Source organism: Mya arenaria, chromosome 4, assembly GCF_026914265.1.
Source record: "Mya arenaria isolate MELC-2E11 chromosome 4, ASM2691426v1".
NCBI lineage: Eukaryota > Metazoa > Mollusca > Bivalvia > Myida > Myidae > Mya > Mya arenaria.
In genome coordinates this window covers 26434666-26578844 of record NC_069125.1, presented here as the reverse complement: position 1 = coordinate 26578844, position 144179 = coordinate 26434666, and the positions used below count along the sequence as shown (strand labels likewise).

General features: G+C 35.5%; 2 protein-coding genes and 1 long non-coding RNA gene across 5 annotated transcripts in view; 2 read left to right on the top strand and 1 right to left on the bottom strand.

Annotated features, from left to right (window-relative positions):
* LOC128231908 (uncharacterized) overlaps positions 1–1679 on the bottom strand; it is a 5089-nt gene extending 3410 nt beyond the window's left edge. The window contains exons 1-2 of one of the 2 annotated variants that reach the window (XR_008260460.1): positions 1544–1679; positions 1–1392 (exon numbers count right to left, since the gene is read on the bottom strand). The exon at positions 1–1392 is cut by the window's left edge and continues 473 nt beyond it. This is a non-coding gene — a long non-coding RNA (uncharacterized LOC128231908). The remainder of the gene's footprint in view (positions 1393–1543) is intronic. The other variant, XR_008260461.1, reaches the window with a different exon arrangement.
* A 118-nt stretch (positions 1680–1797) lies between these two features.
* On the top strand, positions 1798–41982 carry LOC128231907 (tumor necrosis factor receptor superfamily member 11B-like). Its single transcript, XM_052945150.1, has 6 exons — positions 1798–1913; positions 15958–16399; positions 33615–33779; positions 38537–38666; positions 39477–39892; positions 41753–41982. The coding sequence occupies exons 2-5, from the start codon at positions 15976–15978 to the stop codon at positions 39889–39891; spliced, it is 1134 nt and encodes a 377-aa protein (XP_052801110.1). The 5' UTR covers positions 1798–1913; positions 15958–15975; the 3' UTR covers position 39892; positions 41753–41982.
* Positions 41983–79050: 37068 nt separating this feature from the next.
* Positions 79051–143902, top strand: LOC128231892 (tumor necrosis factor receptor superfamily member 5-like). 2 transcript variants are annotated; one of them, XM_052945145.1, is made up of 6 exons: positions 79051–79253; positions 97331–97763; positions 138123–138287; positions 140385–140487; positions 141894–141986; positions 142125–143902. In XM_052945145.1, exons 2-6 carry the CDS (start codon positions 97349–97351, stop codon positions 142138–142140), a joined length of 792 nt encoding a protein of 263 aa, XP_052801105.1. In that variant the 5' UTR covers positions 79051–79253; positions 97331–97348; the 3' UTR covers positions 142141–143902. The 2 variants fall into 2 exon arrangements, with proteins under 2 accessions (XP_052801105.1, XP_052801104.1); XM_052945144.1 differs by having other exon boundaries at positions 79053–79253; positions 142122–143902.
* The last annotated feature ends 277 nt before the right edge of the window (positions 143903–144179 follow it).

Sequence of the window (144179 nt, the reverse complement as noted above, 5' to 3'; positions counted from 1 at the left end):
TTTAATTTGGTTTGACCATTAGTTCTTCGCTGCAGGGCGGAATTTTACCTTGGATAGGCTGGACCTAGCTAAAGAACTTCAGCTAACACGTTATATATTACCTTTTTGGACGTGTTAGCTGAAGAGAACGCCGTATCCAAACCCTACCAGAATTCGTGACATTTTTATGTCACGCTGTTATTTCACTTGTGTGCATTGTACATACAAAATAACTATATCCTCAGGTAAATGAAGTAAAATGCAGTTCACAAACACATTTTCAAAACCAATAAATGCTTTATGGCAGATTTCACGTTTTGGTGACCAAAAAGTTCCCGGCGAATATTGATTTTTAAAATTTATTGCAGATTTGTGATTTCAACATAATCTTTTACAGCAATTTCTTATCTATCATATATTAGAACATTTGCAATGATTTATTCATGCATTTTTATAAAAAAAGAATTTTGTATCACCATACCATTTGTGCTAGTGTTACAATATTGCCGGTAAAAACTTATTTTTTTTTAGTATTTTGATCCAAAGAAGTATTTTGTCTTGCACTAAATGGTTCATTTATCTATAAAACAGATTGTACAGACAAAAAATAAAGATTGTTTCGTTTTTCTCAAATAAATTTATTGAAACAAACCCTAATTGGACAACAAGACAGAAAATGTTTTCTGCAAACATAGGTTTTCTTTTTATATCAGATCAGATAAGCTATAAACATAAATGTTTTGTTGTGGTAATATAAATGTCTCTAGTATGGTGCAATTATCATTACCTTTGATATTAAACATATATATTATAAATTGCTAATTGCGAGTATGTGCTAGTGTTACCACAAGACAGAATGAGTAACATTAGCAGTATGTCACATTAGCAGTTGGACAGAATGTTTCACAACAAAATAAAATACAGACCTACCACAGACTGTTTGAGCTTGATACAGTATAAAACAAACTATAAATAGATAGTTAATTTATCATTTTAATAAATCCGATTATAAGCATTCCTTAACTATGTCATAGTAGTGTTCAAATTTAATCACGTGACACCAAGATTTTCAGAAAATACCCATGTAACCTACATTTGACCTCACAAATGTAGTGTTTATTTTGCTGTTATTTTTTCTATTTTGAATAATTAGTAAATAACTAATTACAAATTTGCAATAAATCAATTGTTTTTACTTATCAAAAGGTATTTTCAGCCTTACTGCAATTGGATTCAACTAAATGAACAATTAATGTGAATCCGATACTATAAATAGAATCCATCGACGTCATCATGGTCATGTGATTGCATTGCATCATCACCCTGGTTGACTTTACTATGAAGCCAGAACTAGGCTGGACCGAAAGTCAAAGTCCCCACTATTCGCCAGACCTGGGTTGTGGTTACAGTTAACTGCAAAAGTGACATCAACTTTGAAGAAGGTTTGTGGGTCTTACACTTGACAAAGTACCATTATGAACCAAACATATATAAAATAACATTCAAATATTCGTCTTTGATATTTCAAACGTCAAAGTAAAATCATCTTTAACTGTTAGCATACTTGATCCCAATCCTTTCGTACCACAGCGACACATCATGATGACGGAGCACTTAAAAAGGCTGTTTATCCATGTCGACATATTGGAAGTCCAAGTTATAATCACTTAAAAGAGTTATTATACTAAAATGGGAGCTTATTTAAAGTGCTATCCGGAAATAAAACTAGTTGAAATGGTCGCAGTCAACAGTTTCATGGTTTACTTTACGGAAAAAATTAAGGCTGTATAGATTCCAATGGTCAGACCGTGAGCGTGTATAGAATATAACGTCGACCGTACGGGAGGGGTTTGTCCAAGGAGGAAGTAAAAATACCGCAACGAAAAAACGTTCGATTTGGATAAATACGCGTCTTACTCAACGAGTTCACAACGGTAGGGTTGATATATGTCAGTCTGTACTTAACGTGTTTTAGGGGAGAAATTTTCGTAGTTTTTGAACCTCTTCATTGTTTCGTTATTGGCGTTTTCAGTGTTAAATATGCGCATTTCATCCGATAATGTTAAAATTGTATTAAGAACTGGCATAAACGTTACCTTTTTCTTGTAGCTTAGTTTTTTAACCTTTCCGGCAGTGTAAAATTATATATTTTTTGGACTAGGGCACTTGCCCAACATGTCCTAGTTCATAGTGGTACAATACAGGGGTTTACTGACTTAGGCCTAAAAAAAAATATGTTTGTTTCCTGTAACCCGACCGACCGTAATTTTTTACCGCCGACCGCAACTTTTTTATGCCCCAAAATTCGAAAGGTCATATTTTAGCGATCTCTGGCCTGTGATGACAACGATAATTTAGTCGTGTCCGAACTCGTCGCTTAGTTACAAACATTTCCGGTTTGACATTTGTAGTATGCGTCAGTTTTGACCCGAGATATTTCGGTGTGAGCGTCGGTATCATCTGAGAGGAGCCATAATGCATGAACTGAATGTTTGTTTAACCCGCAAGAGCAATTAACATCCGTAGTGACAAGTGATTATCGATCTCGAATCTGATCGGTAACCGTGTCAATAAGCAGCACTCAATGACGTAATATTAACTCTGCCCATTATGCAAATTAACGGATACCTTCCGCTTCGCTAAGTGCGATGGTATTGAAAAACAAAAATGCAAAGATATATTTTCTTCATTTATTTTAAGTTGTTTTTTTAAATCTCTGGTTAATTAAAAAAATATTCTTATAAGTTTTTAATGAGTTAGCAGAAAAATAAACATTTTTCGTACCGCATGGTCTAAAAAGCGCGGGAAACAGGTGCACGCAAACTTCCTGTCAATTTTAATGAAAGTGAAAGGAGAACTGTGCAGATCGTTATCGTTGTCAGTGTTATAGTTAAGTTCTATAACAAAACAGTATTATATGGTTATGGTTACGCCATTTATGAAAAATACAATTTTGAAATATTGGCAATAGGAACGTTGAATGTTTTTGTTTACTTCCGGAAAAAAGATAAACGTGAAAGTGAAACTGAAAGTTAAAGTAAGAAAGATGTCGTTGCAACTAAACAATCGCTAGTGCATATTAGAATTTGACAATGAGTCAGAACATATTTTTCCAAGTTTTGACTCTGGGATTTTTTTAACCACCGTAGCCCAGTCAAGTCCAGAAAAGGATATAAGACAAGGTATTCTAATAAAAGTTATATTGATTATTTTTCATCGTGCCTGAGATTTCTACAGAATAAACAGTGGATCAAATACAGCAGATCTTTTTAAAACACTTGAAATTGTTAAAAAAAGTTAAGTTGTGGGAACTATTTAATGAAGGTACTGTAAGAGTACTAGTTTTGCTGTTTTACTGTTTAAAAAAGAAAATGGTATTAATTTTTGATCAGTCAGTCTAAGCTTTTTTGATACTGATTCTAGTCTATTTAAACATATTTCAGTCCAATCTCTCATTTTACACTGTTCGCTGCCGAGTCAGTAGGTAAGGTTTAAGTGTCCAAGCAGTGAACAGCATAGACCATGGGTCTTCACTGGTCCAAAAGACCTGTACAATTCTGACAGCGCTCTAAGAGTTAAATGGTTTAGTCATTGATTCTAGTCATTTATCATTCGAAGTATTGACTTATATATGTTTTATGGAGATTCTCGCCAGTTTTTGTTGTAAGAGCATTTTATTTTATAATAGTTGTCATGTTCATTTAATTGTAATACGACTTGATATTATTACACAGTCTATTTTAAAATAGTTTGTGCAATGATATCATGTTTTATTACTACAAAATGTATGCATTTTGAAAGATTGTTTAAAACATTTGCCAAAAATAAATTGTCTAAATGTTATTTGATTCACTTTTTCACAATGTTATATTTGCGAAGTGTAAAGATGAACTGCTTCCCTGGTGAACATACTGACAATGCTCAAAATTGCACATAATGTTGCCACCGCTGGGAGTCGAACCCATAGCTTGCCCTTCAAAAGGATGCATTCTACAACGGAATTACATGTACAATGGCTGTCAAGCTAGCAGTTATAGCTTATTAGTGGCAGAAAGTTTGAATCTATATATCACACTGAATTCTTTTTAAAATAATTCACCTATAATGAACATGAATATTGGATTATTCTGACTATAAAAAAAAAAAAAAAAAAAAAAAAAAAAAAAAAAAAAAATCCCTACCTACCGACCCATCTTTTTTTCAGCATGTTACAGGAAACAGACATAATTTTTTTTTAGGCCTTATATGTATTCCTACGCTGTATTTTGATTGGATGTCCGTTAGCGAATTTGAACATGGCCGAGGAGTTCCGAATGCGAATTTGAATAATAAAAGTAAACAGAACAGAACAGAACAGAACTTTTATAAGTCATAAACATTAACATGTTTGTAGCTAAATGCATATTTATACATTCACGGCGGCAATATAAAACATTATTGACGTTAATGTTGTATGAGAAGAGCATAAATTCAAGAACAAATATAAATATAGCTATTCAAATATTAATAAGCAATAATTAAATTAATATTAAATTTTATATTTTAAAACATTTTAATTATCAACAAATTCTATTGTTTGATTAGCAATTATTTAAATGCAATACATCTTAAAAATATTACAACTTACCTTCAAATATAAATATAAATATCTTAAAAATATTATAACTTACATTCAAATATCTTAAAAATGTAACAAGTTACATTCAAATATCTTAAAAATGTTACAACTTACCTTCAAATATAATTTCAAATAAAAAAGGAGTGGGGGCTATTTGACCAAAATGGGGGCGTTTTGACCAAATTTGGGGCGTTTTGACCTTTTTTTCCTAGTGGGGGTTATTTGACCAAAAGTGTGGGGGCTATTTGACCAAAATGGGGGCTATTTGACTTGGGAGCTATTCGACCAGGTTCCGCTGTACTCTTTCCGACTAAAGAAAAACACGAGAATTTGACATTGAATTATGCTTGTTTGTCTAAAAACAATATAGTTATACCAACATATCGCACACCATTTTAAAGGTAATTGACTCTTCTTTCCATGTCACTTATTTAAAAATGGATTGTTTATATGTTGGTTGAGAAATTTGCATAAAACTGGACTCTACTGTGAAATCGGGTAAGTTTGAGTTACATACCTTGTTTCTTTTTTTGTATCTATATCAAAGAGACTAAATATCTTCAGATGTGTTGTTTATCTCATTGAATGTACCCAAAATGGTTTTAAACAACATTTTAGTGACAAACAATGATCCAGATACCTGTGGTTCTATACCGTTCTATGCTCTGTATTGATAAACTGGTACCCTCATTCTCTTTTCTCCAAAAGAGACCGGTATCTGCTAAACCAGGTGCCTGTCGTGCATTCGAAATGTCTTGAGAATACGGGACCAAATTATAATGGCGGTCTTAGTGGTAAACAACCAGGAAAGCTGAGATAAAAAACGTTATTGTTATCCTTTGTATAGAATGTTGGTATATATTTTTATTATTATTTATCAAAACGATTAACATAGTTGAATAAAATTACTTCAAAAGTCGGTACCTAACCGTCTCCGTGGCCTACTGGTTAAGCGTCCGCCTACGGAGCGGGTGGTCGTGGGTTCGATCCCTGGCCGCGTCATACCAAAAGACTGTAAATATTGGTACGAGTAGCTAGCTACCCTTGCCTGTCGCTCGGTATTTATAGGGTAGTGCTTGGAAAAGTGGTGTACTCAGTACTGGTTTAACCCAGGAAAGTTTGTACCCCGTGTATCGGTGCTTTACACCGAGCACGAAAAAGAGCTAGGGTATCGCACCCGGACTTCCTTGTAAATATTCACATTCACAAATATACTAAAGTTGCATGTAAAATTATAAATTATTGTCCGTGATGTCCTCAAATATGGTATGTTATAAAGATAAAACAAACCGTTATGTCTCGAAATACGGTACATAATAAGTAAAAAAATAACAACTGTGAGTTAAATTATAAATCATTGTCCGCAAATATGGTATGTTATAAAGTCAAAACAAACTATGAGTAAAAATATAATTCATGGTCCGTAATGTCCCGAAATACGGTACATTATAAAGTTAAAACAAACTGTGAGTTAGATTATAATTCATTGTCCGTAAATATGGTATGTTATAAAGTTAAAACAAACTGTGAGTAAAATTATATATCATGGTCCGTAATGTCCCGAAATCTGGTCCGTAATGTCCCGAAATCTGGTCGGTTATGTCTGGTCCGTAATGTCCATGGTCCGTAATGCCGAGACCCAAACTAACGTAGGGTACAGTCTACTGTTTTGACGTCATTGACTCTGACCAGAGCGGCTGAATGATTGAGACAAAACTTGACATGTCAACATTACTTCTGGATGCGGATAATGTGAATTTTATACGTGTTTAATTAAAGTTAGTTATCAATAAGGCCGTCCATGGAATGATTACCATCATCATACGGATTTATTTTCACCTTACCGCATACATGCCATATTTTCTGGAGACCATTCAGGGGGATTTGTTCAGAAAGGCTGAAATTTAGGGTGATTTTGGTAGTATTCAGGGGGATTTTTTAGCAGGTTTAAGTTGGCGAAATTATTTTTAGACACAAGTACGAAAAAATGTATTCACATATATTTTGCTATGAAAAACGCTAACTTTTTCATTATACAGAATTATTTTATGTCATGATTTTTCATATTCTTATGATACACTGTCATGTCATACTGTAATACCGTAAATTAAATTTACCTTCCTCCAAAGTCTTTAAAAAATTCTGCTTAATACTATCTGAGCTATGATGACGTTCAGACACTAAGAGAATGGAATGAATATTATTAATTTCTTCCTTTTCCAAAAAAGTAATATTTCTTTGCCTTTGGTCATTACTTCAAATTAATTGATCACTTAATTGTTCTTGGCAAAATTTCCTTCATGAACAATTGTGGAATAATTTTTTAAATGACATATATTCACTATCTTGGCCAAAATAAATAAATAATAAAAAATAAAAAAAATAAAAAAAAATATGAAAAATGAAAAAAAAGAATGTATTACTGTATCCAGGCAATGTGACAAGCACCTGTGATTTGTGGGAGGTTATGGTGGATTGCAAAGAACCACTGATAAGCCCTGTCAAATTTGGACACTGATTGGTCAGTTGGGTACCAATCGGCTGGCTTCACTGGCCAGCCTTGTCTTAATGTCAATAGTTATGCTTATGGTGGGCATGGTCAGCATGATTCTTCATTCGAACTTGGCAATTGTTTATATCATAACATAACATATTAATGATATTGGTTTTAAAGCTGCACTCTCACAGATTGAACGTTTTGACAACTTATTTATTTTTTGTCTTGGAACAAGCCAATTTTTGCGAAAATCCATGGATGTTTTATGCATTTTTCTTAAACCGTTACTAATAGGGCCATTTCACCAAGGATTGTTTTGGTCCCGAGAGTACCGGATCTCTTTTTTAGTCGATCGGCTCTATTTTTGCAAAATAAGTCGGGAACCTGTGTGCACAAACGTGCACTAACCTATACCTTCGGGGTAAGATCTGGCGCGATCGCATTAGTCCCCCGAGGGTCGGGTACCTAAAAAGTGATCGGCTACTGTTTTTAAACAAGTTGAAAAACAGTAGCCGATCAAAACAGTCGGCCCGTCGCCTTGGTCGTCCGAGGGTCTTCTGAAGGTCCACTTGTCTCGCCCGCCCTCTGGAGCCTTCTGGAGCTTTCGTTTAGCCACTGCCTCTCTCTTCCGAGGGTCGTGCGTAGTGTCGTCGGAGTGTAAGCACCCGACTATCAGCAGATCCTCGGACGACCAGCCCGCATGGCCCCGTAAATGCTCGTAAGTGCCCGATCACACATGCAGATAGCCGACTTTCACCCGCTCTTTGCGCGAGAGTGACAGAGGATGTCCAAGACTAGCCGATTAAGCACCGAGACAAGCCGATAAGGGCGACCTATATAAATAGGGGCCCTAAAGAGAAGCAGACCATTACCCGCTTCGACACCGAACGCGCAACATCTCTACAGACCAACGCTATGACCAAGAGAAAAACGACCGGCCAGGGGAAGAATGCCAGAACTATGCCTCCAAGAATTCCAACGCCGCCGGTTGCTGAGGTTCCGGTCGAGGTCGAGGATCCGTTCGAGGTTCAGGTCGAGGTTCCTGACGGTCGAGTTCTGCCTCCCCTCGCCGAAGAAAATACAGTTCCTCAGAAAAAGAGGCAAGGAAGAGGGTCACCATGTCTTCCACTGAAGAGAAGGATTTGGTGGACTTTATCCAACAGAACCCCTGCCTCTACGACAAGTCTAAGAGGGACTGGCTCAACAAAACGGTCAGAGATGAGCTGTGGAGTACCCATGCAGAAGTGATGCAACGTCCCAGAGAAGAGCTGACTCTCTGGTACGAGTCCATCCGGACACGACTCTCTCGTCTGAGGAAAACCAAGTCCGGCCAGGGAGCAGTCAGTATCACAGACAGAGACCAGTTTGCTGTGCTATAGCACTACGAAGTTGTAAAGCTACAACCAGCCCCAGCACTGCTTTTTGGTCCATGACCTTCACTGGCTTGTCAGAAAATGGTGAAAGGCTGGCTCGATTTATATAGTCGGGCCATAAAAACACTGATCTCTCGCCGATCTGGGCAAATTTAGTCGGTCAAAGATCGTTTAAATCGTCCGAAGAACGTTTACTTTCGGGTTTCTGCGGCTACCTGCGTCAACATAAGCCTACATTCGGCCACTCTCGCGCGAAGAACGGCGTAAGAACGGCGGACATCGGACGCAGAGAGCCGAAAGCGTCCTCTCTCGAGCCGGGATCGCCCATTTTCGGTCCCTCTCGGCCGAACATGCGCACGAAATGCGGGTCTCTACCGGGCCTTTGTCTTGTAACTGCGGGTACTTGCGCATACTTGCGCCCCTGAAACGTGTCGATCGCTCGAGGAACGTCCGTGAATCGTCTCTCGCCGTGGTTCATTGGTCGGGATTCAATCGGCTTAAAAAATGGGGACGTTGGAGGCGATTCAGGACGTCAATCTGGCCGATCAAAAAATAAATCATCGGGGATAATCTGGAACAGATCGGGCCGATTGGAAAAAAAACAATCCTTGGTGAAATGGGGGCATAACGGTTTAAGTTATAAAACATTAATTTCCAAACGGAAGTATTAACATCTGCGATCTCACCTTTTGTCAGCAATCTTTTATCATTGGTTTGCAGATAATTATGCAAACATTTGCTCTTTCCAAGACAAAAAATAAATAAGTTGTGAAAATTGTATATCTGTGAGAGTGCAGCTTTAAAGAGCATGCTAGTGTTTAGATTTATTGTTTGTGGAATCAAATAGCACAAGTAAATTTATGTACTAAATGAATAATAGTTTAATTTATAGTTCTCATTGATATAACACATAGCCCCTAGTACATTGTACATGTTGATCTAAGATTTCGGGCTTGAATGGGGTCAGGGCAGGAAAATTGCATGTTCATACATTGTAATTTCCAACGCCATAACTGTTTGTTTATTTAAAGAAAACGAAGCAATCCCCACACCCAGGGACTGCAGTATGGGTTTACCAGCTCAGATGACATCATGACTTGAGTTCAAATTGCTGCAATTAAAGGCACATCTAGATATCTGAAGTTTTCAAACACTGTTTTAGCAAAATTCAATAAATTACTGTTGCGAAACTAAAGCTTTTTTAGATCTACATGGATGGGTGCAAAGTAGCTGCCAATGTACTGCAACACCTGATACATGTTGCCTGGAAAATTAACTAATTCTGAGCACTCCAAATGTCACGGTACTATTTAATTCGGAGTGCCAGAAAAGAAAGCTACTGGATTCTACTTTCAATGCTTCTTTCTGTATGATATGTTGGACCAGGATCATGAACCAACAACCTTTTTGCAACAAATTAGGTACGGTGCTATCAGGACAGTTACAGAAGACAATACAAGAATGGCCAACCCTGTGAATTTATTGAGCCATCTGATGCATACAAATTAAGATGGAGAAAATAATTTTCCATATTTCAAACTACTTCCTTCTCATTTTGTATGCACTCTGACATACCGGTACATATAGTTGTCTTTTACAAAGATTGTTCAAAGTGTGGCACTTTGGTTTAAAGCTGCCCTGTCCAAGGGGTGACAGGTTTTCTATATAGAATATAATTAAATTTGGTATTCCATTCTCACTAGCAGTGGAATTTACTTCTGACACCATGTTATGAAAGTTGCTGGTCAGTGTATATAAACACAATTCAATGTTTAATACTTTAATGATGATATACATCTAATGATAGTCAACACAACTCTGCTGTGTACCGTCAAAGCCTGCAGCAGTAATAAGACTAAGAAGTACAATGTAGTTGTCTTTTACAAAGATTGTTCAAAGTATGGCCCTGTGGTTTAAAGCTGCTCTGTCCAAGGGGTGACAGTTTTTCTATATAGAATATAATTACATCTTTGAAAATCTTCTTCTCTGAAACTGCAAATAACAGACTTTTGATATAATGATGTATAATATCATTAAGAGGCCCTTTATCAAGCTTGTTTAAATTATGAAGATTGGGTTGCATCTTGCCCCGGCCCCCACCCAAGTTTTTTCTATATAATTAAATACTTCAGTTTTCAAAAAGGTTCTTCTCCCAATAATTTAGTTTAGAAACTTCATTGTTAATGTCAACTTTAAAGGATCTAAGTTTCGTTATATTATTCAACAAACTTGACTGTCAGTTAAATTAAGGCATGGCCGCATTCAGCACACATAGTGGTTTGATGTACATATATGCATGTGTTTTGAGATATGTAAATCTAATGCAATAACATACATAAATTATAATGCTTATTGTTTGGAAATATAGTACTATGTGTACTGTTTATCATACGCCAGACATGTAAATTGATTGGTATAAGTAACCGTGCATTATTTTATCCAACACATAAATTTCCCTTGAGGACCCCACAGATAAGGAACGCAGCTCGGCGGTCAGGGCATTCATAGGGGGCTTGAGCGGTTAGGGTTTAGACGTAGATAGAAAATCAGATATTAACCAATTATTGTTTATTCATTTTCTAAAGTGGATATAATACAGGATTAATGAATGGAGGATCAAGAACAGGTAAATGACATACTATTAATAATGTTTTTATTGAAATTGTTTACTTTGAAAGCAATGAAAATTTATAAGGTTTCGGATTTACCGAAAGTAGTTCTAGGAAATATATACACTTCGTCATAAGTCATATGCGGTAAATGCCACAAGAAACGATTCACATATACATTGAGTAATAAACATCACAAGTTAGTAGATACCATGCCAACGTTTATTACAAATATGTGAAATATTTGTGGTAGATACCATGCCACAAATATATATATATATATATATATATATATATATATATATATATATATATATATATATATATATATATATATATATATATATATATATATAATGATAGACATATACTATCATATTTTGTAGATAATTTATCAACAAATATAACTAGCATTATGCAACAATTGTGGTAGATACCATGCCACTGCATTTTGTACATTTCGGTAGATACCATGCCGCTATGAAATGATATTTATTAGTGGCAGATACCATGCCACTAATATATGGGCATTATTATACAGCATATTAGCTGACAGCCTCCACGCTATGCCTCAAGATCCCGGGCTTTTGGCTTCAGCTCAACCCTGAAAAAGAGTATAATCATGCTTATTCCGGTAAACAGGCGGTCATTTTTATTCCCGACAAAATAAAAGAACTCGATAATACTTCTTTTATCTTAAATATAAGCTTTTTGGGTGAAATTCAGCTGAAAATTGTTGAAAATGTTCTACTTTCGTTTGTAAACATGCATGTGTTTGATGGGAAAATCGGTCTTATTACTCCATAAACAATATGTTTACAAAATAACCGAAATACGTGTAAAGATTAAACATATTTATATGGCTTAACATTCCCCAAATTTCTCAAATAAGCCCTCACAATTGTGATATTAGATAAAACAAGCAAGTTCGCTGAATTGATATCCCCCGACTGATTTTAGGCAAAGTTCATGGATTGGAAATGAAGTAGGAAGAATATTCCTATATTAACATGAAATATGTCTGCAGAGAAATGGACCGTTATGAAAGTTGGAGTTAAGTTGGTATTTGTTTATAATTATTTGAAATAAACGTTTTGTATATAGAGTAACATTTGTAATGGTTTCTATGAATTTGAATGATTTCAAAGTGAAAGTTCTGACGGAATGACGGAATGACGGGTGGACAGACAACGCCAAAATAATATCCCCCTCCCGAAAGCTTCAATTTGGCTGGGGATAAAAAAAAATCATGAATAGGAGCTTCATGTTGGTGATTATTGATTATAACCTATCATAATCGATCATAATGAAAGTTGATGGAAGTAAATCATCATTAAATACATATATTTTTGTCATGTGTTCAGTCATACATGTAAGAACATAAGCCGACCAATCACTACCATGAAATGGTTTCGGATAAGATTTTTGTAAGATTTGACCTAGTGACCAAATATTTTATCACATGTGACCCAGTTTTCTAATTTTTTATCACATGTGACCCAGTTTTAAACATGTCGAAGAGTTCATCAAGGAAAACATTCTGATCACGTTTCATGCCTCTGATGTGTTCCAAAGATTTTTCTAAGATTTGAGCTAGTGACCTATTTTTTTACCCTACTTTTACAAGCAGTCCATATTTCATCAAGGGGTACTTCCTGACCAAGTTTAAACATAATCTGATCAATCATTACCATGATATGGTTCCTGACAAGATTTTTCTAAGATTTGACCTAGTAACCTAATTTTCGATAATATGTGACCCAGTTTTATATATGTCTAAGAGTTTATCAAGAAAAACATTTTGATTAAGTTTCATGAATATTTTACCATGTATAATGCCACTAGTTTGTTCCAAAGATTTTTCTAAGATTTAACCTAGTTTTTGACCCAATGTGACCCACTTTTACTAGTGGTCGATATTTGATCAAGGGGAACATTCTGACCAAGTTTGAACATTTTCTGACCAATGCCTACCAAGATATGGTTCTGGAAGGACGGAATGAGAGACGGACGGACAACGCCAAAACAATATCCCCCTCCCGAAACCTTCGAATCCGCGGGGGATAATAACGAGTCATACTTCGTTTCATGATGATGTTCGTTCTTTATATACAGCTCCTAAAAGTGTTGGAGCCACTGTTTCGCATCCGTGTATTTGTAAACCCCTTTTTGTAAATTTTGTTGTAGCAGCCAAATTTCACGTAAGGTTCCACTATCATCTCGTTCCTTTATACCTACTAATAGACGGAAATATTCAGAAATTAAAAAATTCTGTAAGGTTTTTTTCGGCGAAGTGGTTCCTGGCAATCATGTTAATTTAATAAATATGATGATGAATATACCGTGCTAACACTCTTTCCGCTCTGTTTAACATTGTCAAAAAACAAGAACGCTACTTTTGTTTCTGCATAAATGTTGTGCCTGATTTTGACTTGTAGGACTATTCGTTATATTTTATAACCATACTGTATCTTTAATTTAAAGATTAATTTAAAGAGTTAGATCTAGCTGCTCGATGGTTGGAAGAACCAAAGAAGGACTAATACTATGAGTTTTTTTGGAAGAAAAGGGAGAAAAATGATGACTTAATGATCCGAAATATTGATTTTGGTATCCTAATGTTTAGATTCCTTCGACTATTCGAAGATTAAGGAGAGCTATACTTCTCACCCAAGCGTCGGCGGCGGCGTCGGCGTCACACCTTGGTTAAGGTTTTGCATGTAAGCACCTTTAAGTCAATATTTCAGTAAATACATCATGTATTGCATTGAAACTTTAGATATGCATTCCCAACTATCTAATCTACGAAAATAATGACGTTAGATAACACTTATTTGAATTTAATGCAAATAATGGGCCTTTATTATTTATTGTAAACACTGAAGAGGTTACATTCTCTCCTTGATCACCATGAAACTATGTCAGAATGTTTGTGTTTATGAAGTCTATGTCAAGTTTGAAACTGGGTAACCTGAGCTCAAAAAATAGGTCACGAAGTCAAATCATAGAAAACATTGTTAAAACACTGTTGAGGCCATATTTTCTACTTTATCTATATGAAACCTGGTCAGAATTTACTTCTAACAGCAACGTGAGGTTTGCAACTGGGTCATCCGTGATATTAAAAAAATCATCCGTGATATTAAAAAAAACTTGGTCACTAGGAAGGATCTAAGTAATATATTTTTAATTCCAGCAGGTATAAATGTTTTGATTCCATGATTATATTTGGATGTGAGTGAGATGTGAAACCCAAATTTTAGTCCTGTTTGGCATCATATAACCTGAATTGGTATGCGGTAAAGCCCATATAACCAATTCACCATCTTACTTTAACTTATATGATCTAAAGTAGCTGAAATGAAGATGATCCTTTAAAATTGTGGTCTAAGGCTGAAAGGGAAGAGTTTTCTCACAATTGCCCACGCCCTGAAAACACTTATTTCACACTTGAATTGGATCAGGTGAGCGATACAGGGCATTCAGGGCCCTCTTGTTTTATCTTATTTTTCTATAATATTTACTTTCATAGTTTTCTGCAAAGACCTTTGTTAGTCATTCTAATTGCAATTGGGCGTTTTGACATTTCAAAAACCTTACTCTTTGACACTTCTCAATTATCTCAGACTTAATTTTGGCATTTCCAAAATGTGCCATATTTAAGGTTTTTCTAAAGTCTTTGTCATTGAATAAACAAAATTATTTCTTCTTTAATTGGTCTGCCAATGCCATCATGCATTTATTTTCCCTTCCAGGTTAACATTGCAGTTGTGTGACATGTATTGCAAGTCAATCCTTAGTAAAATAGCATTTTTGATAACATGCCAGTGCCTGAAATAGAAAACATAAAATACAACAGAAATGATAGGAATGAGGCTTTTAATTATTTCAAAAGCCTGTACAATTTAAGTATTCACAAAATGCTTCATGCCATACCAATTTCAAGCTGCATCCTTACAGATTAACTGTTTTGACACCTTTTTTATTATTGTCTTCGAGCCAATTATTGGGGTGGCACTAAAACTTTATGATACTGGGCTAGGTGATACTGGGATATTATCAAATGATATTTCATGGTTTCACATGACCTGGTAAACACTTGCCTAATGAAGGTATGGTAATTGTCATATTAATTGAAACATTTTATGTTGATTATGTTTTGGGGCTGAGAGTTAAGGTGAAGGTCAAGGTCACTGTTATTAAAAATAGAAAAATGGTAAGTACTGAATGACTCAAGTAACTTAAGTAAGGGTCGAAATAGTGTGACCAAACTTGGTATATAGGACAAGTTTATGGAGACCTTTCATTGGATTGCCTTTTGTCCTCCTAGGGTCACTGTCACTGTAAATAAAAATAGATTACCATTTGGTACTGAATAACTTCAGTTATGGTGGACATACTGTGACTAAACTAAAATTGATATGTAGGAAGAGTTTATTGAGGACTTCCATGGGATTGTGTTGTGAGCCCCTAAGATCAAGGTCCTTGTTTCAAGTTTCTTATGTCAATTCTATTGGGAACTGGCCGAGGTGCCCCCCATCCCCCCCCCCCTTTAAAAAAAAGTCAAATTAAAAATTATGAAATTGAAAAAATCTAGTAAACAAGCATACAACATTGATGATAAGTCTGAAGAGAAAAGTAAGGGTGTTGGAAACAATTTGACACAGATTAAGCCCAGTAGATTGATTTTGTCAAAGTATCATTTTCATTTAAAGATATGTGTTCTGTATTTCAAGAATAATCCATCACCAAGATGATCTGATCATAAGCTAATAAAATGTGTGCTGTATCCATATTATAAGCTTAGAAATTAAATACATTAATGTCAATTAGTTTTGTCAGTGTATCATTTTAATTAAGGATATGCGTTCTACTTTTCAGGAACTATACTTCACCAAAATGGTAAGTAAGAAGCAAGTGGCTTGTTGTGTGTTAGTGATGGCTGTATTCACAACAGGAGTGCTAGCACAGTTAAATGACACTCATTATGCAATAGAATTTCATGGTGTAACCATCCATTGTAAGCTGTGCCCGGCTGGCACTTACTGGATTAATCATTGTAGTCAAGACGGTGGCCAGACAGGATGTCAGGAATGTCCTGATGGAAAGTATAAAACGGATAATAATCGAGCGCTTTATTGTGAAAGGTGTACTGAATGTAAAGGAAATGATCAACCATCAGGTGAAATTTTGAAAGAGGCGTGTTCGCGATTTAACGACACGAAATGTGAATGTAAACCGGGGTGCTACAGAGAAGAAGGACAGGTGGGAGACTGTCGAGGAGTGTCGCCGTGTATGCCGGGATATGGCGTGAAAAAATTGGGTATGTTGCTTTGCCTTAACTCAAATCATAGGTACAGATATATTTTTACATGTATACATAAAAGGGTTGCTCCTAAATGGATTTAACATAAGAAACAAAACTGCAGGATAAGTCGACCATGGAACAAAGTTAGGAGTTTAATTGACTCTACACTTGTTAAGCAGCCATCTTCATTTATGTCAAAGCAGCTTTTCTCGTATAGTGATCGTAGAATCGGAACTGCCTTTTAATTTGTATTCGTACTGATACAAACAGATAGCACCAGACTACTGTTATTTTAGCTCACCTGAGCACGAGGTTCTCAAGCTATTGTAATCGCCCTATGTCCACCGTCCGGCATTATCATTTATCTTTTTTAAAAATCTTCTTATCTGAAATCATGAGACCTATTCCCTTGATATTTGGAATACAGCATCATGTAGTGGTCCTAAACAAGCTTGCTCAAATTATTGCCCAGTGGTCTCAGGTTTTCTATGTATTTATATTTATAAAGTACTGTAATATCTTTGAAAATCTTCTCTGAAATCGTATGGCATAGACCTTTGATATTTTGTATATACTGTCTCATGTAGTGGTTCTTAACCAAGACTGTTTCTCTGAAACTGCAAATCCATGACCTTAATATCTGGTATATAGACTCAAGTAGCGGTCCATTACAAAGGTTGTGAAAATAGTATTCCTTGGGTCAATGCTGACCCGCCCTGTTGGGGTCCCAGGTTTTCTATATACTTACATATATGGTAAAATTTAGAAAACTTCTCTGAATCTGCATGGCATTAAGACCATTAGTTTTGGTATGTAGTGTAACATCCGTCTCATACGTTTAAAGTTAAATGATTATTAACTGTCGATGATATGTGGTGGATCACTGCTTACACCAAGTAGTTTACCCGGTGAGCCAAAGTATATCTGTGGTGAATCACTGCTTACACCAGGCCTAGTGCCTGGTGAGCCAAGGTATATGTAGTTTAGTAATGATCAGTGATGAATATTCGAAAACGCAAGTCCGTTTCTCAATTAAACGTTATTTATTCAAGTTAATCTCAACTCCACAAAGCTAAGTCAATAATTACAATTGCGGACATGTTCAGTGGACAGTTGACGAGTTGATCAATAGTTTAATAAAGTTAAGTTCAATGTAATTATAATGATTATTTATTCTTATATAATAATATGCGAGGTTCATTTACTTAATAAATGTGCGCGTTGATTTAATTATAATACGTGTCAAAAGAATATACCTCGCATGTTTGTTTTCAAGATGTTGAAAATAGTTCAAGTTTCAGAAATGTCAACTGTCCCAAGCTCGAACTTGACACTTCTTATATACCCGCAAGATGCTGCAGCAATGCTGCAAGGCTTTTGATTGGTCTGCAGGGCTGCAGCTCACATTTGCAGGTGAGAAGAAGGTGCCAAGGCTCGAGTACAATAAAACAAGTAAATATGAAAAGTCTTGCTAGACATTCATAATAATAGATACATCAATCGATCGAGAATGACAAATTGCATCCTATTCGAACACTTAATTAAACAATCTAATTATAATGAAACAAATATCTTAATGCTGCAGAAATAATATTATCATTCATCCGCGAAATAGTGTCATAGCAACAATCGAATCAAATAGTGCGGTCGCAGCATTGTAATTGTAATCTGTAACATGAGCACATTTATATAAAACATTAATAATAAAATTATGCTTGAAACAATTTAACTTTACAATTCATACAGGAAAATTTTACTCCAATGAATAAATATCTAATAAATATTACTGCGCTGTAACCCAACAGTTAAAATGGCGGACATATTTGTGACAGTCGTGTGTACTTCAAATTTATAAACGGGTTATACAGCTTCGATTCAAGGTATACTTATGGAATTTATATCTGAATTGAAATTGTAATTATCAACATATTCATTTACTACAAGACTTCTGGAATACTCATAAAAGAAATGGAAAAACAGCGATAAGACAACAGAGTGTAAGTAAATTCGGATATCCGGACAATTGTTAAAATATAAAGGGGGTACAACATATTACATTTCCCCCACCTTAAAGATATATTATTCTCCTGAATAATGAATTTGAATGAAACTGATTTTAACAATTTAACAAAGATTTGAAATATGGATCTTTCTTAAATGTAATAATTAAAACATTTTTTGAAAGTAAAAGAACACTTGAAAATTTACATCTTCTTTCTTCAGAGACGGAGCGGCACATCGGAAATCGCTAGATAGACATCATCATCACGGGAGTCGGGGGCCAGGGACAGGAAAGACTGAACAACGCTCTGCAGGAAATCTACGGGGCTCTTGATTTTGCCAGAGGCGATGTCCATAATGGCGTTATGATTGGTGTATGCCATCTTCGTAATGGGGTTACGTGTTGGAGGGATAATGGATCCAGGAAGCACAAGGCAGTGGTAGCGGAGAAGGAGTTCCTCTCTAGAGGGCAGGGGTTCTTCGGTCCGTTGGATGGTTCGGGAGATTAAAAGGTGTTCAAGTAACATGGTCCTCTGATCGCCAGTCAAAGTTTTCCAGTTGGATGGAGGCCATGTCAAACCGGGTCCTAAAGTGATGGATTGTGGTTTTATAGATGTCCAATCACGTTTGCCTGGTGGAAGAAGGGGAATTCGTCCAGTGAAGAGGAGTGACTTTGCACTACTCTCAAGAAGTTTTGTGGAAGTTAGTGGAGTTGGGATGTATTCTGGTGGGAAATTGTTTGTGTTGGGGGCATCTGTGGCTTCTTGAAATGTTAAGATGGAGTATTGTGTGTCTGTTGTTGGAGGTACGGAACGTCTAGTGGGGTTAGTGTTGTCGCTCAGGTGGGGAACTGTAACTAGGTGATCTTGCGATGGAGATTGTGTGACGGGAGTGTTGAAATCCGAAAAGGGGGAGGTTCCATTGAAGGATGCGATGCCGAACAGTGATGTTGCTGAAGGTAACAGTGATGGTGATAGTGGTGTGGTGGTCTCGTTCAGATGGTCATTCCAGATGGTGGTTGAGAAAGGCTTTTCTCGTGGTGAAGGTTGAATTGTAGATGGTTTTCTATCTGGAAGAGCTGTGGTTTCGGTAATGGATGAGTCAGTGAAACGCGTGTTTGATGATGCTGGTGGTTTAGAATGATCATGTGAATCTCCATTCGATGTCACTGTTGTAGCTGATTTCTTGTGTGGTGATCGATTTGGGGGCGTGTTGAGATCTGGTGTGGTGGGCGCGTCAACTAGAGGTTCTGAAATGGAGATGGGGGTTGGCGATCGCAGATCATTCAAGTTGAGTGGCATGGATACTGTGATTGATGACATTGGAAGTGCAGCTGAGTTGGATGTCGTTATCGGTTTGAACTGGTGCTTCTCAGAATGACTGTAGGTACTACTGCTAGGGGTGGTGTATGTACTGGTGGTGGGGTTGAAAGTGGAAACAGGCTGTACGGAGTAGATAGGAGATGCAATTCTAGCAGTTTTGAATGAAGGGAGGGTCTGTCGTTCAGTTGTTCGAATGTACTCTTTGCTGATACCAAGAATAATTGAAGTCTGGTCAAGGGCGTCTGGCGCAGGTAACCAATTGCCACCAGAAGGTATCGACGGGACTTGGCAAGAGGTCATCATACGGAGAAGACGGGCGTTTAATTTATTATCAGATAAGATGTTAGGGTTGAAATGTGCCTTGATAAGGTCTTCTCCAACCTGATAGATGACCTCCACGTGGTTGGTGCTCATCAGGACAGAGGTGATTGAGTGCTCAGTGTTTTTTCTTTTTAGCGCAGGTTTCAAGTGTGACCAATGTCCTTCCCATACTCTGGAGGTGTTGTGGGAAATTGCCATCTTGGAGATAAGGGAGCGCATGAGGATGGCCTCTTCGGACGAGTACTCTGTTGCAGGTTCAATGGAGAGGAAGGTTTTAGGATTGGTGCAGCAGTAGGCGAGATTTGATGTTGCTAGAAGTTTTGGGGGGATGGAGGAATGTTGGTGTGAATGCTGGCCCCGGATGTGCCGTCGTAGATCATGTGGATATTTGAATTCATTAGGAGAGGAACAGCACCAAGGACACATATATCTCAACCGTTGGTGGTCAGTTTTACTGATGTGGTTTTGTAGCTCTCGCTTATTCGCGAACAAATTGTCGCATACTTCACATTTCCAGTCTGCAATAGAAGAAGAGGAGCCTGGTTGAGTATCACATACTCAGAACTCAATATACATTAGCAAATCTCTCAACTGTCCACCATGTCCAACACTTAGATAAATGCATTTCTTTCAACATCGTATGTCGAAAACACTAATATAACGCGGTCACGGTTGATCAGGCCGTTCTTCCTACAAATGTCGGGTGCACCCTATAACAGGAACCTCGCAGGTTCAAATAAAACTCGACGATGTTGTTAATAATTTTATCTCTCTAATAAGTGTCAATCCGCAGATTAAGGACATGTGCTTCACTTGACCAGCAAGTGGAATGTTTTTGGTTTGTTTTCGCTTTCTATTAAATGACGATTGTGGTTCAAACCAAACCAGACACCTCTGTACTTCTTGTGTTTGATAATGTGCCTTCAAGTGTATATCTCCTCTTTGTGAATAATTCATGTGAAACAGTGTTGTGATTCTATATGCTGTGGTGTCTACCATATTATCAATTTATTTTTATACAAATGTACATACACTGTATATACGTGGTGCAATCTCAATTGTCTTTATAATGTAGCAATATTATGTACATGTATGGGTTCTAATATCCCCGTTGTGCAGTGTTATGATGTTGTTCAGCAGGCTTATTTCCCTGAACAATCGACAGTGTAATAAAAACGAACAGCTTTACGCATTAAGCATTTATTTACAATTATCTATAGGAATGGCGTATTAACCCTGCCTATATTTCTTTTAGCATAACAATTATATTTTCAGCCATGCAGGTTTATGTAAACCCCGGTACAATCTCAGACGGTCCATGTGAAATGGTCTGGCCAGGGACCGCTGTGATGTTTTCACGAAGTACACCAAGTCGTCAATTTTCCCTGTCACCAGACATGGGCCTTTCCACTGGGGTGAAAGCTTACTACAAACCCCGACTCGCTTTTGCTTGTCAAACAGCCAAACCGCATCCCCTTTGATGAAAGCGCGACGTTTTGCAGTAAGGTCATAATGACGCTTCCGATATTGCGCTTTGACACGTAAAGTCGTCTGTGCCATCTTGTGAATGGTTTCAAGTTCATTGTGGAGAGCTGAAACATATTCGCTATAAGAGCCACATGGCTCATCAGTGTCAGGTGGCAACCCAACACTGGCTTGAAGAGGGAGAATTATTTCCCTCCCAAAAACCATCTTATTTGGGGTCACCCCAGTGCTGGCATTCGTAGAGGAACGGTATGCCAACATTACTTGTGGCAGAAATTCATCCCAATTTCGCTGATTTTTATCACAGTACATTGTAAGCATTACGGCAAGAGTGCGGTTGAAACGCTCAACATTACCATTTGATTGTGGGTGTTGTGATGTGGATTTTGTGTGATGTATTTGAAGAAGTTCAAACATGTCAGAGAAAAGCTTTGACGTGAAGTTTGTTCCTAGATCAGAGTGTACTTGCAAAGGGACCCCAAAACGGCTGACATATACATCAACAAAAGCTTTTGCAACAGTTTCCGCCTCTTGATTGGCAATTGGGATGGCTTCTGTCCATCTTGTGAAACAATCACATACCACAAGCACATAGCAGTTGCCTTTGCTACTTTTGGGGAGTGGCCCAAAGATGTCAATTGCCACACGCTCATTTGGTCCTGAAACTCCAGCGACGCCAAGCGGTGACTTTGTTGGTTTCGATGGTTTGCGAGACGAACATAAGTCACATTTGTTGCAATAATCCTGCACATCGTCCTTCATACCAGACCAATAAAATGTTTGGCGTAAACGTTCGAGAGTTTTGTTTACGCCAAGATGTGCAGCTGACGGAATGTCATGACTGTATAAAAACACTTCGGCTTTGTGACTGTCTGGCACAACTATTTGACGGTGACTTTTGTTGCTGTCATCATACCAAATTCGATACAGTATGCCATTCAGAATTTCTAGACGGTCCCACATACGCCAAAGGGTTTTGACCACTGCTGACTTGTCACTAACAGATGACCAGTCCGGTTTTGAATTGGCTTCCATTGCTTGGATTATGTAGCAAAGTGAAGTATCATTTGATTGGGAACAGGAAATGTCACTTGATGACCAATTGGGAATTTGGGCCATAGTTGGTTTTAGTGTTGTGTTGTTCCGGACACTCGATCTAGTCACTACACGGGCAGCAGATATATGTGGGGAGGTTAAGGGTTCAAGAACTTGCGTAACATCAGAAATATCAGATGGATCATCAGAACATGAATCGTGTTCTTCTTCGTTCCCACCTTGTTGTTTTGCGCACTTTGTACAGGGTGCTCTTGACAGCGCGTCTGCATTTCGGTGTTGTAGTCCTGGACGATGTGCTACTGTGAGCGTATACGTATCTAGCTCTTCGAGCCATCTAGCCACTTGGCCAGTGGGTTTCTTCAAATTTCTCATCCAACTAACTGCTGCATTGTCAGTGCGGAGCAAAACTGGCTGACCATATAAGTATGAGTGGAAAGCTTTAAGTGCATTTACCACAGCCAGGAGTTCTTTACGAGTGACACAATAAGACTTCTCATGACTATTGAGGCTCTTACTATAGTAAGCGATGACAACTTCTTGACCATTTTGACATTGTGATAGGACAGCCCCAGTAGCCATATCACTTGCATCAGTGTCAAGAATGAAACTTTTACCGGCAACAGGGTAACCAAGAATTGGAGATGTTGTGAGAGCAGTCTTCAGCCTCTCGAAAGCTTGTTGACATTCATCAGACCACTGGAACTTAACTCCCTTATTTGATATTTTGTGTAACGGTTTGGCAATTGCTGCGAAACCACCGACAAATCGACGATAGTAGGAACAGAGTCCTAGAAAGCTTTTAACTTCCTTAGCAGATCGTGGTGTTGGCCAATCTTTAACCGCTGAAACCTTTTCTGGATCTGTAGCAATACCAATCTCAGATACTATGTGTCCCAAGAACTTGACCTTTTGTTGAAAGAACACACATTTCGATGGCTTGCACTTTAGGCATGCTTCTTGTAGGCGCAAGAAAATGCGTTCAATACGTTCAAGTCCCTCTTGCACAGTTTTGCAAGGGACAATGATGTCGTCCATGTAAAGCAGACAATCAACCCATTGAATACCTCGTAAGACGTTCTCCATTAGTCTTTCAAAGGTGGACGGAGCATTGACGAGGCCGAAACTCATTATCGTAAATTGGTACAGCCCCATCGTTGTTGAAAAAGCTGTTTTCTGTTTGTCATGCTCGTCCATAGCCACCTGCCAATACCCTGAGTTTAAATCCATAGATGAGAAGAACTTTGACCCTGAAAGAGCATCAATACAGTCGTCAACTCTCGGGAGGGGATAGGCGTCTTTTATCGTGACTTCATTGAGTTTGCGGTAGTCAACACAGAACCTGGGACTACCGTCTTTCTTTGTTACTAGCACTACCGGCGATGCCCATGGGCTTGAGGATGGTTCAATAATGCCACGTTTCAGCATTTTATCAATCTCCTCCTTTTCAGTCGTTCGCTTTCCTATTGGAAGTCGACGAGGTGGTTGTCTAATGGGTGCTGCGTTGCCTGTATTAATGGTGTGCTGGACAAGATTAGTTCGGCCTATATCTTCAGATGATCTTGAAAAAACATTTTGATATTTTGTGAGTAACTGTGCAAAATCAACCTTTTCATCTTCATTTAGATGAATTGAGCTTCTCTCATACATATCAATGAGATGAGGAGGTAGCGTGTCACAATTTACTTGTTCTTGCGCAACAGCAATACGATATGTCTCTTTGTCAGGGTCAACATACGACTCGCATGTACCCAAGTTGGTGTTTTTATGGACGGTAACAGGAGAAGTTCCGTAATTAAGCATTGTAAGAACAGGTTCACTGGATGTATCAACGATACCACCTATGATGCAAATTTCTTGCTTAGCCATGAGATGAAATGATGGCTCAACATACCCTGGTGTTGTCAGATGTTCCTTTTGCGGTATTTTAACGGGTACCATCATTTTCGAATGAGGTGGGAGTTTCACAGTTTGTTGGAGCTCAACACGACACACTTGATTAGCTCGACCGCCAGTCCAAAGAGGGACAATGTTGTCACCCATGACAAGACATGAGCGTTTGTAATTGATACTTTCTACATGAGAACGTAGAAAGTCCTGACCAAGAATACCATCTGCTTCAATACCACATACAACAAAGGATTTATCTATACGCTCTACGCCCATTTGTACTACAAGATTAACAGAGCCAGTGACACTGATTGATTGCCCATTGACAGATTTAAGACAGTTTTCCATAGGACGAAGTTGAAAAATTTGCTGTGAACCCAGCTTCTTGAGTGTGTTTTCTGATAGAAGAGATGTAGTGGCTCCGCAGTCAATTAGAAAATTGATTTCTGTAGGACCAACATTGCAAGTAACATAAAACCCATTATCATGTTCATTGAATTGTAAACCAGAGCGAGCAGTATGCACCTCTTCTGATTTCACATTTGTTTCAGGCCTTTGTGTAAGAAACGTCGACTCTTGGCCCATAGTGTCGACGCGAACTAGTTTTCCTGATTGTTATATGTGCGCCTTGACACATCGTTTGAGTGTTGTGATCTATACATGTTTGTGTCATTAGAATGTTGTCTTTGTGGATAGTTTGCTTGTACCCGACGGGGATTAGCTGTATACTGTGACCTGTTTCTAGCCTTCCTGTTTTGGGGACATGTCGCCTACAGATGATCAGACATATTGCAGCCAAAACACAGTCTTTGTGTATTTGTTTGTGTGTGACTGGAGTTATTCTCAAGCTTATCAAGACGTGTTGCTATTTGTTTAAGTGTGGTTTCTATCCCATTATCAACATCAACTGCTCGGATATGTGGTAGATGTGTACCCACTATAGACTCATAACGTTCTATGACTGTTACGGCCTCATTTGTTGTGGTACAGTTGTGATCAATGCATCTACACTTCATTTCAATTGAAATAAGTTTGTAAAGTTGGTTCAGTGCGAGACGCTCTTGAGATTGGTGGTCAAAATCAGTGTATGCTTTTTGTGCAAGTTGACGGAGATCATCAGCCAGAGAAGAAATGCTTTCTCCTTTTTGTCTGTGTCGACTTTCAAATTTATTTAACCATGAATATTGATGGTTCCCATTGGTGCCGAACCTCTCTGATAGCCTTGAAGACAATGTGTGATAATCACGACGCTCGTGTTCGGTCAAAGACATATAGTAATTTCGGGCAATGCCGCGCAAGTTTGATGCTAACATCAATACTTTAGTGCGATTATCCCAACGAGAAAGCTCGGCGCAATCTTCAAAGTGTGATGCATACACTTCGAAACTTAGTGACCCGTCATAGGTGTCTGGTTTGATTGAGAATTTTTGCGCGTGCATCATTGGTGTCGAACGGGGTGCGAAATCGCCGCGATTTGAATACGAGTTATCAGTATGCACGGCATACTCATTAGCGTTATTCGTACACTGATCATAAACATTTCTATCAGATTTGAGATGCACGTGACGTCTGTCGTCGGTATGCTGAGGGGTACTGTGTGCATTCATAATTTCACTTGCCGGCATCGACGGGCCGGTTCTTGACCGGACGTTGCTACTTAGCGCTTCTGAATTTGAACGATGATCACGCTCGTGTTGGATGCTAGACATATCAATGAGATTGTCATTTTCCTGAGAATTTGCGGTGTGATCATTATCTTGAATAAGATCTACATTATCAAATGAAATCTCAGGGTCAGGTGATGACGTAGCCATTTTATTCTTCTCAACTACTGAACTAGAGTGGGGTATTAGTATGAAACAATATTAATCTATGATTAAAAGTTTAAATGTTGCTCTTTATTTCCTACTAGATCTATATTTCTCGTGTACTGAATTAATATCTCAATTTCATATACACTCAATAAACGTATGAAACAGTGTCATTGTTGTTGTTCGTATCACACAGTTCTCATTTAATGAAAACCGCACTTCTGACACCAAAATTGTAACATCCGTCTCATACGTTTAAAGTTAAATGATTATTAACTGTCGATGATATGTGGTGGATCACTGCTTACACCAAGTAGTTTACCCGGTGAGCCAAAGTATATCTGTGGTGAATCACTGCTTACACCAGGCCTAGTGCCTGGTGAGCCAAGGTATATGTAGTTTAGTAATGATCAGTGATGAATATTCGAAAACGCAAGTCCGTTTCTCAATTAAACGTTATTTATTCAAGTTAATCTCAACTCCACAAAGCTAAGTCAATAATTACAATTGCGGACATGTTCAGTGGACAGTTGACGAGTTGATCAATAGTTTAATAAAGTTAAGTTCAATGTAATTATAATGATTATTTATTCTTATATAATAATATGCGAGGTTCATTTACTTAATAAATGTGCGCGTTGATTTAATTATAATACGTGTCAAAAGAATATACCTCGCATGTTTGTTTTCAAGATGTTGAAAATAGTTCAAGTTTCAGAAATGTCAACCGTCCCAAGCTCGAACTTGACACTTCTTATATACCCGCAAGATGCTGCAGCAATGCTGCAAGGCTTTTGATTGGTCTGCAGGGCTGCAGCTCACATTTGCAGGTGAGAAGAAGGTGCCAAGGCTCGAGTACAATAAAACAAGTAAATATGAAAAGTCTTGCTAGACATTCATAATAATAGATACATCAATCGATCGAGAATGACAAATTGCATCCTATTCGAACACTTAATTAAACAATCTAATTATAATGAAACAAATATCTTAATGCTGCAGAAATAATATTATCATTCATCCGCGAAATAGTGTCATAGCAACAATCGAATCAAATAGTGCGGTCGCAGCATTGTAATTGTAATCTGTAACATGAGCACATTTATATAAAACATTAATAATAAAATTATGCTTGAAACAATTTAACTTTACAATTCATACAGGAAAATTTTACTCCAATGAATAAATATCTAATAAATATTACTGCGCTGTAACCCAACAGTTAAAATGGCGGACATATTTGTGACAGTCGTGTGTACTTCAAATTTATAAACGGGTTATACAGCTTCGATTCAAGGTATACTTATGGAATTTATATCTGAATTGAAATTGTAATTATCAACATATTCATTTACTACAAGACTTCTGGAATACTCATAAAAGAAATGGAAAAACAGCGATAAGACAACAGAGTGTAAGTAAATTCGGATATCCGAACAATTGTTAAAATATAAAGGGGGTACAACATATTACAGTAGCTTCATGTAGTTGCCTTTCACCAAAGTTGTTCACATAATGTTCAAATGTTGCCATTTTGTCAAAGCTGGCCACGCCCCCCGGTTTCTAGGTTTTCTGTATATTTATATATATATAAATCTTTAAATCTTCTCGGAAACTGCATGGCCCTGACAACTGATATTTGGTATATAGCGGTTAGTAACTATTTGCATCCAAATCAACCAGTGACTACCTTAGCAATCAATGCTTTTCTAAGCAACCAATGACTTCTTTATAGCAATTGCTTAAAAAAACATAGATCATGATCCACAAAAAATAATTTGTGTATTTCGAAAGAGAAAACAAAATGAATGTGAACCGTTCTCTCTACATGTGCAAGTGGCTTTATAGTGCAAGTGAAATCAAATTTAATGGCATTTCCAGTAGCGTGCATGTATATGCAAGATGTTCATATCAAGGCGGTATCTGTTAAAGCTGCACTCTTACAGATGAACCGTTTTGACACCTTTTTTTTGTCTTAAAATGAGCCAATTTTTGCATAGATATCTGAGAACCAGAAATATAAGGCTGCTGACAAAGAATCAGACCACAGTTTCTCATATTTCCTTTCGAAAGTTGATGTTTTATGCCGAAAAACTCATTTTTCTTAAAGAGTTAGTAACACTTTGGCCACAAAACTTCAATTTTCAAACGTAAATATTAAAAACTGTGATTTTATATTTTGTTACCAGTCTTGTACTGGTTTCCAGATGTTTATGCAAAGCATTGTTCATTCCAAGACAAAAAAAGTTGTGAAGACGGTCAATCTGTGAGAGTGCAGTTTTAATTACGTGTTGCCCAATTATAATTGCTCTTTGTAACCTTTTTCTTGTCTGGAACATAACTAGAAAACTACTGAATGGAATTAATTAAACTTCATACAATGGTAAAGCTCAAAGAAAGGAATGTCTGTGTACAAGCACCATAACTGTGATTTAGCAAATTACTGAATTAATGCCATTTGTTGTGCTTTTTGTTGTCAGACTTTGTCTGTATAATAACTTGAAAACTACTGGATGAAATTTTGATACTTCATACATTGGTAAAAAGCACAAATACTGAAAGTGCTGTGCACAAGAACTATAACTCTATTTTAACTTATTACAGAGTAATAATTTATTATTCCTAGTGATGTTCCAATGATCGATTATAATCGAAAATCGATTGTTTGGGCCTGACCTTGGCAACAATCGATTGTATTTGGTTATAATCGGTCATCAAAAAAAGTAAAATTAATAAGAAGTAGGTTTTAAGATGTTATCTTCAACAAAATGGCTGATGAAAGCCACAATGAGCAAGAAAATGAACAATTTGTTATACAACAACACTTAATAACTTCAATCATAGACATAACACATATGCATATAATGATTAAGAGTTTAATACTGTATATAAATAAAACTACAATTTAGGTACTATCTGGTATTTAAAAAAAACAATTGTACTATTGAATATCGGTTTCCTTAGTGGATAGTACATAGTCAGCGTGACATCGTGATTGCATTGCCAAAATCGTGAGAATCCCGACTAAACCGTGAAACTTGGCAGGTATGCAATAATATTGTTAAATTACTATAATTTGTTAAGTACTATCCCGATGTATTCGGTAGGGTGTAGATGTCAAAATGGGTACCACACTAGTCAAACAGTATGCAACGTCTGGCCTTCTTTGCAGTACATTACAAAGTTACCGCTATATATCCCGCAATTATTTTGAAACTTAAAAAAAACTTCATCTCAACGTTTGCGATAAGCATTGGCAGGTTTTAAATGACAATTCCAAATGTCTTATATTGTGGAACATGCAATGTTATTACTAAAACCTGGTACTGCTAGGGTCCGAGAAAAAACATGGATGCAAAATCAACCAATCACGATCTTTATTGTGAGTCAGGTGCGAAGTTTAAATTGTATAAGGACCAACACTTTTTTTTCGGACTGATAAAACTTTGGAGGCTGTCAATGACCGTCACGTTTTTAACTTTCGTGATTTCTACACTTTAAAAGCCTTTGTATAATCATCACCAAATTTGGTAAGAATGTGTATTGGCATAATTTCTCTGACAAGCTTAATAACCAGCCATATTGCTAGAGTCACTCACTGTTTACTTATAGATTTACCTAAAATCGTTCTTGGCCGATCAATAATTTTAGAATCATTTGACAATTCATCACCAAATTTGGTCAGAATATGTATGCACAAAATGTCTTAGTCAGGTTCGATAACCAGCCATGTTGCCTCAGTCGCTCCAGAGTGTCTCTTGATTTTGCTTTTACAGTGTCAACTCACTGAATTTGTCTTAATGTACCACTTACAACAAACCTACAGCAAACTAGGATGGGCATATTTTGTGACATTTGACGCTCTTGTTTAAGAGTGAATAAATTTTCAGCGACGATTACCATATTGCAAATATCATATTATCATTTGCCACTTTGTCTTCTATATAAATTATATTAATGTAGCTTGTTTCAAGTTCTGCAACCTTATTAAGGTTGTGGTAAACAGGGTATTGATAAGACAGCAAACACTGACTATGGATTTGTCTGAAACGACCGTTGGCGTGTTGCATTTAAGTAATGAGGGCATGAAGTTGAGCTTTTTTCATCACTTCACTGTTCAATCCAAGCTCAATCAAGTGTGTGTGTACTTGAATAATTGTCTTTGACTTCTGCTGTCAAATATGGCTTTGTGTGCTCTGACTGCTCATTAAATGCACTAGTAGGCAAGTATTTTGAAGCCTCAATATAGTAATCAGAGGTTCATTTAAAGAGTCTTGCTGATGCATGTGCGGATCCTGTTCAACATTTGAGCTGACTTCACTAGTAAAGAAAGAAGAGAAGACTTTTCAATTCAGAATAACACATCAACAAACCCTTCATATGTATCATCATTGTTATACGAACCATTTCGGTACATTTAAATTTCTTTCACTATGGCAAACCTACACCAATTCAAAAGTGATCTATAACTCAGTTTTACATGCCTTTTTCTTTTTTTATTAACACATGTCAGTGTATAAACGCCTGGTTATACCATCTTAGACCATTTTGGCTTACTTTCCATCTTTATAGGTTTTGAAAGTGAATGATTTGTGATTTTAAAAAAAATGACTGAACATTAAGTTTCTCTAACGTTGTTTAAGTTAAAAGGGACTAGACACCAGCTGATTCAATTGCAAAGAAGGGAAAATTGTCGAACACTTACATGAAATTGAAATCATTGTTTACAACTAAAATATATATTATGATAATGTGCTACAATTTAGTTTTAACTACCTATCTCTTTCATAATTTAAATGTGGTATGATAATATATTAAAAAAATATTGAATATACATATACAATTATGTTCTGACTAAACGAATTAGACAGTTGTAGCTGTGTCTCCTAAATTGTCGTAGTGTCATAGTGAATACTTAGTTTATCCACTGATTTATACAGGTTCTCAAAACACACATGCTTGGTGGCCGGTAGACCTCAGAGGTTAACCATTTTGACTTATCTATGATGACCTCAAATCTGATAGTTTCTATTTTTGATTGATAAGAAATATGAGTTATAATGTTCACCCTGTAATATATATTATCTAAAACAGTCCAGGATTTAAAAAAAATGCATGTTCAAAAGTCAAAAAGGTTAATATTTTTTACTTTGTGATACGAAAATGTATGTTTTCCGGAAGTAAACAAATCAGGCTTTAACTATAAAAATGTCTTTTCACGCATGCGGTAGAAATTATTTGAATGAATTTAAAACGTTTTGCGTTGCCTTTACACTCGATGAAGGAATTATTTGCGTATTTGGCAATTTCTTTTGAGTGAAATACGCACCTTATTTGGGGCACAGTTTAATGAAGGGGAAACCTGCTTTAAAACAACGTAGACACAAAGCCCGATAGACAAATATCAGTGATCTGATTGATTGATGGAAACTTTTGAAATGGATTACCACTGCTGAAAATGACAGTGCATTGGTAAAACACATTTTGGACTTTTTAGTGTGTGAAACGATCATGTGACTTACAAGGTGTTAAGAAGAAAAATAATTTTTAAACGGGAAAGCTAGTGAGACAATATGACTGTTGTGTAGATTGTTGGAAAATGATGTATTATTGTCCATATTCTAATTCACTGCTTGTTTTAAGAAATACTGCATTTGCCGATTTTAAGACTATCTAGTGTGTAGTCCCTAGAAAAGTAGGAACTTTCTATCCATGAATGGTGTTGGGGTCGTGAAGGTCTAGAAATCTTGCGTGAAAATTTGTCAGTTGACTATTCAATATATAATATAGGAAAGCTATAAATTTAGTAGTGTCTGACATATGCATTGCATCAGAAATCAAATCCCATTGACTCTTAGGTGAACGATTCAGGGCCACAATGGCCTTCTTGTTAAGTACTACATATTTCATAGAAATATCTACTTCCATAAAATTATGAATACAGTCCCAAACAACTGTAAGTCCATCTTCTGATAAATGGCTTCATGGCATTGTTTTACTGCCCAAACAAATAGCACCATGTTGACCATCGATTCAGACATTGTTTACACTGAGTACTTTAAGTAATGTATAAAGGTTGTTATTATACTCTTCCAGAAATGAACGGTTTGATGCGATGCAAGTACTTTTCACTTTTTAGTGGTCCACATTTTCTTGTGTAAACTTCTAAATGGGTCAACCATTGTTTATTATGCCCCCCTTCGAAGAAGAGGAGTATATTGCTTTGCACATGTCGGTCGGTAGGTCGGTCGGTCCGTCGGATCGTTGCAGGTTTGGCCTGACTAGTTGATGACACCTTTTGATGTTGGGGTCATTGGGTCAAAGGTCAAGGTCACATTGACCTTGATTGATAAAAAGTTGTCAGAGTGATAACTCAACAATGCCTGTACTCATGGCCCTCAAACTTCACTTGCAGGTTTGGCCTGACCAGTTGATGACCCCAATTTATTTTTGGGGTCATCAGATCAAATGTCAAGGTCACAGTGACCTTGAAGACAAACTCGACAATTCCTGGAGCTATGGTCATCTACTTGACATGAAGGTTGGGTCTGACCAGTAGATGACTCCTCTTGGGTTTCATCGGGTAAAGGTCAATGTCACAGTGCCCTTTAACACTAAAAAGTAAACAAAGCTTCTCCCAGTGATATCTCAACAAAGCCTGGACCTATGATCATCAAACTTGACTAGGGGCTTGGGCCTGACTTGCAGATGACCCCTTTTGATTTAAGGGGTCATCGCTTCAAAGGTCAAGGTCACAGTGACCTTGAATGCAAAAGCTTGTCTGTGTGTAAACTTGACACTGCCTGCACTCATAGCCCATACATATTTTTTATTCAATTGTCCAAATAATCCTGACAACATGGCGCTCAGTGGGGCATAGTGTTTGACAAACATCTCTTGTTGGTATTTTTTTACCTAATTTAAATCAATAATGGCTGTCTGCTGATTTTCTTTTAATAAATGTATTGGAAAACTTTTGAATTACTGCTTTCTCATAGGACAAAAGAAAATGTTGACCACTAAATGTCTCTAGTGGCAGAATTAAACATGAATTTTGTGAAAGCTGATATATCAATTCTATTTATTAGCCACATTTATTTCAAGTTCATTTAAATATAATTTCAGCCAATTTTGCCATGTTTAGTAATGATGATGCGATTATGATATAAATCTGTTTTTGTATCCATGATTTTAGTATATAGTGTAACGGTAAGCAATGTCGTGACTGAATGCAAACTTAAGTCCATAATTACGAAAGCAATATTGAAAAACTACTTAAATTAGACATGTTCTTTATGTTTTATAATAAAAAAGAACTAAGTTATACTTAAATGTCCCTACTTACAGCGAACAGTCACAAAGATACAACATGCGAGAGATGTGTTAACGGGAAGACCTTCTCCAACATCAGTTCCGAGGTGATGCCATGCCTGAACTGTTCACTTTGTCCTGAGGGATGGGTGCAGAGAACTCCATGTAACGAAACTCAAGACACTGTGTGCATTTCAAAAGGTGATTTATTATTGTAAATACATATATTTACATTAGGATCATTTAAGCTTATCAGCTCGTTTGTTCTTCGAAAGAGGGTTGACGTAATGTCAGACCCTTAAAGGCGTCGGCCTCATAAATGTGCATCCCGCTGAAACTTGAACTATGGCTAAACTCAAAAATCATTAAAACTTAGTACAAATATTGCCAAAGACTGAGTACACACATGTATAGCAAGATCCATAACTTCGGCTTTAATAATGTTTAATTAACTCCCCCTGTTTTATTCAGTTACAGACAAGTGTTAAGGGTTCGCTCTGCAGCGCATTCGTCCTAAACATTAAGCTGCCTGGAATTTCAGTTAGGTTTTGCTGGCGAGAATACTCAAAAATGATTTTAAAAAGTTTTAGCTTCTCATTCAATCATTTTGTTTCAATCTCAAGGACTTCTATTTCCCCTCTTTATATTCTTCTCCATTGATATCATATCAGAGTTCGTTAGATTAAGCCTTTAGCTCATTTGAAAAATCAGGAAAGAGTCCTCTACAACTGTTCTTGAAGCTGTATTATAAAATATTGCTGACCAGGCATTAACAAAAACACAACAAAAGATCCAAGTAAAAATTAAGACGCTTATTATTGATGATCTGAAAATTGTTCCTTCAAGGATATTGTCAGAAGTATAGCACATTTTATCGTAGAAATATTCAACCAATTTTATAATGATATACCTTCAAAGACGCACTCTCACAGATTGACATTTTTGATACGTATTTTTTCTCAGCTATTTTGACATCATAACCTTCAATTCAGTCATATAAGATTATACATATCTTGCATGGTTGCTCGTATAAGATAGCTTCATCCCAACCCAAGCGTAGGGTGTTTTGCGGAAATGAGGTTTACCGAGTTTCCGCAGAACACCCTGCGCGAGGGTTGGGATTAACCTATCTTACACGAGCGGCTATGGTAGATGCTTTATCTCCTACCTCCGTTAAACAAGATAAAGTTAAAATAGATATGTGGTAATTCGTGGTTGTCATGGATATGCGCGAAGTGATTCAGATTATGTTTCTTGAATGCAGCGTGAACACCTTTTTGGTGCCATTTGAAGCAAATAATGATTGATTTGGATTTTAAATATTGCCACAAGGCAAGGTTTCCATGATGCTACAGATGACCGTCTTCAACAAGGGAGGTAATTGTGTGATGACAATAAAAAAAGAGTTCCATACTGGTACTTGTTTTATCTTTGCCCGTGTGCAAGATAAGGGTATTGAGCATGGCCAAATTTTGGGCTCTATTTATCTGTGGTTGGAGAAAAATCACATTAGAGCAGATCGCAAATGTTCGAAAAACGGCCAAAATTTCAATTTTCTTGAAGCGTAAAGCTTTTAACCATAAAATATCAATTTTCGACCTTAAATATGAAAACTGCGATCTTATCTTAAGTCAGCCTTCTTATTTTACTGGTTTCCAGACATTTACGCAAACAAGTGTCTCAATCCAAAACAAAATCAAAGCGCTGCAGCACTGCTGACTGGTGTATTCACTATTGGGTACTGGGTAAAGTGTGACGGCATTGCTCATGTATTTAAAGTGACACTGTTATTCAAAATCAATACAAACACATGTATAACAAACACAGATTTTGAGTGATACACCTTTAACTACTTCCGAAATAATTATTTATGGAAGATATTAATTACTTATTACAAGATTGTAACAATGTATCCTATAGCACGAAACGCAAAAATATTAAATGATTGGTGAATGCTAAAAGATTTACTGTGATCTACTATCGACTCATTAGGTAGAAAAATCGTGTTTACTGCAACATTCTTTTAAATTAAACTAGTAACCTTAATACGAACCATTGTTTTCAACATGTATTCATCCTTTTTTGGCATATTAAAACATTTGTGGTAAATCTTATTTAGGAGTAAGAGTGCATCTTTAATAAGGACAGCTGCAGTGACCCTCCACATTTATGATACTTTTTGTTTGCAATATTACAGGCATATATGTATACTCAGAGTTGTTGGTTTTATATCGCACGGAATTTGCAACCAATTGTGAGTTTAGCGCAATGTATATACGCATAGCAACACAGAAAAAATAGTAAAATACGAACTGCAAACTACCAGCAAGCAGAAACATGGCTTTTACAATTCTGCGGTCCGTTAGGCAATGCACGTCTTTGAAAACTAAAGCAATCTTAATAGTAATTTGAACCATGCGTGTAAAAGGGACTCGCTCATGTTTTTAGCTCGACTATTCGAAGAATAAGGAGAGCTATACTACTCACCCTGGCGTCGGCGTCACACCTTGGTTAAGGTTTTTGCATGTAAGCACATTTAAGTCATTATCTCAGTAAATACATCATTTATTGCATTGAAATTTTGGATATGTATTCCTAACTATCTCACCTACTAAATTAATGAAATTAGATAACACTTATTTAAATATAATGCAAATAATTGGCCTTTATTATTTGACTTAAAAATTCTGGTCAAGGTTTTGCATGTAATCACATATAGGTTAATATCTCAGCAACTACTTGATTTATTGAAATGAGACTTAATACAGTGATCCATGCATGTTTCGCCAAAACTTTTCAATCCTTACACTGAAAAGCGGCGGAATAGTCGAGCGCGCTGTCTCTGACAGCTCTTGTTTTTTTTTAAAGTGTGGCAAATTAAAACATTGACTTCTGAAACTATTCAACAAATGTTCATATATGCTCAAATATTGTTTTTACAGTCCATGATTTTGAATAGCGTTAGTAACCCTTTTTAACAAAATGCTTAAAGGTAAGGTTATCCTTATGCCTGTGAACGAGTCCTTGTGGGAGTGTGGTTTTATTGTCAGTTTTATCAGTTTTCCTTGCCTGAACCGGCGCTCCCCACTGAAACTAAAATAGTTTTTTTTCTGCAATTTCTGTTTCAATGAGAAAAAAAAATTATAATGTGTTTTCAATGTATTACGGAGAAAAAAGTTTGTCTAGATAATGACATAAATCACACAATTCATTACCTATATTTACACCAATAGTTCATTTTTCTGTCAAGAATTAAAAAAAAATATACTTCATTTCATTTAAGAAAACCTTACAGTATTTTTCTCTCACAGAATCTCTGTAAAAAGAACGACACGACCGTAACCGGAAACAGGTTATCATATGACGTCACAATAACGCGGGAAAAGAAAATAATCACTTCAAATCATTGTTAAAAATTAAATTGAAACGCTAATGACAACCACTTAAAATATCATAAATTCACACTTACTAATACGTTGATTTAAGTGTTTCGTGGCCAGCCAACATAATACACACATTTACGAGATAAACAAGTTTCAATGTATGTATATATATATATATATATATATATATATATATATATATATATATATATATATATATATATATATATATATATACCCGTGTTACCTTCAAGCGATGACCGTGCTAGTTTGGTACCTGGGAATAGTTACTCTTGTATTCCGTATACCCTTGCGCCAAATCATTTTTATTATCCACCAATTTCAATTACAAAGGCTAGAAAATATGTTTAAAGCAGTAGCATTATATATATATTAATATGCGATGATTCGCGATCCGAATATGTTGCGTTCATCGAAAATATTCACAATCAAATATAATAAGATGCATAAGATGCATAAACAGTGAAACATAATCAGATATGATGTTCCCCAAAATAAGTTTGGATGGCAAATATTCTATGACCTACATTTCCTTGTTTAAGGGAGGTAACACATTGTTATGTTTTGTGGACGGAAACGTTGGACGTTTTTGAGCCAATCTATGGGCCTATTTTTTAAGTTTGTTATAATTTGTGTTTATTTAGGGTATTTGCATTTATTTACAAGTTGCTTAATTACAGTCAAAACCAAGAGAAGGAATACTTTCTCATCCTTATTATTGCATTATAAAAGTGCATTGTAAATCATATTTCTACTTAAAATAAAAATCAAGCGTTTCCGAATGCCTCTTATTCATAGAACACTTTTGCACATCGTTAAGCGAAAATGCACGACCATCCATAACCTAAAGAGTTTAAGAAACTCTGTATTCAAATTTGGTGTTTCTTCATTCCCTTTTACATGGCTGAATAAGTGAGAACAATTTAGTGTCATTTTTTTTTCTCTCTGCAATCACAACGTGAAACTTTTTATTAAATAACCGAAGTCCATTGTTTATTATACAGAATATAAATCTAAACGATATCTCCGTGTTACCTTCAAGCGATGACCGTGCTAGTTTGGTACCTGGGAATAGTTACTCTTGTATTCCGTATACCCTTGCGCCAAATCATTTTTATTATCCACCAATTTCAATTACAAAGGCTAGAAAATATGTTTAAAGCAGTAGCATTGATACAGATGTTTGAAACCAAAGCGATCCGCGTCGAGCTAGATATTGCCCTGCATAGCACTACTTGGTGCTGCGTAGTATACTTTGTTAGTGTGTTAGCATGTTCCGTCACGAACAAAATGCGCTTCTGAAATATGGCCTACACTATATTCACTGCATACACAAATATAAGACAACACGTTAAAGCGGTAAATCTGTGAGAGTGCAGCTGTAATACTATATTTACTTTCATTGCACCGGTATCAATATTAATAATGGATATACACTAAAACTCCGGTCGTTCGAAAAAGCGGTCGTTCGAGAATCGGCGGTCCCTTGAGGTCGGAGCTTGGTCCCGAACATTTTTCTTTCTATTCTATGTGTACTTAATTGATTTATTTCAGATGAAGAAGAGAAAGCCAGTAATATTATCATACTTTTTGGAGTGGCCTGTGGCGTTTTACTCGCAGTTGCTATCGTGTCCTATTACTTTAGGAAAAGAATCCAACTGATTCTTCAAAAGTTGCTTAACAGGTACTCGGCTTCTTTCATGTACAAAAGTGTAGTTTTCTCATGTAATGCAACATTTTTACTTTCCTCCGCCATTGTCAAATGAGATTATGGAAATAATTTGAGTAGTTTTCTTTCATTCAAGAATGAAACCAATTACACGTACTCGTATATACATTTTGTAAGTGTTCTTCCTTTACTTTATCTTTTTCTCTTGTCAAATGTCACTATTTGTTCAAAATGTACATACTTCCAGATCTCAAAAACAATTTGTGACAATTTGTCCAAAAGAGTTCAATATTGACTAGAAGATCTTTTTTGATAAATAAGGCATGACGCATGACCATCACCTTACTCAATGCATGCCTCTGGCATTTTCTGTAGACCATAACAGACACTGGTTCCTGGGATTTAGGGCATAAATATATATGCTAACCAGACAAAACATTCTTCAGTGCGTGGCAATTTGTGTTGGCTTCTTTTTGTTCCACACATTTGGGTATACTTATTGTGTCTCGTATGTTGCCTAATGTTTGAACATATCATTTGCGTCAGTTTGGTAAATACATTTTGAAAATATAAACCAGAAACCAGAGTTCATTCTTGCATATTGGGAGTAGTAGTTAATTACGGAAATAAGTATTGTTTGAGGTAGGGGACTATTCAAATATATGTTAGCCAGAAAGATGGTACCGCGATAAAGCTGAAGTAAATTGCTAAATATTTAATTAAACTGGACATTCTTCAGTATTCACTTTGCTTTTAAACATTGGTCACTAACAAATGAAATTGGACATTTGATGAAAATGTTTTCAATTATTTTTTTCTGTTCAGCTGGATATATTTCCGAAGTCAAGAAAACCATGATGCCGAGGAACAAGCCAATCCACGTCAAGTAAACCATGATGACGAGGAAAAAGCCAACCCACTACTGCAAGATAGACGACGTCAAGAAAACCATGATGACGAGGAACAAACCAACCCACTACAGCAAGATAGACGACGTCAAGAAAACCATGTTGACGACGAACAAGCTACCCCACTACAGCATGATAGACGACACCAAGAAAACCATGATGATGAGGAACAAGCCAACCCACTTCAGCAAGATAGACGACGTCAAGAAACCCATGATTATGGGGAGCAACCAACCCGCTACAGCAAGAAAGACGACGCCAAGAAACCCATGATTATGGGGAACAAGCCAACCCACTACAGCAAGGTGGTACACCTGACAAGTCTGCAGTAAAGTGAGTAATATTTAGCTGTTCGGGCCATTGTATTCTAATAGCCGCTACCTTGGTGACCGTTAGTGGCAGCAGTGTCATAGTTAAGTCATATTGCAAAAGACCTAAATTTCTACGAGGGGTGTCGGGAAGTTCGTAGATTGTTGCTCGAAAAATAAAAAAAAATCACTATATACTTGGAAAGTATATATATTTTTGAAGGTTGATATATTTTGTCCACGATGTATGAATAATTGGTAAATACATTGAGCAATTTAAAAAAGTTACAGCGAATAACAATAACACGGAAAGGCGTACCCAGAGCACGCCAGAGTACAACAAGCGACTTCATAATAACGCCAGAGATTCAATCACACTTCTTCAACGTAATCACAGCGGATATTAATGTTTTTTTATGACTCTGTTACCATTTAGTGTAGGTTTCGCTGTACCAGTCACTGTCTTATGACGAAACAACATTTTGCGTATACATACGAAGCTCATTGGCGTCCTCAAACCGCACGCCTCGTAGCGCCTTCTTGGTTTCCGGGAAAACTCTGAAATCCATGGGGCAAGATCGGGTCTGTAGGATGCTGAAGAATTTCAAAACAAGCAAGTTGATTTCAAGGAGGGTTGAGTTAGCTCTGTGTCCTGAAGCGTTATTTTGGTGGAATATTATGCGCTCGGGGTCAAGATTGGGGCGTTTCTTTTTCAATGCCTGCATCAAGTCACACATGAGAAGCTGAAGTTATAAAATTAAGTCAAACTTGGAATCGTGACAGTAACCCCAAAACAGTGCATTTGAATATGTTTGTTAAAATTAAAATATATATTTTTTAAACTTCTTAGAAATTTTTTAATAGATAAAACAATGTTTACAATGTTAATCTGCTTACCTTCGAATAGTAACTATCACCCTCTGGCCATCGGGAACCTGGTGCTGTGGGATCATGCCCTTCCTTTCCATGAAAAACATGAACATGTGTTTCCCACCGCTTTTCTGTACTCTTACCTTCTTTGGGGGAGGGGTCCCCGGGGATTTCCATATACAAGACTGGGCTTTCGTCTCCGGGTCGAAGTGCCATAACCAAGTTTCGTCGGATGCAACTATGCGGTCGAGCAATTCTTCGCCTTCACGCTCATACCGGCGGACGAACTCTTGCGAGCAGCGATTCCTTCTTGCCCGCTCGTGATCCTTAAGGAGTCTCGGCACTTGGTTGTCTTTTCTAATCCCACGCAAAATTAATGGCTGCCCTTAACACGACGTCGCCCGTTGACGTCATGGTTTTGAAATTTCGGTTATATTCTGTCTTTCAACCGGAAACAACGACAAACGTCACAATTTCGGGAACGACATCATAAACGACGTTTGACAGCAAAAAATTTCGCGCAGTCTTTATCAAAAGAAAACGCATGCAATGCGGTAGTAATCAATTTAATAAATGTTAAACTTGAAAATGGTTAAAAATATCAAAACCAAACTTTGGACACATGTTATATATGACATTATGCATAAATTATGTATGACAAGACACAGTGCATCCGGCTAATACGTTTGCTTTGATTGATTTTGAAAAACAAACACGCCCTGGCATCGCTGGTAGTCAGGGCGCCTGTTGGTTCAAAACAACACATACATTCAAGAAACTTCCCAAATAATACCGATTATTTAAGAATATAGGATGGAGAACATAATTCCATGGTAAGATACCATTGTTATTGAAAATATATGGGCATACAGGACGGCCAAATCTGTGTTTATTATATGAAGACTTTGTCTCCTATAATAAACATGTACTGAATATATACAATATTGTTTATTGGTTTCACAGTTTTGTGACTTCTAAAGACACTAAATTTATCGTTTGAATATTTCGATTTCAGCATATCAAGACAGCAGTTTTGAACCCCCTTGGCTAATGGATGTGAAGCTAGCAGTTTAGCAGTCTGGCAGTACAGCAGTGTAAATACATTACTATATATATGCGGGAACATGAACTGTGAATCACGGAATTAAAACTACAATGGAAATAATTTTTTAATGCATATAACATGCAAACTAATCTATACTGTTTGCGACAGAAAGTCAGTATTATATAAATAAATAGAAACAATATGTTTTATTATATTACTTCCCTTGTTATTAATTGAGTAACACAAACAATAACACGTATACTTTACTTTTAATTAAAACCAACGTTTCGGCGCCAAGCGCCTTCTTCAGGGTTATAATAACAACTACAAACGGACGTTACGTCAAGAACGACGCAACGTCGTTTGGCGGAAAAACCTATGTCATATTACTTTTTTGCAAAACTTTGTGTAAAAATAATTGTTATAGATGCTTTTTTCCCTTGTTATTATAATAAATGACATTGTACATATCGTATAAATTTAATGATTATGAAAACGTAATGCTGATTTTCGTTTACAAATTATTACATACTTGGGGGGACATTTAATGAGAAATAACGACTTTTGTAGTGTTTGTTTTTTAACAAGATGATAAATACTACATCTAAGCTCTAAATTATGAATTGTAATGATTATAACAAACAATGATGGACGTTAAGTTAGTTCCTTATTCCTTATTCCTTTTTCCAATAAGGAATAGGGAACTAGTTCCTTGTTCCTGATACAAAATAAATAATTGTAGATATGCGTAAAATCGCTTCTTTGTTATGTGTTTCGTATTTTCATAACAATTAAACAACTTTATGAGAAAAATATGCACCAAAATAGAAAAAAAATCGAATAAGCAATAAGGAACCTGTTCCCTATTCCTTATTCAAACTCGAATAAGGACTAAACACTTTTAAAGTAATATATTTTTTTCAACTAACTATGCAGAATGGGTCTACATAAAAAGTTTACAGAAATGCATTGTCTATTCAAGAGAGTTTTAGTGCTTAAAGTGCTTTCAAAACTATCCAAATTCCGAATAAATAACAGAATTTACGAAATATACTCAATTTCAAAGTGCTTAATTTGCTCATTTTTTTTTGACGAAATATCAATAATTGATCTTATTAAACAATTTGAATAAATGCATTGACTGATTTAAAGGGATTGAGAGTTTCAATTACTTTATAGCGCACAATTAGTCGAATAAGGAATAAGGAACTAGTTCCCTATTCCTTATTCAAACTCAAAAAAGGAACAGAAACGACGATTTTTCAACTTTTAAAGTAAGACATTTTTGATCAAATAACTATTCAGAAATGGTCTACATCAAAGGTTTATAGAAATGCATTGTCTATTCAAAAGAGTTTTAGCACTAAAAGTGCTTTAAAAACCCTCCAAAATCCGGATAGGGAACAGAATTTACGAAAAAAAACTGAATTTCAAAGTGCTTCATATGCTATTTTTTTGACGAAATATCAATTGCAAAATGATCTTATCAAATAATTTGAATAAATGCGTTCTCTAATTGAGCAGGATGGAGTATTCCAAGTACTTTATAACGCACACTAAGTCGAATAAGGAATAAGGAACTAGTTCCCTATTTCTTGTTCATACTCGAATAAGGAACAGAAACGGTGATTTTTCAACTTTTGAAGTCAGACATATTTTGATCAAATAACTATGCAGAAGTGATCTACATAAAAGATTACAAAAATGCATTGTCTATTCAAGAGAGTTTTAGTACTTAAAGTGCTTTAAAAACGTAACAAACTCCGAATAAGGAAAATTAAGATATCGTGAAAACGTCAAAATATTACCTTACTCGTTTTATTACTTTTCGACAAAATAACTGTGCAGAGGTGGTCTATAAAAAGTTAAAAGAAATGCATTGTCTATTTAAGGGAGTTTTGGTGCTTAAAGTGCTTTAAAAACGCTCCAAGATCCGAATAAGGAACAGATTTTACGAAAATAAAACCTCAATTTCAAAGTGCTTCATATACTATTTTATTGACGAAATATCAATTGCAAATTGATCTTATCAAATAATTTGAACAAATGCGTTCTCTTATTGAGCGGGATGGAGTATTCCAAGTACTTTATAACGCACACTAAGTCGAATAAGGCTTAAGGAACTAGTTCCCTATTTCTTGTTCAAACTCGAATAAGGAACAGAAACGGTGATTTTTCAACTTTTGAAGTAAGACATATTTTGATTAAATAACTATGTAGAAGTGATCTACATGAAAAGATTACAAAAATGCATTGTCTATTCAAGAGAGTTTTAGTACTTAAAGTGCTTTAAAAACATAACAAACTCCGAATAAGGAAAATTAAGATATCGTGAAAACGTCAAAAAATTACCTTACTCGTTTTATTACTTTTCGACAAAATAACTATGCAGAAGTGGTCTATAAAAAGTTTAAAGAAATGCATTGTCTATTTAAGGGAGTTTTGGTGCTTAAAGTGCTTTAAAAACGCTCCAAGATCCGAATAAGGAACAGATTTTACGAAAATAAAACCTCAATTTCAAAGTGCTTCATATACTATTTTATTGACGAAATATCAATTGCAAATTGACCTTATCAAATAATTTGAATAAATGCGTTCTCTTATTGAGCAGGATGGAGTATTCCAAGTACTTTATAACGCACACTAAGTCGAATAAGGAATAAGGAACTAGTTCCCTATTTCTTGTTCATACTCGAATAAGGAACATAAACGGTGATTTTTCAACTTTTGAAGTCAGACATATTTTGATCAAATAACTATGCAGAAGTGATCTACATAAAAAGATTACAAAAATGCATTGTCTATTCAAGAGAGTTTTAGTACTTAAAGTGCTTTAAAAACGTAACAAACTCCGAATAAGGAAAATTAAGATATCGTGAAAACGTCAAAATATTACCTTACTCGTTTTATTACTTTTCGACAAAATAACTGTGCAGAAGTGGTCTATAAAAAGTTTAAAGAAATGCATTGTCTATTTAAGGGAGTTTTGGTGCTTAAAGAGCTTTAAAAACGCTCCAAGATCCGAATAAGGAACAGATTTTACAAAAATAAAACCTCAATTTCAAAGTGCTTCATATACTATTTTATTGACGAAATATCAATTGCAAATTGATCTTATCAAATAATTTGAACAAATGCGTTCTCTTATTGAGCGGGATGGAGTGTTGCAAGTACTTTATAACGCACACTAAGTCGAATAAGGAATAAGGAACTAGTTCCCTATTTCTTGTTCAAACTCGAATAAGGAACAGAAACGGTGATTTTTCAACTTTTGAAGTAAGACATATTTTGATTAAATAACTATGTAGAAGTGATCTACATGAAAAGATTACAAAAATGCATTGTCTATTCAAGAGAGTCTTAGTACTTAAAGTGCTTTAAAAACATAACAAACTCCGAATAAGGAAAATTAAGATATCGTGAAAACGTCAAAATATTACCTTACTCGTTTTATTACTTTTCGACAAAATAACTGTGCAGAAGTGGTCTATAAAAAGTTTAAAGAAATGCATTGTCTATTTAAGGGAGTTTTGGTGCTTAAAGTGCTTTAAAAACGCTCCAAGATCCGAATAAGGAACAGATTTTACGAAAATAAAACCTCAATTTCAAAGTGCTTCATATACTATTTTATTGACGAAATATCAATTGCAAATTGATCTTATCAAATAATTTGAACAAATGCGTTCTCTTATTGAGCGGGATGGAGTGTTCCAAGTACTTTATAACGCACACTAAGTCGAATAAGGAATAAGGAACTAGTTCCCTATTTCTTGTTCAAACTCGAATAAGGAACAGAAACGGTGAATTTTCAACTTTTGAAGTTAAGACATATTTTGATGAAATAACTATGCAGAAGTGGTCTACATAAAAAGTTTACAGAAATGCATTGTGTATTCAAGAGAGTTTTAGTATTTTAAGTGCTTTAAAAAGGTACCAAACTCCGAATAAGGAACAGAAATCTGGAAATCTTCAAAATGTTAACTTACCCGTTTTTTCACTTTTCGACAAAATAACTATGCAAAAGTTGTCTATATATAAAAAAGAAAATGCTTAAGAAAGAAATACATAATACATACATACATACACACATGCATACATATACACATACACACATACACAAATACACACATACATAACTTTGTGTTTAACTTTTCATTACTTTTTTTATCACGGTCAAGCTTAGAGAGCATTTTTTTTCTTTTATTTGACCCTAAACGATAATAAACAGACTTCTTCTATAATAGCTCTAACCAACAGACATTGGTTTCATCACGTTTGTGGTATAAAGGTTCAACTTAGAGAAAATGAACTTACCTTAGAGTCGATCCCTGGTAGAGTATGTGGACACTAATAAGACAACTGTTATCCGAAAATTTAAAAAGTGACATTGAGGCAGTTAAAATAAGGTCTTCAAGAATCATTCCACGTTCAACAACCTGTGCAATGTTGATATGCTTCTCAACCAACCTCTTTGGCACAATCTATCCGAACGTAGACGAATGGACCGTAAAACTGAAAATCAAAATCACTTTACCCCTTCTTATCTTTCGGATCACAACACGAATATGGCCTACTGACGAAGATCATGGCCTGATGACGCTCTTTTACAACAACACGATGACACAACAATCCAAATGAGTTCCATAAATAAGTTTACTCATTTTTAACAAGAACATCCGTGCATGGAACAAACATCATTCTGAAAGTCACTCAACATAAGTATCTTTCAACAGCGGTCAACATTAGTCTAACCTTCTATATAACATCGGTGGTCGGTTTGGTGCAGTTTTCCTAATAGGGATTGAACTGAACAATGTAATTGTTGTTTGAAACAGTTATACACGACCAACGTCTGTCTTCTCTTTGGCAAGGAATCAATCGAGCGTAATATGTAAAACTCTTTTGCAAAGTTACTTTTTCAAAAAGTGATAAACCGATATACTGATAAGGTTTTTTTTTTTATTTTAAAGATTTTCATTTCCTTATTCCTTATTCGACTAAGCGTGCGTTCTAAAGAACTTTAACTTCTCCATCCGTTTGAATTAGACAATGCATTTCTCGAAATTATTTGATAAGATCAATGTTAAATTGACATTTCGTCAATATATTATCATATGAAGCACATTGATTTTTTTTTAATTATTTCGTAAATTCTGTTCCTTATTCGGATTTTGGGGTGTTTTTAAAATCACTTTAAACACTAAAACTCTCTTGAATAGACAATGCATTTCTTTAATTTTGTTTATATAGACAACTTTTGCATAGTTATTTTGTCGAAAAGTGATAAAACGAGTAAGTTAACATTTTAAAGTTTTCCAGATTTCTGTTCCTCATTCGGAGTTTGGTACCTTTTTAAAGCACTTTAAGTACTAAAATTATCTTGAATATACAATGCCTTTCTGTAAACTTTTTATGTAGACCACTTCTGCATAGTTATTTCATCAAAATATGTCTTACTTCAAAAGTTGAAAATTCACCGTTTCTGTTCCTTATTCGAGTTTGAATAAGGAATAGGGAACTAGTTCCTTATTCCTTATTCGACTAAGTGTGCGTAATAAAGTACTTGGAACACTCCATCCTGCTCAATAAGACAACGCATTTATTCAAACTATTTGATAAGATCAATGTGCAATTGATATTTCGTCAAAAACATAGCATATAAATAATGCTGTTTGAATTTCAGTATTTTTTCGTAAATTCTGTTCCTTATTCGGATTTTGGAGCGTTTTTAAAGCACTTTCAGCACTAAAACTGTCTTGAATAGAAAATGCAATTCTTTAAACGTTTCATATAGACAACTTTTGTATAGTTATTTTGTCGAAAAGCGATAAAACAAGTAGGTTAAAATTTTGAAGTTTTCCAGATTTCTGTTCCTTATTCGGAGATTGGTACGTTTTTAAAGCACTCTAAGTACTAAAACTCTCTTGAATAGACAATGCATTTCTGTAAACTTTTTATGTAGACCACTTCTGCATAGTTATCTGATCAAAATATGTCTTACTTCAAAAGTTAAAAATTCACCGTTTCTGTTCCTTATTCGAGTTTGAATAAGGAATAGGGAACTAGTTCCTTATTCCTTATTCGACTCGGTGTGCGTTATAAAGAAATTTAAACTCTCCATCCCTTTAAATAAGTAAATGCATTTATTTAAGTTGTTAAGAAAGATTGATTTTTGGTTTTTCTTCAAAAAAAACAATCAAATTAAGCACTTTGAAATTGGGTTTTTTCGTAAATTCTGTTACTTTTTCGGTTTTTGGAACGTTTTTAAAGCACTTGGAGCACTAAAACCTTCTTGAATAAGCAATGCATTTCTGTAAACTTTTTATGTAGACCACTTCTGCATAGTTATTGGAAAAAAAAAATGTCTTACTACAAAAGTTTTTATTCCTTATTCGAGTTGAATAAGGAATAGGGAACTAGTTCCTTATTCCTTATTAGATTTAATCTATTATCGTGCATTTTATTCACAAAGTTGTTTAATTGTGATGAAAATATCACAAAAAAGTGATTTTATGCATATCTACAATTATTTATTTTGAATAAGGAATAAGGAACCAGTTCCCTATTCCTTATTCGAAAAAGGAATAAGGAACTAAGTTATCGTCCATATGAATTTTGTATTACGTGTAAACATGTTTTGATATCTTTGTTTTGGTTGTTATATAAATGTGGTCAATCGTCAAACAGGGGATTTTCCAACAGTTCGATACAAATATTTGCATACAACTCCTTTTGGGCGCAGTGGTATGGGAACAGGAAGATACGATGATATATAAATGTTCCTGCATTTAAACAATACAGTTACAAACAACGAATATAACTGAGTATGGCAGGTACCCAATTTATATAGAATCTTATAAACGTTGTGTCATATATTTGCTATTAATACGAAAATGTCTGAATGTAGATTTGTGTAGAAATGTTATATTATGATAAAGCAAGTGCATGGAAGAAATTACTGGGTAACCAAAATATGTGTGTGTGGCTTCAATCCTTGATTTTTTTTGATACGTCAAGTTGCTTCTTAAATGTTTTTTGTACCGTCTTTTGCAAAAAGACATGTAATTTAAATCTGAGATTTGAAAACTGTGTAGATATGCCATCAGTGAGAATAACTAAATATGGGAAGAACTTTTTTCGCTTTGAGGCCTGTCAGGTATGGAACAGCCTCCAAAAAGGAAATAAGGTGCTTTCGAAACTACATGGAATTTAGAAGGCAGATCTGCACCTGGACAGGTCCCTCTTGTAATGCTCAGTGTGCAGATATTCTTTTTTTCGACCAGTATTTGTCACTATTTGGCATTTTCAATTAATATTCTTACACAGTAGTATGTGCTGATATTTTCAGAACGGTGGCTGGGCGGGATGGCTACCTGTGGGTAGGGATTCGCCCAATCATAGGAGCAACCATGCCTTTGTAGGCTACTATTTCTGATAATATCAGCAACATCTAGTAGTATTTAAATTACATAATAAATTAAGTACCTCCTCTGAACAATACCAATTTTTTACCAAGCTAAATTAATTATAACAGTTTTATCAGTATTACATCACTGTGTCATGTTGTTATTCCCATGTAAATAATGTTACTCTATATTTTGCTGCTTTAAATGTATACGATTATCCATAATTTATACTCTTGAAAGAACTAACCAATTTACAGTGATATGTCAACTAGAGGAGCCGTGCGCGTTGGGATTTCCCGATCAGCCGGTAAAAAATTGATGTTAACACTGTATACGGTGCTCTTATCCATCTTATTGTACCTATTTAAAACTACATGCTTTATTTCCAGGTCACCAGCTCTTTGCTGTGGTTTGATATGTTATGTATGTTTGTTACTCATGTCGGATAATAGCTTTTTTCTTGTTAGCATATACCCGACTTTAAATAAAATTTATTGTATCTTGTAAATAGATTATGTAATATGTATCAACAGGATTGGCATAGTCAAGTTAGTATCAGTAGCAAACTGTGTACAATATACTCTGTAAAATCAAGTTTTGGATATGAAAAAACTACGGTAGATATTAAAAGATTTAGATTTATATAATGTTAATCTTTTAGAAAAAGCTCCCTTGATGTAGGAATAGAAAAAAGGCCGATATGTCAAAACAAATGTGTTGAAAATGTATACGACTTTTCACTTGTTTGTTTTCTTTATAATGAATTACGATCCAAGTATCTTTCAGAAAATTAGTCTATTATTCCAGATGTACTGATGTCATTATTTAACGTTGATGCTGTTAAAAGAGTCTGAACATTTTGTATTATGCATAAATGAACTTGACATGATTACTACTTGATGAATAATAGTTGTTCCGGAGCATGACTAAAAATACTCGTATGATTTGAAACTTTTTTTTTTTTTTTTTTTTTTTTTTTTCTTTTCTTTTCAATTATTTTTATTCAAGATTTTGGAACAATATAAACATATACAAATATACATATACATACACAGACAGTCAATATAATGAATTTAAATAGTTCAGTCAATATAAATTAACATGTTGACATAATCTATAACAACTAAGTAAGAAGTATATATATTTATATAGTTTATATCGAGCAAAGTTTATTCATCAATATAAAGTATGTTTTTCCTATTCTTGAATTTTTAAGTTTTTTGTAGAGAACAAAGAGAGAGGAGATAGGGGGAGCCAATAAATAATAAAGAAAAAAAATACTATAAGGGAGATAATTCTATAATTTAGTTGATAGTGTACTTTCATAAGTGAGTTGTTAGATCACAAGCAGATATATTTTTAAAAGGGTACTCTAAGGGAGATAATTCTATTGTTTAGTTGGAAGTGTAATTTCATAAGTAAGATGTTTGATCACATGCAGATATATTAACACAGTTGCAAAAATTCATTCCATTTTGCTTCAAATACATCTAGTTTGTCTTTTTGTGTTGCGATTATTTTTTCTATTAAGATGCGCCTCAACAAATAGTTTTTAAATGATGCTATTTCTGGTATTTTTCTGTCATATTTACAATAACTTATGTAGTACTTTGCTAATATCAGAAGAAAGTTTATCAAATTAGTGTTTGTATTATTATTGTTCTTTTTAACTCCTAATGATATTACTCTGTATTGCATTATGTTTGTTTGAATATGTTTTGTATTAATAAAATTTTGTAAATTTGACCAAAAGTTTTGAGTTATTGGACATTCCCAGAAGAGATGTTTTTGTGTTTCTGGTGCCATTGAACAAAAATCGCATAGTCTTGAGTTTGTGATTTTACATTTGTATAGGTAATCATTGTTGGGAACTAAATTCATTATATACTTATATTGATATTCTCTTAATTTTGTGTCTATTGTAGAGTGGATTGGTGTTGTCAGTATATGCTTCCAATTTAATTCTTCCTCAGGAAATTCAATGTCCCATTTAATAAGACATTTGTTATTTTTTTGTTTTAATTCAATTTGTTTATTATAAAGGATTTTGTTTACTTTGTTCTTTTTTCTTAACTTGTCTATAAGGTATTCTGGCTCTTTGTTTAAAATGGCATGGTAGTCTTTTAGTTCTTGTCCCCATATTTTATTTATAGTTTTTATTAACGTAAGATATTTGAGAAAATCACCATCCACAATGTTATATTTAATTTGCATCTGTTCGAAAGTAAAAAAATCTTTAACTTCAAAATCGAAAATTTGTTCAACATAAATTTTTATTTTTTTTTGCCAGTCTTTATAAAGAAGGGTATTGCCATTGCTTTGTTTAAGATTAGAGTTATTCCATAAAAATTCTTTTGCTAGATTTTTCACGGTCTTGTTATAATTGATTTTGCACCAAGATGTAAGGATTTGTTTTAGAAAGGTAAAATTTAGCTGGAAGTTGCTAGCATCGTTTACATTAGTGTTATATTTCCATATGTTTGTTCCACCAAATTTATTGAGTTCTGAGTTATATAGTTTATTCCATTTAGCATTACTCTTAGTTATTAATCTTTTGATCCAACTAGCTTTTAATGCATTGATAAAGGATTCTATGTCTAGCATTTTTAGTCCACCATTTTCATAGGTTTGGTATATTGTGTCTCTGGAAATTTTATCTGGTTTTGAGTCCCAAAGAAAGTCAAACATAATATTTTTAATTCGTTTTATTGTTGGTTCTGTTGGATTAGGTAGCACTGTTAGTGGGTAAACAAGTTTCGGGAATGCATATGATTTTAAAACAGTGATTTTTCCTATCAATGAGAGTTTCCATCTTTTCCATTTATAGAGAGTGTGTTGAAATGCATTTATTTTAGGTTCTAAATTTAGTTCATGTATCTTTCTATGGTCATTTGAGAAACATATACCTAACGTTGAGGCTTCATTAGATGTCCATACAAATTTTTTTGACTTACAGAATTTTTTATTGGTATATCGCAGTGTACCGATTCTCAAGACAGTACATTTTGATATGTTCAATTTTAGTCCAGATATTTGACTAAATTTTTCAAATGTTGTTACAAGGTTTTGGAATGAGATTTCTGTACCATCAAGGAAAAAGCTTGCATCGTCAGCAAATAATGTTTGTTTTATTTCATTATTGAAAATATTTATTCCTTTTATGTTGTTGTTGTTATTTATATTCAGTGATAAAATTTCAATGCATATGAGAAATAGATAAGGTGATAGGGGACACCCTTGTCTTACACCTTTGTCAATTTTAAAGAAGTTTGATAAGTGTCCATTCACATTAATGCAACTTTGGGCATCATTGTAAAATAGTTTTACCCAATTTATAAGTGTTTCTCCAAAGTTGAAATACTTTAAACATTCAAACATATAGTCATGGTTCACACTATCGAAGGCTTTATGAAAATCAGAGAAGAAAATAATTCCTTTTTCATTATCTTTATTTATTTGTTCAATAATATCATACAGAATTCTTACGTTTTCACCTATATATCGCCCTTTAATAAATCCAGTTTGATCTTCATTAATAAGGTTGGCTAGTATGTTTTTGATTCTATTTGCTATGGATTTTGAGGCTATTTTATAATCTATATTGAGAAGTGATATTGGCCTCCAGTTGTTAATGTCTGTTAATAGTTTGTCTTTTTTTGGTAGAAGAGATATGACGCTTTGTTTTTGGAGTTCAGTTAGGTTTTTATTTTGAAATGAAAAATTTAATGAGTTTACTAAGAATCGTTTTATATCATTCCAAAAGATTTTATAGAATTCGGTAGTTATGCCGTCAGATCCCGGACTTTTTCTGTTTTGCATTTCTTTTAGTGCCTTGCCACATTCATACTCTGTCAATAAACCTTCACATGATTTTTTTTGCTCATCATTGAGTTTTTTGTTATTATCTGGAAAGAAGTTGTTATCGGTTTGTATGTTAATGTCTTTTTTATATAGATTACTGTAGAATGAATAAATGTCTTTGATTATTTCTTCACTTTTTGTTTTTTCTACTCCATTGTGAATTATTTTATTTATTGATCTTTCGCTTGCTTGCTTTTTTTCTAGGTTTGCGAAGTATTTTGTATTTTTTTCTGCTCCTTCGATCCATTCAGCTTTTGTTCTTAATGATATACTTTTTGTTTTTTCGTCAAGAAAATAGTTTAATCTGGTTTTCTGTTCGTTTAGCTCTTTTATAAGGTTGTTTTTATCAGTAGATAGGGTTAATTTTTTTTCAATTCTTTTAATAGTATTTTCAATTTCCGTTATTTCGTTTTCATTTTCTTTTTTTATTTTAGCTGAATATTTTATTGTTTCATTTCGTATAGTGCCTTTTATTATTTCCCATAGAGTGTTAGGGTTAGCTGCATTATTAATTTGTACAGTTTCATTAATTGCATTGCGTATGATGTTTTGGTATTCTTTGTTGAGCAGTATGTTGTTATTAAATTTAAAATATCCTGGTCCTTTGGCAGATCTTGATAAATCTATGTTGAGATTAACGAATGAATGATCTGATCTATAGCCTGGAGAGATATTACAATTAGATATAGTGTTAATTAAATTTTGAGATACTAGAAAGTAGTCTAATCTGCAGAATATAGGCGGTTTTGTATTACTATGCCATGTATAACTTTTTGTTTGTGGGTTGCTTAAGCGCCATATGTCATGGAGATCATTATTTTCTAAGATATTATTAAGTCTATGTGTGCTTTGTTGATTTGAAACTTGGAACATAGATAGATACCGATGTTAAACCTGCGGCGGACGGGCGCGTCCAGTATGTTGCCCGGTCAATTATTTTTTAGGCCACAATCATCACCAAATCTAATCAGAATGTGAATTGGCATAATATTTTGGACACGTTATATAATCAGCCATATTGCTCTAGTCTCTCAAGAGTTATCACCTTTTATAAAAATTGCCTATAAAAATTGCCTAAAATTGGTCTCGTCCTCTCTATTTTTTTCAAGCATTTTTCATATCATCACCAAATTGGTTCAGACGTTTTACTGGCATAATACACTGAACAAGTTCGATAACCAGCAATACCGCCTTAGTCGCTCAAGATTTACTGTCCTTTTATTACCTTAATCACCATAAATTGGTCTTGTCCGTTCAACAACTTTAGAAGCCTTTGTCCAATCATCACCAAATTTGGATGAGCATACTATTTCGGACATGTTTGATAACCAATCGTATCAATGAAGTCACTCAAGGGTTAATGCTATTTAGTTACTAACATTAACTTAAATTAGTTTTGTCAGCTCAATAACTTTAGATGTATTTATTCAATCATCACCAAATTTGGTCAGAATAAGTGATCGAATTATATCTCGGACAAGTTTCATAACCAGCCATATTGCTTTTGTTATTCTTGAGAAATCGCCATTTAATAATGGAAATTACCTAAAATCGGTATTGCCTACTCAATTACTTTTGAAGCCTTTGCCCAATCACACCATATTTAGTATGAATTTGTATCGGCATAATATATCTAAAAAGATCAATAACCAGACATATCGCTCTTGTCACTCAAGAGTAATTGCCCTTTAGTTTTCGAAATTACCTGAAATTGATCTTGTCCGCTCAATAACATTTGACGCCTTTGTCCAATCAACACTGAATTTAGTCAACATGTAAATTAAGAATTATACCTTGGACGAATTTGATAACAATATTTATGCAAAAAGCTACAGAAACAAGCTCAGTAGCAAAAAGTTTAAACACAAGCCATATCACTGTAATCACTTCAGAATAGTCGCCCTTTGATTATGAATATTTCCCTTAACCAATCGTGACCGCTCAATTACAGTTGAAGCATTTTTCCAATTTTCCAATCGCATTTGACCAATCATCAACAAATACGTCAGTATTACAATTTTGATAAGCAGGCATATGGTTTTAGTCACTCGACAGAGTTATCACCCTTTCGTTATTAACATTTAAAGCCCTTGTCCAATCATCACCAAATTTGGTCAAAAGCTTGGACAGTTTCGATAAACAGTCATATCATTTTAGTCACTCAAGGATTATTACCCCTAAATTATAGAAATTACCGAAAAATGGTATTGTCCACTCAATGACTTTAGAAGCCTTTTGTCATTTATCACATAAGCCATATCGATTTTGTCACCTGTGAGTAATCGTCCTTTAATTATGAAACTTACCTAATTTCGATATTATCCAATCAATAACTTAAGAAACCATTTCCCAATCACCACAAAATTTGGTCAAAATGTGTATTAGCATTATATATCAGGCAGCTTCGCTAAACAGCCATCACATAAGTCACTCAGGAGTTATCGTCCTTTAAGAAAAATACCTAAAATCGGTCCGGTCTGATCAATAATTTTAGAATCGTTTGTCCAGTGATCACTTAATCTGGTCAGCATGTGTATCGGCATTATATCCCAAACAAGATTGATATTCAGCCGTATTGTTTGAGCCACTCCAGAGTTGTCCCCCTTTAACTTTAGAAATTACCTAAAATTGGTATTTCATGTGAGTTTGGTTAGTGGTCACCAAGCCGGACAAGTGGGTTTTCTCCGGGTACTCCGATTTCCCCCCAACACAAGACCACACTCTCGCGCAACATCGTGCCAACGAGAGTGACTTAGTATAAGCTACCATAGCTTTCTTCAGAATCGTTGTAAAATATATAATGTTTAAACTAAAGATAAAAGAAATGAATTCTTCTTTACGGACAATGACATTAAAACCCATTTTCACTAAAATGATCACGTTGGTTCAAGGGATATGACTTCACTTAATGGAAGCTTATATAGCAAACGTGTTATGTAATGTCTAATGAGTTTATAGTCAATAAATAAAATCATACAGTCATGTTCGTTAACTAATTATTTTGACATACTGCATGTTTTCTTATTATATTGAATAAAACTCTGGGCAACCTAATGATGTGTTTCTCAGCCACATCCCGAGCTAACACCTATGACATTTGAATGTGAACGATATTCTTTACAAAATTTGAATAAATGTTTTTTAAGTGCCATATTTTTAAAAGGTAAGCAGACGAACATGAGGAAAATGCGATGAACAAATTCTATGTAAGCAGCTAAAATGTATGGACAAATAATAATATTTTCTAGTTTATTCTTAAAAGTTATCATTTGTGAAAATAGTAAACATTATTGAAATACGACGTATTTTGATTATCAAGTTTATTTATACTAAACCATTATTTATTCTAAGCCCATCCGTTTTGTAGCGAGCATTTTGGAGTCATCCCAATGGCTTTTCTCTCATCTTATGCCCACAGTGCCCATCAGGACTGCAGTTTTCGTCGATTGAGACCCTCATGATTTCTCCGGACTAGCAACCTTTTCCGCGACGATTTAACGCATGGACCTTGTAAAAGTAAAAAGATATAAGAAACGTTGACAAAAATATTTTTTACGAAATAAATATTGAAATGCTAATTGTTTTGGCGCATACATGTATAAATTTATTTATTTTTAATAAAAAGCGTTTGAAAAAATAGGTTCACTGATAGAGGCAAATGTTAAATGACCAATCCCTGTACACAGGTTAAACATATACTTCATTATTTTTCATTTAACTAACATTTAAATAGTTGTAATGATTTGATAATGTTTAGTTTGTTCTTTGAAAAAGCGAATAGGCACTGAATTAGGCACTGAATGCATATTTTCGAACGTCGTATATGTCCACATTTCGTTTAAAAAATAAATAATAATCAAATGGATTTTCTTTTCTTTTATTCTTTATCCACCTCGGTTAATAATGGACCCAACGTTGTTCAGTCAAAATTTCATGTATTTATGTTAAGAAATTCCGACAATATCTTATGAAAACCTGAATTGGTCCGGAATTAGGCAACTGCCCAGTATATATTATATTAAATTATGTAGAGAGTCAAATCCAACATTGCATATCCTTAACATCTTGTCAGGAACTGGACTACAATCAAAGCATTCTCAAACATAATATGAGCATTGAAATGCCACCGGTGCGGCTACGTTAACGTGTAGGCTACTTTTTGTTAGCTACATAAACAAGGTATTTGTATATACTTTAAAGACAGAACCCAAGTATACGCGGCATCTCTTGACACAGCCGGCGCGTTTGAAAATGTACATCTCGGTGCCCTGTACATTACGTTGCGATGACTCAGTTTAAGCGGCAAATTTCTAAAATTGCATACTCTTATTTGCAAGGCTGTACTCTCATATCGTTTCCATGTCATACAAGGCTGTCGCCAAGGCGAAAATTTGTCGACGTGGAATATTCTACACTTTATCAACGATTTATAAGATGAACTTGAAAACTCACTAAATGGTCGAACTGTTGGTCCAATGATTTGTGGGAACCCTACCCAAGGGCACCTTCATATGTATTGTGTTTCGCAAAGGTCCCAGGTACCCAACATTTGTAAAGTTCGATGACAACTCTCTCATTTTGAACAACTGATAAATATACACATGTTGACATTGTACTTAATCAAACATTCTCGTGTCATCAAGCTTAATAGAACCGCTCATGCAAAAAACGAAAATGCCGATTCCACTAATTCTTGCATCCATCGTCAAGAAAATGCCGTTTTTCAACAGTCATTTTTCGTTCCAACCCTAATGTGGAACAATATTTTCTGGGCCGTTATTTTACTTCTAGCTCGACTTGCAGCGAAGTGTATACATCAAGGTCCTCGGTCAACACGCACAGACATGGGACTCTGTATGCTCGGATAGTTTCCGATAGAGTGTGATATTAATATTCGAAAGTTACTTCTCTTTCAGAAATTGTGTTTAATGAAAGTTGATCTCTCCCGAGGAATGTTTAATTTCCGCCTGATTTAATTTATCACAAAAGTACTCAATAACCATGCATATGTGATTCGTACCTAATATCTGTGAACAAAAATAAGTATGAACTTCTTGCTTTCTGAAAATTTACATCAGCAGTCGTATTATTCCTGGCAAATTTTCTTGGAAACGCATCATCTAAAGGGTTGCAGAAAACTAACGCATCTAGGAATAAACCTAGTAAACCTTATTCTAAAGTGAATCCATATCAAATACCATCAAAATGTATGGTGGCATATAACTGCCGTAAGATAACGTTTGCGATTTTTTCCGTGTTAACCACTTAATTTTCGCGATAATTATCTAGCTATATAGGTAATATTCGCAAATATTTTGCGGTAAGATAAATATCATAGGACTAAAAACTGGCTTGAAAGTGCAAAGAACTGCCACCTATTACCTTCTTTTAGCTGCACAACATTAACAGGTTAACTAGTTATGGTTTGCGAATTCCACTTATAGTATTTTAAGCACACATAAAATTCTTTATGTCATTGTGCAACGAATATTTCATTAGCAGTGCCTTTATCAGTCAGCTGACCGCGATCAGCCAATCAGGAGATTTGTAAAGGCACGCGGGCTTATCAGGTCACTTGACCTCTCATGTGATATCTGTAAACCAATCAGACTCTTCAGCCATCTCATTTGTTTAATTCGGCATAATAGAAGCGTTCGACATTTTTTTTTTTAATTAATTGTTCGAATTACACCGTAACTGAGGTTGTTATGACACAATATATATTAAGTTATGTTTCTATTATTGGACCTAAACTTTCGGGGTGGCGACTTGTTTAACGTTGTGTAATTGGTGTGCGACGTGCTTACTACGCATCGGGCCATCTTCAAAATGGCGACGAAGATACAGCTTTTCGGACATTCGTTTGTAAAGCGGCTACGGGATTTTATTCGTGGTTACTCGAATCTTAATTATAACTTGGATTTGTAAGGGCCACCTCAATTCAGTACTCGGTTTCCCGGGTGCCTAAGCTTCATCGTTGTTGAAAAATCTGGACGTTGTGCATGATTTTGATCCGGACATAGTGATTCTTGTAGTGGTTACTTGCGACATTCACCTCAACAGTCACGCGTAACACTCTGGCTCTAGATAACAAGCCATTGTTCGAGCTGCGTGTGCCGAAGGTCATCGTGCTACAGACCACGCATAGGATGCCTCCTGCCTCCTGCTATCTCCACACGTTTTCCTGTCGACGTGGCGTGGTATAACGAGAGAGTCGACATGCTAAGCTTTCGTTTAGGGTCTGAACCCACTGACGCTCATCATCATCGGACACACCTCTGGCGATTGAAGGGTTTCTGGTCGGATGTCTCCAAATGTCGAAATTTTGCTGCGGATGTCTGCCACCTGTCTCCACTAGCACAGATCCGGTTCGCCAGCAACCTGCATGCCGCTATAGTCGCCGCCCTGAAGAGGTATATCTGCCGTTGTTGAGCCATCTTATCAATCAGATACGTATATATTTCAGTTCTCGGTCTATATTTGATTGATGGGGCTAAAACTTGAGCTAACATACCCACATGCCTTTCATTCAGCTTGCCTGAATTTGATATTTGGCATGGTATCTCTATACAAGTGGTCAAGCTTAGTTTCTTTCGTTTTGCCCCGGCAACAAATTATTTTGTATACTTATTTGCATATGCCTCGCTCTAGTTAAGCAATTGCATTTTCTCGTTCACACACGGGCATTTTACGAGTTCTGTCTGAACATTACCGTTCACAACAGTCGTTTGTTGTTGTTGTTGTTGTTGTTGTTGTTGTTGTTGTTGTTGTTGTTGTCGAGTTCTGTTATTACGGCTGTAAGCATTAGCATGTTTTTGACACCGCCTACCACTCAACAGGTCCACAGATTTTGTCTGTGTATGCTGCTTTCATTTATTCGGCTAGTTCTCAGCCGGTTTAGCTCATATACATGATGGGTTTACACCCTGATTTTTTGGCCCTGCATTGCTTAGTTTACGCACTGGCATTTGCTTAGTTTACGCGCTGGCAAATTTGCATTCAGGCTAGAGCAACTTTTTGCACCCTGTTTTTGAGTATTTTTGTATGGCGCTATGTCTCTTGTTTACAGCCATTTTAGGCCAAAGTATTTTCTTTGGTCCTACTTACTCCTACATACTGCATCAATTATTACCAGAAGTGGCTTTTAACAGTTCCTTCTGTTCTTTATTCTATGCGCCGGTATTCCTACCGGTTTATTTAATACTCTTTTGCACTTCACATGCTGTGTCATACTGACAGTTTCGTGCATTCTTTGTGCGAGTATAGCTCCTGTTGACAAAACATGGGTCAGCCTATATTTCAATGTGTGCGACTTGCGCATCATTTCGATGCGCCCTTTTCAATGGTTATCCATTATATATCAACTGTTTAACTAATGCTATGAACGTAAACATTGAAAGACTATCACAGTACTATATTTTGGTCTCTCTTTGCAATATATTTTTCTTGCGGCATCGCATGTTTTTTGTTTATGTCCATGTTAATGTTGAAGTAAATTTCAGATGAAGCCGACGAAACCTGCTGTACCACGTGCGACCCGGGGCCAACCGGCACTGGTAGTGCCGTTACCACTGAATGTTCCCCTCGCGTGTCCCGGCCTCCCGCACCTGACTCCGCCCCAGTGATGGCTTGAATGGTCACTGAGCCGATTGCGTCGTCAAGAATGAACTCGACATCTCCATCTCGCCAGAGGCGCTACAATACCACACGGCTCCCGCTCTCCATTCCACCGTCTACAGTGCCAATTTACAGCACTTCCGCCATTCCCCAGCTTCGGACTCCCCCAGCTATCCAAGCACCCATCTTTGCTTCCCATCCGCCATATCATCACTATTCGACCTCTTCCGCCTACCATTCCCTTATCGTGCCTACAAACAAGCCTTCACTCCACCCAGGACCGTTGCCCGGTTTTCAACCCCCTTATCCTTTCAGTCAGCCCGTTTCCTTCTTCCAATCGCTTTACCCTCCAGTTAGACGAGCACTCGAATATCTCTCTGTAAGCGTCCAATAGATCTCGAAAAATCACATCAATTGACATGTGGACTTCCGCCTTTCTCCGTTTCACGGCCATATACTCCTTGAAATTCCCGTCTGAAACACACAAACTAATAAAGTATGCCGAAATTGTCCGCGACAAAGCTTCACGTCAGCCTGGCGTTGCTTTCTCTTACTATGACGATCAATTTAGAAAGTACCGACAAACCACTCACCTCCCTTAGGATCGGTTACATTCAGAGTTTTGGCTTAAGGCCTGTACTGCCTCACTTCAGAATCAAACCCATTCTCAAAACCAGTCCTTTTGCGTATCTCGCAAAGCCAAAGGGAAAGCTACCAAACGCTTCCTTGACAACACCTGTTGGAGCTATAACAGTCCAAAACAATGCCTCAAAACCACCTGTAACCACCCACACGTCTGTGGTTACTGTCGGGGTTCCCATACTGCGCCCAACTGTAAAGGCACATAACAAAGAGAGAGAACATTGTCCACAAATCCCCCTCCAGCTAACAAATACAATAAATAACCTCGACATAGTCACTCCAATCAAAGTTGGTGTTCTATCCAAGTAATGGTTATCAGTTGTGCAACTATATCGTTGTGTCCCTTACCTAACCTCCGCATAAGTCCGATTGGTTTAGTACCAAAGAAGTCCCCAGGTCAGTATCGGCTCATTCATCACCTCAGTTGGCCTCATGGTACATCAGTCAACGATTTCTTCGATCATGATTTATCATCTGTCACCTATAGTTCTTTCGAAGACGCCGTGCATGAACTTCCTCTCATAGGTCGGGGGGGGGGGGCCTTTTTAGCAAAACTGACATAGATTCAGCTTTCCGATATCCCCGTTCATCCAGATGATTACCATCTGCTTGGATTGAAATTTAATGGTCAATATTTCTATGATACTTGCCTTCCCATTGGTGCATCATCCTCATGTGCAATTTTTGAAAGATTTAACTCCAGCCTGCATTACGCCGCTCAAAATTATTTACAGATTAATCACATAGTACATATGTTGGACGATTTCCTATTTCTCGGCCCGCCAGACTCAGTCGTTTGCCAATCCAGTTTAGACCGATTTTTGGGATTTTGTTCTCAAATCGGTGTTCCAATTAAACACGAAAAACTGAAAACGCCACATCAAAAATCACATTTATGGGCTTGGAATTAGACTCGACTACAATGGGGGTCAGATTGCACCAAGACAAATAAGACAAGCTTAGACTGCTCCTGGTTTCAGCATCTCGGTCACGAAAAATAACTCTTAAGAACCTGCAATCCCTCCTTGGCTTACTAAATTTCTGCTGCCGGGTCGTCTTACCAGGGCGCTGTTTTTTACGTCGTCAAATTGACCTTACAAAGAATTAATCAAAGGCATACCATAGAATCACAATTACTAAAGAACGCCGTAAGGACTTACGAGCTTGAAATTTGTTTACAGAACATTTCAATGGTAAACAACTGCTTTTTCACAAACGCTGGCTAACCTCCGTTTCATTGTACCTTCGAACTGACGCTTCCGGGTTCCTTGGTTTTGGGGCCATTCTGAAATCATATTGGATTTAAGGGACATGGCCGGCTCAGTGGCAACCAGATGATATAACACTCCCGATTGTGCTGACCCTTGAAGTATGGGGACACTAACTCTTACACAAATGTATAATTCTCCACACGGAAAATGATGAGGTGGTTCATATCATTAATAAACAGTCTTGTTAGGTTCCACCTGTCATAGCTCTCGTAGAGCGTCTGGTTTCGGCCTGTATGAAATATAACATCCTAGTTTGGGCCGAACACATACCTGGCAAATTTAACGTATTACCAGACCTTCTTTCTTGATTACAGATCGAGAAATTCCTTACTCTGGCCCCCAACATGGACAGCCGACTACGGTCCCGGTGTCTCTATTCACGCTCCCTTGAACCGGACCGTTTACCGGATATAAGACTCGTCCTTGGCTCCCTCCACTAAAGCCAGTTATAAGAATGCCCTACTTCAATATCAAACTTTTCATCAAACCTATTACTTGGCCTCCCCAGTTTTACCGGTTTCTCCTGCTCAATTGGCGCAGTTTATTGCTTTCTGCACCAACCGCCACCTACAGGCTTCCACCGTCACAGCTTATATCTCCGCCCTAAGCTATGTACATCAACTTCATAGTTTGCCCATCCCTTCTGACTCATTCCTGGTTAAAAAGCTTTTGTATAGCCTTAGGCGCAATCATAATTCGGACAAACGTCTGCCATTTACCACCACAAACTTGTTGCCTCTATTGAAAGCTCTCAAACAAACGGTCGCAGACCGATACAACAGAGTGATTATGCGAGCCATGTTTTAATGGCTTTTTTTGTTTTTTTTCCGTGTAGACAAAATTTCACATTCTTCAAAAGGTTCCCAAAACGTAGTGCAAATGGAAAACGTTACTTTTAAATATGAGAACACGACCTTAATCCCCTTCTCTATAACTATCACCGGGGATGAGCAAAAAAGTCACGTGACCACAAATGCAAACGCCAGTAGTATTTTGGCTCGATTGATCGTCAATCAAGGTAAGTTTCTTATCGATATTTTTGTTATACGCGAGAGTTCGTTCAAATGACATAGCGCAAAAAAAGAATGCATTGTTTTGTCTTTCGATCGGTGTATTGGTCACCATTCATGTCTGCATAGTTTTCGAGAACACTTCGATACAAATTGTGTCCATGAATGCAAACCCACGTAGGTAGTGTTAAAATGTCAAATATGAAGATAAATTGCCACATTTTTTCAATTGTTTTGACTTTCAGTTGTTCAATAATTGTTTTTATTTGTTTTATGAATATTCTGTGCGATGCAATTTGCACAAACAAATGCATTTTCTGAAGAATTTAAATTTGGCAAACGCACGTTGGCATTTTCATAAGGCAAACGCACGTAGTCTACCAAAAATGACAAACGCACGTAGGCATCTTATATAATAATAAAAATGAGTTATCGTATATGTCGAAAGCTTTTAAAACTTTTTATTCTTTTTATATCCATAACTATTGCTGTAAGATTTTTGAATTTATATTTAATTATTATTATGATCATAATGCTTACGGTCATATGCATAAGGGAAAGTGAAACGCTTTATGTCGTTTTACTTAGCTAGATAAGCCATCTTTTAAAATTTTAATGAGCGTTTGTTTGCGCGAGACGTATTTTTATGAAAATGCTTTTACAGATGATATTCTTTTAACAAACTACAATTTTTGTAATATATTTTGCGAAGTAAATCAAGTGGCGCTTAATTAATGAATGACAGTGTCTGTTTCAGTGATGTCATTTGTTTGCCACGTTTGTGGGAATGCGTTGAAAACGACATGGTGCTGAAATTGCATGAGCGCCGCAATGACGGTGTAAAAGCATTTACACGCTGTTAGAAACAGTTATACACAACGGAGAGCTTGACGCACCATATGTAAGTGTATTCTAGTATTAAAAAATGCTTATATTATTCTTGTTTTATTCTATACTATTCTATAATTAAGCAATTATCTACCAGTCACAAGCTCAGGCGTTTTTATTAAAGGTTACCAAAATATTGCAATTAAAGTATTTTAATTGCATACCTTTAAAGGCATACATGTATTTATACAGGTGCACCACACATGGATCCAATAAGCAGTTTCTGTGCCCGAAATGCATGCAGGAGGTCACCACACATACGTACCTGAATAGGCATTGGCGAGGAGAAGATGGCACGACATGTTATACGTGCGACATGTGTAGGATTTCAATGGAGGAGAAATAGACCTGAAGGCTCATATGGACGGCCATACTGGCGAGAAATCATACCAGTGCGCTGATTGTGGGAAATGTTATCGGCATAGAAGTAGATTGTGCAAGCAAAAGTTATTAAACACACCAAATAAATCATCAAATTTTAGATAATAAGTATCTTTCATGGCCGAGAGTGCAAGGTTCATCCCAACCCGAACATAGAGTGTATTGCGGAAGCGGGGTTTACCGTGTTTCCGCAAAACACCCTGCGAGAGGGGTGGGATGAACCTATCTTACACGAGCGGCGATGATCCTGGAAAAACCTGGAAATCTTTTGTGCGTAGAGAATATAATGCGCGTATAGATTTGTAATAATTCGTGGTTGTTATGGATATGCGTGCAGTGATTCGGATTATGTTTATGTTATGATTAAATATTTATAGTTCTTAAAAGAGGACAGCGTTATTTCTTGAATGGAGCGCGAAAACTTTTCTATTGCTCCATTTGAAGCGAGAAATAATCAATTTTGATTTTTAAAATTGCCACGAGACAATGTTTCCATGATGCTACAGACGACAGTCGTCTACAAGGGAGGTAATTGTGTGATGACGATTAAAAAAATAAATTCCATACTGGTACTTGTTTTATCTTGGCCCTTGCCAAATTTTTAGGTCAACTTATCTGATGTGGAAGAAAGTAGAATCTCAGGCAGATCATAACAAAAGTATTGTTTATTAAATAATCGTTATGTTATTTGATTATCTGTGATCGCTTTTATTGTCAATCAATTTATTCAATGTATAAAACTAATCTAAGATATACAGTTATAGAATAAATGAAGAATATTTCCATCATAATGTCTTTATTTCTGTAAAACAGCACTTATACATACAGTTTAAAGAGTATTTTCAGTGATATAAACATTGTTCCGGGTAGAGCATACATTGTCATTGTATCATCGCAATTCATTTTATGGTTATCATTATCACAATATCTGTCATTAACAATTATCATGACAGTATTATCATCACAACATGAAGAATGGTTAAATAAAAGGTTCATTAAAGATGTTTAAATTATGTTCAAATTAAATGTTTATCCCCATGCGATCTGTTACAAGCATCTTAGAATCGTTACGTCTGGCCCGCTCCCAGCACACACCCTTCTGTAATGCATTTCTGTTTATCAAAACAGTCCCGTACTATACCGTACTCCGACTCTTTGTATCAAACGTGTGGTTCCTGAAATGTGACATTACAACAGCTGTTCTAAATGTTCGAAATAAACATTTAACAAGCAGTGTTAAGTTAGATAAGTCTGTATACCACCAGTATGGCCGGATGAGAGTTTGTTCGAGAACTCATATTTCCCGCAACACTCCCGCATAATATCGTGCCAATGTTTGTTACGTATCATAAATTTATATAACTTTCATTTTGATGGATATTTAATATTAAAGCGGATAAATATCTTCAATTAAAGGCTAACGAAATATTCGTTTGCTCCTTATTATAAGATGCCTACGTGCGTTTGCCATTTTAGGTAGACTACGTACGTTTGTCAATTTTGAAATACTTCAGAAAATGCATTTTTGTACATATTGCATCGCACAAAGTATTCATAAAGCAATTAAAAACAATTATTGAACAACAGAAAAACAAACATTTGAATTAAATGTGGCAATTTATCAAAATATGTGACATTTTAACACTACCTACGTGCGTTTGCTTTTATAGACACAATTTGTATCGAAGTGTTCTCGGAAACTATGCAGACATGAAAGGTGACCAATACACCGATCGAAAGATAAAACAATGCATACTTTTTTGCGCTATGTCATTTGAACGAACTCTCGCGTATAACAAAAATATCGATAAGAAACTTACCTTGATTGACGATCAATCGAGCCAAAATACTACTGGCGTTTGCATTTGTGGTCACGTGACTTTTTTTGCTCATCCCCGGTGACTATGTTTCAGTACAAACATTCCCAATGGGTACTCTCCATTATCTTATTTGCCAGACAATCTTCAGACAAGCTTTGTCCGTTGACAGCACTATTGCGCTATTTAACTTAAACATCACACTACACCGGTCTACTCTTTATTCAACGATCAGGCGCACCAGTCAATTCAACCATGTTTCGGTCCATCCTGCGATCATGCGTAACAGCATGTCACATGGATCCAAGCCAGTACACATCCCACTCTTTTCGTATTGGTGGCGCGACACTGGCTCATCAAAACAACATGTCTATTTCCCATATTCGCAATTTGGGTCGCCAGAAGTCAAAAGCGTTTAAAAAATACATTCGCCAACCTACCTCTTCCTTAATGACAAATCCCTAATTGTCATTTTATGCGCCATGCTTCACCTGACTGTTTAAGGCGGCAGGTGTCCCCCACTACGGTCCTCTTTACTTACTCAAGAGCTTACTGTTTTAGTCGGCAGTTCTACCTACATGTCTTCATCTAGTGCCAACTCTTACCAGTGCATTATAACCACCCAGTAATATGCAGCGTTTTACTGACACGTGATAACGCTGATAAACGGATGGTTCCGACAACACGAACTCGAACAATGCCGATGGTTAAAGGCCACGGTTAATCTATTGGTGAATTGCTGGTCAATAGCCACAACTCATATGTGCAACGCTGATGGTTTAAGGCCACAGCCCAATATTAATTAAAGTGGGTCACCACCACTTTTGTATGGTATATTTCATATGTATTTTTTGTACCACATTATTGTCAGTTTATGATCTCAGTATTACATTTATGCTTCTCAAGGCTACGTCATTTTATGCAAATGTTTCAAAATGTATTACCTCATATGTACATGTTGTGTACCCTTACATCGCTCGCAATTGTATGCGTTATTTATTTTGGAGTAGTGTTATATGTTTTATACATATGATGTGTTGATGGTTTAAGGCCACAGTTCGTGTTAAGTATGTATTGTCGATGGCTTAAGGCCACTATTGAGGTGTTATGCTTGCTTTCAATTGTGTTCTTTAGTAAACATGTTTGTTGGATTTTACCCATTTGCGATAAACCTGTGTGCACCCTAGCTATGTTTTCATTCTTATTATTTTTTTTTTTAATTTTACCGTATTACATCCGTTCAATACATTTCCTCCCCAAGCCGGTCTCTCTGAGTGGCAGCGGCTTTGCCTCTTGGCGGTTTACCCACCCAGATATTGTATTACGAAAAACATAACGTAACACTCGTCAACCTATTCGTGTTGACTTTGATTTAATTTTATGGCATTTTGAATAAATGCCCATTATTAATCAACGCAGTGTTTCTTGTTTCTTTTCCTACATACATTACTAGTTCAACCGGCTTGCGGTCGCCTCTGCAACCTTTATAAGTGTACAATATATAAATAGTATTTTATGCACACATAAAATTCTTTATGTCATTGTGCAACGAATATTTCATTAGCAGTGCCTTTATCAGTCAGGAGATTTTATAAGGCACGCGGGCTAATCAGGTCACTTTACCGCTTATGTGATCCCTGTAAACCAATCAGACGCTTCAGCCATCTCTTTTGTTTACTTCGACATGATGAATAGAAGCGTTCGACAATTTGGTTTAATTTTTTCAACTAACCACCACCTCCATCTCCTCCACCTCTTTTTCTCTTGGAAAAAGCAATTTGACTGTCTAGGGTGCAGCACATTTTACTTTGTATCATTTGATTCATTATTACTTGTGTTTCATCAAAATGTATTATTTCCCTGTTTATACACGTACTTCCATTATATTACGTTATTTACAACTTTGTATTTCTCTGTCTATCATATCATAACGGGGGCGGCTTACCCACCCAGATATTGTATTACGGGAAACATAACGTAACACTTGTCAACCTATTCTTGTTCACTTTGATTTTATTTTATGGCATTTTGAATAAATGCCCATTATTCAATTACACAACGTTTAACAAGTCGCCGCCCCGAAAGTAAAGGTCATTTATAAACTGAAATAAAACTCTGTACGATGTCTCTGGTGTAAAGTCTACTTCACTCGCTTACCATGCTAGAGGTCCCAGGTTCGATCCTGGGAGCGGGTAAAAAAGTAAAAGTTATAAAATGTGTTCTTTCTTCAATATTTATCAGCAATATGCTAATAAATACAACGACCTGAAAAATTCAACAACAACTACGTTTCTTATAAGACATTTTATTGTAAATCATTCGACATTTCTTTTGCTTCAAAAAAAGTTCGTGCTGAAAAACTATCATATACAAATGTGTTATGGAATTAAATGGCGTCTGCATTCCGCATTATGTAAGATATAACAACAAATTAATCCACGATACATTCCAGCCCGCTCTAAAGTATCTCTCAGTGATTTTCACTGTTCTGTTTATATGTATTTCTCTGCATCCAACTGAGGAACGTCGTAACTGTCCAAGACCTTTTCGAACAGAAATCTCCGCTTAAGGATGGCGTACTTTACGGCTTCCTCTTCGTCGTAGTTCTCTGTGTCTTTTAGTTGATTAACTGTCTTTTTATGGCTTTTTAGATGGCATCTCGATTGATAGCGTCAAACCACGTCAAAAATGTTCATCAGGGCCTTTCTGTAAGTACCTCGCATATCCACCAAGACATCATTCTTGGCTTCACTTTCACTAAGGTCGGCATCTTCCTGCATAAGTTCACGCACTTCCTCCTCATACTGAGATCGACACTCTTGAAAAGCCTCATCGACAACCTCTTGCCAAGGATCAATACCCAAAGAGTTCTCCGAGGTTACAGACATGTCGTCGTCGCTGTTATCAGACTCGTTTTCATCAACAGATCCAAAAATATCCTCTTGTTGGTCAGTATTGTCAGACATAGCGTCTTCATCCGAATCTTCGTTTGAATGTGCAGACCTTTTATGTCGCAACATATTATCGCGTCTTTCGAAACCTTTCAAATAACTATCACACTGGTGCATCGCAACGAAATCCTTTAGCGCTAATGAGGAGGAGTGAGTGAAACATTCATCTTTATACCTGCCCGATGGTAACGATGTTTTCGGACTTTACTGAAGTTTGTCTCGGCGTTTTCTATCTAGATGGTGCCACCTTTCTAGGTTTCTTGTTGCCCTTATTACCGATAACATCCGCACTGGACACTTTGCCCTTTCGTTTTCTGCTGGCTTCTTTCATGCTTTGTAATTCCAAGTTAATCCAAGTCCTTTTAGGTTTCGACTGACGGTCGAGCATGCTTTTGGCGATAGCTGTCGTCTGTTCAGCCGGGAGATCCATCCGTATATACATTTTGGAGAGAGGGTCATGTCTTTTTCGAGACGCACTGCCTTTAAATTTCATCTTCATCTTATTTTTTCGTGTATCCAATATATCCATTGTTTTCCACTAATGAACGACATGACTACTTATCATCCAAACACACACTGAGGTTGAAAACGTCATGATACTTGATTTTATAGAAGCATCATTAACCGCGAGGGTTTGTACCAAGTCTTTTTTTCAAATGCAACAAAAATGTTTTTCGATCCTAAAACGTTTGCTCACAGCATTTAAATGTGTAGGAATAATAGGCGCAGGTATGTCATACTCGTAAATAGTGCAACAGATTTCTCCAGGAAAAGAAAAAGTACCTACATTTGACGCACGAATATTGTAGGGGGCTCGCCCTAGTTTCACGTTAGTGAATGTACCTGACGCAAATTTATATCACAACTTCGCTTCAACTTATTGTAGGCCGTATGAACAAGCTCAGCTTGGCTCTCAAGTAACCAACTCAACTCTGATATTACGCAGACATTCTGTAGTTCGTACCAATTGTCAACCACGTATTGAAAACAGTTTAACAGTTTTATTGCATTAATAAAGGTGAAACATCACTCGAACTGGGTACAAATGTTTATACAGAAATATTTTGTATTTATATCATAATATTCATTAAAAGTCACTAGTTTTCGCTGGTGCGCACGTTCCGAAAAACCCGTATTATATAATAGAATTTATTTGTTATATTATTTATTAATCTAGCGGTGTAATTTCTGTAGTTCAACGCGATTTCAATATTGTTCTAGTAATGCATTCTAAGCGAGATAACTCACAAAAGTCACCCTACTTGCTTATAAAAGTTGTCTGTGCGTTATATCTTCAAAATGTATACTGCACTAGTAGGACTTTGTCAATCAACGTTAGTAAAAATAGTTATAAATGATCAATTCATACAAAGTCACATAAGTTATACGTTTGCTGAGTGATTATTTTATCAAGTAGTTCTTTAATGTAACTATTGTAATTATTTCAGTTGAAACTCAGATTTATTACTTTAGCAAACGTAACGTGGTTCTGCACTGAACAAATGCTTGACTCAGACTGACTGCCAACGAAAATCGTGGCGCTTTTATACTCGCACAGTTGGCAAAACGCTACTACCAATAGGAATGACGGCAATGCCACCCAAAACGTTGGCAGTGCCAAGAAAAATTATGGCAGTGACAACGATTTGAATGGCAGTCATGTGACTGCCACAAAATAGAACGTTTATATCAATCAAAGGCAGCCATCTTGGAAAAATATGTAACTGATACAAAGAAATGCTCCGGACATAGCCTTAAGTTTTGGAATGTAAACATCAACAAATCAAAAAGATGAGTTACCTTATACTGCACTTGACCTTAAACGAGCTGAAGTTGCGCAGAAAAACAAAATGGCTGACATTGTGCGAGTACAGAAACTTTATGATAAATAATGCAAGAAATATGGATATAACGTCGCACCAGCGGTGAGGAAAACAAATGCATCTTAACACCAACATATCGAGGAAAGCTATTGTTGAACGATTTAATTTTAAAAGCATGCATCTGTTGAAAACGTTCACTAAATGCTTACAATTACCGGGTGGGGTAAAGTTTATCTGAAATGCACTTTTGGCAAATGTAAATACAGAGTCAGTTCATGATACTTTTACCCCTCCGAATACCATCATGTTTTGAATAAAATCGGGTAAGTGTTAAATAAGATAACTTTAAATAGTATAGATTACATTTATAATGTATTTATGTTAATAACAAGAACAAGTTTAACTTTAAATTAATGTCTTTGGTGTCCCAAAATCCGGGCACAACATTATAGACGAATTTCGTTCTCGTTTCGTTCCATTATAAATGCAGATCTGTCAACGGTATGTCGCCGGACACTGACTTTAATTCGACACAAGTATATTTGTTAAAGGAATGCGCACAATGCAACCCTCACGTTTCTCAAATGCTTGGAAAACACTACTAGAAACTCATTTAAGCCTCCTCAGCACTCCTCCCTGCCTCCTGTGTCCTCTTCAATCCCTCCTGTCACCCGTTAAATTTGAGGTACATATTGATGGGTTGGAAGAAGACTCTGAAAAAGAACAAGAACCTATAAGTAAAGGGACAAAAGCCAAAACTGCAAAGTGATTTCTTATTATGATTATTTGATAATCCCAGAAACAGTCAGTTTAAAGTTTAAATTTTCTTATACATTTTGTTTCGTTTTACTGTAAAAAGTTCTTTCGTAAATCTTAAATACAATATTACATTAATACACGAAAAATATTTATTTATCAAAAATAAACCGATAATAAGCTCAATTGAAGTTAGTTGTCTTACACGGTGTCACAGATTTTCTCTGCTCTAAAAGAGAAATCACTCAGTAGGAAATTGTCAATTGTCAATTCACATCAAACGTCAATGTTGACTGCTACTAGAGTCAATTACCTTTCGTGATAGCTAATTTAGGTTTATAAACTAAAACTGTTTAATGATTAAAGGATACAAAAGGTTTGCAGCGATTTAAATCAATTCGATATTACTTGCGTGAAAAGGAAAAGAAGAATTATCGGCAATGCAGCGCACGATCTTGTAATAAATGACAGTAAAAGCGAGTGACCTACAAGTGGCTTAAACTTCGGATAAAAATATTTTTGTGCGCCAAAAGCATTAATAAAGTGAACATACTACAACATTTAAAATACAATAAGTGACTGAAGGTTTAATTCGATAGACCACAATTTAGCATTGCTTGTCTCAAAATAAAGCAAATATGTTTGAATAATAAAGTAATCATTTAGCAATAAATATACTCAGTAAGTGAAATCTGGAGACCTTAATTCGGATATGAAATAAATGTTTGAGTTAATCGGAAGAGGAAAAGAAAAGAATGCCTTGTTGTATCTAGTATTGTTCTTCATGCGTCAGCCGCGGGGAATAGGCATAATAAGGCATTTTTTAAAGTCTACGTAAACGGGGATACAGTAGCGTTAACTCTGGTAAGTTATTAAACAAACATTGTATACACTTTACTAAACATTCATCTGTAAAACCTAATGCAAGTACGGAAAATGGATATGCGCGAACGTGTTGTAAACTATGCTAAATTAAAAAGGTGCTAAAACGACTGTATGTTTTCAAAGCCTTACCTTACGTTTTATTCCTGTGCCCCGTTTCATTAATGGTCGCATCGCAAAATTAGTAGCAGGTGTGCATTCGTATTTTTTCCCTTCTTTTTTAGCTAACGTTTAATGCTTTTGGTGTTCTAAAATATTATACATATTGAATGTCATATCAACACAACTGATAAAATCATTTCCATTTCCACACCTATCAGGTTTTGTAAAGCAAGTTCGTAATAAATGTCTACGTGTAATATTATCTTATATCACGCCACCCTTACTTAACTCGGTTCTCAGGTCATCAGGCAGGCATAAGAAATTCAGTCATCTAGGTCATTGTCACACTGTTACTCACTCGCGGTCTTAAATCGATGTCTTCTCGTTTTTTGAAGTGAATAGGCATCCTGATAACTTAGCCACTGTTTCACGTAAGATATCGTAAATATTCCGGGATATTGTTTATCAATCGCGCGTAATAGTTTCTGTGGACAGGCGTAGGCTGCAGGATCATTTTCTTCAAAATAATAGTTCCGTAAAATACCATCCTTTTCAACCGTATCCATCATGAAGAAAGACCTTAGAAAGGCACCAGATCAATGACACAGTGTTACAACGAATGCAGCTCTTCCTTTATAGGACCGCTCTTCTATACAACAACGTCTACGATTAAACTCATTATGTTGTTACCCAAAGCTTTAATTAAGCACCCACTGGACATTCTGCAGTTACTTTCCGTTCAAAACATGTCATAGCTTCCACAGGTTAATCTTATGCTGGGTGGGAAGGGTGGGGTGGGGTTGAAGGGGTGGGAAGGGGGGGGGGCTCTTTGACAGCAAATCTTACCTTTGAGAGCAAATCATACCAAAAGCAAATCATTACCAAAAAGGTATATTTTTACTTAAGGTATTCCTTACTCATTAAAAAAAGGTATTCCTTACACATAAAAAAGGTAAGGATGAGGTATTCCTTACTCATAAAAAAGGTATGATTACTCCCCCTAAAAATATACTACTAATACCAAATATCAGGGCAATATACGATATCTTTACTTTTCGACCATTATTACGTCGACCGAGGTCAAAGAACACTGGCAAGCCACCTTAATGCACTCTATTCATCGAATTGCGGTAGCATAACAGTGCATCTTAAAACCAGCTAGTCCGGATGAGGCCGATGTTGTTGTTGTTGTTATTTCCCAGTTTTATGACCCTCCTGCCTCTTTACGAGGACATTATAGTGTGGACATACTAGCTTTACATGGTGGAGGAAGACCCCAGGTCCCTTTCCGGGCAATTTTCAGGCTCTGGCGGGCACCTGGGTAGAACCCCCGACGTTAACAAGCTAGCTGGTTAGCTTTCTCACATGAAAGCTCTTGACCGTGAGCATCGGTGGCGCAATGATAGCGCGCTTGCTTATTAAAGCGGATAAGTCTCCCCAAAGGGATATTGTTTCGCCGTATTAAACCTCTGCCAATAGAAACAGATGACCTAATGGAATGGGGATACATAAAGGAATCCATTTGCAACTTGAAATTCCTGCAACTTTCAAGGTACACGGTAGAACGTACTTAGAACATAGATCACGAAACCCTCGTTTTAAAGGTGCATGACTTTTTGTTTAGCACATGTTTTAGATCTAAATCTTTTTGTTACCTATAAAGGTATCATGCTCAAGTATTTCAACGAGCTTAAGTTTGATTTTTCCAAGATTTTTCCAAGATTCGTTGAGATAGTACCTTTAACAGCCTCGTAACTTTGTGACATCGCATTATGTTATGCATACATGTATATAATTCTTAATTTACCTTCTGTACAATGTAGTGTAAGCATTCTGGAACTTATTGTAACGGTGATTTTGTCCGAAATTTTAGAAGAAACATCATTTTGTTATTGCATTCTACATGTTGCACTTATAATAGCATGGGCTCGCGGGCTCATTACGAAAAAAATGCTATTGACGGTAAAATTGTTCATTTTCTGGAGTGCAAGATTGTAAAAAGGGCAATTCATTCGTGAAAAAGCACAATGTTTTATGCCACCCCTGATGTCAAATACTCTTAACCTTCTTTATGTCACCTTTATTTCACTCATATATACCTTCAAAAATAGGCGAAACGGGTTAAGGGTAGCCCAGTGATTTATTACGCTCCTCATCGTTATAAATTATTTAAATTTCAGTATATTGTTGAGGAGACATTCTTCTTTGAATTTGGGGTATTTGTGTCACTTTTCACGCGTTTCTAAGTAGAAAAAGTAAACAATTATATCAATATAAGGCATCAAATATGCAAATCGGTTGTGGGGAAGTCTCATGTTTATGACATGTGACGCCCTAACTAAGATTTTGATCGAATTTAAGGGCCATATTACTCCTGAACAGGTTGAGCAAATCCATGTTTTTCTTTCTGTACAACTAGGCATCGGTAGTAGTAATCCCTGAAAGTTTGAATCTATTCCGTCCAATAATGAATAAAGAGTTGCGGTCACAAAAAAAAATGTTGCACTTACGCACGCACGGACGCACGCACGGACGGGTGCCGTAACCATATTTTCCTCCGATACCTATCGGTAGGGACAATGATGCTGTAAGTGTACCTAAGATGGGTTAGGGTTAGGGTTTGGGTTAGGGGTCGTTTTTCTATAGGGGGTCACAATTCTATGTGAGGGTCATTTTTCTACGTGTGGGGGAGTCATAATATTATGACCCCCGGTCATCATATTATGACCAAGGAGTCACTATTCTATATAAAATGGGGGTCATTATTCTATGGGGGTCAGTTTACAACATTACACCGGCCACAGATGGTAAAACGCTAGAGTAGTGAGACTCTTATCAGTAAAGCTAAGTAATGTACTGGTTCAGTGTAGCCAATTAAAGGGACTGTTCACCAGATTGGCACCAAAACCTTTTTTTACTGTAACGAATCTCAGAACAATTATCTAATAGAATGTGTTATCTTTTAATATCATAATTGAAAAAAAAAATAACAAAATGGAAAAAAAAAATGTGTCGGAGACAGGGTTCGAACCCGTGTCGCCAAAATTTCAGTCCAGCGTCGTATTCACTGAGCCACGAAGGCTTACACTAATTGGGTGACATAATTAAGCTATAGACCTACCTCGGTTATATCACGTGATAACACCGACTAGCCAATCACGCATAAGGAATGAATTATATCTGGTAGACATACCCAGTAATCTTTTTTAATGAATAAATACGAAATAACTGCTAAACATAAATAAACCTCGGATGTATGCCGGTACATCAGTTGAAGAAGTTCGTATTTGTTTTTGTTTTATATTATTAGTTAAATGTGGTGTTTTAGCTTGTATTTGTAGATATAAGTTTAAATTGATTGCCAGTGAAGTGTTTATTGCAAACATAATTAAGATTCGCAAGAGTAAAGCCATTAAGTTTAACTGCTAAATTGAAATTACTACGAAATCTACATTGTAAATCGTCCATTACATCCGAGGTTGTTTATGATAAAAATGGCCGAGGAGTTCTGAATCGGTTTAAATACTGTACATTTAAACTTTGAACAATGCACCTTGTTACTGTTACGGAACTGTTTGGGCCATTGCCTGTGAATGTGTTGATCTGAAAACTCGAAATCACGAAACTACGATGACGAAAATGAGACAGTATTGTGTTTCGTCGCGTTTTCACCATCGTAATATCGTGATACCGCGTTTTTGTTATCGTAATATCGTACTGTCGCGTTTTCATCACCGTACTGTCGCGTTTTCATCATCGCACTATCGCGTTTTCATCATCGCGTACTGTCGTGTTTTCATCATCATACTGTCGTGTTTAATCCTCGTACTTACCCAAACTGTGTCCCTTATAGCAAACTACACGCTGTAATAAGGCTTCACCTTTAAGGCGAAATTATAAGAACGTAAATGGCAATGTTATTTCAAGAAAAGGCAATTAACCAAATCTATTATCAAGTTATCAAGACCGGGTCCCATAAAGTACTTAATATATTTATACTGGAAAATGATTTTAACCAAATCTGAACCCCTTTTAGTTAATAGTTCATTTCAATATACGTTCATGACTGGGGTGAATTAAAACTGGATCCATATAGTAAAGCTATAATTAAAACCAGATCCCTTATTATCAGTTAAGTCACATACACATTTTAATATGCGTTCACTGCCTAGAAATATCAAAACTGGATCCCATATCGTATACCTATAAAATGCATTTGGCTAAAAAGCATCTGTCCGGTGTAATATGAATGTTTATTTGTTGAGATTTTTGTCAGAACTGAATCCCGTATAGCGAGGAAAATGTATTTATCAAAACTGGATCTCTTATAGTCAACTTTTCGTTTCAATAAAGTGTTCACGGCTTTGAAATATCAAAACATGATCCTTTTAAGTCAACTGTCCTATGTAAGATGATTATACAATTGTTGAATTATCAAAACTGGATCCCATAAAGAGAGGAAAATGTGTGTTTTCCATAATCTCAATCCCCTATAGTCAAATGTTCGGTTTCGTATAGTGTTCAATGCGTAGAAATATCAAAACGGGATCCCATATAGTAACGATCTACACATATAATTAACCAAAACTGAATCTCTGTTAGTCAGTTAAGATGCCTATACATTTGTTGAGTTATCAAAACTAAATCAAATATATATATACATATAGCGAGAAAATGTTTTTAACCAAAACTGGATCCCTTATAGCGAACTGCACGTTTCAATAGTATTCACGGCTAAGATATATCAGAGCTGTATTCCAATATTGTAATCTTATACCATAGCATGCTTTTAACAAAGTATTATGCACCAGTCAATTGTAACCACGCACCCCCCCCCCCAGGTCTGGGATTATACCGGGGATAGCCGGGGAAATGGGCCGTATTTTTACCTTCCAGGTTGGACCGCAGTGCCGGGTGTATGCGGTGGTTTTATCTTCGCAAAAATATAGCGGGGAATGGGCCTAACCTAGTTCCCCCCCAAACAACAGGTCCGGGTTTATACCGGGGATAGCCGGGGAAATGGGCCGTGTTTTTACCTTCCAGGTGGCCCCGCAGTGCCGGGTGAATGCGGTGGTTTTGTCTTCGCAAAAATATAGCGGGGAATGGGCCTAACCTAGGGTCCCTTGGGTGCGGGGTGATTTGGCGGGGATTTTACCATCTGTTCGTCCCCGCAGGACGGGGATTTTACCCAGGGTTGGCTGGACCGAAAGTCAAAGTCCCCGCAATTCCCCGGACCTGGGCGGGAGCGTGGTTACAATTGACTGGTGAATTAAACAATAAGTAATAAGACATTATCTGATTTTGAATCTCATCCGTCATTAAATAATGTGGAACAGTTGACTTTCAAAAAAACCCAAATATTACACCATTATCATGTTTAATACATTGTTTGAGGCTATATCACGAAGGTATTAATAATTCTATATAGCCATCAAACTAACTTTATAATTCAGATATTCGAACAGTTCTTTTGGAAAAAAAGTAGTTTTTGTAGTGTTTGTTTTGTTGTATATTTCCACTGATATTGTTCTGCCTATGTATTTTTTCTTCAATATCGAAACTATAATAATTCTTATACATACAACTACTGAATAACATATCTTGAATATCGCGACGCAATAAATCAAGGTAAACATTTAGGTATGAATCACACATTTGAATAGATGCCAACTTTAAAACTTTAATGTGTTTGGGTAATACCTTAAGTATAGATAACACTAACGTTCAGTATTGATTTGTAATACATGCTAGATATTAGTTAAAGAAGAGCATGCCCCTTTTAGAAAGGTAAAGGCGTATACGTATTGATCAGTAAACCAGTACAGAATCGATCTACTTATATATATATATATATATATATAGATATTCAATAGCACGACATGTAACAGTATCCTCAAAACTATTAAATGTAAACAACCCGGAAGAATGGCACGTATATTGCGCAGTTATCAAAGGTTTTTGTGGGCGACAAAACGCATTTAGGACATTTTTCGTCTTTTACTGTGTTCATCGACACGGATACCGGTACCATCGTGGAAATCTTGTGTTATTTCATCAGATATCGGTGAGAAAAGATAATTTGCTAATATTTTAAGAAATATAACTATAAGTTATAAAGTCTCTCTCTTTTTTTCTTTTTTTTTTCTTTTTCGAAATCGAATTGTAATTTGACAGTAATACCCGGTACATAGGTACCAATCGCGTAGCTGATTGTACGCGAATGCGCAGTATAGTATCATAATTGAAATCTGACAAGTCGAAGTTTCTGTCATACCAAAAATCCTTAATTTGAAAAAGAAGCCGAACACCTAACCCATATATAGGTATCGATCTGCGTAATCCCAAATTGGCCTTAGCTACACGCCTGTATGTTTAGAAGAGGATCTGTGTTGATTTCAGTGCAAGATCGTATTTTTTTCAAGTGTGTCATAGAAAAACATATTAACGAGTGACGGAGCAAATGTTCGAACACTCAGCTTCAAAACTCATGAAAACGTTAGATAAACAGGATTATTATGTTTCTAATAAACAGTAAGTTGCTTATTTCCAAGTATTTATTTATCCTAACTAATGCTATCTTTTTTAACTATCAAATTATGATTTTGGCAACATTTACTGGTTCAAAACTGTGTTTACATTTGATCAAGGGCAAGTTACTAGTCCACCTAAATGGCCATCAATGAGTCTTTTGACGATTTTTAAACTATGGCAGACTCGAGAAGCGTTACAGGGATACACATGAAATGTCAAAATAATAAAACAAAGTATCCCTGATCGCTCATTATTGTAGCTAGGCAAATTACATGTACTATAATGGATGTTAAATGTAATTCTGAAAGTTGATTTTTTTCACTACTTTGTTTGCAGTGAATATATCAAATTGCAATGCAATATATATTTTATTTGTGTGTTTAATATATCGTATGTAATAAAGGGAATTTGAGCTGAATATACTGTCAATTATTCTTGAAATAACACGAGTCAACATGTCTCCAAATATGTATTTTAGTAGCTCTAATCAGTGTACATAAAAAAAAGTGATAAATTACTCAGAATTTAATTAGATGACAAATATGAGTTTTCTTTGTACGTTTGTACCAATGAAATAAATACCTATAAAATGTTTTGTCTATATTGCGTTATTAATTTAAAAACTAATAATATGCATTCAATTCAAACAATTATAACTAGCTTAAACAAAAACTTCATAAGAGGCATTATGATTTTTACTTCATGAAGCATGATCAAAACATGATCAATATTTTAAGAAATTGTTACACTCTTGACATATACACTCTTGACATATTTAGACTACAAAAAACATATCCAGTGTACGAAATTCGGATTTGAATCTACTAGCCCATTCGGGCTACCAGATAGTAAATTTTACTAGCCCGAAACCAATTTCACTAACCCAAACTTAAACACTATAAAGTATCACTCGATCGGAATAATTTTTGGAAGTTTGAATATGATTCCACAACGATTCTGATCATCTAATCAAGCACGCCCATACAGTTTCAATAAATGTTCCCCAATCTGAACAATGCGTCAATAATAAATTATAGTCATACATATAATAGTGTAGTCATCAAAAGTTCAGTAATGCTACGTTTACACTATGTTCCCGGTGGCCACGGCAGCCCCGTTTCAGACAACCGTGGAGAAAACGGGATAAACATGAGACAGCGCGGGGGAACGGGATATGCAAACGTGACAGACCGTTATTGCCGTGCATGCCGGGCCAGAATTTTAAACTGTCAAAAAAATTGCCACGGCAGCCACGGTGTGGATGAGAAACGTAGTAGGTCGTAGTAAAACGGGGTAAACGCAATGACACGTGACAGTACGTAATAGGCCGTTACACAACTTATAAATCGTCCGTAGGGGGGCGGGAATAATATGTAATCCCCGGCATCTGAAGTTCCTTTCTAGTTTTGTTACGTCGTGCTTCGTTTTGTCACGGTTTTCACGGCAAGCTAAGGTGGACGATAGCCGTTTCGTTACGTTTCATTTGCGGTGAAAACACAAAATCGTCTTCATCTTGGGAATTCATGTTTACTTGTCGAAGTATTCTGATACAGTAATTGCTGTTTCCTGTGGGATTTTCTTTATACCGTGGACACAAACGTAATCCAAAGCTCTGCTGTGTTCGCGTTCGATGCATAGGAGGCCTTGACAAAACGTGGAAAACGCATCAGACCTTGATCAAGACGTGAACAACTTGAGGGATCCTATCAGAACGTATCAGACCGGGACGCAACGTACATGCATCCCTGGTAGACCGCGCCCGGACCTAAGTGCGCCTTGGACGAACCACTTTTTCGCCCCTACGGCTTGTCACGGTTACCACGATAAAACGTGAGGAAACTTAGCACAACCTAACAAAAATTGTTTATGGCGACAAAAATGGCCAAAATCCCACGGCGCAATACGTTTCGGGCAAACGGGGCTGCCGTGGCTACCGGGAACATAGTGTAAACGTAGCATAACTAATGCACCAGGCAATTGTAACCACGGCCCCCCAAGGTCCGGGGTTATACCGGGGATAGCCGCGGAAATGGGCGGTGTTTTTAACTTCCCGGTGGCCCCGCAGTGCCGGGTAAATGCGGTGGTTTTGTATTCGCGCCAAATATAGCGGGGAATGTGCCTTACTTAGGGTCTCTGGGGTGCGGGGGCATTTGGCGGGGATTTTACTTATCAGTTCGGGGGGTTTACCTGGGCTTGGCTGGACCGAAAGTCAAAGTCCCCGCTATTTCCCGGACCTGGAGGGGCCGTGGTTACAATTGACTGATGCATAATAAAGTTTTCAAAAAGGTAATAAAAAGAGAAACATGTTTTCTGGACATATCATTTATTCAATGGAAAGAATTATGTACTTTAAGTTCTGTTATCCAATGCATCCTTGTCAAATCCGATATGCCCCAGCGATTGTGCAATGACATTTTTCTCTTTTCAACTTTCAGTTTCACTTTCAAGTTTCGGAAGAAACAACAAAAATATATCGATGTTTATATTGCCAATATTACTATAATTGTTCTATAAAATAAATGGCAAAGCAATTCAAAGGTATAAAATAGAACCTTACTATACTGTACACTGACAACGATTTTACTATATCCGACAGTTCTATTGTGATGTCGACATAATAACTAATATCCATACAAACATACCTGATAAAGATGAGCACTAGCGTCGAATCTACGTATAGGATGATAATGGATATAAGATGATCGTCAGAAGTAATAAGTCCGTCAGGTCTCAGTCGTGGTCAGTCAAAGTCTGTCTGTTGCTAGCTGGTTCCCCACATCAGCTTCTATTAGACTGGTTATCATAAATAAATAACGTGACTGGTTCCCAGATCACAACACACCTCCCCCTTCTATTTTTTCAGATGTTTCATTATCTGTCTAGATATATGAAAATAGTAAATAAGCCTTATGTCAATTTGACAAAGCTAAAATATACCCAACCAATTGGGAAATTATTATTTGTGAAAACTTCCCAAATTCTCATTAAAAAGATCACTTAAAACACCCAACCATTGGATGATACCCCATTAACTGAAATGTTTGATATTTACAAATATCTACATATATATATATATATATATATATATATATATATATATATATATATATATATATATATAAATGAATGTCAACTGAGTATTACTAACTTGAAAATTACCCAGCCATTGGGTTATCACATAAAATTGATTACTAATTACCATGCATAACTGCCCATACACTTATGGAGCTATATGCAAATAAAATGTAAAAGTTTGACCCAACCATTGGGTTATAGTACAAAGAAATTGAATGTTATTTAACGAATCTGAGTTATGGCTTATTATCTGTCTTCCAATCTCCTTGTCGTTTATAATTTGTATAAACGTCTGGTATTTTCCATAGTCATGCTACATATGTCTTTTACGGTCGAGTTCCGACATTTGGCTATTTCAGCAGCTACATCCCCAATGAATTTGGGATTGTTCATACTAGCAGCTTTTGACATTTTCAGATATGGAGAATCCGTTTCAATTAATAACCGATTCTGTGGTACTTTCTGCAGTGCTGCTTGCTGATAATTGTCAAAGAACCAGACCATTCCAGTAAACCCAAAATAAGTATTGGGAAACTCAGACAGCCAACTTCTCATGGTCTCAGTTGTACCAGTAAAGCAGTGTAAATGAAAAGGTTGATTTCTGGCAGTGTTCCCACTAGTTTTGATGAGATTCAAACATCTTCGGTATAATTCTCCAGGTTCTTTGTCCCTTTGATCTCTTATATGTAGAATCACGGGAGTCCGGATTGAGACCAAACTTAAAACTTCTACCAACACCTTCTCTTGGTTCTCCCACTTCTCCTCTGGTTCCGTATGATCCAATCCTACTTCACCCAAAGCCACAACATTGGCAAGTTTTAATTGTTGATCTAACTTACAAAGAATTGATGGTAAACTGTCAATGGATGAAACGTTCCGTGGATGTATTCCTACAGAGGCTGAAAAACCATGCCCAAGATGTGTATAATCTCCCAAAAAGTGTTTGGGATCGCAAAAATTGGCTATTCCACCTACTACTTCCACTTCATTTCTTGGAATTGAACCCACAGACACATTTATCAAATCTTGGGTAGAGCTGAACTTGTTTAAATTTAGTTTGAACAGTGAGCGGTCTAAATGAAAATGACTATCCATGGCTTTAGGTTTGGTTGGCACTGGAATCTCTTGTTGAACAGAAAAAATGTTGTCCATGGCTTCAGAATTTGTTGGCACTGAACTGACTTGTTGAACCGGTGCCGTTGAAGTGTTTATAGAAATTGGTTGTACTGTAGACGAACGAGTAGAAAGTTGGACTGCAGCGTCGTCTGTGTTTGTAGAATGCACTGTTCTTTTTCCTTCAGTTAGAGTAACTTCCAGAGTGTCTGGCATGTTTCTACGAAAATGATGCCTATCTTCAACTGACAGAGTTTGGATAAGTTCTAAAAGGATCCTCCAATCTCCAACCAGTGCCCAAGAATTAACTGGGTTAAACTGGAAATGTTTGGGACAATCCCAATTTTCAAGTTCTTTCCATAATCCCAACCACTCCTTCACTTCATCTGTAATAGGAACATTCCTAGAAATCCAAATTGTTTTTTGACAATAATGATAAAGTTTGACAATACTACGTTTGCTAACAATTTTCTCCGCGAGCCAAAACAAACTTTCAAGCCTAAAATTATGCATTTGGGAATTGTTCATGTTCTTTTGATGAAATTGTTTTGGAAGATGATGATATTCAACGTGTTGACGAAGATTTCTGAAAGCCCCACAAGACAGTGGACACGATTGGTCATTGATACGCACCTTTGACCCTTTGTTTGGAACTGAAGTATTGGGTCCTCTCTGTCTTAATGTCCTATCTCTTAGAAGTTGTGGATCTTGACTGGTTTCATCATCTGAGATTACTATTACATTTGAGTTTGAGTTTATATTGTTATTCATGTCAACCTCCATAGCTTCATCCAATATATTGGATTCTAATTTCACAGGTAGTATTGTCTCATTAATTTGACTAGAAGAGATGTCAATAGAGTCTTTAATTTCAGTTTCCACCATCTCCTCTTCACCCAAAAATTGGGGTTCCAGATCCAAAATGGGAACAGATGTATTAATTTCAGTTTCCACTCTTTCGTCACCGCCCAACAGATTGGGTTCCAAATCTAAATTTGATTCAGTTGTATGTATTCCACCCAGATCTTTGTGTTCTGAATCCAAAAGTGAGTCATTTGAAATTGATTCAGTTGTATGATTTCCACCCAAGTCTTTGGGTTCAAACTCCAATAGTGAGTCATTTGCCATATCATCTTCATCACCCAAAAGATTTGGGATAACTTCATCTGGGGTAACAATAGAGTCAACACTGAAAGAGTCCACCGGTTCACTTTTAACAGTATTTCCCAAAAAGCGAATATCCCTACTAGAAAAAACGTCATTACCAGTGTCTGTTGATAAACAGGAGTTTCCCTTTTTAATAGGTTGGTTACTCTTTCCCCAAATTGATTCCAATGATTTTAAACATTCGGTCGTTAGAATATTATCTGCATAACTTTTGGTCTCACGGATGAACTTAAAATTCCTACGACTCTGTGCAATTTGGCATTGTTCTGTAACAATCCTATTAATCTTTTCTTGGTCCTTGACCAAACCTAATTGAAAGATCAATAATTTGGCAGATGGCATTTGGACTTTCCGTGAACAAAGAGTTTCCATTTCCCGTAAAATATCATCGGAATTAACTGGAATTATCCTTTCTGGTCCCTTCCATGATCTCTTTGGACACCCTTCCAAAGACTCGGAATCTGTCATCCTGAAAAAAATAAATACAGTTATACCACCTATGATGCCCTTAATCCCCCCTTTTACAAGCCGGACATTCATACACTTTGATGCTAGCGGCATCTATTTCTGTCACATTCACACATCTACCATGAAACCATTCCTTGCATTCATTGCATTGTATCATGAAACTACCATCATCTGTTTTTCTACATATACAATACAGTTCTTGCCTCTCATCCTTCTCTTTTTCCCTTGTACCCCGGTGGAAATTGTCCTTCAGAATTTCCCTTTCTTCCTGAATCCAAGCTGGCAATTCTGTTACTTTACAGGATTTCATTCTATCATGATTTACCGTTTCTATTTTCCGCAGCTTCACCTTATACAGATAAGGTGAAATTCTTTTTATGACCAGACCCGGGCCTTCCCATTGTTTTTCAAGTTTCTTCGACCTTCGACCTGCCTTTTTTCATTGATTTTTTTTCAGAATATAAATTGCATCCCCAATCTGATATTCTTTGCTGCTTAACCTGAGATCATAATCTTTTTTCATTGTCATTTGGGAAGACTGCAGTACCTTCCTAGCTATGCTATGAGCATTCTGTAAATTGAGTGCCAAAGATGAAACATATCCATCTGCAGATTTGTATACCTCACCTGGGCATGGATATATCAGATCTGCTGGCATAAACACTTCTCTTCCAAACATCATCTTATTGGGAGTGTATCCTGTACTTCTACAGATGGAAGCCCTTAGTGCTCCCGCAATCTGAGGTAAGAACTGATCCCAGTCATTTTGTTGATTGGAAACAAAACATCTCACAGCATCCATCAAGGTTCTGTTATAACGTTCCACCTGTCCATTACCCGAGGGCCTATAGGCAGTTGTTCTTGTTTTGTGTATTTTGAGTAATTTACATAACTCAATGAACAATTGACTTTCAAAGTTTGTTCCCCGATCAGTGAAAATCTCCAAAGGTAATCCCAACCTACTGAAAATATTTACCAACGCATTGGCTGTGTCTTCTGCTGATTGTGATTTGTCAGGTACGCAGTCTACCCATTTTGTGAATTGGTCTACAACCATTAAGACATGGAGGCCCCAAAAAATCAACATGTACTCGTTCCATTGGGCTTCCTGAGTGGAAGCTTGTTAATTCACACTTAGCTTTTGTGTTTGGTTTTTTGCATTGACTACATTCTGGACAAGTTTTCACATACTCTAGTACATCTATTTTTAAGTGAAACCAGAAATATTTCAATTTAATTTTCTCTAGGGTTCGAGTTTCACCTTGATGGCATGCCAATGGTATGTCATGATTGAGCTGCATTACATCAGTTTTTAAAGTATCTGGGATAACCAACTGTCTATCCCCAGTTTTGGGGTTAACGCGCCATATGATTTCGTCAGATAAAATAAATGTGTCCCGATTTATCCAAAAGTACTTGGATTGGCAGTTCATTAAGAAAATAGCACCCTCTGTTGGTGCTGATTTTTCCACCAACCATAATCTCAGAACTTTTAAATCGTTATCTTTTATTTGTTCTTGTTTAACAACTTCAGCTTTCAGATCCCACAATTTGGTTGGGGTCAATTTGATCTCTTGTACTTTAGATAACGGTACAGCTTCATCAACCTCTTCAACAAAAGTTCCCCAGGTCTTTTCTAGTTTTTGACAATAGGGACAACCATTACAGGGTAGTTCCCCAAGCTTGGATCCCAACCTGTAATGGTCACACATTTCCTCCCTTGGCATTCTTGACAATGCATCCGCATTTCCGTGTTTGTTGCCTGGTCTATGAACAATTTCCATATCATAGTAACTCAATTCCTCTAACCAACGGGCAATTTGCCCTTGAGTTTCTTTGAATCGCAAAAGCCAAGTAAGACTATTATGATCTGTTCTTAGAGTGAATCTACGCCCTAACAGATAGTGTCTGAAATGTCTTGTCATTCGTATAACAGCCAACAGTTCTTGTCTAGTTGTACAATAACGCTGCTGTTCCTTAGTCATAGCAAAAGAGGCATACGCAATTTCACGTTCTTCCCCCTGTTGTATTTGGTTAAGGACCCCACCAATGGCAACTAGCATCAGTATCTTACACAAATGAGTCAGATTGATTGGGTAAACCCAAAACTGGAGCAACCGTCAAAGCGGTTTTCAAATTATCAAACGCATCTTGATGTTTTTTCTCCCAACAAAATACATTTTTTCCTGTAAGCTCATATAATGGTTTTGCTTTGTGTGCAAATTCCTTTATGAACATTCGATGATAATTTACTAACCCTAGAAATCTTTCCACATCTTTCGTGTTCTTTAAATCAGGCCATTCAAGTAAAATCCTGATATTTTCTTCCGTTACTTGTAATCCTTCAGGTCCAACCCACCTACCCAGAAATTCTACCTTTGGTTGATAAAGTACACATTTGTTAGGTTTCAGTTTTAACTGGTAAGTACGGAACCTTACAAATACTTCGCGCAAGACCTCCAAATGTTTGGAAAAGGTTTCCCCCATTGGCATGATGTCATCCAAAAATGACAAGAGTGTTTTCCAGTTCAGGCCCCGCAGAACCAGATTCAGCGCTCTAGAAAATGTTGATGGCGCATTACATAACCCAAATGGCATTCGTAAGAATTCATAGGTACCAAATTTGGTAATGAAAGCTGTCTTTTTCCTATCTTCTTCCTTAACCCTTATTTGCCAATAAGCCGAATTTGCATCCAGTTTACTAAAGAATTTCTGTCCAGCAAGCATGTCTATACAGTCTTCCAATAGCGGTAATGGATAGACATCCTTAACTGTGACAGCATTCAGGCCCCTATAATCAATGCACCATCTGACATTACCATCTCTTTTCCGAATCAGAACTGGTGCTGAACACCACTCGGAAATTGAGGGTTGTATAACCCCTATGTTTTCCATTTTCCTTAAATGTTCTTCCTCCTCATTAGCAAATGAGACCGGTGTTCGCCTCATTTTTTGTCTTACCGCGGGTGCATTTCCTGTATTAATAGAATGTTCAATTTCCGTAAAATTACCAAGATCATACTCTGATTGCGCAAACACATCTTGAAACTGAATAAGTAATTTGAGTAATTGTTGTTGCTCCCCCTCTTTTAATTCTACTTTTGATCTATTAAATAAATCCTGCAAATGTTCAGGCAAGTGTTTTTTACTTAGATCTTTACTTGAATCCAAATTAACTTGGAATATATGCTGACCCGAAATTTCTTCAGGTATTTTTGGCAGCACCTGAACTTCCTCAGCACTACCTATATGAACATTTTTCTTCAATTTCACATGACTATCTGTAAGATTTACCACCGCCAATTTTACCTGTTTGACATTTGAATAAATGGTCTCAGGAATAAGTAATATTTCATGATTTATTGGTTCAATATTAAATGTATTTAAAGATCCCTTTACATTACACTTAACATTGACAATTGTTTGTGGTGGTATGACAGTATTCTTTTTAACTGTTACTTTAACTATAGCAACCTCTTTTTCAAAATGCTCCTTCATTTGGATCTTTTGACCACTTACTAAAATGTAGGACAATGGAATATTTATCAAGACTTGATGTTTTTTCATGAAATCTAAACCCAGCAACATATCATCTTCTATTGGTGCTACATAAATTTTTTCATCAAATTCATTATCACCTAACCCTATCTTAACTGGACCTATAACTGCTCCCTGCATTTTCAGATCTCTACCCGCCGTGTTCATAATGACCTTCTGCAAAATCGGAATATTACCAGTTAATTTTTAAAACATATGATCAGAAAGCAAAGTGACCTCAGCAGCAGTATCTATTACTGCCTCAATGTTTACTCCCTGAACTGAAATTGGAATTCTGAACATGGAATCAGAACGAACTTGTCCAATAAAAATAGTTGGTACAGGCTTTTGGCCACTATGAATCTCATGGGTCGTAGTTTGGCCTTCTACTCCGACCCGCTGTCGTTTAAATCACTCTCGACAAAGTTTACTTTCTTTTCATTTTTTGTTTTTACCTTAACCTGTTGCTTTTCAGGACAATCAGATTGAAAATGTCCTGATTTTCCGCATTCAAAACATCTCTTACCTCCCTTTTGATTGCAATGATAACATCGCACTGGACTTCTGTTTGGTGACATTGATTCAGATCGCCTGGTAGATTGTTTTGTGTCTAAAATTTGATCAATCTTACCTATGAGCTTGTCCATTTTTTCTTCCAATCTGGACACCCGATTCTCAAGCATTTCGCTTCGGGATGTACGAGAAATTTCCGCTATTTTTTTTTCTTCTGATACTTTTTTAACTGTTTTAGGTTTTCGATACATTAGGCTACGAGTGTGCATTGCCCACTTCATTTTGTCTAATGCTTGTGCAATAGTCACCTGCCTATGCCTTATTACGCTTTCCCCAGATATTTGATCTTGGGCGCCTAAACAAAAACGCAGTATGGACTGTTTTGTCATGTATTGTTCGGGAAGTTCCCGAAATGCCATACCCGCCAGTGTCAGGACTCTATCTGTCCAATCATCTAATGGTTCTTCTTCCATCTGTTCTGCACTAGAGAAAGTTACCATAGCTGTGTCAGTTAATTCTTTATAACCGAACCTACTTGATAATTTCTCTACCATCATCTGAATGGTAACTCACTATTCTTGGTATGAATAGTGTAGAACTCACTTGCTTTGCCCGTGAGACTCAGACAGAGATAATCCAACTTCTCTTCATCTGTCCATTTTCCCCTTATCATATACTTTGTGAATTTTGTATAAAATGCTTGCCAACTGCTATTTCCATCAAAGGATATGTTCTTGGGCAAATGTTGGAACCCCTTATCACTTTCTTCCTTTCTTTTTGTGGGTCTAGGTCCCCTTTGTCTAAATCCATACCCACCCAAATCATCAAACTGGGACTCCCGCCCTAGAGATTTTTTCTCTACCTCCTCCTCCCTGAAAATAGTCTTTGTGGCACCGGGCCCTTTTTGTTTCGCCCCTGGCCCCCCAAAATCATCAAATTGGGACAACTCCCGTCCAAGAGTAAATTTTGGAACACTTCCCCCATTATCCTCTTTGAACCTACCCGGAATCGGGTTTGGATATTTATTTGCCATTTCTCCAAATGGTAACCCCCTTCCCTGAAAGTTACTTGGAGTATGAGTAGGAGTAATTTGCTCGGTTTTCAAACCCTCCCTATCAAAACTGGTATGTGGTATACCTTGATGCCCTGGTTGATACCCCATATAACCTGGAAACATGCCGTTCATTCCCCCACCCTGTTGCAATTGGGGGTGCATCATGTATGGGTGCATAGGATATTGATACATCCGAGGTGGTTGCATGTTTGGGAATGCACCCATTTGATATGGAAGGGTTGATTGCATTGGTGGATAAGATTGATAGGGATTCGATGTTTGCATTGGTGGCTGAGATTGGTATGTAGTAGGTGGCTGCATTCACATATGGGATTGGTTCGGTATTTGCATTGGTGGCTGAGGTTGGTATGTAGTAGGTGGCTGCATTGACATATGGGATTGGTTCGGTAGTTGCATTGGTGGTAACAAGTTCTGGTTTGCCATGGAATAATGTTCAAATGTCTGAGGTAATGTGGCCCCCATATTTCCTGAATGTTCATTTAATTGAGCTTTTGGGAAGGTATCTGTAATATCTTTTTCAATGACCCTACTTTGCTCTGGAGGGCCCTGTAAATTTGCGGTACCAATAGCATTGGTAATTCTCTCCATCGCTACGCGTTGCGCTTGCAAAGCACCCTCCCCTGACTTTTCCTCTACCTCTTCCTCCTCATCACTCTCTATCGCTTGATTACACAAGCCCTTTCCTGTCTCTCCAAAATACACTTTATCCCAAAATTCTTGGGTTACCCTCAAACCAGATATTGCCTTAATGTCATATTTTGTTACCACTCCGCATTCCCCTCTTATTGCTAATATCTTTAATGCTATTTTTGGGCCAATGCCTGGCAACATACGCAATTCATCCGAATCCGCATTATTTAAGTCAACTTTTTCTATGCTTTCTGCCATTTTACTTATTTTCCCCTCCAAATTGTATTGGAATTTATTTTAACAATAAACTTGTACCGGTTTAACAAACTTAAATCAGATGCTGATTTTAAGAATCAAATCCAAGTTCTTGGAATAAGTTTTTATTCCCAGAAGAAGATCAATACCTCAGTAACTTTTTATTAATCCAGTTCCAATATTTTGGAAATAATTAATGGATTGTACAACTGAACACTTTTTTATAGTTTTAATTTCTTAATAATTACAATATAATTCAGTTGATCTCAAAATATATATTATAGTTATGTCACAATTTCAAAATACCTACGTGTTTCCTAAGAACTTAGGAACAGTCCACTTCTCCTTGAAAAATATTCTTGTACTGCTAGACTGTTATGTTTCGTCTCAAACGGTCATAATTACCAAATAATTGGTAGATATAACAAGCACAATGCAAATGTCTTTCTCCCCAGTTTACACAATGCAATGACCAAGTAATTGGTAATTCAATATTTTAAAATTTTAATTATATAGAATTATCAATAATTTAGAATATCTATTCCAACACTGGAAATTTACTTAAACAATAACTGTATTGGACACCTGTTGGTTTGTTTACACAGATAAGTAGTTATTGACAATGATTATGTCCCAACTTGAATCCTTTTTGACACCAAGTAGTATTTAGTGACAGTTATTTTATTTGACACCGATTAGTATTCACTGACAATTGTTTGTAATTTGTCAGACATCCAATATCCAACAATTTGGATGTGATGTTTAGTTTAAACTTTAACTTACTTCACCGTCAAAAGTCAGCAACTGGCGCCCTCAGGTATAGGAGAGCTGAATATTCCCCAACTTATGGCGATGAACAAGCCACTTCCGGTCAACGAAACGTCACTTCCGGTTAACGTCGGAATGTAATATGCATGAAATACGCACTAATTCTACAAGACATGCATCAACAATATGTCAGTAAACAATTTTTAGTGCAAACAAATTAGATGAAATAGAAATATTCAACGGAAAATCTCCCGGCAAATTTCCAAATTTCAAATTATAAAGTATGATATAAAAAGGCCAATAATTGGTCTATTTCAATTGCATGTTATACACAATTCATTAATCCAATGTATTTTCAACATAACACTGAGCAGTTATTGCAATATTACAATTTGAAAATACAACGGAAGCCTGTCCCGAAAAATTTCAAAGTGAAAAGTATCAGAATATTAAATCCTGAAATAACGGACCAAAATATCAACAGTTGGTCCAAATCAATTGCAATTCATAAATATAACATACATCCAATGTATTCTCAACATGTCATTGAGAAATAATTGCAATATAATGATATGAAAATCTTGAAACACAAATTTTCAAGATGGCTGCCAACCACAAAATTGAGACTTTTTGGCAACAATTTAAACGCAGGTAAAATGTACCAGTTTAAGTCGCAGCGCCATTATTGTGATCCCGACATAATAACTAATATCCATACAAACATACCTGATAAAGATGAGCACTAGCGTCGAATCTACGTATAGGATGATGATGGATATAAGATGATCGTCAGAAGTAATAAGTCCGTCAGGTCTCAGTCGTGGTCAGTCAAAGTCTGTCTGTTTCCTGCTAGCTGGTTCCCCACATCAGCTTCTATTAGACTGGTTATCATAAATAAATAACGTGACTGGTTCCCAGATCACAACAGTTCTCCTTTCACTTTGATTAAATTTGTCAGGAAGTAAATGGGCACCTGTTTCCTGCGCATTTAAGACGATGCTTGTAGAATGATTTATTTCTGTTCGCATTAGAAACTTAAATATCTTTCTTTTTATTTTAGCTAATAAATAAAATATATTTAAACAAAATAAATAAAATATCAATGTTGGTATTTCTATTTTGGCATTGTTGATTTTCATAGCCATCGTAGTTGTCGAAAACTGCCGATGCCATCCGTTAATTTACATAATGGGCGGAGTTATTGACGTCATAGAGTTTGACTGCTGCTAACAGACACAGTTACTGGTTAAAAACTGATCGATAATTACTTGTCACTTCGGGCATTATTAATTTTTACATGTGTTTATATTCATTGATTAAATAAACAAACATTCAGCACATGGCTTGAGCCCTGAATCGCAGAGCATTTAGCTTTTTGATCATCATAAATTCCGGTGAATCCGACTTCGCCGTTGTCAAGGCGACTTAGTCGCTCCAGTCGCCTTAAAGGACGCATTCTTAAATAATAAGGCATGGCGAAAAAACAACAACAAAAAAACGATGTGTTACGCATTTAATTGGCATGGTCTTTTTTAACTCACATAAGGAAAAAACGATAGCCCGGTCGGGCTAGTTTCTGTGGAAAATCGTTAGCCCCAGCTGAAATTTGGTAGCCTCGGACTATCGGGCTACCGCGAATTTCGAACACTGCATATCTAGAGTTCACTTAAAATTTCTAAGTATGCATAGAAAAAATGCAATTAAAAAGTGATTGATATCCAGTGAAACGTTATAAAACAAATTTAACACTGACTCATTGCGATATTTTACATTTTTTTGAGATTTGTTTTCAAAACCATACAAAAAGTCTATTTTTACTTCTAATTGCTCAACTTGTAAAAATTGTAAAACACATTTGAAATAACAGTAAAACACTACAACAGTACGCTCAATGTTCTTTAAACTAATGGTATTTAGTATTAATAACTACCAGGTAGATAAAACTGTTCCCCATTGTTACACTCCTGATGATATTCAAGTTTTTATCAAATTACAATATTAATCCATATTCAAGTTCGTTGTATGAAATTACAATGTTATCCCACGACCAGGCATAACTATTGGCAGTGATAGTTTCCAATATATCATCTGGGAATTTCCATGATATATCATCTGATTTTGGCCAGGTGTATAATATATCCATGGAGGTACCTCCTTGCATAAATCTAAGCTGAATATCTGAGCCATCCACCTTCTATACCTGTTTATTAGAAAGTCATATTAAGATACGTAAAATATCTGTCCTTCTATCATGTATGATGAATGATATAATAATTTAAGTATTAAATTTAGTTCACATCTACTCTTGCCTTGAATAATTTCACCTTGGCAACGTAAAGATACTTTTTCTTTCTGCATGATGTGAAAATAACAACCACACCATCGTCTGGTACAAATCGAATTTTGACATTGCAACATAGTAAGCAATTATTCTATCAATTAAACAGTTCTTTTTTATCAATTAAGTAGTGATGTGGATTTCAATTTAATAATCTTTTAATTTCCAACTTATATGAAAAAGGGATACATATTGAGCATTTTTGTTTTGTTTATACGACTATGACAAATATTCACCTTTTGACAGGTTAGTTCTGGCAGACACCCTAAGGCTTATATACTGAGTTAGGGTCACTACATTCTCTGAGGTCTGGGATGTCTGCCTGCACTATTAGGTTGTTAAAACTTTACTAGTAACACTTATACCTTTTACTGCATACCGTAGTATATATTATATGTATATGCATTTTCAATTACTTTGGTGGCACTTATACAAGTATTACCTTAGGAACATCCCTGATATGTTCTTAGCTTACTGTAAGTATGACTGTTGCCCTGCTGGTCAGAAATAGCCCAAAAGAAACAGTTTCCATGCTCAGGAATCTGCCCACATATGTTCCAGCCTTTTACTGCAATTTATCCTGGAAATAGTTTTTGGTCAGAAGTGTAACATTTAAGGAACTACATTAAGTCACATAGTTTTAAATTAATTAAATTATAGAACTTATAGAACTGGGTTATCAGTTTGCCTCTTTTAGCAACAATGCTATTCATTGATTATCTATCACTGTATGAATTTTTATTATTTATTTAGTAATTAAGTTGTTTTAAATTCAAACGTTTTTAATAACATTTATAGGCAAATATATGGTTTAAACTATCTACAGCAGATTGAAAACTCATTTCCCTGTGACTTTTCATTTTAAATTTATCATTTACCAACAATACTGTAATGCTTCTGAAAAAGAGGTTTTATTAACTTGCAAAACAATCGCGAAATACCGGTACAAGACTGTTATCTATGTGGTCATTAACCATTTACTATCTTCACTCATGATTGTTACTCCATGACAAAGGCTTCCAGGTAATGTTCTTATTTAGTACATGTGTAAACTGTTTGCCAACACAGTGGTTCATTTTAGGCCAAAAAATATAATTGTTTGTTTAGGGTAACCTTCCCAAAATTTCTAGGTAGGGAAGGTAGGGATTGTTTTTCATTATTTTTTTTTAATCTGTCGTAAGTTCAGAGTGTTTTCTTGCACATGGCAGTCTTTCCTACATTTCTATCATTGCCTGACTTTGTTTTATCATATAAACAATAATTCTGATTAAAATCTGCATTTTTTTTGCTCAGAAACGGAAAAAAATAGTTAGGGTCTGCGCATTTTTATAGGTAGGGTCGGGTTACCCGAAACAGACATATTTTTTTAGGCCTTATACGAAATGTTACACTCCTTACATTTTTAGGCCAGCTTCTTTCTAGAAAGCTAAACAACAGGAAAAGTAATAACACAGAAACTATTGTACATATTCAATGATGATATATTACTGAGCTTTGAATAAATAAATTGAAAGTTAAATGATAAATATTCCATCTGTACTTTGAAAAGAGCTTTATGTTAAAAAAACTGTGGAAAAAATTAAAACACAACTATTCATTATCAGTAATATTTCATGTATTAGTAAATAAATCATTATTTAATTATAAACTCCCCAGCTGTAGGCCAAACTGTCGATAGACCCATAATGACAGGCTTTGTCTCTCACAATCAATGGATTGATTACATGTAGACCAAATGATATATTAAAATACAACTGATGCCAAGGATCTAAATCAGTGTGTTTATTATTATTTTATTATTACGTATAATATAAATTTACAGGGTTAAATCACCATCTTGACTTTAGAAATATCTCAACTATAAAATGCCAAACTTACTTAAATATTTCTGCTCAAAATGTAATTATTACCATTACTCTTCTTATCAAACAATATGAGCAAAGTAAAACTAAAAATACTAGATTTTAGAACTGACTGAATAAACTTCAATTAATTTTCACTCCAACTCTAAATTTACAGATCTCTCAAATAAGATGTATATACATTGAATCATCCATCTGTTCCCACCAAAAATATCAATCGAGTGACTGGTCAGAGATTATATCTTAATAAGACCAAGAAAGATAACCTTGTCAATTTAGTGATTGTAGATTTGCTTGTTTTCTCCCTTTATACATCAAAAAGAACTGAATTAAACATACATGTAACATGTAATAAAGTTCTGAAATTCTGACTTGGTTACTTTACATCTCTTTTTCTTAATTTTTAGCTGAGGTTCTGCCGAGTGTTTTATCTATTTTATATAACAAACTGCATCCATTTTGTAAAAAAGTCAAATTCGAAATTATGAAATTGAACATTTTCTAGTAAACAAGAATCATGACATTGATTGATATTAAATCAGAAGAGCAATAGAGCAAGGGTGTTGAGAAATGATTTGACACAGTTTTAGCCCAGTATGTAATTGACAATGATAAATTAGTTTTGTCCAAGTATTATTTTCATTTAAAGATATGTGTTCTGTATTTCAGGAATAATCCATATCCAAAATGAGATGACCCATCATCATGTGTGCTGTATCCATATTATAAGCTTAGAAATAAACTAATTTAATGTCAATTAGTTTTGTCAGTGTATCATTTAAATTAAGGATATGCGTTTTATTTTTCAGGAACTCTACTTTACCAAAATGGGATGTAAGATGCATGTGGCTTGTGTGTTTGTGCTGGCTGTATCCACAACAGATATCCTAGCACAGTTTAATGACACTCATTATCCAGTAGAATTTAGCAGTGAAACCATCCATTGTAAATTGTGTCGTCCTGGCACTTTCTGGATTAAGCATTGTAGTCATGACGGTGGCAACTCACAATGTCAGGACTGTCCAGATGGAAGGTTTATAAAGCACTATAATCGAGAGCTTTATTGTGGAAGGTGTACTGAATGTACAGAAAATGATCGAACAACGGGTGAAGTGGCTGAGGCGTGTACGCGGTTTCACGACACGATATGTGAGTGTAAACCAGGGTACTGGAGAGAAGAAAGTGTCGGAGATTGCCAAAAAGTGTCACAGTGTGAGACCGGATATGGCGTGAACAAAATGGGTATGTTGTTTTGCATTTATCTCAAACCAGAGGTACAGATATATTTTTACATACACAATATTATTTTAAGAAAATATTTTATAAAAATATCGTTGTCGCCATAAATTCGCCAAATTTGAAAAGTTGTCCTGATACAAACAGACAGCATCAGACCACTGTGATTTTTAGCTCACCTGAGCACAAAGTTCTTATCGTTTGAAACCATCCGGCCCATTCCCTTGATATTTGGAATAAAGCAGCCATGTAGTGGTCCTAAACCAAGCTTGCTCAAATTATTGCCCAGTGGTCTCCGGTTTTCTATTTATTTATATATATAAATATAATATATATATAAATAGAAAACCGGAGACCACTGGGCAATAATTCTGTAAAGCAAGCTTGGTTTAGGACCACTACATGGCTGCTTTATTCCATATATATATATATGACCTTAATATCCTTGAATCAATGCTGACCCGTCCTGTTGGGGTCCCAGGTCTTCTATATACTTGTAGCTTACATATATATATATATGGTAATATTTAGAAAATATTTTCTCTGAATCTGCATGGCCAAGACCATTTATTTTGGTATGTAGCCTCATGTTAGTTGCCTTTCACCAAAAGTGTTCAAATAATGCCTCTTGGGTCAAAGCTGGCCACGCCCCCTGGTTTCTAGGTTTTCTGTATATATATATCAATATATAAATCTTTAAAATCTTCTCGGAAACTGCATGGCCAAGACAATTGATATTTGATATGTAGCCTCATGTAGTGGTTAGTAACTATTTGCATCAAAAGCAACCAGTGACTTCCTTAGCAACCACTGCCTTTCTAAGCAACCAATGTCTTCTTTAAAGCAATTGCTTAAAATAACATAACCACAAAAAATAATGTGTGCATTATTTCGAAAGAGAAAACAAAAAGATTGTGAACAATACTCTCTACATGTGCAAGTGGCTTTTGGAAATGAAATCAAATTCAATGGCATTTCTAGTAGCGTGCATGTATATGCAAGATGTTCGTATCAAGGCGGTAACTGTTAAGTGTTAAAGCTGCACTCTTACAGATGAATCGTTTTGACACCTTTTAAAAAATTGTCTTAGAATGAGCCAATAACTTTTGCGTAGATGTCTGAGAACCAGATATATAAGACTGCTGACAAAGAATCAGATTACAGATTTTCATATTTTCTTTCGAAAGTTGATGTTTTATGCCGAAAAACTTCAATTTTTGAACGTATATATTAAAAACTGCGATCTTAGAATTTGTCACTAGTCTTATATCACTGGTTTCCATATGTTTATGTAAAGAAATGTGCATTCCAAGACAACAAAAAAGTTTTGAAGACGTTCAATCTGTGAGAGTGCAGCTTTAATTACGTGTTGCCCATTATAATTGCTCTTTGTTACTTTTTTCTTGTCTGGAACATAACTAGAAAACTACTAAATGAATTTTTATTAAACTTCATACAATGGTCAAGACTGAAAGTGCTGTGTGCAAGAACTATAACTCTTTTTTAACTTTTACAGAGTAATTATGTCTCCCCCATTCATGGGGATACATATTGTTTTTGCCCTGTCCGTCAGTCCGTCAGTCCGTCCGTCAGTCTGTACGTCACACTTCGTTTCCGCCCAATAACTATAGAACGCTTGGACCCAGGAACTTCATACTTAGTATGCTAGTTGGTCATGACTAGTAAATGACCCCTATTGATTTTGTGATCACTAGGTCAAAGGTCAAGGTCGCCGTGACCTTGAGGTGAAGAAACGGTTTCCGCTCAATAACTAAAGATCCTTTGGTTCCAACAACTTTATTTAACGAAGGTTACATACTAAGTGTACAATCATTACAGACATACTACTTATTTCCAGCATGGCCTTCACACAAAAAGTATTACAAAAACACATATACTAAGTTACATATTAAGCAACATACAATCACACTATCACTATCATACTTTTCTCATGTAATTCAACATAATTATACATGTATTCAACATTTCTTCGACAAACACAACTCAGTTTAATATGATGATTATAATTATAATAATTTCATACTGTAAATAATTATCATGACCTGTAATTGTAAAGAGTCTGATCTTTGCAGGTTCTTCATAACTGGTATGCAAGTTGGTCATGTAGATGACCCCTATTGATTTTGTGTCAAGGTCAAGGTCACGATGACTTTGAGCTGAAAAATGGTTTCCGATCAATAATTGAATAACGCTTGCTCCCAGGAACTTCATACAATACAAACTTCGTTTACATTTTCCAAGATTAATCAACACCACTTTCTTCTCTTCCTCAGTATATATATATATATATATATAATTGTTTATTAAAATTCATTGCGTAATTCAGAAGTTACGATATGGACAATGATAAGTAACACAGTTATGGTCCTCATATAATTTAAACATGTACATATACTATATGGCACCATTTAAACTATGTACTCGTTAAAGTTGAGCGCAAAATCTGTAATACTAATGATATCACATTTGGTACAGATGACTGCATACTCCAGATTGAGATAAAACAAAACTGGTACTTACTTACATCCATCTATCACATTAAGTCTTAATATTTATAGATCACTGATCTTATGCAGTAGATGTTCACTATTTAATACGGGTGAATAAAGCAAAATTCACTGTTGGTTAGTCTCCAGTCCAAAATTACAAATTTCATGTCCATCATGTATTTTTTTCAGCTACGACCACACAAAGGGGAGACAAGCGCTTTTTCAAAAAGCAATCTCTAGTTTCTAGTGTTGTTCCAATGATCGATTATAATCGAAAATCGATTGTTTGGGCCTGAAATCGGCGACAATTGATTGTATGTTGTTATAATCGATCATCGAAAAAATAATAATAAGTAGTAAGTGTTCAGAAGTTATCTTCAACAAAATGGCTGATGAAAGCCACAATGAGCAAGAAAATGAACTTTTTTTATATACAACAGCACTTAATAACTTCAATCATAGACATAACGTATATGCATATAATGATTAAAGTTTAATTCTGTACATTAATAAAACTACAATTCAGGTTCTATCTAGTATTTAAAAATACGATTGTATTATCGATATCGAATCGGTTGCGTGAGTGGAACCGATTATCGAAAGTAAAATTGGAACCGGTTCCCAACACTAGTAATTGCCCTTTGTAACTTTTTTATTGTCCAGAGCATAACTTTAAAACAACTGGATGTAAAATTTATAATAAATTCATACAATCGTAAAGTACAACGAAAGAAAGTGCATTGTATGAGGACCATAACTGTGTTACTTATCATTGTCCATATCGTAACTTCTGAATTACGCAATGAATTTTAATAAAACAACAACCAGTGGTAAATAACTATATTGACTTAGAGTGAGGAAATATTTTAGAGTTTTATGAGGCATGCCCCCCCCCCCCCCCCCCCTGGAAATTTTATTTGATTCCGAGATTGTCTTTTATGTGTGCAAAATTTTCATTAAATTTGCTACCAGCACAAGCAGACAACGCCATGATGTTTACGTTGACATCCGGTTACGATTCTTATGTGTTATATAGTATATTATATACTAACACAGATTCCGCTGCGACTAACATTAGGTCAGACACGACTAATATACGAACCAATGGTTTTACTGATTGATTCATAAAACCATAGTATTTATTTTTGTGAACTTGATTTAATTGAAATGCGTGAGATTAAGTATATAGTAAGTCAGCGGGCACGCAATTATATTGTCAAATTACTATAATTTGTTTACTATCCCGATGTATTCGGTAGGGTGTAGATGTCAGAATGGGTACCGCACTAGTCAAACATTACGCAACATCTGGCCTTCTTTGCAGTACATTATAAAGTTACTGTTGTATATCCTGCAATTATTTTGAAGCTTAAAAAACTTAATCACAACGTTTGTGATAAGCATTGGCAGGTTTTAAATGACAATTCCAAGTCTCATCTTGTGGAACATGCTATGCTATAACTAAAAAAAACTGATACCGCTAGGGTCCGAGAAAATAATACATGGCTGCAAAATAAACCAATCACGATTTTTATTGTGGGTCAGTGGCAAAGTTTAAATTGTATAATGACCGACAATTTTTTGGGGGGACTGATAAAACTTTGGAGGCTGTCAATAACCGACACTTTTTTAACTTTTGTGATTTCTACACTTTAAATGCCTTTGTATAAATCATCACCAAATTTGGTTAGAATGTGTATTAGCATAATTTCTCTGACAAGCTTAATAACCAGCCATATTGCTTGAGTCACTCGCTGTTTACTATAGATATTACCTAAAATCGTTCTTGGCCGATCAATAATTTTAGAATCCTTTGACAATTCATCACCAAATTTGGTCAGAATATGTATGCACAAAATGTCTTAGTCAGGTTCGATAACCAGTCATGTTGCCTCAGTCGCTCCAGAGTGTCTCTTGATTTGCTTTTACAGTGAGAACTCACTAAATTTGGCTAAATGTACTACTTATAATGGATTTATCTGAAATGACCGTTGACGTGTTGCATTTTATTAATGAGGCCATAAAGTTGAGTTTTTTTCATCACTTCCCTGTTTAATCAAAGCTCTATCAAGTGTGTGTGTACTTGAATAATTGTCTTTGACTTCTGCTGTCAAATATGGCTTTGCGTGCTCTGACTGCTTATTTAATGTACTAGTAGGCAAGTATTGTGAAGCCTCAATATAGTAATCAGAGGTTCATTTAAAGAGTGTTGCTGATGCATGTACGGATCCTGTTCAACATTTGAGCTGACTTCATTAGTAAAGAAAGAAGAGGACTTTTCAGTTCACAATAACACATCGACAAACACTTCATATGTATCATCATATGCGAACTATTATAGTACATTTAAATAGCATTCACTATGGCCAACCTACACCAATTCAAAAGTGATAACTCAGTGTTACATGCCTTTTTCTTTTATTATTAAGACATGACAGTGTATCAATGCCTGGTTATACCATCTTAGACCATTTTGCCTTACTTTCCATCTGTATAGATTTTGAAAGTGAATGATTTGTGATTTAAAAAAATGACTGAACATTAAGTTTCTCTAACATTGTTTAAGTGAAAAGGGACTAGACACCAGCTGATTCAATTTCAAAGAAGGGAAAATTGTCGAACACTTACATAAAATTGAAAGCATTGTTTACAACTAAAATATATATTATGATAACGTGCTACAATTTAGTTTTAACTAACTATCTCTTTCATAATTTAAATGTGGTATGATAATATATTAAAATATTATTGAATATAAATATACAATTATGTTCTGACTAAACGAATTAGACAGTTGTAGCTGTGTCTCCTAAATTGTCGTAGTGTCGTAGTGTATACTTAATTTATCCACTGATTTGTACACGTTCTCAAAACACACATTGTCCTTCATGCTTGGTGGCCGGTAGACCCCAGAGGTTAACCATGTTGACTTATCTATGATGACCTCAACACTGATAGTTTCTATTTTTATGCCCCCGAAGGTGGGCATATTAAAATCGCACTGTCCGTCCGTCCGTCGGTCCGTCCGTCCGTCCGGCTCTGTAACTTTCCCTTGTATGGACAGATTTTAAAATAACTTGCCACATGTGTTCCACATACCAAGACAACGTGTCGCGTGCAAGACCCGTGTCCCTACCTCAAAGGTCAAGGTCACACTTAGTGTTTATTCACAATGGAGTGCTGCATATAAGGACATAGAGTATAGGTTGTCGTGTCCGGGCTGTAACTTTCTCTTGTATGGACAGATTTTAAAATAACTTGCCACATGTGTACCACATACCAAGACGACGTGTCGCGTGCAAGACCCGTGTCCCTACCTCAAAGGTCAAGGTCACACTTAGTGTTTATTCACAATGGAGTGCTGCATATAAGGACATAGAGTACAGGTTGTCGTGTCCGGGCCGTAACTTTCCCTTGTATGGACAGATTTTAAAAAATAACTTGCCACATGTGTTCCACATACCAAGACAACGTGTCGCGTGCAAGACCCGTGTCCCTACCTCAAATGTCAAGGTCACACTTAGTGTTTATTCACAATGGAGTGCTGCATATAAGGACATAGAGTATAGGTTGTCGTGTCCGGGCTGTAACTTTCTCTTGTATGGACAGATTTTAAAATAACTTGCCACATGTGCTCCACATACCAAGACAACGTGTCGTGTGCAAGACCCGTGTCCCTACCTCAAAGGTCAAGGTCACACTTAGTGTTTATTTACAATGGAGTGCTGCATATAAGGACATAGAGTATAGGTTGTCGTGTCCGGGCTGTAACTTTCCCTTGTATGGACAGATTTTAAAATAACTTGCCAAATGTGTTCCACATACCAAGACGACGTGTCGCGTGCAAAACCCGTGTCCCTACCTCAAAGGTCAAGGTCACACTTAGAGGTTATTTACAATAGAGTGCTGCATATAACGACATAGAGTATAGGTTGTCGTGTCTGGGCTGTAACTTTCCCTTGTATGGACAGATTTTAGAATAACTTGCTACATGTGTTCCACATACCAAGACGACGTGTCGCCTGCAAGACCCGTGTCCCTACCTCAAAGGTCAAGGTCATACTTAGTGTTTATTCACAATGGAGTGCTGCATATAAGGACATAGAGTATAGTTGTCGTGTCTGGGCTGTATCTTTCTCTTGTATGGACAGATTTTAAAATAACTTGCTACATGTGTTCCACATACCAAGACGACTTGTCGTGTGCAAGACCCGTGTCCCTGCCTCAAATGTCAAGGTCACACATAGTGTTTATTCACAATGGAGTGCGGCATATAAGGACATAGAGTATAGGTTGTCGTGTCCGGGCTGTAACTTTCCCTTGTATGGACAGATTTAAAAAAAAAACTTGACACATGTGTTCCACATACCAAGACGACGTGTCGCGTGCAAGACCCGTGTCCCTACCTCAAAGGTCAATGTCACACTTAGTGTTTATTCACAATGGAGTGCTGCATATAAGGACATAGAGTATAGGTTGTCGTGTCAGGGCTGTAACTTTCCCTTGTATGGACAGATTTTAAAATCACTTGCTACATGTGTTCCACATACGAAGACAACGTGTCGTGTGCAAGACCCATGTCCCTACCTCTAAGGTGAAAGATACACTAAGTGTTTATTCACAAAGGAATTCTGAATATAAGGACATAACAGTGTAGGTTGTCAAGTATGGGTGGTATTTTCAGAGGCAATTTAAAATAACTTGCCATATGTATTTGACACGTAAAGGCAAGATAAACTTTTCATGTACTGACCTTGTTCGTAGGTCAATGTCACATTCGGGGGCATTCGTCACATACTGTGACAGCTCTTGTTGATTGATAAGAATTATGAGTTATAATGTTCACCCTGTAATATATATTATCTAAAACAGTCCAGGATGTAAAAATAATGCATGTTCAAAAGTCAAAAAGTCAATATTTTTAAGATTGTAAGAAAAGAAGCGTGCACGGTTGACTTTGTGATACGAAAACGTTTGTTTTCCGGAAGTAAACAAAGCAGGCTTTAACTATAAAAAAATGTCTTTTTCACGCATGCAGTAGAAATTGTTTGAATAAATTTAAAACGTTTTGCGTTGTCTTTACACTCGATGAAGGAATTATTTGCGTATTTGGCAATTTCTTTTGAGTGAAATACGCACCTTATTTGGGGCACAGTTAAATGAAGGGGAAACCTGCTTTAAAACAACGTAGACACAAAGCCCGATAGATAAATATCAGTGATCTGATTGATTGATGAAAACTTTTGAAATGGATTACCACTGCTGAAAATGACAGTGCATTGGTAAGAACATTTTGGACTTTTCAGTGTGTGAAACGATCATGTGACTTGCAAGGTGTTAGGAAGATTTTTTTTTTAAAACGGGAAAGCTAGTGAGACAATATGACTGTTGCGTAGATTGTTGGAAAATGATGTATAATCGTCCATATTCTAGCTCGTAATGACAATTCACTGCATGTTTTAAGGAAATACTGCATTTGTCGATTTTAAGACTATCTAGTGTGTAGTCCTTAGACAATTAGGAACTTTCTATCCATGAATGGTGTTGGGGTCGTGAAGGTCTAGAAATCTTGCGTGAAAATTTGTCAGTTGACTTTTCAATATATAATAAAGGAAAGCTATAATTTTATATATTTAGTAGTGTCTGACATATGCATTGCACATCCATTGATTCTAAGGTGAACGATTCAGGGCCACAATGGCCTTCTTGTTACTACATATTTCATCTACCTCCATAAAATTATCAATACAGTCCCAAACAACTTTAAGTCCATCTTCTGATAAATGGCTTAATGGGATTGTTTTACTGCCCAAACAAATAGCACCATGTTGACCATCGATTCAGACATTGTTTACACTGAGTACTTTAAGTAATGAATGAAGGTTGTTATAATGCTATTCCAGAAATGAACGGTTTGATGCAAGTACCTTTAACTTTTTAGTGGTCCACATTTCTTGGGTAAACACCTAAATGGGTCAGCAATTGTTTATTATGCCCCCCTTCGAAGATAAGGGTTATATTGCTTTGCACATGTCGGTCGGTAGGTCGGTCCGTCCGTCGGTCCGTCGGTAGACCAACGTTTGTCCGAGTGATAAATCAACAATGCATTGAAGTATGGTCATCAAACTTGACATGAAGATAGGGCCTGACCTATTGATTTTGGGGTTCATCGGGCCAAGGGTCAAGGTCACATTGACCTTAAATGATAAAAAGTTGTCTGAGTGATAACTCGACAGTGCCTTCACCGCTGGCCCTCAAACTTGACTTGGAGGTTTGGCCTGACCAGTAGATGACACCTTTTGATGTTGGGGGTCATTAAGCTAAAGGTCAAGGTCACATTGACCTTGATTGATAAAAAGTTTTCCGAGTGATAACTCAACAATGCCTGCACTCATGGCCCTCAAACGTCACTTGTAGGTTTGGCCTGACCAGTTGATGACCCCTATATATTTTTGTGTCATCAGATCAAAGGTCAAGGTCATATTGACCTTGAAGACAAACTCGACAATTCCTGGACCTATGGTCATCTACTTGACATGAAGGTTGGGTCTAACCAGTAGATGACACCTATTGATTTAGGGTTTCATCGGGTAAAGGTCAAGGAAAAGAAAACCACGATGACGAGGAACAAGCCAACCCACTACAGCAAGATAGACGACGTCAAGAAAAGCATGATGATGAGGAACACGCCAACCCACTGCAGCAATATAGACGACATCAAGAAAAGCATGATGACGTGGAACAAGCCAACCCACTGCAGCAAGATAGACGACGTCAATAAAAGCATGATGACGTGGAACAAGCCAACCCACTGCAGCAAGATAGACGACGTCAAGAAAAACATGATGACGTGGAACAAGCCAACCCACTGCATCAAGATAGATGACGTCAAGAAAAGCATGATGACGTGGAACAAGCCAACCCACTACAGCAAGATAGACGACGTCAAGAAAACCATGATGACGAGGAACAAGCCAACCCACTACAGCAAGATAGACGACGTCAAGAAAACCATGATGACGTGGAACAAGCCAACCCACTGCAGCAAGATAGACGACGTCAAGAAAACCATGATGACGTGGAACAAGCCAACCCAAAGCAGCAAGATAGACGACGTCAAGAAAACCATGATGACGAGGAACAAGCCAACCCACTACAGCAAGATAGACGACGTCAATAAAAAAATGATGGCGAGGAACAAGCCACCCCACTACAGCAAGATAGACGACGTCAAGAAAACCATGATGGCGTGGAACAAGCCATCCCACTAGAGCAAGGTGGTACACCTGACAAGTCTGCAGTAAAGTGAGTAATATCTAGCTGTTAGAGCCATTGTTTACTAATAGCCGCTACCTTGGTGACTGTTAGTGGTAGGGCTGTAACGATTCATCGGTGCATCGTGAAATCGCGATTCGGTACCCGACGATATACTGTATCGTATCGCATTGTAAAAAAATCGTGTATATCGCGTATCGTTAGATTCGTAACCTCGACTTAAGATTTGTATGCTTAAAACACTTTCCAAACATCTTTGCACGATCCGGTCAATTCGTTAACTTTCATTTTTAACTGTCGAAACAGCGAAAGCCACTTCAGCCGCATTTTCGCAAACAGCATGAGGTAGAGCTAACAAAATACGTTACAACTAGTTATCTTACTTATCTACACCGTGTTTATTTTTCAAACAAAAATGAAAAATGAAAATAAAATTATTAAAAAAAATTAAAATTTAATTTTCTTTTTTAAATTTGATTTACAAAAGATATGGAAAAAAACTGGAATCTGCGAGCTTGCTGTATGCGAAAATGCGGCTGAAGTGGCTTTCGCTGTTTTGACAGTTTTCAGTCGTCTGCAAAGTCAAAAATGGCGGAAGGAAATACTACGGGTAGTAGAAGAGAAACCCTATAGAAATGCAAAATATAAGTCCAAACCTTGGGAGAACTTTGATTTTGCAAAGTCAGACAATAAACTAGTTATTTGTAAATTGTGTCTGGCCGAATTAAAATATAATGGAAGCACTACAAACATTAACAAATAATATTCATTTAATAATATAGCAAACAATTTACAAAATGATAAAAACATTAAATATATAGTTTTGGTAAGGATATGCTCAACAATTTACAAAATAGGCAAACATAAAAGTCCTACGTATTTTTTTTATATACATAAGCGTATCGTGATATATCGTGAATCGCGTACTCCGCATCGTAATACGTATTTTATCGTGAGTTGAGTGACGATACACAGCCCTAGGAGCTATTGTCATACATTCGTGTTGAGTCGTTCATTATATAGATGGTGATGTGGAAGAATGGTTTACTATATTTGTATTTCAAATTCATAACATACCTTTGTTAAAGTGATCTGTTGAATGTAAAACATTGATAGATGTGACCTATTTTTTCGGCTAAGATAACTTATACATTCAGATGATGTTACATGATTTTATAGTACTGTTCTTATAAGATCATGTTTGTATTTGATTATACTAACTCTTAATTAAACCTTAAGCCTTTAATGGGATGGCATAATAATGATATCACTGTCTGTTCTTTATTCCAGCCATAAGTTAACATTGGTTAAAAAATTCACGATCCTGTTTGATTAATTTATCTGTGATAATTTTCTATATTTCTGCGATTAATATAATCAATTTTTGCGATTTTTTCGCAAATTGTTTATTGTATGTTCATGTATATAACACGAATCTTGATGTGAGTCTTTACATATATATTCTCATACAAGCTGCACTCCCACAGAATAATCATTTTGTCAACTTTTGTTTTTCGTCTTGGATAAACCGTGAATGTTTGAAAACCGGTGATATAAGACTTCTGACATTCAAAGACAATATTAAACTAACTATATAATTACACTTTTTACATCTTGAAAATAAACTCTTATCTTAAGAATACTGTTTTACTACTCTGTTATTATGATAAATATGTAAATGCAATAGCTTGTATGTTGTTCCGCTTCATGTTTGTTATACCCTGACAAACGAAGTTTGAACTGGATATATTGGAGTCACCCTGTGGTCAGGGGTCGGTCCGTTGCAATTTTCCTAGTCCGGATGATTACTTGAAAACTACTGGATGTAACTTAAATAAAATTCATACGAAGATAGAACTTATTGAGAGGATTGCAGTGTACAAGAACCATAACTATATTTTAATTTATTACAGTTATTGCCCTTTGTTTCTTTTCCTGTATGGAGCTTGAACACAAATGGATGGAATTCAATTAAATTGTTAGGCACAACGAGAGGAAGTGCAGAGTACAAGAACTATAACTTTATTATGGCTTATTACAGTGTTAATACCCTTTGTTACTTGTTCTTGTCCGGAGCATAACTTCAGAACTACTGATGGGATTGAAATAAAATTTGGTGTATAGATATATGGCAATGAATGGAAGTGCAGTTGCACAAGCACCATAATCCTATCGTGTATTTTAAGGTAGCACATCCCTAACAAAAACCTCCACTTGAAACTCTTAAATTGTAATGCTTAAACCTATGTTGTAATGCAAAGGACTCTTTTGATCAAGAGCATTTTTTTTCAGAAGCTAACATTCTTTACAGAAGTTAATTTTGTATTTTCATTAAACAGTAATTATCACAGAGTTATTGCCCTTTGTTACTTTTCCTTGTTTGAAGAAAAACTTGCAAACTAATATATGAAATTTAATTCAACTTTGTACAATGGTTAAGCACAATGAGAGGTATTCCTGGCTGGTTGGGGGGGGGGACTAAAGACTAAAGACAAAAGAATTAGTAACAGATTGCGAGGCTAGTTTTCACCATACGACTTAGTGCTGGAATATTTAAAAAAAACTTTGATAATATTTTTCGCAGAAACCACCTGCAAGATTAAAATTAATTGCACAGAAATGTTTCTTATGTGATCATTTATCAAATTCATTCAAGCTTTGTTGGTTCATAAAAAAACATGGCCGGCCGGGGGCAAGGCTAGTGATAAGACAAACTAGGGATGGCAACGAGTACTCGATCGAACGTCCGAGTACTCGAGTACCAAATCACTACTCGAGTACTCGGAAAGAAATCTATAAAAATCACCAAATACACGATTTACAGACAAAATATCAGATCTGGTTAGTTGCCAAGAGGACAATTTACGGTCCCTCTAATCCCCGCTGTGTACACAATTGACCTCAATCAATTAGTTGACAGTTGTTGTGATAGTTGTAAACTGTCAACAAAGGACCCCTATTTCAAATTAGCACTGATGTCAATTAGCGTTTTTGATAGCGGCACTTTCACCTACACAATTCTATTGGATACTAATTTGAGACCTTTCACCAAACAGTGGACGCTAACGAGCGAAAGAGTATCGACCGTTACGAGAATTGATTTCTTAATGGGCGTATTTTAACTATTTTTGCAAAGATTATCACAATTGATTGGTTGATATTTTAAATCAAGAATATTAATCACTAGGCAGATGATTTTAATAATAATAATAATTTAAATGAACCAAATAATTCCTTTCCTGAAATGAATGAACCGATATCACTGCAAGAAATTATAAATGCTGTTAAGTCATTGAAACAATGTAAAGCCTATGGCAGTGATACTATGTTGAATGAATATTTTATTGAAACTGTAGATATTTTATCTTCGCATTTATGTGATTTGTTTAACAATATATTGAATTCGGGTTATTATCCCGAACAATGGACTGAAGGTATTATAATCCCCATTCATAAAAAAGGTTCAGAAACTGATGTTAATAATTACAGGGGAATTACTTTGGTTAGCTGTTTATCAAAATTATTTACTACCGTTATAAATAAGCGAGTTGAAACTTTTTGTGAACAACATGATATTATTTCGGATACCCAATTCGGATTTCGAAAGGGTCGCTCTACAACAGATGCTATATTTATACTGTTATCTCTGATACAGAATTATTTGTTTGAAAATAAAAGGCTATATATTATTTTTGTCGACATGATGAAATGTTTTGATACTATTTATAAAAATGCACTATGGCTGAAAATGTATAAATGTGGAATACAAGGGAAAATACTTAGAATTGTTCGGGACATGTATCAAAAAGTTAAATCATGTGTTAAATCATTATCATCATATTCTGATTATTTTAGTTATGCTGTAGGCTTACGGCAAGGGGAAGTTATATCCCCTTTATTGTTTTCCCTATTCGTAGAAGATATTGAGTTATATTTGCAAAGTGATATAAATTCAGGAATACACATAGATGATATTGTATTGATTTTATTTCCCGATGACATGGCCATTGTAGGAAAATCTCCTGATGAAATTCAAACGCATTTGGACAATTTAGCAAATTATTGCAACACTGGGGGATTAAAAGTTTACAGTTTACAGTTTACAGTTTTATTTTACTCTCATCACATATTACAAGTATGTGTTTTGAAGTGACATGTATAATACAATACAATGTATGTATCTAAACATGTGTTGTATAACAAAACAGTTTCTATAAGTAACCAGGCTGTATGGTTAGAAGTTAAACTAACAAAACAGGTGTACTAAGTACAAATAAATATAGACTACATGTATAGACAACAAAACAGCATAAGTACAGTGTTAATCATTACGACTAGTAAGCTATTAAATATTAGATATTATTGCCAGGTGGGTTTTGAAAGTTTTACAAACAATTTTTAGGTATTTGCTAAGGTTATCTATCTTATGAGGATCATTTTCACACATAATATTCTTGAATGTAAGTATATTCACATTTTGCATATTTATAGTAGGCAAGTACATTTTTCTAGCATTCATAAAATAAGGACAACGAAGAAGATAATGGAATTCATCGCCAATTTCATTACAAGTGCATAAATTACATTTTCTATCATTTCTATCAATGCCAAGCCATCTACCCTTTTCAATTGGCAGGTGGTTGTTACATAGTCTGAAATCTACAAGAGGTTGCATGAGGTTATCATGTACATTAATATAACAATTTTCAAGCCTAAATTCAGACTTATATATTCTATAATTAATACATTTGGATGAACTAACAATATCACTGTTCCAGTTCTGTTTGTACTGGTCTTTTAATGAAGTTTCAACTAAGTTTAACAAAGCATATTTAGATCCTGGAAAGTATTGACTTTGCCATATATAACTCAGACCACAAGCATCAAGTATCGATTTAACATTGCTAAACCATCCATACTGATGGCCATTAACAGTGAAATCTTTGTACAAGTATTTATACAAAACAGATGACAAATTGTAATTGTAATGAGTTAGTTTATACCAAAAACCTATTATGCGTTTTTTTTTAAATAATGCTTAATGGGTATCGACCAAGATCACCATATAACATAATGTGTGGTGTACTTTTTTTAACATTCAAAATATGCTTCAAAAAGTCTGTAAGGACTTTTTCTATAGGGTTAAGATCACCGTAGCCCCACACTTCACATGAATAAAGTAATATTGGTACAACAGTATTGTCAAATAGTTTAAGTTGACAGTCTATAGGCAAACATAAATTTCTTATCTTAACATACAAACAGTATAAGGCTTTTCTAGCTTGTTCTACAACATGCTTTCTACAATTAACTAAATGTCTATTTTTAGAGAATGTAACACCCAGGTATTTAAATGTATCTACGACCTCAAACTGCTTATTATTTACAATAATATTTCTATTTCGTCTTGGTTTATCTCCAAACACCATTACTTTTGTTTTTTGAACATTAATATCTAGTTTCCATATATTACAATAGTCATCAAAATTCTTTAATGTACATATCAACTCTTGCTCAGATTTTGCAAATATTACAGTATCATCAGCATACAATAGAACTATTAATTTCAGGTATATATCTAAGTCAACATCAGTAATGTCAATACATGGTGTGCTTTTGTTCAACATATAGTTTTCTAGGTCATTTAAAAACAAGGAAAATAGTATCGGTGATAGATTCTCACCCTGTCTAACACCGTTACAGCATTGGAAATATTTTGTGGTAGTATTATTTAATAACAAGCATGATTTTATGTTGCTATACATATTTTTTATTACATTAAACATTTTCCCATTAATATTATACTTTAACAACTTTGCCCAGAGGCCAGCTCTCCATACAGAGTCGAAAGCTTTTCTAAAATCGACAAAGGCACAGAACAATTTTGATTTCTTATGTTTACAATATTCTGATAACAAGTGCAATATAAATATATTATCAATAGTGCTATGATTTTTTCGAAATCCAGCTTGGTTTTTTAACAGTAATTCATTTTCTTCCAGGAAATTTTTCAGTCTATTATTCAGTATAGCAGTAAACACTTTGCCAAGACAACTCAAAATTGTAATCGGTCTATAATTTTCCGGAGACTGCATGTCCCCTTTATTTTTATAGATTGGTAATATAACACCAACAAGCCAGGATTCTGGTAAGATACCAGTTTGTAAAACAACATTGAACAAATTAACATAGATATCAAGAAAAATGTCACATGATGATTTAATATATTCATTAGCTATCTGGTCTAAACCACAAGCTTTATCATTTTTAAGGTTCTTGACAGCTTTTGCAACTTCAGCTCTAGTAATGTCATTGTCAAGACTATGTAAAACAGTAACATCTGGGAAATCTGCAATAGGGTCTTCCATAACATCATCGTTTGCAGAGTTCAAATTTTCAAAAAAAGTTAAGAAATATTTCTTCATTAACACATGAGCTTTTAGACTTATCATTCAAACTATTCACATATTTCCAATAATCTTTAGGTGATTTACTATACATATTTCTAATGTCTTTTTTGAATTAACGTTTATAATTAACAACAGCAGTTCTAATAGTTTTCTTATATAATTTACTTGAATTCAATAGACTTTGCTTATTAGCATCTGTTTTACAAGACTTAAACATCCTTTTACATCTATGGAATTCTCTACGAGCATTACAGCAATTATTATCAAACCATTTCTTCTTTGTGTACTTCTTGGGTGTCTTTTTAGAGGTCATCTTTTTAACACCAAAAGTAGTTTTGGCAGATACAGTAAGAACAGAACCAATTTTTGAAACAATATTGTTTATCTTTTCTTTGTCAAATGTAGTGTCAGTTGAGTTCAATATATTTCTAATTTCATCTAATTCCTGGATATCTAAATTAGCTATAAAATCATTGCATTTTTCATTTTGCCAACGTCTTACTCTCTCAGTATCATTTTCCTCAATTACTACTTCAACATTAGCTGATTTACATTGAAAAACAACAGCACAGTGAACATCTGAAAGCAACGGACAGAATTCAGAAATTTCAAATGAATCAAACAGTTTTAAACAGTGCTTTGAGACAACTACGTAATCTACTACAGATGCATTTTTGCAGGTATATCTACCGACATCTTTGTCAAAAAAAGGTCTTCCATTCAATATTAGAAAATTATTATTTTTGCAAAATTCCACTAGGTTAGACCCTAATCTATTAACAACCAAGTCTTTCGAAGAGCGGCTTACAGACATATTGGAAGCAATTAGTAACTGTGAAATATTATCATCAAATACTTCATTAGGATTAATGTCAACTTGCTCAAAAATGAAATTATCAACAGTAGTAATATCAGATTGTAACCCTGTTCGTGCATTGAAATCTCCAAGTAATACAACATTATTATATGTGGTACTGTAAGTTTCAATTTCTTGATAAAAATCTTCATATATTTCTCTAGAGAAATATTTTGAATTATCTGGAGGTACATATACTATGCCAAAGTAAACATCTCCATCAGTATTAAGTGCAGAGCACATATGAACACAATTCAGGAATTTCTAGTTTAGGCTTGAGCCCACAGACATTTAAACATGAAAATGATAGTCTTTGTTGATTCGAGGGGTCGTCACCATGGCAATCCTACAGGCGGGTACTGTGTTGTTCCTGACCCGGGGGTTCTGGTACAGGCAGCTGGTCGGGTCGGACTGGGACTCCGTTCACAAAGATGCGGTCTTTTACAAGGGTGGCCTTCTGGTGGTTCTGCTTCAACTGTCGCAGGACGGGGTACAGTTGTCTCCTTGTGTGAGATACCGATAAAACCAAAATTATGGTGTTTCGTAAAAGAGGCGGGTTATTACCTAATGAAAAATGGACACGTTGTTAACGACTTTAACTATTTAGGTGTGGTGTTTAATTATACTGGCAATTTTAATCTTAACCAGGAACACTTGATTGGCAAAGCCCTTAAGGCAATGAATGTTTTATTTTGTAAATGTCAAGAGTATGACTTAAAACCAAAAATATTGTGTCAGTTATTTGACGCATTTGTTGGTTCAATTTTAAATTATTCAGCGGAGGTTTGGGGGTACACCAAATCTAAGGAATTAGAAAGAATTCATCTTAAGTTTTGTAAAAGATTATTAAGAGTCAAAACCAATACTTGCAATGCGACTGTTTATGGAAAATTAGGTAGATACCCGTTATATATTCAACGATATGTACGTATGTTGTCATATTGGTTTAGGGTTGCTACCACTGATAATATTATTATTAAAACTGTTTATTTACACAAAGTATGAATGTAATAAAGGTTATCGTAATTGGGTGTATAACATTATAAAGATGCTAAATGATTATGGTTTTAGCTACGTTTATGATAATATCAACAATATTAATGTTAATACATTTATGACGGTCTTCAGGTGTAGAATATACGATGCGTTTAAACAAGATTGGTATGGTACTCTAGAAAACAGCACAGTTTTAGATATGTATAGACATTTTAAAACTAGTCTTGAATATGAAAGTTATCTTTTTTTTCTCTTTTTGAGACATCAATGAAGTCCCTTTTATTTTCCCCGAAACATATGTGCTTCCAGGGATCGGGGCACCCCTGACAACACTTAAAATTATACATAACAAAAATAACCAAACAGGAAATGTTTTAAAGAAATATATCTGATAAATTATTTTTTATATATTTTATCAGCAATACATCAATGCAGTGGTGGAATAAATATGGTGTTGTGTAGCCCCATTCACAGGTTACTTCCCTTATCTTGAACATTTCTACTTCCGTTAAATTTACATGTGCTTTGAATTTATACCGTATTCTTTTTGTCAAGTTCTAGATGTTATTTTCGTTTGTCATGCAAAGATTCAATTGGAATACGCAGGAAGAATATTTGGATCTACTTCATCCATTAAAATCTACTGAATATCTTTGTGAGTAATGACTTTAATTGTAATACGAAATGTATCAACATTTAACAGTTTAACATTATCATAGTGAATGTACATTGTATTATTAAGACATTGATATTTTTCAAGCTATAATAAAATATTTACAGAGTATCATAAATATGTAAGCTAAGATCAGATTTTGTGGCTTTGCATCGTTTTAAGTGTTAACTTTTAATTAAATTCATTTTTTTCTGTCTTTCAGGAGAGTCCCAGGGATGTTTATCTTTGATTCTTTTCGCCATTGTCTTAGTTATCAAAAACAAAAGCAATGGTGAAATTATCAAATTTACTTCATGGAGTATTGACACTTGTCGCTGCCTTCAGGTGTGGAACGAAAACAAAAAAAATTGAAGGCGTTGATGTGTGACTCGTAACCTAAATTTAATTGTGAGTATTTAAAAAAATCTTTCATTAAAGAAAGAATTTTTACACTCATTTTCTTCGATTTTATTTTTTAGCTTATGCTTTTGTCTTTTTTATGAGTGTACATAAATGAATTCTTTAATCTTTGATATTTCGTATGACTTAATATTATGCATGTACAATATTCTTATATTCCACCTTATTTTTTTTAACACAGCTTCTTCTGATATTCCTGTTGCCCCATTAAATTTACATTCATTTCTCTGTTTCCATATTTGCCATTTTGTTTCAAAAATAATTGTATTTATAATGTCTTTTATTTTAGATTTTTCAACCCCTAGGACAATACAGTCATAGTTCAGTTGAATACTGTTTTCATTGTTATATTTGAGTATCTGATTCACTAAGTTGTTAATTTTGTTCCAAATTAGTTTAACAACTGAACAATCCCAAAAGAGATAAAATAATGTCTATCTATTCTTGAGACATATATTACATAATCCATATCTTGATACTTTCATAAGAGCAAGGCGATGCTCTGTGAAGATTATATTCAATAGGTACTTCCATTGAAATTGCCGAGCACCTAAAGATGCATTTGAGCTATAAATATGGTTCCAAATTTTTTTCCAATTAAGGTTTACATTGTTTAAACTAGCTTCCCATTTTATTTCACTTGGGATTTTCTTACTTTGCCGTTGGAGGTTAAATTGTTTTATAATAGTTTTAACTCTAAGTTCATTACCTTTAATGTCCTTATTTATTATGTTTAGTATTTTAAGAGTATCCATGTCAATTTTTAGGAAAACATTCTGTGTTGATTCAAGCACCCCACATTTTAGTGTGTCAATAACTGCCTTGGGAATGCTCTTTTTTATCATTGTCCATTCTGCTATCCAATTTTGTTTGCTTTTTAGTTTACTGAGTAAATTTTCAGTAGATACATAATCACTTTTTGTTAAATCCCATACATCTTTAATTCTTTTAATCCCACTTTTACTAAAATTTGCAATAAAAAGTGGCTTGCTTTTAAACTTTATTATGTGATTCCCAAATAATGGAGTGTTAAGGACTTCATCCGTAGTAATAGCTGTAAAAGTCTGTAAGAATTTTCCCCAAGATTCCATTCCTTCCAAGTAATATTTTGGTATTTTGTTTTTTATAAACCTATTTTCTATTTCTGAGCATTTACAAATGAAAAGATTTGTATTGAAGCTTTTATCTAATAGTCCAAGATAATATTTTCCTATGTTGTTCCATATTTCATTCTTTGAGTGAATAATTTTATATATCATTTTTATTTGCAATGCTTGTTTATATTCAGTTATGCTACATAAATTTACCCCTCCATGATCTTTTTCCCGCTTCAGCGTATCTCTGGCTACCTTCGGCTTTTTTTCATTCCAAATGAAATTATTCATTATTTGTTCTAAGTCGTTCGAAATTTTTTGTGGAATACCTCTTGTTTCTACTTCAACGTTTATTGCTGAGAAGATGTATGTTTTGACGAGAAGTATTTTCCCTTGTATAGTTAGCTCTCTTGACTTCCATACTTGTAAACAAGATTTTATCTTATTTAGTTTTTTACGCCAAATGTCATTATCCTCTATATCATATCCATGACAAATCCCCAGTGTTTTAACATATTTTTTGGTCCAAGTTATTTCTTTAAAGTTTGGAACTTTATCTTTTAATTTTCCGATGAATAATCCTATTGTTTTATTTTTATTCATTTTTGCACCTGATGCTTTTTCATACAGGCTTAGGTCTTGAAAGATATATACTAATGAACTTTCATTTTTAGCGAATAGCTGCATATCATCAACATATTGATTTACTTTTGCTTGTTGGATTTTATCATTATAATCGAGCATGCTTATGCCATTTATATTTATGTTGTTTCTAATACGTCACGCGATTGGCTCGGCTTGAATTGTATACAAATACGGTGCTACTGGACACCCTTGTTTAATGGAGCGTGATATGGGGAAAAAATCTGATACAAAACCATTTGTTTGGATTGCCATTTTAACGTGCTTAAGGAGCATTGTAATCCATCCTCTGAATTTAGGCCCAAATCCAAATTTTTCTAAACACATATTTATCCATGGCCATTCACATCTGTGGAAGGCCTTGGTCTGATCCAAAAATAATATTAAGCCTTCATTTTTATTTTGATCTGTGTATTCTATTAGATCTTGAATGTATCTGTTTGCTTCATTAATGTTCCTTCCCTCAACATACCCTTTTTGGTCAGAATGTATTATCTTTGATAAAATGGGTTTAATTCGGTTTGAAAGAGCTTTTGCAATTATTTTGTAATCAACGCACAAAATGCTTAATGGACGCCAGTTTTTTAGATCCCCTCGGTCTCCATTTTTGTAAATTAATGTCAGTACTCCTTTATACTGTGTATCACACAATTTGTTTGTGGACAAAATTTCAGTTGTTAATTCTACAAAGTCATGTTTAATTATATACCAAAATTTCTGGTACCATTCTGCTGGTATTCCATCTATTCCTGGAGATTTTGATTTCTTAAAGTTAAATACTGAATGTTCTAGTTCTTTAATATTTAGATTATTTTCTAAAATTATTGCTATCATTACACTCCAATGATGTATTTACATCAGTTAAAAGTTCTGTTGCTGCCTGCATGTCAATGCCCTCTGATTTAAATAATTATTTTTTATAAAACCTTTTTTGCTCATGTAGTATATTTTGGATACCATATTTAGTTTCTCCTGATTCAGTCTTTATTTTTGACCATAATTTTTCTTTCCCCCTTATTTTTTCCAAGTTAAAGAAATAAGCTGTTGATTTTTCATTTTCTGTTATAAATTTAGCCCTTGACCTTATTTGGGCAGCTTTTGCCTGATTTTTATAATGATCTTTGATTTTTTCTGATAACAATTGTATTTCTGAGCAAATGTCATCTGTCAGCTGTTTTTGCTTTAACTGTTCCATAGTTTTTTCTAACTGCTTGATGCCAGTTTTACTTTTATTAAGTTCTTTACAGAAGTCTATTGATATTTCTTTAATTCTTATCTTTGCAATTTCCCACCATGATGTTAGTGTTGAAAAGTTGCATTTTTGTTTTGTCCATTCTTTCCAAAAAAAAATTAAAACGTTTAACATATTCAGGATTTTCAAGTATACTAGTGTTCATTTTCCATAAGCCCGGCCCTCTTGTTTCAGTTTCCATTACTAATTTGATTGAAATAGCATCATGATCTGAAAGAGGAAAATGTTCTATTGTACAACTGTCTACTTCATTACCTATGGATTTAGATGTTAAAATATAATCAATTCGCGAGTATGATTTGTTTCTATTAAATGTGTACATTTTAGTTTTTGGACGCCGCCTTCGCCATATATCTTCTAATTCATTATCAAAAATTATTTGATTCATCGAAGGGAGGCTTTCATCTTCTTTAATGTCTATGGATACAGTTTTCCTGTCTAATGTTACATTTTGGGTACAATTAAAATCACCCCCAATGATATGTTTTTATGCCCCCACAAAGTGGCGGCATATAGGGTTGCCCTTGTCCGTACGTCTGTCTGTCTGTCTGTCTGTCTGTACGTACGTACGTACGTCCCGAAGATTGTTTCCGATCTAATTCTTGAAAACCGTTTGTCCAATCCTCACCAAACTTTAAACACATGTTTGTGACCATAATATCTTGATCAAGTTCGATAGTCATGGAAATCGCTTTAGTCATTTAGGAGTTACGGCCCTTTTTTGCCAAAAATACTTCAAAAAATATATGTTTCCAATCTAATTCTTGAAAAGTATGTGTCCAATCCTCACCAAACTTTACATATATGATTGTGACCATAATATCTTGATCAAGTTCGATAGCCATGGAAATCGCTTTTGTCATTTAGGAGTTACGGCCCTTTATTTGCAAAAAAAGACTTGAAAAATACGTCCCGAAGATTGTTTCCGATCTAATTCTTGAAAACTGTTTGTCCAATCCTCACCAAACTTTTAACACATGTTTGTGACCATAATATCTTGATCAAGTTCGATAGCCATGGAAATCGCTTTAATCATTTATCCTGAATAATCATTATGGCTTATTTTCTGTGACAAAAAATCGAAGTGGGGGCATCCGTGTCCTATGGACACATTTCTAGTTTCATTTTGTGTTGCTGTAAGTGCTCTATTAATTTCAGTGAAAAAAATCTTTTTATCCACCGTATTATTCGGTGCATATACATTTGAAATGGTGAATGTTTTGTCTGCATCTACATTTATATTAATTGTTTGAAAACGACCCTTAATCATATGTGATATATTTTCCACACACACATATGACACCTTTTTATTAACCAGAATAGCTACGCCTTTGGAGTTACTATCTCCATTATTCCAGCGTTTCCGTTCCACTGAGAGCTCCAAATTTTAGCCTCAAAGTCAGTGCTACAATGTGTCTCTTGTAAGAGCGCAAAATCGTAGTCATTGTCTTTGATCCAATTAAATACTGCAACTCGTTTTAAGTTATTTCGTAATCCATTCACGTTTATGGAAACTACCTTGAACATTTTAGTTATATATATTTATTTTAGTTTTTAAATGTAGTTCACAGTTTTAAAATGATACAAAGCCACTATTTGCAAATTTCTAATCTGCCTTGTTTTTGCAGCCTGTTTGCCGACGGCGGTGTGGAGGAGATCCTGGAGTAGACGGAACCTCTACAAGTTCGTCCGATTCGCCATCAAAGACGAAAGCCAGAAAGTTAGCGTATAGCTCCTCCGCGCCCTCGTCGGAAACATGAACACCTGTGGGATCCCTCGGATCATAGAAGGATTTATTAAACTTGTTAAACGAGTGGTCGTTGTCTAGATAGTGGAAGTTATTTTTGGACTGACACAGTCTAAGAATGTTCTTGTTAATCTGTTTAGCAGCAGAGTTCATACTTTTCACAAGAGGATTTGTGCCTTTGTGCGGCAGAATACTTGAAAACGCTACCGGGACGTCCGGCCACGTTTCGGCGACGGTGATCAAAGCGCGGTTAGTGTCTGCGATAATATCGTCGCTGCTTCTGTTGCGCATGTCATTCGTGCCGAGGTGGATGACTACCGATGCCACAGCCTCATTGTCTCCAATTTTCACCTTGGAAATCAAGCTGTCTACCGACGTAATTGATATACCAGAAAATGAAACGTTCCTTATATCTGGATCCTTCACGTGTATTCGAGCGCAATTAGAGTCACCGAGAATAATATGCACTTTAGATTTACCCGCCCTAATGGGTTGTGACGTCACTTCCGGCGGGCAAGGCTCTTTAAGCGATGGCAGCGGGTCGCTCGCCGATACGGGGATATTCAGTGTTTCACGGACGCTGCCTGGGACCACCGTAGAATCGTCATCACTGCTGTACGGACCACCACTGACGTTGAGGGAGCGCTGGCCTTCCATTATCTCGGCCGCATAGTTGCCGGATTTTTCCATAGGACATTCTGCCTGTGTGTGCCCTTCCTCCTTACAGTAGTGGCATATGACGTCGTAGGGACAGTCTTTGCGCAGATGGTCGTTTTCTTTGCAGTTAAAACATGCTTTTATACTCTTAAGCCGCACTGCCTCTGAGTATGATTGCCTCGGTCGTTGAAACCTGTCCGGGCACTTGAAATACGGGTGGTCAGTTTTCTGACATATTTTACACCTTGTGCGGTTATTGTCCGCAAATAGTCTGATTTTGAATTTTCCTATTTCAATGCTTGGAGGAAGAATTGGAATACAGTTCAGTATTTTAAGGTACCTTGTACCATTGGAGATGTTTGTGTTTTTTATTTTACCTCTCACTAAGCTTCCATCGATGACATCACCAAACTGGTTCATAGTGGTGACTATGGTGGTATCCTGCATTTCGTAGGGGGCATCCTTCAAAGTAACATTTGTTATAACACTGTCCGAATCTGAAAGCATAACATGTCTTTCTTTTAAACTAAGTCCGGATATAAGTGTAGACACTTTTTCTTCCTCGTTATTCACCGTTATTCACCGCAACTACGTTCGGTTAATTGAATCGCCTGAGTACATTTTTCATCGATTGTGTGTTTTAATGACTTGAGCACTGCTTCGTGTGTCAGTTTCTTAAGACCTTAAGTGTTGAATTCAACTGAGAGTGGTCTAGGTAATAGATCCGCCATCTTGGATTAGGAAAAAGGGGCAGGTGGGGAACAAAGGGCCTTTTCAAAAGTTCATTTCCAAACCCTTACTCTCCGTCTCTTTCTCTCCTCTCCTCCCCGGTGGGTCTACCACGGTCTAGAGATGTTTTCCAGGTACCAAAAGTCTGTGATAACTACTATAATACCTATTTATTTAGACTGTGCTTTTTTGTTAATTCCGGGAATGGCATGGTCTTTCGGAACTTCTCGGCCATTTTTCATATTTTTCATAATATGAAAGTTATCTTGACATTCTGCCCAAAAGTTTACGATTTTTCTTTTGTAGACTATGACTGTCTGTGCACCCACTTCGTATCCAAACCGGTAGATAAGCCAGAAATAATATTGTACGCAATCAAAGATATTGTCTATGTTGTAATTCCAACGATATTGAAGATGAATTTCATTTTGTCTGTGTGTGCCCGTCTTTTAATGATATGAGAAAGCTATATATTAAGAAATGCTACTATATACCACCGTCTGTATTTAAATATTTACAATTGCTGCAATCAAATAAGAGAACTGAGCTTATTAAACTATGTTAAACTATGTATGTTTGTTAAAACTCTCTTAAAGTAAGATCCTCTTTAATAAATGTTAGAACTTAATATGGTAAAAAATGTTCATCCTCTGATTTAGATAGATTTTAATATTACAATATTTAACCTATTTATTATAACTTTTTGTTATTTTTTGTATATATACTCGTGTGTACTATATTGTTTGTTACTATGCATTCACGTTGACATTGATAATTGTAAATATATGTGTTGTTGACGATGTACATTGTACAAGTCGAAATAAAATGTCTGTCTGTCTGTCTGTATGTCTGTCTGTCTGTCTGTCTGTCAATATTAATGAGGTTAACAACAATTACACAGTACGAAAAACTATCATTTAAAAAAATGATTTGTAGAGAAAACAACTGAACAACTGAACTTCGTATTCACTATTTTTATGTATGCTATTAATTTTCGCTCATTCTAATTCTGATTGTTGTTCATTTCTGCAGTGCATACTTGTATTTTTAATTGTATCCATATTTATAAGGAAAATGTGTAATGCACCTCTCAACATTATTAACAACAAAGCAACAAAAAACTTGGAATATAGGGAAGGGTTTAGAGCCCCACTAGATAATGAAACGAATAAGACAAATTAAAAGCCTGAAACAACATTTGTTTTCTTTTTATATCATTTTTTTGTTAAAATAGGTAATTAAAGTTTACTTTAAAGGTGAAAATGACCAATAATACGACCAACGCACAATATTCGTCATTAACAATACATGTATACACAATCTTGTCTTTGCGAACACATATTCAATTTTTCCGAGTAATCGAGTAACCGAGTACTCGATCGAACGATCGTCCGAGTACTCGAGTATTAATTTTACTACTCGTTGCCATCCCTAAGAAAAACACATTTTCCACCATAACCAGGCATTGAGCTTAAAAATTTAGTATAAAGCAGTATCTAGTGGGGCTCTTAACCCTTCCCTATATTCCAAGTTTTTTGTTGCTTTGTTGTTAATAATGTTGAGAGGTGCATTACACATTTTCCTTATAAATATGGATACAATTAAAAATCTAGGAAGATTCGATGATATATTAATGCATGTAAACGATTCATGTGTGCTTAGTTATTAGTGACTGTAGCCGGTACTCCATGTATATAAACTCTTATAAAGTTTGTGTCAAATATTGGCAGTACGGAAATGTTTGAATGTATTTTTGTGTAGAAATGTTATATTATGATGTATAAATTGCATAGAAGAAATGCTTCAATCTAAAAGTTTTTAGCTCGACTATTCAAAGAATAAGGAGGGCTATACTACTCGCCCCAGCGTCGGCATCGGCGTCCGGTTAAAATTTTTGGGCATGTTGGGGTTTTCACTTATAAGTCCAATACCCTCAATTCAATTGACTAAATACACACAGGTGTTCAGGGCCATCACATGATGAAGTTAGATAACTCCATATTATTCTTTACACAGATTATGGCCCCTGATTGACTATGGAACTTGGGTTAAAGTTTAAGGACAGGTTGGGATATTTATTAATAACTTCTATACCCTTCGTTCAATTGACTTAATGCTTCACAGTGAAGTTCACACAGTTGTTTAGGACCATCACACAATTAGGTTACATAACTCCCTATTACCCTAATACAAGTTATGGCCCCTGATTGACTTAGGTTAAAGTTTAAGGCAAGTTAAAGTTAAGGGCAAGTTGGGAGTTCAATAAAAAAAATGTATACCTTTCATTCAATGCACTTAATAAAATTCAAAATTATTTACGACCATCTAACAACATGAAGCATAACTACATTTTAACCCTAAATACAAATTATGGCCCTTGATTTTATTTTTATTTTTTTATTTCTTTTGAAAGGCAAATTTTTATATTCTTAACCACATTTTCATAAAGGGAAAACAAGTTATTGTTTAAGTATAAACAGGATTGGCATGGCCAAGTTAGTAACAGTAGCAAGCTGTGTACAATTTACTCTGTTAAATTAAGTTTTAGATATGAAAATATCTACGGTAGATGTTTTAGATATCAGATGAATATACACATATCATGTAACTTTTAGTTCCTATAAAATAGAAATAGAAAAAGGCCAATGTGTTGAATAATAATAATAAATTGATGGAAATCAATACCACTATTTTCTTGTTTGTAATTACGATCCAAATCTATTCCAGAAAAGTATCATGTTAAGCCTGATGTTTTCATGTCATTATCTAACGTTGATATTGGTAAAAGAGTCTGAACATTTTGTTTAATGCATTTCATAAAAGATATTCCCATGATTATTATTTAATGAATACATTTTTATCCGGAGCTGGACTCAAAACTCAAAAATAGAAGAATTGATTGAATCGAGGAACAAAGATTGATACCGATGTGAAGTTGTGCGCATTGCAAGATTTTTTTTTAAATCTGGGACACTTGATTGCAATGTTATCTCCCTTTTCTCATTTTTATAATGCAAACTTACAGAGATTTACTGAAAAACTGCTTAAAGCAGTTTATTAAAAATTGGTACAAAAGATGGGAATGTTATGTTGTACACCCTGCAATAATTATTGCTCTAGGGTACTTCATTTCAGATCGATCTCCCCTTGTTCAGTTTTATTTGAATGAAAATTTTGTCCTGGCACTTACTCAAAAACTGCTAGAAGGAATTGATTATTTAAAAAAACCTAGATATGAAGTGATGTGAAGTTATGCACATATTAAGAATTATTGCTTCAATACAGAGTTATCTCCCGTAGTTGTTTTAATAATGCTAATGTCCAGACACTTTAACATAGATAAGTTGTAATGTTAAGCTTTGCACCTTGCTAGATTTAAATCTTTTAATAATACAAACTTCGTTCAGACACTTTTTCAAAAACTATATGAAGGAATTGAATGAACCGAAGATAGGATTGATGTGAAGTTGTGTACCTTGCAAGATTAATAGAACTTGGTCAAATAATTGCAAGTTATCTCCACTTGTTTATATGTATATGCCCATTTATTTAAAAAGAAACCCGACGTTTTATAGCTAAACCTGCGGCGTACAGGCGGGCGTGCGCGTCCAATATGTTGTCCGCTTAGTTATTTTAGAATCCTTTGAACAATCATCACCAAATTTTGTCAGAATGTGTATTGGCATAATTCAAATTATATAATCAGCCATATCGATGTAGTCATTCAAGAGTTATTACCCTTTAACTAAAGAAATTACCTAACATTTGTCTTGTCCGCTCATCGGTTTTGTTCGCTTAATTACTTTTGAAGCCTTTGTCCAATCATCACCAACATTAATCAGAATATGAATAAGAATTATGTCTCGAACAAGTTCGATAACCAGCCATATCACTTTAATCACTCGAATGTTACCGCCCTTCAATTATGGAAGATACTTTACATCAGTCTTGACCGCTCAATTACTTTTGAAGCCTTTGTTCAGTCAAAACCAAATGTTATTACCCTTTGCTCAATAGCTAAAGAAGCATTTGACCAATCATCACCAAATATAGCCAGAATGTGTAATTGAATTGTATCATGGACAAGTTTGATAACCAGGCATATCGCTGTAGTCGCAATACTTTAATTGTATGAATTACCTTGAATCTGTCTTGTCCTATCAATTGTCTAAGAAACCTTTTTCCTATCAGCTCCGAATTTGGTCTGAATGTGTATGGTAAGTAAAGCTTGGTTGAATTTTATTACTAACCATGTCGCCTCAGGTATTACAGAGTTATGACCTTTGTAATGTCAAAAACTGTCTTTACAGTGCCTGCGCTCCAAACTTGGCTTAACGTACAACCACTTATCACCAAAGTTGGTGTCCAAATAAGGACGGGCGTACTTTTGCGCCGGTTGGAGTTCCTTGTTATAATGCATTTGTCCAGACACTTACACAAAAACAACTACATGATGAAATGTTATGTAAAATATTCTTTAATATTATCTTTCTTCAGCTGAGTTTCCGTTTAAAGGGACACGCTCATGTTTTAGGACCAAGATTGGTTTTCCTAAGAGTTAATTTGAAAACACGTACTAACCAGGTTTTCACATAGTGAAATCTGGTTATTAGAATGACGAACGTCAAACTCACCTATGAAACTGAATAATTTCAGTAAGGGTTGAAATATCTTGACCAAACTTGGTCTATAGGGAGATTTTATTGATACCTTTCATAAAATTGCGCTTGGGGTCCCAAGAATTAAGGTCAATGTCACTGTTACTTAAAATAGAAAAACGGTTGAAACTGAAACTGAATAACTTTAGTTAGGGTTGACATATCTTGACCCAAATTGTTATAAAGGAAGAGTTTATAGATACCTTTAATGGGATTGCGTTTGGGATCCCTAGGGTCAATGTCACTGTAACTAAAAATAGAAAAACAGTTGAATAACATAATGAATGAATAACATAAGTCAGGGTTCACATATTTTGACCAAACTTTGTATAAAGGAAGAGTTTATGGATACGTTTCATGGGATTGCATTTGGGGTCCCTAGGGTCAAGGTCACTGTTACTAAATATAGAAGAATGATTGAAGCTGAATAACTTTAGTCCGGAATCACATATCTTGACCAAATTTGGTATATAGGAAGTGTTTATGGAGACCTTTCATGGGATTGCGTATAGGGCTTCTATGGTCAAGGTCAAGGTCACTGTTACTGAAAATAGATGAATGGTTGAAACTGAACAACTTTAGTCAAGGTTCACATATCTTGACCAAGCTTGGTACGGGCGGAGTCAAACTCACCTATGAAACTGAATAATTTCAGTAAGGGCTGACACATATTGACCCAACTTTGTCTATAGGAAGACTTTGTGAACAAGTTCCTTTAAAATCATTTTCATTTTCCAGCAGCAGAGTTTGATGATTTACTAAAATCACCGATGATAACAATATCTTTATGTGCCATGACAAAGTAACATAATCATCTTTATTAATAATCTTTCCCTTTAATATTCATTTCTACTCTTATGCATGCTTACTGTCTTCTGTGTATATCCTCTAACAATTGTGCATGTTCTTAAACATACACACAACACACAACAAATCAACTTAATTATAATTCTCACAACACAGACTGAAGTTCTTCTGTCAGTCATTGAAAAGCTGGTTTCGTCGCATTGCGGCGTTTTTTGTTTTATTTATTTTTTACTCTTTGATACCGAAATTACAGAAAAAAACACATTTAAAGTAAAAAGATATTATGGTTTTAGTGGAAAGCAACTCCAGTCAAGAAAAGATTAAATAACCGAAATTTTACCCACTCGGCCAAAATGATTTTTTGGAGAATCGCATTGCTCACGTGTTCAGGCTGTAAGCCTGCAGTCATTTTTAACCTCTAGTTCGGAATTTACCATCGGCAGATCGACATAGCATTTTCTTCTTTTTGAGGAATTAATGCGCGCGCGGGCGTATCAACCCCAGCGCTGTTAGAACAGCGGTGGTCAACGGCCTTATATACATGAACATTTACATCTAAATTACCTAGTTACCTTACATCTTAATTACCTAGTTACCAATCTGCTCCAGTAGCAACGGACTGCGTTCTGCATATAAGGTAGTTTGGTAAAATTAGCGGTGTAAGGAATATGCATAATAAGTTATGCGGTTAATTAAGTGCGAATATACTGCGTGTTTGCGTAATTACGCAATGAAACACATAGAAAACGCAATTATTCTAATATCGACGAGTTATAAACGGCAATATATATATATAATAGAATAGGCATTTAGTTTCTAAATGAACGGGTACTGAATCAAAATAAGTAAATGTATATGTCTATGTTTAGATTTTTGGCCGCAGCCGGAGAACGAAATACATGTACGATGTGTTAAATATAGAATTTGGGTAATCGGGTTCGGACAGGTTTATTCCCCATATTTAGCCCGGAGAACTCGTTAAAACCCGGAAAAAAACATGGATCGCATTGAGGATGCAATTAAATGTACATTTGGCGTAAGATGTCAAAGCAAAATATTTTAAGTGAAACAATTATATTTCATTTTATCCTATAATCAGTTTGTTTTGAATTGTAGTTCCTTCGTAAGTATATTTTCTTTGTTTACAATATCCTAAATCGGCTCTTACTTGACAATTTTAGCGCGACTATTCGAAAAATAAAGACGGCTATACTACTCCCCCAGTGTCCGCGTCGGTGTCGGGTTTAAGTTTAAAGACAAGTTGGCATTTTCACTTATAAGCCCAATACCCTTCTTTCAATTGACTAATTACTTCAATACTTCACACAATTGTTCAGGACCATCACAAAATGAGGTTACATAACTCCATATTATCCTTAATACAAGTAATGGACCCTGATGGACTATGAAACTAAGGTTAAAGTTTTAGGGCAGGTTGTGATATTTATTAATAACTTCTATACCATTCATTCAATTGACTTAATTCTTCACCCAGTTTTTCAGGACCATCACACAAAATGGTTACATAACGCTATATTATCCTTAATACAAGTTATGGCCCCTGAATGACTTAGGTTAAAGTTTTAGAGCAGGTTTAAGTATTAGGCAAGTTTGGATTTTAATAAAAAAAAAACTTAGGTTAAAGTTTTAGGTCAGGTAAAAGATTAAGGGCAAGTTGGGATTTTCTCTTATAAGTCCATTACCCTTCATTCAATTTACTTAATACTTCACACAGCTGTTCAGGGCCATCACATAATGAGGTTAGATAACTCCATATTATCCTTTATACAACTTATGATCCCTGATTGACTATGAAACTTAGGTTAAAGTGTTAGTGCAGGTTTGGATATTTATAAATAACTTCTATACCCTTCATTCAATTGATATAATACTTCACATAGTTTTTCAGGACAATCACACAAAATGGTTACATAACGCCATATTATCCTTAATACAAGTAATGTCCCCTGATTGACTTAAGAACTTAGGTTAAAGTTTTAGAGCAGGTTTAAGTTTTACGCAAGTTTGGATTTTGATAAAAAACAACAACTTATATACCCTTCATTTATTTGACTTAATACTTTGCACAATTAATGATGACCATCCTGCTATAAGGTTACATAACTTCATGTATACCCTAAATACAAATTATGGCCCTTGATTGTTTATTTTTATTTTTTTTTGACTGGCACATTCTTATATTTTTAACGAGTTACTAGCTATTAGAATGACTTGCGTCATTGTGCGGGCGGGCTGGTGGGAGAGCAGCGTCAAAGTCACCTTATGTATTGAATAATTTTAGCTAGGTTTGACATAATAGTGACCAAACTTTGTTAATAGGAGTTTATTTGGATTGCGTTTGAGGCCCCTATGATCAAGGTCAAGGTCAAAGTTACTAGAAAATAGAAAAATGGTTGGTATTGAATAACTTAAGTTAGGGTCGCCATATTGCGAGCAAACTTGGTATATATAAAGAGTTTATAGAGACCTTTCATGAGATTGTGTTTTGGCCCACGAGAGTTATGGTCATTGTTTACTTTTTAATTTGATTTCTTATTGCTTTTGACAGGCACATACATCATTATTGTATTCACTTCTATGTAAAAGCGACGTAGTCGAGCGCGATGTCTTACGATAGCTCTTCTTGATTAAGATTGTTAGGATGTCCTTACACAAAAGAAATGGTTATGCGACTGAGTATTAATTACATGAATATAGTATGTTTGTGGTTAAAAGTGACACCAAAAAGATAAAGCAATAATTTTTAGCTTTACGGACAGTGACATCATAAACCATTTTCACCAAATGACCACGTTGGTTTAAGAGTTATGATGGAAGCTTAAATAGCAAACGTTTTGTGTAAAGCAATTTCTAATACGAAGTTTATAGTCAATAAATAAAATCATAAAGTCACTTTCGTTAAATTATGACTTTGTTAAACTTTTGTTTTCTTATAAAATTGAATAAAAATCTGTGCAACTTAATGATGTTCTCCTTAGCCACTTCCCTAACACATGGCATTCGGAAGTAAACGATATTCTTAAGAAAATTTGAATTAATGTTTTAAAATGCCATGTAAGCAGACGAACATGCGGAAAATGCGATGAACAAATTCGATGTAAGCAGCAAAAATGTATGGTCATATTTTCATAGTTTACTCTTAAAAGTTATCATTTGTAAAAATAGAATACATTATGGAAATACGACGTATTGTGGTTACCAGGTCTTTTTATACGAAACCATTATTTATTCTAAGTCCATCCGTTTTGTAGCGAGCATCAAATAGTCATTTCAATTGGCTTTCTCTCATCTCACGCCCACAGTGCCATTCAGGACTGCAGTTTTTTGTCGATTGGGACTCATGCGTTCTCTGGCCTAGCAACCTTTTCCGCGACAAAGAACCAAACGCATAGTCCTTATAAAAGTAAAATGTTATAAGATACTATGACAAAAATATTTTTTTACAAGATACACATTCAAATGCTAATTGTTATGGCGCATACATGTATAAATTGATTTAAAATAAAATAAAATAGCGATTGAAAATAAAGGATCACTGATAGAGACAAATGTTAAATGGCCAAACCTTGTACACAGGTAAAACATATACTTCATGATTTTCATTTAACTAACATCTAAATAGTTGTATAATGACTTGATGATGTTTAGTTTGTTCTTTAAAAAAAACGAATATGCACTGAATGCATGTTTTCGGACGTCGTTTATGCCCACATTTCGTTCAAAACATTTAATTATATATATAATTAAATGGATTTTCTTTTATTCTTTTTCCACCTCGGTTAATAATGGACCCAACATTGTTCAGTCAAAATTTCATGTATTTATATTAAGCAATTCCGACAATATCTTAAGAAAACCTCAAAAATGATCCGGAATTAGGCAACTGCCCAATATATATTATATTAAATTACAAAGAGAGTCAAATCCAACATTGCATATCCTTAAGATCTCGTCATTAATTGGACTACAATCAAAGCATTCTCAAACATTATGTGCATTGAAATGCCACAGGTACGGCTACGTTAACGTGTGGGCTACTTTTTGTTTGTTTCCAAGGCGAAATTATGTCAACGTGGAGTATTCTACTCTAAATCAACGATCTATAAGATAAACTTAAAAACTCACATATAATGGTCGAACTTTTTGTTCCATGAATGATGGGAACTCTACCCAAGGACGACTAATTGTGCATTGTGTTTCGCAAAGTTCCCAGGTACTCAACATCTGTAAAGTTTGATGACATCTCTGTCATTTTGAACAAATGATAAATATGTTGGCATAGCCTATGTGCACACTTTATCAGAAGCAACTACAAGACAAAGGAAGAAGGTTGTATTACAGAATATTTTTTTTACACTTAGCTTTTTATGAGGCCGCCGTATATTCAACATACTGATGATTCTCTACAAGATAGCAGGGGGTATGGTGCCGACAGTGGAACCTGATCTTTACCTGACATAATTAAGATACAAAAGCTGTGTGAGAGTAAAATCATACACAGATTACTTAACTTTAAATATAAAAGATTCTATTCTGTGGACCACTTGTAAATTGGAACCACCTGGATGACAGTGTCACGCATCGAAACGACATTGACTTTAGACAGTTCTTACAAATACATAATTCTGTGTCATAATTCCAGAAACAAACTGAGCTGCGGAACGGATGCAGGTTCATCAGGTGAAGCAGTTCTAGAAAATGAATAATATTATTAATTAAATTTAGTGTTTTACATGTTTATGTATATCTAAGTTCAAATTGATTGCCAGTGAAGTGTATTATTGCAAACATATTTAAGATTTCCAAGAGGTAATTCATTAAGTTTAACTGCTAAATTAATATTATTACGCGATCTTCTTGTAGCGTAGTTGAAGTCCGACTGCGGGCCGATGTCGTCAAGGGAAGCTACTGTTGAACCGCTTTTGCTGTCTGCCACTTATGTTGTCTGTCGTATGTTTAATTACAATTATCTCCCTTATGTAAAAAGTTGTCATTGTTTTTTACAAAATGTATTTCGTATAATACATAGAAGTTGTTCAACTGCTTTGTGCGAGTTAAGCTGTAAAGTGGCGAAGGGTGTGTATATTCTATTCTATGTCCCCTTTAAAAGTAACTAGGGCCTATACATTTTGCAATTATTTAAAATGTATTTACAAATTATGACAGTGTGTTGTAACAACTATTGAATATAAAATTATATTTATGTTTATGTAACTGTGCATTAAATCTGTGAATCGCTCATGTTTTGTAATTCTAAAATGCACTCTTTTTTATGAAGAAATAAAATCTATATGATTGTTGAAACTAAGATACTGACAGCTGGAACCCTTCAACAAATGTTAATATATGCTTAAATATTGTCCTTGAAGTCTACGAATTTGTATAGCGTTAGAAAGGCTTTTTCTACAAAAGAGTTAAAGTTAACTTATTCCCTCAGAAGGTGCACAACGCCTTGTGGGCGAACGTCATTGCTGTCAGTATCTAATTTTTACATAAATAAACTGGTGTGGTTTTGCTCCCCACTCAAACCAGTTTTTTTTTAAATTTAATTGTATTTTTTCCTGCTATTACAGTTCAAAGGAAAAGAGAATTAAAATATTAGTTCTTTCAGATGCATGACCGTGAATATATTTATTTTATCAATAAACATGAACGAGTCCCTTTAGATATTTATTTCGTTGAAACATCAAAATTATTTCAATGAAAACTATACTATGGCATTCGAAAGCGGTGATCAGTCTATTATGTAGTAGTTTAAGGGCGGCAAGAAGACATAAGATGATATCGGGCACACTTAAAACAGTGTTGCACAATTGGGTCGGAACAATAGGATCCGATGTTACGATATAGCTTGTAACATTGGCTTCATGTCGGCCTGATGTGTCAGTGCTACCTTGGGTATTTGCTTTAACATACAGTACTGACAACTTTACAACAATTTTATACATGTGTAATTTATGAAGTTTGAAGCACTCCTGATATTGTGCTTCACATACTCAGCCTGAAGTGCACCTTAACCATTTAATGGAAATGATAAATAAGTGCGTTTTCAAAATGCTACTTCATGAACATTTTTTATTTTGGTATATGATCGCCAGAAAAGCCATATGCATTCTGCAATGCAATTCATACTTGCTCTTCTCATGTGTCTTAAACATAGTTAAACTCATCTGTCATCCTTAAGAATAGGTGAATAATATAACTATCTGAATATGGACATGAATAAATACAACTTGCATCTTGTTGTTGTTGTTTACTTATATTTTTAACTTGACTTTTCAAAGAACAAGGAGAGCTATCCTAATCACCCGAGTGTTGGCGTCTGCGTCTTATGTAAAAGTTTGCGTACCACCTCAAATATTTTCAAAGTCCATTGACATCTGGCTTTGAAACTTTGCACGCTTGTTCACCATCATCCCTCCAGCATGTACACAGGAGGAGGTCACTGTATTAAGCATTTAGACAAAATTATACGCATTTTTCGACTTAGAATTTATGTTTAAGTTTGCGTACCACCTCAAATATTTTCAAAGTCCATTGACATATGGCTTTGAAACTTTGCGCACTTGTTCACCATCATGCCCCAAGCCTGTACACAGGAGGAGGTCGTCACTCTATCAAGCATTTTGACAAAATTATGCCCCTTTTTCTACTTAGAATTTATGTTAAAGTTTGCGTACCACCTCAAACATTTTCAAAGTCCATTGACATATGGCTTTAAAACTTCGCGCGCTTGTTCACCATCAAGCCCTCAACCTGTATACAGAGGGAGGTAACTCTATCAAGCATTTTGACAAAATTATGCCCCTTTTTCGACTTAGAATTTACGCTTAAGTTTGGGTACCACATCAAATATTTTCAGAGTCCATTGACACCTGGCTTTGAACTTCGCACGCTTGTTCACCATCATGCCCCCATCCTGTACACAGGAGGAGGTCAATGTATCGAGCATTTTGACCGAATTATGCCCCTTTTTCGACTTAGAATTTATATTAAAGTTTGCGTGCTTGACCTCAAATATTTTCCAATTCAATTTATGTAAATATCTCAGCACATCATGTATTGCATTGAAGTCTAACAGTGATCCATGCATGTTTCGCCAAAACTTTTCAATCCATACACCGAAAAGCGGCGGAATAGTCGTCTTTAATTTTATTTTATCTTGTTTTTCTTCAAAATACTTGTATAAATTGGTTTTAATAATTCTTATGCTTATATTATTGAGCAACTGTTTATTTAAATCTGCACTCTCACAGATTTACTATTTTTACAACATTTTTATTTTTTGTCTTGGAAAGAGCTAATTTTTGCGTAAATATCTGCAAACCAATGATATAATATTGCTGACAAAAGATCAAATCGCAGATTTTCATATTTCATATGCAATCACACAAAATAAAAAGAGTTTACTCTTTATACGTTTATGTACATTCAAACTTGTCACAAAAGGGTTCTGGGTAGTATATGATAAAACAGAACGCTGGAATCATATAACCACTGCATTTTTGTCTTTTAGTATTTAATGCGAATTAAAATAGATTGAATTAATCAAAGGCATTCAATTGAAAAGATAAAACGTAAATCGGATTTTTTAAAAAATTTGTTTCATAGTTTTAGTAGCATACAAACCAGAGGAAAAGGGTGCATTTTCTTACAAAAATACGCCTATGTTAAACACCCACAGGTAAACACCAAAAATCCGAACTATTTTATTTTGAAATTGTCCTATTTGAATTGAAAAAAAAAACTGGAATCAATTGCTGCTGAAGTTATATAGGTATCAGTCGTTTCCCTAAATTATTGGAAATAAGCCCTGATGAAGGACATATTTAAAACCAATAACAGTTTACTCAAGCCCCCCGAGTCCCACAAATATGCATCATCTATGGGGACCAAGAAATAAAACAGGTTACATCAATAACGCACCTAGGCATTTCCCAAGAGGGCAGTCTTAAAATACGTACACGCATTTCAGAACGCTTACAGAAAGCTAGAAATGCTTTTTTTTCAATGGTGGACACCCTCTCGGTGTGATTCCTTAGTATCCACAAGTCTTAAAAAAATGTAATTCCCATTGCTCTCTACGGCTCCGAACTATGGAACTGAATGACTAACATTGACACCTTAGCCATCAACCGTCTCCAACACTTCGTAGCCAAAAAGATACAAGGACTGCCTATCTCTACCAGATCAAATATGTCGGAATATTTATACCAGATATATGTAAGCTGTTGACCTTGGAAACGCATGGTTAACAATGCTGTAATACTTAAATGCAAGTTATGCTGGGATTTCCGTACTTTGAATGATTGCGATTTTATGTTATTTCGTATTCTTCATCCATGTATACAACCTGCTATTATGTATACTATTTCCAGAGAAAGTAGTTTTCGTCACACAGCAAGGATTATAGCAAAAGTGTGGTGCAGACCTTCGATTTTACGAAACCGACATTGTGCTAAGTGTAATTTAACCTTTCAGGAAGAACTTGTACATTTATTAAGCGAGTGTTATCAACTTATCACACATTGGCAATCAGGGAAGACTTTACTTCCAAAATGAATACTCTTTTGAATAGACACGACTATGAAAGCTTAAATAACTTAGAACATATACAACGGACTCTGCGACTTCTCGGAGCACCTTTAGAAGCTTTTATAGACACGGACAACAACGCACTACTTCTGCAATGTTCATACAACTATACATCACGGTGTATACGTGCATACTTTGACTAGAGTTTGCTTAAGCGACATTTAATAGCGCTTAACATAACAACTGTAGCTTGGTTGCTAATCAACTACCGATAATAACCATAATCCTAATCACTTTTACCTAAACTAATCTACGTTTACAGTTAAACCGAACAGCATAGAAACCTGTTGCCGTAAAAGCCACCTGTTCTGTTTCATTAGAGTGGTTACAAAGCAATACTTGTATGCAATGCATGTATCGTATTCTTATATATACCTGTTATTATACTCATCTCAGCTATGTTTATAATCACTTATTAAATCACTAGCTAAAATAACAATGTAGACCCGTTATAAGATGAACAAAAATGAATACAAAACCTGAAAACAAAAGCATCCAATGTACATATGTGTAACTAAATATATTTATATATATATATTTATGTGTTAGATACGTTTACTTTGTTTATTGTGTTAACTTGTTCTATATCGCTCAATGTTAGAGCACAAGTTGTAAATATATTTGCATATCTTCTGTATAAGAGGAAATAAAGATTTGATTGATTGATTGATTGATTGATTGATTGATTGATTGATTGATTGATTGATTGATTGAATGTGAATACATTAGTTTTGATTTTTTTTTTAATTCTCTGCTAAGTCATTTTTTTTTCATTTACATGTAGCCGGGTTTTTTTTTTTTTTTTTTAATTGTTTCGGATCGATTATTGAGACTGTATTTATGGTGATTGCATGATAATATCAATCGCTATCTGTAATACAGAAACATAATTCCTATATCTTAATAGTTAGCATAGTCTCTACTTTGTGTAATTCACCAGGAAACTAAAGTGCATAATTAAAAACATATGCAAAATAATAACATTCTTATGTTCTTTTTATTGCTTGATAAAAGAGGACTAATCTTAATGTTCCTTACTTACAGCGAACAGTCACACTGATACAACATGCGAGAGATGTGTTTATGGGAAGACCTTCTCCAACATCAGTTCCGAGGTGACGCCGTGTCAGGACTGTTCAGTTTGTCCTGAGGGATGGGTGCAGAAATTTTCATGTCACGAAACTGAAGACACTGTGTGCATTCCAAAAGGTGATTTATTATTGTTAACACTACCATTTTTTAAGCTTATTAACTTGTCTAATTCGAAAAAAACGTTCAAGTAATGCCACATCCTTCGTGTCGAAGTCGTCGATAAGCGCGTCGTGGAAACGCTTTGAACGTGGCTATAAAATCCACCAGGAAACCGTGTACATATGCTGCCAAATATGCCCCTGTATAGCAAGGTTCATAACTCTGTTTTCAATTTGTTTATTTACCTCCCTTGTTAAACTAAATTAAAAAAGACTAGCGTTGGCATTCGCTCTGTGGCGCTCTTGTTTTAAATCATGAGCTGCACGTTATTTCAATTGCTGACGAGGATTTTTAGACCCTTTTCAACTGAGAATTTGCAAAAAACACATAGTCCGGACAATAACTCTATAAGAGTTGACGGATTTAGATTAAAACATCCTAGACATGTTTTACACTATGCAGTACAGATGAAATTCGATTTTGGTTACAAACCACCAATTTTTAACCAGTTATGTCACCTTTTACCCTAGATTTTGCACAAATCTTTGACGGAGCTTCAGTCCTTTTGTCAACTTAGAATTTGACCAACTTGGTTGTCCGGACGAAAATGTATGACAAGTAAAATTGATTTAAAGGGCGAACCTGTTGCACACTATAAAATACAGGTCAAGATCGACTTTGGTTTAAATCCATTAATGTTTGACAGAGTTATGGCCCCATTTTAGCCGGGCTTTTTCATCGAAAAATTCCGGGTTATAGAAAACCATGCGGGCTTTGGGCGGGTGATCCGGTGTTATGAACAAATTTGCGTTATGTATTTTATATACATTGTTTAGAGAATAATATTTATTGTTTGTAAAATATATATATGCCGCCCTTATGGCCACCAATTAGACATTCCGCATTAAATGTCGGCGGGTAATTTAAGTTTTTTTCAACATTCCTACAAGTTTGAAGATAAAGCATACTGAAGATAACAAATGGACAAAGTATTTTGTGTTCAATGTCACTATGACCTTTGATCTACTTAATTTAAAATCGAAATGGGTCATCTGCTGGTCATGACCAACCTCCCTACCAAGTTTTAGGACCGTTTGACTAAGCATACTCTAAATATCAATCGGGCATTTATTGTGCTCAAGGTTAGCACCGTGACCTTTGACCTACTGACCTCAGAATCAATCGGGTCATCTGCTGGTCATGACCGACCTCTTCACCAAGTTGGAAGACGTTAGGCTTGGTCTACCGGTCGACCGAGCGACAGACCGAAGTGTACAAAAATATTCAGAACATTTTTGGTGTTTAAGTTTCTTGTCTCTTTCAGAAATTTTATCAGTGTTCATCCAATCTTCAAAACACTCATAATATCACAGAATAGAAGTCAGGATATCTCTCTGCATGATATTTAGGACCAGTGTGAATATAGGTCATCTTGGTGTCTAAAAAGAATTACAATTCCAGTGACCAGGCGGCGTATGAGGGTATTTGTCAGTCCTGTTACAGTTCTAGTATTATTTTGGTTGAACCGGCATCACCATTGTAAAGACCAATAAACGCAACAAAGGAAGAGAAACTTGCAACAAATCATTTATGTTCAAATTTTATACCAAGAATAAGAAACATTGTCAAAAAATAAAAAAATAAATCTTGACTGGTCCTGTTAGTTTTGTCCACAATTATTCCCTCATAAATTTAGAACACTATATGTGATAACTAATAAAAATCAAACAACAGTTTCCAAATTATACACACACAATATTGAAATGGAATCCTCCCCAACGACCCAAGGTCTGAGAAGTTTGCCCTTACCTAAACAATAAAAATGTGTCAGCATTATTATTTTACAAAAATCCTCTGGATCTTTCTTTCAAATTCTTAAAACATCTTGTTTAGTATATATATGGAAAAAATTGAAAATTCCTGAACACTCTGAACAAATGTTGACAAATTCATGCTATTAAAAATATTATAGCTGAAAACAGTTCATTTTAATTAATGAATGTGACTCAAAAAACAAGTAAAGCTTGATAATTAAAAAGGGAAGAACTGAATTTAAAACACACATACATTTACAACATTAATAATGGATATATGTATTCCATATATCATTTTCAGATGAAGCAGACGACAACAGCGTTGTTTTTATTGTGGAAGTGACATGTGGTGGCATACTGGCGATATTAGTGATCACCATTGTCTTCTGTCGGGGGAGAAAAATGTAAAAATATTCAAACGTTTACTAGACATCTTACATATTTACCGTATTTGTTGAGCTTACTTATTTAGCGTACCATTTTCATTTCACTAAGCCATTGTCCAGTGAGTTATGGAAAGAATATGAATAGCCTTTCTTTCATCAAAGAATGATACCAATAGTGTACTTTTTGTAAGATTTCTATACAGTTTTTGCAGTCATTCCTTTACTTTTTTTTCTTTTTAGACATTCTTTTCCATTTGTTCATATTACAAGACCTCAAACATTTTGTGACAATATGGTTATCTTCATAAGTGTTTAACTTAACTGAACCTTGTATAAATCATTAAGGCAAGCAGCATGGCCGTCAACTTACTCGATGTATGCCAGTGGCATTTTCTGTAGAACATATTAAACGCTTATACTGTTTATTTGTTTATTTGAGTTTGTCAAGGTCTGCCTGCACCCATTGGGTGCATTATGGCCTGAACCCGCCATGATGCCATCACGACTTAAATTGTGTGTACATGCAATAATAGACACTTGAAAAGGTTCCTGGGAGTATGCATATTAAATGCATTATGTTAATAAGACACATCCTACTTCTGTGCGTGGCAAGTTGTCTTAGTGTTTTTGTTACCCACCTGTGTGTGCTATTATTGTGTCTCGTATGTTGCCTTACGTTTGAATACATCATTTGCCTCAATTTATAAATATTACATAAGAGGTGTTTATTTCTCGCACATTCAAACCAGAAACTGAATATGGAGAGAAGTAGTTATTTAAAGAGATAAGTGGTGGTTGAGGAAGGGGGCGATTCAAATATATGCTAGACAGAATGAAGACAAGTTAAGTGTTAAACATTTAAAGCCATAGTTTAAGCCTTCAATATTAGAGACCCACACCAGATCCGTGTATTGTACACAACTTCCGTGTATTGATCTTAATCTTTATTGACCACTGCTGTCGATCAATCTCAGATCTGAATGTCCTGCTGTAACCATGATGGTTCAAAATATAGATATAATAATAGTTAACATGTATCTAGAATGGATGGAAATAAATCGCTTATATAACTGTTAAAACACCTTTTACATTTTTGTTTATTATTGATTTTCCATCGGTCACATATAAAATACATCGGCTATGCATATTGTTTATACAAGAAATAGTCATTTTAGAGAGACAATGAGATTATCTATTCTAAATGTGTCAACTCTAAATGTTCCTGAGCCAATAAACAAATACACATGAAATTCGACCCCTGCTTTGACACACTAGCAATTAACATTTAAATGCAATTATCATGCCATTCAAATGGACCAAGACAATTATATTAATCTTACATATAACCCTTACCTTCAAACATTCTGTCTCTAACTAAAGAAATAGTGCTCTTGAAGTAACTGTTTTGTTTGTGTTCTATGCAGTATTGAAAATATACGGCGTCGATACAAGCATGGTGGAGGAGAACAAACCAATCTTCTACATCTATACTGTAATGACCCGTTGATATGCAAAAAGTGAGTACTCTTTAGCAAGTTGAGTCATTCTTTTGTCATAAAAATGTAAAGAGCTACACAGTCGATTTATTTTGGTTTATCAGTTTTGTGACTACACTAGCCACTGAATTTATCACTTGAATATTTCCATTGCAGTAGATCCGGACAACAGTAAAAGAGCGCCTTGACTTATCGAAGAGTACTGCAGACAATTTGGTGCAATTGTAATGTCAAAGCATATTTTACGAGGTGAACATTTATTTGGCCGTCCGGGCATAATTATTAAGAACTTGGTAGTGTTGAGCACGAAATGCCGATACACCCGACAGCATGAGCTAACTTCTTATATACCAATTAGTGAACAAGACGAATTTTGATGCAAGACATCCAAGACGCGGCTGAATATGTTTAAGCGTTAATTTATATATATATATATATATATTTGTTATCATAATGACAGTAAACATACGTTTAATTATTCTAACAATTGTTAACATTCCGAATTAACACGGACATAGCCGAACTATGACGGTTTAATCAACTTTCTAGAACCGTAGTTACTCGGTCGTCTCCGGCATGCGTGAATTATTTAGACTGGTACCTTGCATTATCCCCGATAAAATTATTGGTGTCGGGTCGATTCGGCCGAGATATCATTTCGGCCTGATCCTTTAAGGCCTACTTTTATTCATTAATCTTTGTTTTAAATCGTGTGAATTACGCTTTGATCTCTCATTTTATGTCAGCTAAATTTAAATTGTGTTTATTTCGTTATTGCGACTTATATTTGTTAGTAAAATCGTGTGAATTAAGCTTTGTACTTCCATTTTATATCACTTAAATTTAAAATGCCCCTTCACTTGTAGAGAGTGCATTAATAAGGGTTGCTACCGTTATTACTAATGCTTTTATTATCATTATTTACACATTCCTTTCTGATAACGATATCGCGATAGGTTGAGGACCGTCAGTAAAATTTCATTATTTCAATACTTGCAAATCAATTTAAGATGCTTGCCTTAAAATATTTATTCCATTTCTTATAATTTGAATGATAATTTGTTACAAATAAATTTAGATTTAAATATTGGTATAGGTACATCTATTATCTTATTTTTTTATTTCTTTAAAGAAGGTAAACTAATTGTACGTTTTTGTTGATTGATGTGCTTGTACACTTGTCTGCATGTATATTGATGTGCGGCGTTGTTATTTTTCGCCAGCTAGTACTCATATTTGCTGTGATAGCATATATATATGTATTGTTTTCTTTCTTTCTTTGTTTGCTTTTTGACTTTGATATATAGTTTGTAATGGTGAAGTCATGAATATTTTAACAAACGCTGTTTGAAAAGTTGTAATTTATTTGCTTAATAAGATAATTCATTTCTTATTTTTGTTGTATACTTTTTTGTAATAAATCTAACTGTTTTTGAAGAAAAAAAACAGTTATTAGAATTGTCATAGCATGTGTCGTCATTGGGATGCGCAGAATATAATCTGGTCATAACCGTTTAAGATATTTAAATGACACTTGGTACACATGTTTCCAGTGGCAACACTAATGTATAACAATGCCAGTTGGTCTTGCTGTAAAAGACCCAGTTGCAGAAGAAAAATAAAAATAAAATTACGTTACATTAATTAATTATTTTCTGTATGTCCAAGTAACATATACAACAAGCAGAAATTCAATTTATATTTATCTTTAAATAACTGCTCCAAACTTTATCAAAAATCAAGTCAAATAAAACACCCCAAACTGTTATCATTAAACAATGTCTTTATGTTAATAAACCAACTTGAAAACAAGTTTTTCAATGCTGTGAACAAATATTTATCATGAAACTGTAACATATTATTGTCTCGTAAATATTTTGTTGATTTATGTTGTGACAAATGTGCGGTTAGGCAAATAAATATAAGCTCCCAGTAGACTCGTGTTTCAGTGTATTCTTGTTTCACTGACCGTTCCAAGGCGGTAATCCCATCATATATAGGTAAATTTATTTCACGAGTGTGTGCTCTATCTGTGATGTTAGTGATTTTGTATGTAGTGTTTATTGGTGTTTGTTGTAGTTCATTGTCGTTTGTGCCTATGCCTTTTGCCTCCAAACAGGGTTTACTTTTTTTAAATTGTCGACTACTGGGCTTGTCTCCATAGATTAAAAAAATACCCGTACCTTACATTCTAATCAGCGAACCGATAAAGTT

Excerpts from the sequence above, each read along its gene's own strand:
- LOC128231907 (XM_052945150.1), top strand. The coding sequence starts at position 15,976 with ATGGTAAGTAAGAAGCAAGTGGCTTGTTGTGTGTTAGTGATGGCTGTA. Across the intron at positions 16,400-33,614 it reads ATATGGCGTGAAAAAATTGG|CGAACAGTCACAAAGATACA; the intron begins GTATGTTGCTTT and ends CCCTACTTACAG. Across the intron at positions 38,667-39,476 it reads CTTCAAAAGTTGCTTAACAG|CTGGATATATTTCCGAAGTC; the intron begins GTACTCGGCTTC and ends TTTTCTGTTCAG.
- LOC128231892 (XM_052945144.1), top strand. The coding sequence starts at position 97,349 with ATGGGATGTAAGATGCATGTGGCTTGTGTGTTTGTGCTGGCTGTATCC. Across the intron at positions 97,764-138,122 it reads ATATGGCGTGAACAAAATGG|CGAACAGTCACACTGATACA; the intron begins GTATGTTGTTTT and ends CCTTACTTACAG. Across the intron at positions 138,288-140,384 it reads CACTGTGTGCATTCCAAAAG|ATGAAGCAGACGACAACAGC; the intron begins GTGATTTATTAT and ends TATCATTTTCAG.